Genomic DNA, 141,945 nt, shown 5'->3' on the forward strand with positions numbered 1-141,945 from the left:
GCTTTGCTACTCTTCTCCATGACTGCCTTGTTTCTTTTTCCAGTCTCAACTGCTACTGTGCAGCCTGCATCTCCTCTTCAGGTTGTTGTCTGGCCTCATCTCCAGCCTTCAAAGTTCAGCCTTATCCCCAGACAGGGCTCCTTCTCCTTGCAGATGCCTGAGAGCATGAGCAAGAGGTGGGTTTATGGCCCAAAGCAGGCAGGCTTATCTCCTGGCTAAGCCAAATGTGTGAACCTGTCCAAGGGTGGCCACCAGGGACCTCATCTAACCCATTTACAGATCTAACCCTCTTCTGATCCCTCCTAAATCCACATCCTTAGGCAAGCCTTGCGGCCATGAGTCCCTCCAGCTAAGCTTTTGCTGTACATATGAAACTGTTTCCTTTTATCAGTTTTAATTAGGTTGCCTTCTGGTTTAATGATCTGGCACTTCCTTTTACACTTTGCGAAAAGGCAGGCAGGGGGACAGGCTGTTCATTACATGGTACCCGTAATGAACACGTACCCTGCATCACATCCCTCCTCATCACCTCATCCCCAGAGAAAGTGATCCCAGCCCTTTCCAGTTCCCTGTAAGCCAGGTTCCTGAAGTTCAACACTTCCATCACCCTGATGTTGGCTAATTCCTAGCGTGCTGGCTTCCAAGCAACAAAAGGAGCATCTGGTTGTTTCTTACAACCTGTCTGCATGAAAGCAAACCTCTTACCTTCACAGGTCTGCTCTCGTGAGACCTCACCTGGAGCCAGGTGTGCACAGGATGTCCTCATCACAGGAGGGACGTGGAGCTGTTGCAGCAAGTCCAGAGGAGGCTACAGAGACTATCCAAGGGCTGGAGAACCTCCTGTACAAGGACAGACTGAAAGAGTTGAGATTATTCAGCCTGGAGATGAGAAGGCTCCAGGGCGACCTTGGAGTGACTTCCAGAACTGAAAGGGGCTCCAGGAAAGCTGGGGAGTGGCTCTGGATCAGGGAGGGCAGGCATAGGATGAGGGGAATGGTTTTCATCTGAAAGAAGGGAGGTTGAGATGAGATCTTAGGGAGAAATGTTTTACTGTGAGGGTGGGGAGGCCCTGGCCCAGGTTGCCCAGAGCAGTGGTGGCTGCCCCATCCCTGGAGGGGTTCAAGGCCAGGTTGGATGGGGCTTGGAGCCCCTGATGCAGTGGGAGGTGTCCCTGCCCATGGCAGGGGGTGGAACTGGATGGGCTTTGAGATCCCTTCCAAACCAAACCATTCCATGGTTCTATTATTCAGTGATCTCTCCAGGAAGCATTTTGCAAGGAGGTCTGGGGACAAATAAGAGGCTGCACAAATCCTGGATCCAAGGAAACTGAAGGCTCTGTTTCCTAAATGGAGAGGAAGCATATGAAAAAAATCTAGGAGGGCTGGAAGCAGATCAAGCACTGTCTAAAGGCTTTCTAAAAGACACAGAGAGATGCCCTACAGCTAACAAAGGGGTCAAAGCCAATTGCCTGGAAGTAGAAGCTCTGCTGAGCGCTCAGATGTTCAGACATAGCTTCAAGTGCAGCCTCAAACTGCCCAACCATCACTGGCACAGGAGGCTGGGGAGGTGCCCCCCAACAGTTCTCACTGGTACCAAAAGGTTTCAGGGAAACAGAAAGAAACCTGCAAGTTCTGGCCTCCCTGACACCTGCTAAGAGATGAGATCCCTAGAGAACTGCCTTGTGAGCAAACCTGAGGGTTGGCAAAGCCCAGGTACCATTCAACACAGCCTACATGCAGAGCTAAGGCATGGCAAGCCCTTCTCTTTTTGCCCCCTCTGCATCCCACAGGAGCACAGTCAGTCTGCCCCCGCTCAGGTGCAGGGCACCCACTTCTCTTCCCATTGCTACTACTCTCTTCCATGGGGAGGGAGAAGAATGAGGCAGGGAGATGCACCAGGTAGGGAGAAGAACCAGGCAGGGAGAAGAATCTGGAAGAGAGATGAACCAGGCAAGGAGAAGAACCAGGCAGGGAGAAGAACCAGGTATGGGCAGGCAGAGAAGTGAACCAAACAGTGCTGATTCTAGGCTGAGCAGCCAAGCCCTGATGATGCTGCAGAAGTTACCTTGGACCAACATATCCAAATCTGGCACCGATCCTTGCACGTTGCCTGGGACCGGAGGACAATGTGCATCGCTCAGGACTCAGCAGAGGTCCAGGCGAGGAGGTTCAGCACGACTCCCATCTGCATTAGCCAGGGAGCTGAGGACCACGACACAGCCAGGTCCCAGCAAGGATCCAGCGCTTGCAGGCTGTGAAGCACAGCGAGGCCGGCAGCCAAAGCCAACAGAGAAGAGCAGGTCCATGGAGAGGCTTCAGGACACGCTGCAGAGCTCGAGCCCAGCCATGCGAAGGAGAGGCTGCCTTCCACGGAGCTGTGCACACGGATGTGTCTCACGCACAGCGTGGAGCAGGGGCTGCTCATTTGATTAATGGCCCTTTTGGACAGTTAGAGAAATTGTTAGACTCGGCAAGTGAAACAAAAGCGATTGGCAATCATGTGAAAAATAAGGAAAAGGGTTCAGTGAAATCCTGGCACTGTGAAATGGATGTTATTAATTCAAAGCGAGCTGGGCTAGAGTGTCACAAACGTCAAGGCCAGGCGTTGCCCTGCTCGGGGAACGGGCAGTGCAAAGCGGAGAGAGCGAAGATTGGTGATGTGGGCAGTGGCCCCATGGTCTTCCCATAGAGCTGGGCAGCTGAGCACCAGGGGTGGGAGCTTGGCCACAGCGTGGATCAGGGAGCCTGGGAAGGACCTGGGAGCCGCAGCCGTCGGCTCATGGGTAACGGTGATGAGAGCAGACGTGCGGGAAGTGCCGAGGGCCAGGACACAGAGCACGGGGATGCTCAGGCATGACAGTAATGAGGCAAAGCCTGTGGTAAAACAGCCCCCTCATTGCTGCAGGGAAGGGGCAGTGAGAAGAGGGAGAGCTAGGGAGCTGTCCCAGTTTCATCATGGTTAATTCAACCTATGGACAATGGAGGCACCTGGTTGGCAGGTGACCACCCTTGCTGCGAGCAGGCTGTCCCACCTCCAGGCACTCCAGCGCTGGTGATGCCCAGCAGGGACACACGTAGGCAGCAGGGTCAGGCTGGGAGCCGAGAGCTGCAGCAGCATTATGAGCTGCTGCTGTGTTTTTAGGCTCAGAACAGGTCCAGGTTCCCGTCTGGTCACAAAATGATTCAGTTTCACAACAACTGAAAGAAAAGCCTGAAGCAAAAGAACCATCCAGGGACAAATAGTAGTTGTCAGCATTTTGAAAATGAAAAGGGAAACAGCAACAGTGATTTCCCAGGCTGCCTGGTAGACTCCTTGTCTGGCAGAGGTTTGCAAGGGCTGCAGGACGTCTGGAGGGCTGCACAGATGCTCTGTCACGGACAGGGATAGGGTGTGTTGGAGTGAGGGCTGGGGGGACACAGACCTGTGTGCTCACACACAGCCTCGAGGAGCACCTCTGCAGCACCTGAGGAAGCATGGGGAGCTCCTCGCTTGAGTGGGGTGGTATGGTCCCTTCAGTGGGGCTTCTCCAAATACCTCCTTGGATATTGCAATCCCTTGTGAGAGCTAATCAGTTTTAAGCCCTGGCCATGGTTTTATCCAAACTCTTGGTCTACAGGCCCATGCAGATCTCACTTCCATCCACACGTGGCTGACTACAAGCCAAGGGAGCTCCTCAGCCTGTGCTCTGCTGCTGGCAGCATCTCTGCAAGAACCAGAGGAGGAACTGTCAGGACCAGGTGAGCCCCAGGCTGCAGAGTGTGGTGTCTGCAATACCTTTGGGGACAGCTTCATCCCACCAGTGAGGGCACTGCCTTTGGAGTCCTGCTCAAGGGAGGTGGTTAGGATCTGTTGGACATGTTGGGTTGGCAGCCTGTGACATAAAGCAGAGAACAAGTCTGAGGGGAAGAGAGACAATCTGGCCTCCAAATTATAGCAGGAGGTGAGCCTGAAAGGCACCTTTTAGTGTCCTTCTAAATGCACGTGTTTTTCTGAATGTCTTTTAGACTTGAGATTGTCAGCTTCCACAGGAAGATGAGCAAATTGCTTGGCCTGGGGAGTTTCCGGTGGCTTTGGAGGTTCTGGAAACTGGAGCAAGAGTATGAGGTCAGTTTTCAGAAGCATGCCAACCTGAGTTTAACACATCACAGCTCCATACACTGTCCTTCACCACTCGTGACCCAGAATGCTTATCACCCCAAATGGGTGGCTCCTGTCATGCCTTCCCTGTGAGGGGGCTATGCCTCCAACACAAACATTCCTGCAGCTGCTCTCAGATGATATTTAACAAATCAACTTAGATTGATGAGATGAATCCTCCCAAGGCATTTCCAAGGAAGAAACTCCAAAGACATTTGTGCAACTTCTGAGACCTTGGGCTATCCCAGCAAAATCAAGATATGGGAGCTGTATGGAGCACAATAGGCAACGGTGCCTGCAAGACTGAAGTTCTGGGCTGATGGGAAGGAGCAAAAAGAGTCTGGAGCACCTTAAAACCTCAAATTTAAATCGCAAACAACTCCACAGATACAGGGTTTCTGTGCTGGCATCGGTTTAAAGTGATTCAGAGGACTTTCTGTTCAGAGTTTGACAGATTGTCATGAGGAAACTCTATCTAAAATAGCTCATGGAAGTACATTTGTGCTAATTACAATCATAAGACCTGAAGCAAGGATTGTGCACACTCTTCTCTGTTCTCGTCAGTGTCTATATTTTGCAGTTCTTTAAGTGGACCATGAGGTTTAGGAATACCTTCCAAAAGAGAATGAGCAAAACCTCCGGAGCTCGTGATAGCAAGCTGGCAGCCTCCTGGGATGGAGGACCAGGTAGTGGCACGGAGCCAGAAGAACCCTTTGTACCTCTCTGGAGCACGGCTGTTGCCTCCTGGCAGGATTGCTATTTCCAGCCACACTGGGCTGCAAGGCTACTCAGCTGCTGATGGGGAGCCAGGGGACTTTGATGTCACAGATAGGCTTTGACAGGCATCCCAGAGGAGTCTTCATTCCAAATCTGTCTTCAGGACATGAATTGAGAAACTTCACGTCTCTCCTGGGAGTTGGTTACTGCCATGGTGTCTCTCCTATGAATCAGGGTGTGGGGTCAAATGGGTCTATGGTTCAAGGTGCTTGCTCTTGTTAAGATGGGTCTAGAGGAGGCTAACAGAGACGATCAGAGGAATGGAGCATCTCTGCTATGAGAACAGACTGAGAGAGTAGGGATTGTTCAGCCTGGAGAAGAGAAGGCTCTGGGGACACCTGAGAGTAATTTCCAGGACTGAAAGGGGCTCCAGGAAAGCTGAGGAGGGACTTTTTACTGGGGCATCTAGTGATAGGATGAGGGGGAATGATTTTAAATAGGAAGGGGAAAAATTTAGATTAGACGTTAGGAAGAAATTCTTCTACAGTGAGGGTGATGAGGCCTTGGCTCAGGTTGCCCAGAGCAGTGGTGGCTGCCCCATCCCTGGAGGTGTTCAAGGCCAGGTTGGATGGAGCTTGGAGCAACCTGATCCAGTGGGAGGTGTCCCTGCCCATGACAGGGGGTTGAAACTGGATGGGCTTCGATGTCCCTTCCAACCCAAACCATTCTGTGATTCTATGAAGAAGGATGTTCCTTTCTTCCCCAAGCCCACGGATCCAGCTGTTTTCCCCTGCTGTCCCTGAAACTTCAGTGGAGTTGTGCCCTTTGGGCAGACAGCAAATAGCTGCCCTATCAGGCTGTGAGGCTGTATATTTTGGCTGATCATCACTTGTTAGTGCAAACCAGAGAGAAAACACATGGAAAAGGTTATGCGAGCAGGCAGCTGCCTGTTGCCACTTGACTGAGGTTAGCAGCGCTGTGAAGCTCCTGGTTTTATAATCACCTCATCGGGGATTTTTGACAGGAGGAGTGCCTGGCTGGTACACAAACACTGGCACACGATACCAGCAATATTCCTTGCACGGTTGAAGCTACTCCAGGGAAGCAGACGGTTATACCTGCCACAGGAAAACCAAACCAAGCAAGCAAACCCCATCCAGGCCACAGAAAGTGGTCAAACTCCAAACATGAAGTCCTTTGTATCACTTAAGTTGATGCCTGCACAGAAAACCTCTATCTGCAGAGTTGCCTGTGGTTTAGAGCTGAGGTTTTAAGGTGCTCCACACTCATTTCTCTCTGGTTCCTTCTGCTCTACCCATGAATTTCTTCTGCTGGAGAGGGTTTGTGTGATCCCACTCTGTCCCCTCTCCTGCCTGCAGGGTTGACCTGCATGAAGAGCAATGTCACAGCTCAGCAGACAAGCTGCATCACTGTCGTCTAAGACTCAGAATCTCCAGAGAAGAGCACCTTTAGTCTGACAAACCCTGCTCCTGGTGTCTGCTTGTACACTAGGTGATTGCATCAGCTGCAAAGATCCCTGAGAGCCATGCTTGGGTGGAGGAACAAGAACCTGCTGACATAGGCTGCTCGTTCAGCTGCATGCAAGCACCGCTTGCTGTTTGGAGGTGTCAAGGGGAGCATGAAGGAGTCAGCAGGAGAAGGCTGAAGATGGCAAGGTTTAACAGCCAGTGTTTGAAAACTGAGAAATGGGAAGTGACAAAAGTCAGGCTCCTTCTGCCGAGGGAGGAGATGTTCTTGGCACTAGCGTCCACTCAGCATTTCTCACGGCCGCACTCCCTGCTGGAGGCTCTGCCCTGGAGCTGGTGCCACCGCAGTGCAGGCGGAATCGGAGAATCCCTTCCTTCCTTCCTTCCAGCAGATTTGCTTCTGCAGCTAGCAAGGCACGGCAAATGTGTGTGGTAGAAGATCCAGGCATTGCTCACAGCGAAAAGCAGACCTAGACTGATGGCTGTTAACAGGTTACGTGCTGCTCCAACATGTTTTACAGACCAGCTTGCTGAGGAGTTTTGTGTCCTTAGCCTGGGGCACATGGTTTAGCCCCAGCATGTGGCTGCAAACTCCAGAGACAACCAGGTCATCTGGCCAGACTCCAGAGATAACCAAGAGGCTGTCTGGGAACTGGACACAGAGGCCGAATTTTCCACCTCTGTCCTACCCCTCCAGTCATCCATGCTGCTACTGACTGGTACATACCATGCCTCCACCTCCTGTGTTTGACTATGACAGGGGCAATGAGGAGGAGAAATGGAAAAGGATTCCAAGGTTGTTCAGCCTGGAGAAGAGAAGGCTGCAGAGAGATCCCAGAGCAACTTCCAGTACTGAAAGGGGCTCTAAGAAAGCTGGGGAGGGGCTCTGGATCAGGGAGTGCAGGGACAGGATGAGGGGGGGATAGTTTTCAGCTAAAAAATGGGGAACCGAGATGACATTTTAGGGAGAAATATTTTCCTGTGAGGGTGATGAGGCCCTGGCCCAGGTTGCCCAGAGCAGTGGTGGCTGCCCCATCCCTGGAGGGGTTAAGGCCAGGTTGGAGGAGGCTCAGAGCCCCTGATCCAGTGGGAGGTGTCCCTGCCCATGACAGGGTGTTGACTTTAAGGTCTCTTCTGACACAAACCATTCCATGATTCTGTGATCCACGTGGGGAGCAGGACACCAGCCCAGGGATGGGGATGTGCTCCTGGACCAGGGAGGAACTACTGCCCACAAGCAGCTTCTGCTTTGAAGCTCCCTGTGATCCTTCAGAGCCTGGTCCAGTTAAAACATATATTCAGACTTTTATTAGGAAGAGCTGACAAATTCTTACTGTCTGAAGAGCACATATCAGTAGTAGGTGTCTAAACTTCAGGCTCTGGGTAAGCTCCAGGAACTCCTGTGACCCTCTGATTCCCTTGTTCAAAGATGTGCTTCAGGCTGCGTTGGGAACTAACCAAACATTCCTAGGCTACGCCTCATTTGTATATAATCTGCATCTGAGTTTTGTTACTAGATAAATGCAGCCTGGCAAGAGGACACAGTTGTTTACATGCTGAGGCTGGTAAGCACTGATTATTGCAAACACAGACCGACTTTCTGTGCAGGGCGAAGGGGCTGTCAGGGTGGAAAAGTAGCTTCCTGAAACTCTGAAAACAAATGTTTGCTCTCCATTTTCCCTTTGGGTCTGCACAGTGTGGAAAGAGGGTCAGGCAAAGGCATCCCTTCTTTGGTCACATTCCCATGGGAAGCATCTGCTTCGAAACATATGTTGCTGGAAAAAACAACAACCCATAAATACAAACAGAGCCTTTGAGTTTGTTTCTGGTTCACAGGCATTTCTCTCGATTTGGGGTAGGGTGCTCTGAAGCTGGGAGATGACCTGTCGGATGTACCCTGCATAGCAATCACGGAGTCAAGCCTGCTGGGAGCTGGGTTCAGGGTCTGTGGAAGTTTTCCATGGGTCCATCAGCTGAAAGTCAGGAGCAAGCTCAGACCAGCCTGCGTAGAGCTGGCACCTATCCCAGCTGTGCCAGCTTCCCAGGGAAACAGAGCAAGAGAGTACAGGGAGAAGGGTGAGAGAGATGGAGGAATAGGGATAGGCACGTTGCAGGAGTGAGGGAGGACACGGGGCAGCCTAGGGGGGTCTCCATTCTGGAGTCCACCTTTCTGGGGAAAGGGTTTGTTGCATCTGCTGCTGCAGGAATTTGATGCCTTTATTCAGCACTGGGTCCTACCAAGAGATGAAAACACATCTTCCATGCAAAGGTCAGGTGGGGACAGGATTTTGCACCCACAGCGTCCACAGCACAGCGTTCATGCTGTCAGGTAACCTGTGTTTGGGAAGAGGCTTTCTGTCTCATTCCTGCCCTTGAGTGAGGACACTCAATCTGGTGATGCTGTTAGAGCCACCTCCAGTTAAGGTCATGCCACGCTGTGTGGGGCACCCCTGTTCTCTCCTCACCCACCACCCACCACCACAGTTCCTTGTACCAAACCCAAATAGCTTCTGGGAAGCACCTTTCATCACCTCCTGGGTGACAGTGCTGGTGGCTGCAGCCCTGCTCCTCTCCCACGAAGTGACCACCACCTCTGTCCCTCACTGCTGCACCATCTTGCATTTCAGGGGACCGTTTCCCAGCAAAGAGTTTAGGAATTTGAGATGATTTTGCTTATCCTGATTGAACAGAGGGCCCAGCTTAGAGGAGAGTTGTTTGTAGTTGCTAACAGAAAAGAAAAAAAATGCCTTTTATTAAGCAAAGGTGATCAAAAACTGGAAAAATAAGGGAAGTGCAATGTTCAGACATGGTGATTCCAGGGCTGCTGGTCCCCACAATTCTTTTCCCACCTCTAGAGGAAAGCTTTGAGCCCCACAGCACAAGCAGTGCTGGTATCTGAGAAGGGCAGAGGGATGGGGAAGCAACAGCGCATGGTGTATCTCGTCCCTGGGATGCGGGACCCTCCCTCCACGCCCCTGGGAGCAGGGTGACCTGCAGAAGCCAAGGGGCTCTGAGGTTCTCTTCCATAAACAGTGAAAAGGCTCTGAGCCAACCCCTTTCTGCTTCTCCCAGGAGGCTTTTCCATGGCCACCCTGATCTTCTGATGGCCTCAGCAGTTTTTCCAATTTCTACTCAAAATATATTCATGAATAGTTTATCCTATTTGCTCTTGTGCCAACACTGGACTACAGTTTAAAGAACAAGCTGCCGTGCTGTTGTTTACCCTTCCCTCTCTTTCTTTCTCCCCAAAATATTTATAGAGAGCTATTGCATGTCTTTCAGCCATCATTTTTCTGGTTTAAACATTATGGGGCCACCCCATGGTTTATGCATGAGCTGAGCCAGGAGAAGTCTTCTGCAAGGCCATTGGCTGTGGTAAAGGTGCACTGAGCAGCTTCAGGTGCACAAGGAGGGAAGCATCCCACAAAGGGAGGAGAGAAGAACCTCATGGGTGAAATGCATCCCTGCACGGGTTTCCAGCAGGTGGGAGGCTCAGGCCAGTAGTCTCAGCAGGAAATGAGGGTAATTTCATAGTGTCTCATCTAATGTGCTAAACCAGTTGTCCTTGTTCCTCCTCCTTCAGGTTCCTTGTCTCAGTACAGTGCTAGCAGTCAAGGCTCTCCTAGATCCAGAGGCCTCCTGGCTGAGTTAAGCATCTGCCTTTCCTCAGCAGGTGTCCATCTAAGTGCTGTCCTTGCAACTGTCCACACTTTATCTCTCCCAGATGCTATCCATTCATTTTTTAATCTACATTTCTTTGCCCTACATGTTGAAATCAGATGTCAGGATGTAGTCAATGGCTCAATGGACACACGGAGACTGGTGATGGCGTTTCTCAAGGGTTAGTATTGGGACCAGTGTTGTTTAACATATTGTGGTATGGTTCACACACTGGACCTGGACAAGCTGGAGAGGTGGGAGCTGTGAAAACCTCACAAGGTTCAACAAGGCCAGGTGCAAGGTCCTGCACCTGGGTCAGGTCAATCCCAGGTACAAATACAGGCAGGGAGGAGAATGGATTGGGAGCAGCCCTCAGAAGAAGGACTTGGGGTGCTGGGGGATGAGAAGCTCAAAGTGAGCCGGCAACGTGTGCTCACAGCCAGAAAGCTGAACTGTGTCCTGGGCTGCATCCAGAGCAGTAGGACCAGCAGGGCAAGGGAGGGGATTCTGCCCCTCTGCTCCACCCTGGTGAGACCCTACCTAGAGCCCTGTGTCTGGTTCTGGAGTCCTGAGCACAGGAAGGAGATGGAGCTGTTGGAGCAAGACCAGAGGAGGCCACAGAGATGATCTGAGGGCTGGAGAACCTCCTAATATGAAGATAGACTGAAAGAGTTGGAGTTGTTCAGCCTGGAGAAGAGAAGGCTGCAGGGAGACCTTAGAGCAGCTTCCAGCACTGAAAGGGGCTCCAGGAAAGCTGAAGAGGGGCTCTGGATCAGGGAGTGGTTCCCTTGCCCAGATGGCGACTCCAGTAGTTTTCTTCTAGACCACATCAGGGCTCGTGCCCATGGGAGTCTTTCATGGGCTAAAGAACCAGCCAGCCAGAAAGAGTTAAAACAGGATCTGAAGAAAAGGAGACTTGAAACCTGACCTAGACAATAGGCTTGGCTTTAGAATAGATTTTAAAGAAAATTGTAATTAAAAGCATTGCAGCAAATAGAAAACTGGATTAAACACCACATGGATTTACCCAAGGTGTACAGTGGCAGGTAGGCTTGATAGCTTTCTTTAAGAAGGTATCTGCTTTCCTGGACAAAAGAACTGAAGTAGGTCTCATGTTCATCCACCTCAGTCAAGCATTTGATGTAATGCACGTGAGAAATTATTAATTAAACCGGTGAAGATGGGGATTAATGGAGAAATTATAAGGAACAGGGGTAAGACGGGATATGGCTGGAGGGGAGGCAGTGGTAGAGTGCTCAAGCAGCACACACAGAGCTGCAGGCAGGCTGCTAATGGAGTTGCTCAAAGATCCATTTGGGGTCTGATTTTGCTTAATATTTCACTAATTATCTTTGTAGGAAAGGTAGGGGACTGCTGATAAAACCTGCTGCTGATTCCAAGGAGGGAGACGATGCACGGCAGCAGTGGAAAATCAAACCAAAGGGACTGGACAACCTTAAAGACTGCAGGAAGAGATCTGGAAGGGAATTCAGTAGCACAAATGGGAGGTCAGGTACTTCAGAACTGATGCAAGAACTTCACTTGTAGCTGGGAGTAAATGAAAAGCACAAGGAGCTTGCTGGGGGAGTCGATCACCAAAGAGCCATGAGCTGCCAATTTGATTCACCACTGAAAAAGGCCGAGCTGTGATATTTCCTGGAGAGAGAAACCCATCAGCAGTGCAGACGGTGCATTAGTGTGACCTCACCGGGAATGAGCATGCCAGCCCTGCTCACTCTGAGACTCCGAACGAGGCCTCTCTTTGGAAGGATTTGGCCTTCCTGGACACCAGAATGGCTCAGAGGGCAGCCTAGTCCCCAGAAATGCTCCAGAGAGGGCGAAGGAGGAGAAACCTTTGAGCTAATGCACCAGGAGGAGGATTAAACTAGATATTAGAAAATATTACCTCACCGAAAGGATTGTCAAGCACTGGCAGAGGCTGCCAGGGAACTGGATGAGTTTCCATCCCTGGAGGGATTTAAAAGATGTGGGGATGTGGCGCTTAGGGACACGGCTTAGTGGGGGACTTCGCAGTGCAAGGTTTACAGCTGGACTCATTGATCTGTGATTCCATGAAAGGAAAATAGGTTTGAATATGCCACAGGTCCTCTGGGGCAGTTCTGGAACAACGTGATATGTGCAGCAGGGATGAAAAGTGGCAGCAAAGTGTATTGAACATCCTGTGCCAAGGGCAGGATATCGTGGTGTAAATGCTAGAAGGGGTCTGGGAGCCCATGGTTCAACTGAGCCCCATGAGATCTCCAGCCCTGACCATCCAGAGCTGCTGCACACCACGCTCCGAGTTTTCATGAGTGAGCGATGGTGACCTCGTGTATCACTGAACTTTTTCCTGACTACTGCAAAGAGGTCTGGCGTCAAACTGGGTGAAAAGAATGTGTATTAAAATGTGTCACCTGCCATGCACTTGGCTTTTTCTCCAAACCTGACAAGATGAGCCGCTATGTGATTTGGAGGCCCGGTCCCAGTGTTGGTGACGGCCAAATCTCCTCTATGGCCATCACTGAGAGCAAGCACAGCTTGGCTTCTGCTGATGGGTGGTACAGATGGGGCTTTTGATCAGGGAGTGCAGGGACAGGATGAGGGGAATAGTTTTCAGCTGAAAGAGGGGAGATTGAGGTGAGATCTTAGGGAGAAATGTTTTCCTGTGAGGGTGGGGAGGCCGTGGCCCAGGTTGCCCGGAGAAGTGGTGGCTGCCCCATCCCTGGAGGTGTTGAAGGCCAGGTTGGATGAGGCTTGATCCCTGATCCAGTGGGAGATGTTCCCCCCGGCAGGGGGTTGGAACAGGATGGGCTTTGAGGTGATTTCTAACCCAAACCATTCTATGATCCTATAAAACACCAGTGACTCCATGCAGGTGTGGAGCCCAGCCACCACTCATCTCAGCTGAAACCCCACTTCCTTGTGCCAAGCCACAGCACTGCCTCTCCTCCAGATGTCATTCCTTTTGGCCTCCTCAAAGCCCAAGGGGCATTGCAGCTGGTGAGAGCTGCACATGCTGCTCATGACGTGCTGCAGCTGACATGCTGCATTCCCCCCACAACGTGACCTGACGAGCCTGACGTGGCACTTCTCCATCTGACCTGACAGCTCGGGAAATTCAATCAGGCTGGCAGGATGCACACGCCACTCGCCGAGCGCAGCAGGTCCCAGCGCCGGTGCCAGCTGTTTCTGCTTCCACTTCATCACTCCTCTTGGACCAACTCTTCAGCACTGGCAGCAGCAGCAGCTCCTTGACTCGAGACCGCGCGGACGTCAGCTCTTGGAGGAAGCCTGTGCATCTGTGTCAGGCCAGTGACAGGGACTGCCAAACATCCCACCATGACACGGCACGTCTGCAGTGCAGCAAAGTGGCTGCCTGGGCTGGATTCAAGCCTGGCTGCAGGCTGCCTCGGGAGGAAATGCTGCTGGTAGAGGGTCACAAGTGCTCTTGGGGTGTCTGGGTCTGCAAAACCCAGCCCAGAGAGGCTGGGGAGCCCCGTGGCAGGTTAGGAGCAAGAACACATTCCTGGGGCAGAGGATAACTGCTGGCACTGCTGCCTCCAGCTGAGCTCTAGGAGAAAAGCCATGAGGTAACCTTCATTTACCTTCTCCCAGAAAGGTCTCTCAACCCTTCTCTGAAGCATATTTACTCCATGAAAATACAGCCCCACTCCTGTGCATGTAAGCAGCACCTGCACCCAAATCTCCATCATCCTTTGTCAAAGAAAAGCATCATGGGCTTCCCAGGCTCTGCTCATGGGAGCAGCCAGAGCACCAGCTGGAGGAGGAGATGAGACTCACTCGGTTTCTAAGTTGTCCCCATGAGCTTCCAGCTCCCAGCTCAGCAACAGCACCCATAGCCCTGCATCCCAGGGCTCTCTTAGCCAGGGGACCCACCATGGGCTGCAGTGTCTGCACACAACCTGCCCCCCAAACCACCTGCATGCCGGCATCTCTGCCGCTTCCCTGATCCAGAACCTCTGCTCCCCATGCTGTTTGCACTGGGGAGAGTCTGCAAATGGGTGCAGGATGAGGGGTGCTGAGGGCCCGCAGCATCATTGTTCACTCCTGCAGCCCTCCCTTGGCACCCTGCGCCCTCCGCGGTGACCCCAGCTGCTGCTGCAGTTGCGCTGCTCCCCCCAGCACACCAGAAATTCCTCGTATTACTGCTGTTACAATAGTTTCCAGAAACTGGGTTTGAGATCCTCAGAGCCTGGCTGAGAAGTCAATCCCACGCAATATCAGCTTCATTACTTACTGTATATCCCCAAGTACGTGAGCAGAAGCAGGGCAGTCATGCAGCAATCTGCGCCACCCTGATGTGCCTGCAAGTGCTGGAGGAGCAGATTTGCAGCGGGGGTGGAAGGATAATGCCCTGAGAGCATGCAAGAGCTGGGAGCGAGTCATTTAAAGACTTTAGAGCCCATCCTGCAGAGATGGATGCTTTTCCATGGTGTTAAATATTGATTCATGGGTCAGGAGGCAGTGACATGATGTCACGCTGCCTGTGCCAGGGTGGGGAAGGGCTGCTCGGCACAGCTGGTGACGCAGGTACCCGCCAGCACCCAGGTGGACACCTCCTTGTCATCACTGTGTGTGCTCACTCCAGCAGAAGGGGACATTTTTTCCTTGGGGTCAAGTGAACTGTGAGTCAGCCCAGAGCAGTGTTTTCCTGTTTCTTTTGTCCTCCTGTCTTCCACTTTGAGTCGGCTGGTAGAAATACGAATCTTTGCCTGCTTAGATGGCTGCTTTTCTCCTCTCTATAATTAGATCTTCTCATTGTCTGCTCGGTGTTTGTGAGACCGTATCTGAGGTTGGCTTCTGCTGTCAGGCAACCACAGGGCATTCCAGTCCAAGTGCTGTTGATTTCTGCTTTTATCCATCTGAGAAAAAGAAGTGAATGAATACGCTGACATGCCAGTCCTGGCCATGGTCCACGCCGCAGCCAGACGCCTGCCGCTCAGCCCTGCTCAGGAGAAGCGCTGCGAGGGGAGAAACCGAGCTGCCCTCACATCATCCGAGCCACCTCTGCTGCTGCTTGTGGAAATAATAGATGCTGTGTGGGGCTGTGCACGAGAAAGGGGCTTTGCCCTCAGCTCCTCGGTGCCTGTGCTCATCACTCTCCCCTTTGCCTTTCCCAGGGATGCTTTGGGAGTAGGAGCTGATGGCTCTTCAGCATCACAAGATGCATGGCAGGAGGTTTGCATTGATGGCCAGAAATGAAATTACGATGGCTCACATGGGAGACAGACTCCTCTCTGGCTTCTGACCTGGGTGCTGTGGGGTGAATGGTGCTGTTACTGGTGTGGGGCAGGAGAATGCAGTCAGCTCCGTGGGCTGGGAGGCACGATGCTCTCAGCCTGCCCTCTGTGGGGTGGCGGGATGCAGCCTTGGCTCCCTTTTAGGCAGGGTTTGCATTTTCCAGCTGCTGGCAATTTAGATGAAAAGTCTCATCACTGCAGTCAAAACACGTTGGCTAAATACCATGCAACTTGGAGGGGAAAACAAGGGAGATATTTTAAGTAATGCTTTGGTCAACAGATAGAAAATCTGGAGAGCCTGGAGAGATAGAGGCACAGTAGCTGGAGAGAGGAGGATTTGGATGCTCCAGAGCAGGAGTGCTTGTGAGGGTGGCTGAGCCCACAGAGGATAGGAGAGATGACCTGATGGGTAAAAAGGAGGCTCAAACACTTGGAATGGCTCTGGAGGGAAGGCAGGAACCCAGCACCCTCCATCCTGGGGCAATGGGCACTGCAAATGCTGTCACACACATCGGAATTTGTAGCTTGGGGAAGGGCAGCTGCATCGCAGGAAGAGACCTACAAGCAATCCTGAGCAAACCACAGGGTTGAGGAGCCCCAGCTGCTGCAAACAAGGCTTCTTTCTGCTCATTTCTAGCAAGCTGGGAACACAATTTGTGCTTTGACAGTTCCAGCTCATGATAAGATTTTTCTCTCCTAACTTGATTTTGCTCCAAAATTAACTGATGCAGAAGTTCATCAGTCCTACAAGACCGGAACTGTCCTAGAGACGGAGTGAGACTCCTGCCTTGGGATGGGCTGTGGGCACAAGAAGGAATTTAGCTGCAGCGCTGGTAAAAACCTGGCAGACCTGAGGAGCAAAACGCTTTGTACTCTGAGCAAAACTTTTCTTGCACAACAAATCAGCACTTCATAATATGTCCAGAAAAGGGATGGTTTCTTGGTTGGATTTTGGAGGTTCTGCAGAAGGACTGGACAGGCTGGACAAATGGGCTGCAACCAGTAGGGTGAGATTCAACAAGGCCAAGTTCTAGGTCACAACAATTCGGTCCCTGCAGTGCTCCAGGCTTGGGGAAGAGTGGCTGGAAAGCTACCCAGTGGAAAATGTCCTGGAGGTGCTGGTTGACAGTGGCTGAACATGAGCCAGCAGTGGCCCAGGTGGCCCAAAGGCCAGCAGCATCCTGGGTTGTATCAGCCATGGGGTGGCCAGCAGGAGCAGGGAAGGGATTGTCCCCCTGGACTCTGCACTGGTGAGGCCCACCACAAATCCAAGGTTCAGTTTTGGGTCCCTCAGTTCATGAAGGACATGGAGGAGCTGGAGCACATCTGGAGAAGAGGAATAGAGCTGGGGAAGGGTCTGGAGCCCAGGGGTTCTGAGAGCAGTTGAGGGACCCGGTGATGTTTAGCTTGGAGAAGAGGAGGCTGAGGAAAGACCTCATCGCTCTCTACAGCTCCAGCAAAGGAGGTTGTGGTGAGGTGGGTGCTGGTCTCTTCTCCCTGGTAACAAGGGTTAGGATGAGAGGAAATGGCCTCAAGTTGTGCCAGGGAAGGTTTAGATTGCACATGAGGGAAAATTTCTTCACTGGAAGGGTTACCAGGCACCAGCAGAGGCTGCCCATGGTTGAGTCACCATCCCTGGGTGGACGAGGTGCTCAGGGATCTGGTTTAGTAGTAGACAGGTACAGTTGGAGTCCATGATCTCAAAGGTCTTTTCCCACCAAACAATTCTGTGATTCTACGATTATTTCAGAGACATTTCAGCAGCCCAGCACACGATGTCCAATTGATGACACAGAGCTGCTGCACCCATGGGATGATACCATGGCTGCATCCGAGACACCATGGACAGGGCTGGCGCTTCCTGACAGATCATCCTGCTGGAGATGAGATGATGGAGCCCAATAGCTGCATCCCTTTCTTGACCCAGTGGCTGATACAGCCCTAAATGCCTCCAGCATGGAGCTGGGATCCCACCACCTTCCTTGGAGCACACGGTGCTAAATGGTGCTGTCAAAAAAGTTGAAATTTTATCTTTTAGGTGTTTTTACCTGAATCAAAAATCAGAATAAAATGTGTCTATACCCATTTTATTTTCTTTTAATTGGATTAACTATTCTGGTGCTATTGAAATGTCTGTTTCAACATTTCCAGGCTGAGAAATTTCTCCCTTTGTTCAAAATGACATTTAGGAACAAATTTAATTTAAGTGTTCTTTCTGCTTCTGTTTGAAAAAGTCCAAATTGCAATGACGTCTTTTGGCTTTGTTGACACTGAACATTTGGACTGATCCAAAAGAAATGCTTCCAGAACTTCATTTCTAGAAAAAAAATCAGACTTTGATGGACTTTTCTCATTTGCAAATGAAAGGAGGGGAGGAAAAAAAAGTCACATCCTCAGCAGTTCCTGTGCAAACACAGCTCCTTTCCTTCCCTTGGTGGTGTCTGAGTCCACATGGACCAGATGTGAGATGCTGTTTATCAGGAGATGGGGGTGAGGTCTCTCTGGGGTACCCAGCTGCTTCCTTGCTGTGGGTGCATTGGCAGCTTTGGGTGTCGGTGCAGAGCTCCATGAACATTGGGGTGAGGTGGGCGGTGGAGATGCAGGTGCAGCATCATCTGAGCAGATCTGAGAGGCTGGGGCTCTCCCAGGACCTGGTCTGGCAGGCTCCCCAGAAGTAGGACCTCCCAGTCTGATCCAATTTGTCCCCCACAGAAGGCTTTTCAGGAGAAGCCCCCACAGTAGATTCCACCCATCCTTTGCACTGGCCCAGGCTGCCCAGAGCAGTGGTGGCTGCCCCATCCCTGGAGGTGTTCAAGGCCAGGCTGGATGGGGTTTTGAGCAACCTGATCCAGTGGGAGGTGTCCCTGCCCATGGCACAAGGGTTGGAACTGGATGGACTTTAAGGTCCCTTCCAATGCAAACCCTTCTCTGATTCTATGTGTCTGTGTCAGTTCTTGCTCACATGATGAGGGCACTAGGAAGACTGAGGAACGGTGGGTGGGCACCAACCCTTTCTGGAGCAGTGGAAGGACTGCATGGTGTTGGCACAAGGCTGAAACAATTGCTCTATTCCTCACACATGCCAAGCACAATTTTATGATTGTCCCAGCTGGCTCTTTGGCAAGACCAGGCTCCTACAAGCTTGGCCACCAGCGGATCAGCTATTACAGTGTTTCAGACGACGGGGAGCTTTTGGGGCCCCTGCTTGCCCTGGAGCATCTCAGAGGGATTTGCAGTCACTGGGATCCTGTGCTGTACAAGGCACTTCAACCAGTGATGGATTAAGCTTAATATATTTACCATTACAGGTCAGTCCTGGTGCTTTTCTCCTGCTCTTTGAGAGATGTTTGCTTATCCGTTTACTCCATTTATCATGTGTTGGCTGGTGCATGGAAGCAGCTCCAGGTCTTGCCTGCAGAGTACAGTTGATTAGGAGAGATTTCTTCTCCAAGTCTTTACCAGCTCAGGAAGGAAGGCTCCTTTGCTGGGCTGTAATTAATAAACCAGCAAGCTACAGACCCTCCACGGTGCCTCCCACTCCCCTGCCCACTGCCGGGAGTCGGGAGGCGGAAAGGGTGATATTTTTAGGGGTGGCATGAGAAGAGTCTCATGTATTCCCTCTGCAAGGAGGCAGCTTCCAAAGAGTCACCTAACAAGAAGAACACAAAGAGCAAGCAGCAAAGCTGATGGGATGGGAGATCTGAGGGGATAGGACATGAGTGTCCAGGAGACAAGAAGGCCAGCGACTGACTTCAGCCTGACGGAGCTGGGGAGGGAAGGCAAAATGAACTAATGCTGCCAAAGAGGTTAAGGAGAATAAGATGGTTTTCACAAATATATCAGGGGAGTCTCAGATACTGGAGAGAAAGTAGAAGTCATTAATAAATTAGGAAGAATATTAAATTAATGATGACTATCAAATGGCTGAACTGCTGCAAAGCCACCTCAAATCTGTCCTTAACTAAAAAAAAAAAGAAAACCCAAACCCAACAGAAAAGCTGAAGAGTATCTGTGGACAATAAGAAAACAAAGGGAACCTTGTCAAATTGTCAAATGTAATTCCTGAGCAAAGGCAGGGTGAGCCTGTACGGATCAGCAGGGCCGGGGGCAGGCAGTGCCACACGGGGTGGGACTGAGCTGATGAAAGAAAGCAGGGACCGACAATAGAGTTGTTTAAGTTACAGAGAAGCAGGAAATTACCAGAGGATTTGGAAAAAGGAAGTACAGCAGCCTTCATGAAAAGACAGCGATCCCAGCCGCGATAACTTTACGGCTCCATCTTCAACCCAACAATAGAGCTGATAGCCAGGGAGACTTCTGGAAAATAACAGAATTGAGGCAGCGTCCAGCTGGACCTGGGACACAACCCACGGTGTCTGCGGGCTGGGCAGAGGGGTTTGCCCCATGACTTACCCGGCACTCCTGCCCTCGCCCCAACCAGCCTTTGTGGCAGCAATCAGAGAGAATCATCGAATCTGCCTTGCCAGATCAGGCTTTTTGGGGTTAGGGTCCTAATATCAGATTTAGGAAGAAATGTTTTGCTGTGAGGGTGGGGAGGCCCTGGCCCAGGTTGCCCAGAGCAGTGGTGGCTGCCCCATCCCTGGAGGGGTTCAAGGCCAGGTTGGATGGGGCTTGGAGCCCCTGATCCAGTGGGAGGTGTCCCTGCCCATGGCAGGGGGTTGGAATTGGGGCTTTGAGGTCCCTTCCAACCCAAACCCATCTCTGATGCTATGATCAGTCACACAGCTTCATCATCATGATATTCTTCAACACAATGACAAGAAACATCTCTGCATTTAGCCTGGAACAGAGATTTTGGCCCAAATTTTGCAGAGACAAAATTCTGTAGCAGTTAGTCTCTGTGAAAGCAAAAACGAGAAGATGCTCTCCAGTGCCCAGTGCTTGGATGGGGATGGAGGAGATGCTGGGGCACACAGACAGCTGTGACAGAGAAGAGATGCTATGGTACAACTTGTGCTGGCATGGAAAACTGATTGCAGCCATGCTGTGTGCCTCCTCCCCCTGCCCTAGTGTGCCTGCCTTGGCAGCTCTTTTCTGCAATGCTTGTCAAGGAGCAAGCGATAAGAGGGGTCCTGACAAGGGCACCACATCAGAGACCCTCCAACACATGATTGAGTCTTGGCCTTGGAGCAGTGCTAGCAAAGGAAGGTCATAGAATCACTTGGTTGGAAAAGACCTTTGAGATCACAGAGTTCAACTGCACCTGTCCACTGCTAAACCAGATCCCCAAGCACCTCATCTACCCATCTGTTAAACCCCTCCAGGGATGATGACTCCACCACCTCCCTGGGCAGCCTCTGCCAGCGCCTGAGAACCCTTTCAGTGAAGATATTTTTTCTGATGTCTGATCTAAACCTCCCCCGGTGCAACCTGAGGTCATTCCCTCTCATCCTATTGCCCATCACTTGGGAGGAGAGATCAACACCTGCCTCACCACAGCCTCCTTTCAGGCAGTTGTAGACAGTGAGAAGGTCTCCCCTCAGCCTCCTCTTCTCCAGGCTAAACAACCCCAGTTTCCTTAGCCTTTCCCTGAAACTCAGGGCTCCAGACCCTTCCCCAGCTCTGTTCCCTTCTCCAGACACACTCCAGCCGCTCGATGTCCTTCTTGGAGTAAGGGGCCCAAAACTGAACCCAGGATTCGAGGTGCAGCCTCACCAGCAGCAAGTGCAGAGGCACAAGTCCCTGGTCCTGCTGGCCACACTCTTTCTGACACAGGCCAAGATGCCACTGGCATTCTTGGCCACTTGGACCGCTGCTGAGTGCTGATCCTGGTCCTCCAGGCAGAATGGCAAACACTGTCTGGCCCGCAAGGTGCCCCCAAGCATCCTTAGGGACCTTGTCCTGTGGGGACAGCCCAGGGACATGGGGTGTTGTGGTGCCAGGCTTTGTGCTGACCCCAGCAGCCCCTGCCCGCAGCCTGTGTGCCTGGGCACAGCTGGAGGCATCGCTGCCCCGAGGAGATAGAGGCACAATAGAGAGACACAAGGGAAATGATGAAGGGGTTGAAGGATGGGATTTAGGAGGCAGATTAAATGAACTAAATCTGTCTAGCTTTGCCGATCAATCATGCAGGCAGGAGCCGGATAACTGTCTCCAAGTGCCTGAAGGGTGCAAACACTGAGGGAGAAGGAAATTACTTAAGGGACTTCAGGGTGTAAGAGGGATGCCAAAGCCACTGACTCAGCTCTTCCTGCTGTTTGTGATGGTCTTCAGGGGCAGGGGATGGGGCCAAGCCCCAACCAAACCATGCATGGACTGCAAGGGGAGCTTGCAAGGTCAAGGAGACCAGCAGAGTTTGTACATGGGATAAGGGGAAGGTGATGGAGCAAGGAGAATGCGGTGGGATAATGGCAGTGCAAGAAGAGCAGTGGGGTGAGGGAGGTGGGATGGCACTGATAAGCAGCTGCAAAGACTGCATTTTCTGTTGCTTCGGTGTTGTGGCAGACTTCGATGTTGGCAACACAGCTCCATGGGGCGCTGCCACCACGCCTGCATGGAGTTGTCCAAGTCAGCTGTGTGTTTTCTGGAGACTTCTAGGTGGAAGCTATGATAAGAGAGCTCAGCACGGGAGAAGGCGGTCCTCAGTTCTGGGCCCCTCACCACAAGAAGGATATTGAGGCTCTGGAACGAGTCCAGAGAAGAGCAACGAAGCCGGTGAAGGGGCTGGAGAACAGGCCTTATGAGGAACGGCTGAGAGAGCTGGGGGTGTTTAGCCTGGAGAAGAGGAGGCTGAGGGGAGACCTCATTGCTCTCTACAACTACCTGAAAGGAGGTTGTGGAGAGGAGGGTGCTGGCCACTTCTCCCAAGTGACAGGGGACAGGACAAGAGGGAATGGCCTCAAGCTCTGCCAGGGGAGATTTAGGCTGGACATTAGGAAAAAATTCTTCACAGAAAGGGTCATTGGGCACTGGCAGAGGCTGCCCAGGGAGGTGGTTGAGTCGCCTTCCCTGGAGGTGTTCAAGGGACAGGTGGATGAGGTGCTGAGGGACATTGTTTAGTGTTTGATAGGAATGGTTGGACTCGATGATCTGCTGGGTCTTTTCCAACCTGGTGATTCTGTGATTCTATGATTCTGCTCAGCAGCCTGCACACACTCAGTCCCTGGCCATACCCTCTTCAAACAGCACAGGGACAGAGATCTCCCAAGTCCTCGTCATCATGGAGAGAGCTCAGCCAAGTTGGTGCAGGAGAAGGGTGGATTTGGGTGCCCTCCTGGCAGAGCAGATCCACTGGCATTCCCAAGGCACATCACTGGCAGAGGCTGCCCAGGGAGGTGGTAGTCACCATCCCTGGAGATATTTAAAAGGCAGGTAGATGAAGTGCTTGGGGATACGATTTAGTAGTGGACAGGTACGGTTGGACTTCATGATCTCAAAGGTCCTTTCCAACCTAGTGATTCTATGATTTCCCAGCCTTGCTGCCCTCCACACCACTTCCCCCAGCTGCGGAGCAGGCAGCAGCACTGGCTTGCAGGATGGATCATTTTAACTCCCCCTCCATGCCCGCCTCCCCCCCATCAGCCCAGCCTGCTGGTTTATGAGGGCCTCTGGCAGAGCTCTGCTTCATTCAGGCTCTTTATCTGTTTTCATTTTCTATGCACACCTCTGGGGCACTGTACAGATATAAAATAATCAAAATGACAGTCCCCAGATAAAGGCCACTTTTGTTAGGAACACACCAAGTTCTCATGTAAAAGCATACAAATGGCAGTTTATTTTCTAGCTCAGCACCTTTTGGGTCTTGAATACGTCGTGAGTCCAAAGAGAAAAGATCCTGGTCAGCTCTTTCACCCCCATGAAACATGGTGCAGTGCATAAAGTTCAAAGCCAGGAGTGAATAAGAGCGACTTTCATTAACTGTCAAGTGAAAGCAGCGGCAGGCTGAAGTGCTAATTCCAGTTGGGACCCGTTCAATAGCAAATTAACCTGCCAGTGCTCTCCCAGTAGGCTACTGAGTGGAGCAGAAGGAATAATTTGAAACTAGGTTTGTCGAGGTAGGTAATATCTTTTTTATTAGATCAGCAGATAATTTGTAGCCAGATATTTATTCAATGAGTCTCTGAGTGTGTGAGTGGCCGTCTGCCTCCCCCACACCTGAACAAATGATCAAGACCTTTGCAGATCTTGCCTTGGACCGTTTGCACGGAGGAAAAACCTGAGTGGGGGTGTCTGTGATGGACCTCGACAGCACTGGTGACCCGCGATGGGAAGGGTGCAAGAGCACTTCTGATATTGAAGCTGCAAACCCTTTCTTGCTGCACCCGTAGGAGGGGAAGGAGCACAACACAGATGGAAGGAGGCTACTAGAATTTCTGTAGAGGCTTTTGCATTTTCCCCTCCATCGCTGGCAGGGAGAGACAGGGCTGGCCAGCAATGAGCAGCGCCGGAGGAACATTACGTCACCAGCACAGAGCCGTGTTGGCTGCACAGCACCCGAGGAGGAGGATGCTGTCTCCTGGCAACCCCTGTGCCTGTCACATACATCAGCACCAGCAGCAGATGCAATGCAGGACCCAGCACCTCTCACAGCACCCTGCTGCCAAGAGGGGAGCTCGCCACCAGACAGCAAGGGGCCTGAGGCTTAGCTGGGCACTAACGAGGTCTCCCATCCAGTGTGGTTTCTCCAGCTCCCCAGCAGCCCCTAAAATGGGCTTTGCTGATTCTGCCAGCAAGAGTAAAAGCAGTTCTGGGGCTGGGCAGTGACAAGGCAAGCAACAGAAGCAAGCGCAGTGTCGGGAAATCAGACTATAGGTAGGGTGGCTCACTCCCAAAACTGAGCACCGTTCTGGATCCAGCTACAGAAACCCTGCACTTGCCCTGGCAATGGGTCAAAACACCCACCCTTGTTGTCTACATGCAGAGGGAGCTGCTGTGGCATGAAGGTTCTCTGTGGCAGCAGCAGCTCTGTACCCTGGTTGGTCTCCCTAGTCTCTGCCCATCAACTCCATCTCACTGCATGCTCTGATCGCCCCTGTGTGTGGCTGGTAACCACAGGTCCATGCAGATGGAGGCATCCTCTCAGGAGCAGCACAGGCACTGGGATAAGAGGTAATAAAGGCTGTGAATCGTCCCGGGGCTGCCAGCCAGGTCCTCTTCTGACAACTGTCAAGCTGCCTTCAGGCTCACAGATGAGTCTTACAGCACCAGCTGATTCAGGGTCTTCTACTACTGGCCTGGAAGGGGATGGGGATGAGGCACAAGGTGAGGAAGGGAATGAGGCACAAGACATTCCCTGTTGGAGGATGCATGCTGGGATGGACGAGCTGAGAGCAGCAAGGCACAAGCATTCAAGGGGTTCTGCTCCCTCTCAAAGATGTCAGCTCCTGAGCTGCTTCGAGCCAGGGGTTTAATTGGCAACCGATTCAGCAGCATCGCAGGATCCATGCCAGCAGGGGGGCTTGAGGCACTCAGCATCCCCAGGCAGCTCCTGGCAGCTCAGAAAATCCCCAGTGCCTGGCAGCCAGGGCAGCGATAGAGATGGAGACGGAGCTAAGCAGCCACCAGCCCCTGCCATGATGGCCCCACACTTCCTGACCACTCCACACTCACAGGCTCCCACAGAAACAGGGGAGAAGAGCCAGGAGGGAGGAAATGTGCACGGAGGGGGAAAGGGAGAGAGAGAGGAGAAGAGGGAGAGTGGGGGAGGGCAGGAGAGGGAGCGCCTGGTGAAGAATACGGGAAGGGGAGGCAGACAGAAAAACTAATCGAGGATGATTGAGGGAGAGAAGGAGGACGAGTGAAAGATTGAGACAGGGTGATAAAGAATACGTCAGATGGACAGGAAAACTAATAAAGAATAATAACCGCCCCTGGCCAAACGCAGCACGTGCACCTTCCTGTGGCTGGGGGGTGGGAGCACAGGGAGCGGGTGCCCCCCCCAATCCTGTGCCCAGGGAGGACACACAGGGACATGATCCACAGCTGGCTGTGCGTGCGCCATCCCCTCAGACACACAGAGCATCTCTTCTGGCACAGGCTTGCATGTACACAAAGCCCTGCTGGTAGCCCCACCAAAATGCTCTTGGCAGTGCATGAGGAGCACAGCGCGTGTGTGCACACCCAGGCACCACCAGCAGCCACCGCCACACACAGATGCTGGTCACTGTCCCCAGTATGTGCCGTGGACCCCACGGTACCCAGGCTGCTGTGGACACCCCTTCATCCCAGAACAGGGAAGGATGAAGGTGCTTGGAGGAAGGTTTGTCCTCAAGGCGTTCATCTTGCCTGGGTTAACAGGTGAGACCTAGCTGCTCTGCCCAGGACGCAGGAGTCCATAAAGCCTGTCCTACCCCATTCAACACTGTCCTTCAATGGATCCACTCATGCTGCCTGGCTTCATAGAATCATAGACTCATAGAATGTTTTGGCTTGGAAGGGACCTCAAAGCCCATCCAGTCCCACCCCCTGCCATGGGCAGAGACACTTCCCAATGGATCAGGTTGCTGAAAGCATCTTCCAATCTGCCCTGGAACACCTCTAGGGATGGGGCAGCCACCACTGCTCTGGGCAACCTGGGACAGGGCCTCCCCACTTTCACAGCAAAATATTTCTTCCTAAGATCTCATCTCAGTCTCCCCTCTTTCAGCTCAAAACCATTTCGTCTCATCCTTTCCCTCCATTCCCTGATCCAGAACCTCCCCCAAGCTTTCCTGGAGCCCCTTTCAGTACTGGCAGCTTCTCTAAGTTTTCCCCACAGCCTTCCCTTCTCCAGGCTGAACAACCCCAACTCCCTCAGTATGTCCTCATACAGGAGGTTCTCCAGCCCTCGGATCATCTCCGTGGCCTCCTCTGGACTCGTTCCAACAGCTCCATGTCCTTCCTGTGCTGAGGACTCCAGAACTGGACGCAGGGTTCCAGGTGGGGTCTCACCAGGGCAGAGCAGAGGAGCAGAATCCCCTCATCATCATTAATCCCTTTTCCTGTCCATACATTCCCATCTTTGCAGCAGGTACCTGCACTGCCTGGTCCTGGCATTGCTCTTCTGTTTCTTTCACAACTAGATATGCACTTTCTACTCCTCCCTCTCCAAAGCCAGTCTCCCTGGGCTTTCCTCCATCAAAACATTTGCTCAGACACCCGTCCTGCCCAGGGAGGCTGTAGGCGAGGGAAAGAGAGCAGCTCTGGTCCCCCCTCCCCGTGCACAGTGCAGGCTGCAGAGAACTATCCCAAAAAGGGCTTCATGCCATGTTTGCTGGCGGGGCAGACTCAGCCTCCCACTCTTTGCAGTCTCCACAGAGCCTCGCAGGCTGCTAGGTTAAACAAGAGCTGACAGGGGAAGCAGAGGATTGATCCTGGAGCAATGTCTCACCTGCATAAATTCTTCCCTGCCAGCACTGACCTGTGGCGCTGGAAAACTCCCAGAGAGTGTCCAGCTCAAGACAAGGCAGCAGTTGATTAACTGACTCCAACTCTGGAGCTGTGGGAGCTCTGTTGTCTTTCTTTTCAGCGTGGGGAGGTGGGATGCTGATTTGAGATGGGCTGAGAAAAACCTGGTGCCACAGTGCAGGAATGAGGAAGAGCAGATCTCAGATTGGCCAGGCTCTGGCTGGTGACGCATTCTAGGTCACCAGGACTGGGAACACACTGCCAAGGTGACCAGGACCCCCAAGGTGACCAGGACCTCTGTCCAGGTTGGCTACAAGGATCCTCAGGCACTGGTGCTGGGCTGCTCTGGATGAAGAGGATGGGAGGACAAACACAAGGGATGAAGAAAGACAGGAGGGAAAAAGTCGGACAAGGCAGCCCATAGTTTCAGCATGAGAACTGTGGTATTTGATGTTTCCTGGTAGCTCCCAGGCAGGACGAGGATCTCACGGAGCAAGCACTCAGCTTTGCCAGTAGTGGGGAAAAGCAACTCCTGTGAGGCTCAACTGTGGCTGATTCTATTCCAGTGTGTGACCCTTTTGGGATCTCACCATGTCCCAAAGACTCTTTGATGGGCAACATCTGCAAAGGGTTCCAGCTGCTGCTGTCACGCTCAGCCCTCACTGGTGGCTGTGCTGTCAGAGCACATGCCAGCATCATCGCATCAGGCTGGGGGTGGAGCCCTAGAACAGCGAGTAGGACGTTATCATCTCTTCATCTCCTGCAAATTTGAGTCATGAGCATAATTCAGCAGGTTTCAGGCTACAGAGAGCTACGCAAGACAGGGACAAACAGCCTCTCATTTGCATTTTGCTCTCTGGAAGTGGTCAGTCCTTCCTCACCTTCCTGACTCCCAGCAAAGCATTTTGGGGTGCAGGTGTCATTGTCAGCTTTTGGAGGAGCTTGTCCGTATGGTGAGGGAGCTGCATCATAACAGATCTAATCTGGCAACCAAATAGACTGTGGGAAAGATCCCATCCTTTCCAACCAGCTTGGGAAGGGCTGGGTTGACCACAGCTTCTCCCAGGAAAGGAATTCCATGCCCTCGCAGACGTGCCTGGTGGTGGCTGCTGGGCTGTGATATAAATAACGCAGGGGGTTGGTGCTGCTGAGCCTCCCACATGTGAGTGACGAGGATGCTGGCAGTAAGCAAGCACAATGTGTGGGAGCTGTTCGATCTGTGAGCCGAGTGTGCACGGAGGAGTCTGACCTGCCACGGCCAGAGGAGAAGGTCCCCTGTGAAACCTGGGACAGCAGAAACACTGTTCAGGAGCAGGAGCAGGGCAATTGGTGGGACAGGATGGAAAGCACAGGGGAAGGCTTTAATCTGAAGTAATTTAAGGTATGGAAAGAAGGCTCCATCCCTCCTGACACCTTCCCACTCTCCTCACTGCTCTGCATCTCCCTTTGCCTCATAAGCATCTTTCCCATGATCTTTGGTTGCCAGAGTAGGTCTGCCACAGCACAGCTCCCTCACCACAAGGGCAGTGAGCCCAGAGGAGGCCACGGAGATGATCCAAGGGCTGGAGCACCTCCTGTACGAGGACAGGCTGAGGGAGTTGAGGTTGTTCAGTCTGGAATAGAGGAGGCTCCAGGGACACCTTAGAGCAGCTTCCAGTACTGAAAGGGGCTCCAGGAAAGCTGGGGAGGAGCTCTGGATAAGAGAGTGCAGCGATAGGATGAGGGGGAATGATTTTCAGCTGCATGAGGGGAGATTGAGGTGAGATTTTAGGAAGAAATCTTTTGCTGTGAGGGTGGGGAGGCCCTGGCCCAGGTTGCCCAGAGCAGTGGTGGCTGCCCCATCCCTGGAGGGGTTCAAGGCCAGGTTGGATGGGGCTTGGAGCAACCTGATCCAGTGGGAGGTGTCCCTGCCCATGGCAGGGGGTGGGACTGGATGGGTTTTGAAGTCCCTTCCAACCCAAACCATTCCATGATTCTATGCTTCCCCTGGTCATCCCTCCCCTGCACCCTAGCCTGGCTCCAGCCCTTTGCACATCCAGCTGTGTCCAACACAGTCCCCACTCTCCTGCTCAGGTGTGGCATGTTGACAGCTGAGCACCACTGGCACCGTCCTGTCTCACAGACTCTCTTTTGTGGATTTTTCCATCAGCGATTTCTTCAACTTGTTCATCACACTCTAAATTTTCTAAGTACTTGCAATAAAACACGGTTTTACAAAGCAAGTTAGAAAGCATGGGCTCTTCGTCTCATCTTTCTAATGAGTATAATTCATCTAATATCTAACTTGGAATTTGGATGAAGGATTAATTAGCTCCTGGCTAATGCTCATGGCTTTTGAAAAGCAACTGCAAGAAAAAGTAGAGGTTCCATCTCCTTCAAGGCTTTCTTGCCGGCTTCGATTTCTGTTGCAGCAAGGCAGGACGTGCCTGGGGGCAGGTGGAAGTGGTTGCTCAGAGTGGAGTACTCGGGATGCACCATCAGGGTGATGTTTAGTGTGTGGGCAAGACAAGATGACCTTTATTATCCATTTCCTAATGACGGATATCCTCTATTTGCAAACCTCCGCTGAGCTTGGGCAGAAAGCACTGAGCTCTGGGGGTTTCCCCAGCTTTGCAAGAGGTTTCGGTCTGAGCCTGCCTGGGAGAAGGATGTGCTGCTGGGTTGTGGTATCATCATGCAGGCAAATTGTGAGTGGGTAGCACAGCCTGCCCTGATGGTTTCTCCAGACCAGAACAGAGAATCATACATCATAGAATGGTTTGGGATGGAAGGGATCTCAAAGCCCATCCAGTTCCAACACCCCTGCCATGAGCAGGACACCTCCCACTGGATCAGGGGCTCCAAGCCCCATCCAACCTGGCCTTGAACCCCTCCAGGGATGGGGCAGCCACCACTACTCTGGGCAACCTGGGCCAGAGTCTCCCCATCCTCACAGGAAAATATTTCTTCCTAAAATCTCATCTCAATCTCCCCTCTTTCAGCTCAAAACCACTCCCCCTCATCCTGTCCCTGCACTCCCTGATCCAGAGCCCTCCCCAGCTTTTCTGGAGCCCCTTTCAGGACTGGAAGCTGCTCTAAGGTCTCCCCACAGCCTTCCCTTCTCCAGGCTGAACAACCCCAACTCCCCCAGCCTGTCCTCATACAGGAGGTGCTCCAGCCCTTGGATCATCTCTGTGGCCTCCTCTGGACTTGCTCCAGCAGCTCCATGTCCTTCCTGTGCTCGGGACTCCAGAACTGAACTCAGCTCCAGGTGTATTTGATCACACCATCTCTGCTCCACATCTGCATGGTGCTGTGCATAACAGTGCAGTAGTTTATGGTGGAAGCCTCTGTGTTATTGTGACACTAACTAATCCACAGTAGGTGCTGATGGTCCTCTGGATCATTCCCACACTACCCAGAAGGACAAGCAGAGCATAGCGGGGCTCCAGAGCATCACAGGGCTCCATTGCATCCCAGCTCCCTGCTGCATTGAAGTTGTGAAAAGCTGCTGTAAAGAGAGAACTGCAGAAGGGTTTGGTGTCCACCTTGAGCAACGAAGCTGGGGAAGGGGCTGGAGAACAGGCCTTATAAGGAACGGCTGAGGGAGCTGGGGTTGTTCAGCCTGGGGAAGAGGAGGCTGAGGGGAGACCTCATTGCTCTCTACAACTACCTGAAAGGAGGTTGTGGAGAGGAGGGAGCTGGGCTCTTCTCCCAAGTGACGGGGGACAGTGAGAGGGAATGGCCTCAAGCTCTGCCAGGAGAGGTTCAGGCTGAACATTAGGAAAAAATTATTCATGGAAAGGGTCATTGGGCACTGGCAGAGGCTGCCCAGGGAGGGGGTTGAGTCACCTTCCCTGGAGGGGTTTAAGGGATGGGTAGATGAGGTGCTGAGGGATGTCGTTTAGTGTTTGATGGGAATGGTTGGACTCGATTATCTGCTGGGTCTTTTCCAACCTGGTGATTCTGTGATTCAATGATTTAGAAGCCTTTTGAAAAAAATTCTCCTTCAGGGGTCAAATCTGGTAACTTCACAATTTGTGGCTGTTTCACAAGTGAAAGTGAGACTCAACCAGGTTCCGCGACAGAAGCTGCCTATCGGTAATGAGATCAGGGTGGAAAGACAGGCTCAGGGAGCTAAGATATCTGAGGCATCCCATTCGTTAATTTGTAGGAGCCAATGGATTTTAGAAAGCTGCCCTGTCTGAGGAGCAAGGGTACCAAGATACCTGGTGATTGGCACCATGTTCAGGGCTGATGGACAGGTGGGGAGGGAAAGGCAAGCTCATGGAGGGAGGGCAGGAATCCTTTCCTCTCCGCTGGAACAGAGCGTGGCTCCCATTTGTGCTAATCCCATTAGGTGTGGTTGCACTAAGCCCCCACAAGCGCTCCCTTGTTGAGAGACTGTCTGCCTTCATGCGGGCCAGGCTCAGCTCTGCAACAACCACGAGCAGATGGGGCAGAAGAGTGGGGTCCAACCAACTGTGCCTCCTTGTGTGATTAAAACACGGTGCCAGGCCATCCCGGCACAGGAGCTCAGAGGTTCATACCAGGCTAAAGGGTGTTCGCAGCACTGCAGGGGGGCTGGGATCAGCTCAAACAGAGGGTGGGAAGAGCATGTGGGGTGAAAGCTGCTGGAGGGCAATCATCTGGCCTCGAAGGAAACTATCTGATAGACTCTCTGTGTCTTGGGCGATGCCAATTCCCTGCTAGGAGAGGGGGAAAAGCTCCTGCTCTTCGATTAGCTGCAGTTAGCAGCACCCCACCTGCTCTCTATCAATCTCCCTATGGGAATAAACTGAGCTACGGATTCTGCTGGGGTTTCAGTTGGAGAACCCCCTGGAGAGGGGGCTGGGCTTGCTCTAAATCTCCTAATCCCCTTCATCATAGTGCCAGACAACCCTAGCCACTGCAGCAAACTGCCTGGGGCTGGGCCCCGCAGCCTCCCCTGAGCGGCTTGCAAATCCCAATCATCCTCTGGGCGATTACAGCGGCTTCTTCTGGAGCACAATATCCAATCTCCCCCAGAGGCCACCACAACATATGCAGGGCCAGGTTCCTTGGCCGCCGAGAGCAGAAGCAACCCTGCTCATCCTATTAATGGCTGCACACAGGAGAGATGAGCAGGGCATGAGCAACCTCCCTGAAGCCCACAGCTGGCCAGGGAAGGAGGGCTTTGCAGCTTCCTTGTACCATGGTCCTGCTCCTCCTGCATGGTGGGTTCTGTTCTTCATAGAATCTCACCATGCGTTTATTGGACCCCACCCCTGCCTTCTCCATGGCCAGCCTGGCTCTTGAGACCCCATAGCTGACTGTGGGCATCAAGGTATGAAACACATTCCCCTCCAGGAAAGATGGTGTCAGCTCTTCAGCTGCTTTCAACTTCCTTGGAACATCTACCCTGAGCATCAGGCTGACACAGCAGTTGCCCAGCACCCTGCTCCATGCCAGGAGGGCATCATCTCAGCACCATCACAATGCAGGCTGTGCTCTTCCCTTGCTCGCCTGAGCAAGAAAACCATCCTGGTGGGACTTCACTGTCTCCATCCAGCTCTGTGCAGAGCTCTCCTGGCTCACTTGTCCTCCTACCAGATCCGCTTGGCCAAGGAACCATCCCAGAACAGCGCATTTCTGAGATTTCTGCCTGGTTCCCAGTTTCCAGCTTGCAGAAACGCCCTTTACTCTATAAGTGAGAAACTGAGACAAGGAACCAAGCACGGGTTTTCTGAGGTTACTGACTGCACCACTTTAAGCTTCATGGTATCTTTTCCTGAGCAAAGCTACACTGGCAGAAAGCCTGAGGAGCAGTAATCTCCCTGAAGAAGATGATACCACTGCACCTGGTCACTCCTGGTTAGAGCCAGAAAGGGATCTCAGACCTCATCCATCCACTTGACCATGCAAACACTGAAAATGAATCTGCCAGGTCCGTGTGGGCAGCCAGACAGCTGAAGCTGCAAGGTCAGGCCCTCAGGAGACAGGAGAATTAAGTTTGCCATCAAAATGGATGTCGCTGGTCTGGCACATTCCCAGTTCTTGCTGTAAGCCGAGGACCCTATTAAACCAGATGTACTCAAAAAAGCCAGGTCAGACAAAGGCTCGTGCAGTGAGCAGTTGCTTGCCCAGCCCGTCTGCCTTCACACACCATCCCCACCTCCAGCTGGTCAGACCACCACCCGTCTTTGCGGATGCCCCTATCCCAGGGGAGGCTGCCAAGGAGCGGGCATGAGGAGCGGCTTCCCACCTCCTCCACCTCAGGCTGGGAATGATCCTTGCAGAACCCCAGGCTGTGCAAACCTCCAAGGACCAGCGAACTCAGCAGGGACACCAAAGCCACATCACTGCACTCCATTTCCATAGCTTGTGAGGCTCAGTCCTGTAGGATTCTTCTGGGCTGGAGGATACCCCTATGTCCACCTGTGGGTCTCACTGGGCACTGAAACCCACCCTGAGGGCACTAGTGACCAGGGAGCCTTGTGTCCAAACCCCAAGACGTGCCAGGCAGCAGCAGCATCCTCACCAGCAGCATCCACAAAGTCCCTTCCCACCCTGGTAATCGATGTGTGCTGCCATGGAAACCAAACAGTTTCCAGACCAGTTCATAGCTGGCTGGATGTGATGCTCAGGGCTGTGCCAGGAGACTGGGAAGGCTTGCGGCACTGGGGTGGGTTGAGGGGAGGGATGCTGGGCAGGAGCACAGGGGAGGAGAGGCAAGCTGAGGGGGTGGAGGAGTGGGTGGATTGGGGCATGGAGGGAATCATAGAATCACTAGGTTGGAAAAGACCCACCAGATTATCGAGTCCAACCATTCCCATCAATCACTAAACCATGTCCCTCAGCACCCTGTCCATCCATCCCTTAAACCCCTCCAGGGAAGGTGACTCAACCCCCTCCCTGGGCAGCCTCTGCCAGCACCCAATGACCCTTTCAGTGAAAAATTTTTTCCTAATGTTCAGCCTGAACCTCCCCTGGTGGAGCTTGAGGCCATTCCCTCTCGTCCTGTCCCCTGTCACTTGGGAGAAGAGCCCAGCTCCCTCCTCTCCACAACCTCATTTCAGGTAGTTGTAGAGAGCAACTAGGAGGGTAGAGAAGGGTAAAACAGAGGAGGAGGAGGAAGCACAGGGGAGCTGCACAGCCTGGGTTGACTGAGGAGGAGGAGGAGGGAGTGTGAGGAGCAACTGTAGGCCAGGCTTGTGCAGGAGGGGCAGGGAGATCCTTGGGAATGTCTCCGCTAAGAAAGACACTCTTTGATGATTCTGGTTATCCTGCGGGTAGTGGGTGGTGGCGTCTCTGCATGGGTGCTACCTGCCCTCACTGTGCCAGCTGTGGGAGTCTGGCATCATCATCAACACCCAGATCCTCCTCCTGCATCATCAACACTCAGATCCTCTTTCTGGTGGGCATCAAGCACACAGCAAGGCCACTTGGTTCCCTAGGATGCCTGGAGACTCATCCCTGCTGCGGAGCTGACAAGTGCCTGCATAGAGGGGCCGCTGAGTGCCCCCAACCCTTCACCCATGAGGACATGATCTCTTGGGAGTGGGGGTCATCACTTCCCCTCTGCATGGCCCAGAGGAGAGCTCAGGGAGCAGGAGATGGTAGAAAAGGAGACTCTACAAACCCACATCAAGGTGATGGTGGTCTACATATTCACTTGGAAACTTTTTCTTCTCAGGGACACCTGTTGTCTTCCATGCTGGGGGTGAGAGCCACGCTAAGACCATGGCAAGCCCAGTGCCTGCAGCCCAGCAAAGAAAAGGATGTGTTGCTGCATGCGAGTCCAACACAGCTGAGACATGTAGCACCTGTATGTAACCACACTAGTGAGTGAAGCAGCTCTCTTCTGAGCTAAGAAACTACCCAATACAGCTATTGATCTTTCCTAGTGGAGGCTGATGCAGAGACAAGCAGAAAAACACACCAGCCATGGCTGAGGGGGCTCCCTGCTGCTGTGGTTGGAAGCAGCAGCAAACGTGCCCTGTTTTGAAGTGGACCAACATTTCCAAAGGGTCTAAATGACCTAAAAAAAATCACCCATGCATCGTAAAGGAGATGAGAAATGGCATCAGGTCTCCAAGGAGCGGTGATAGAGGTGGGAGAGAGTCTGGAGCTGGTCCCACCTTAGCTGATGACAAGCACAAGAGCGGGAAACCTTGGGGATGATGTCTTCACTGAAACATCTTAGTTTGAAATAAAGGAGGTCAGTCTGTGGCAAAGTGCTTCATGGGGTTATCTTTTAAGCTGAAAGAGGGGAGATTGAAGTGAGATGTTAGGAGAAATGTTTTCCTGTGTGGATGGGGAGGCCCTGGCCCAGGTTGCCCAGAGCAGTGGTGGCTGCCCCATCCCTGGAGGTGTTCCAGGCCAGGTTGGATGGGGCTTGGAGTAACCTGATCCAGTGGGAGGTGTCCCTGCCCATGGCAGGAGGTTGGAACCGGATGGGCTTTGAGGTTGTTTCCAACCTAAACCATTCCATGATTCTCTGATCTTACCTGTCCTGTGCAGAAACATCCTTAAGCTGCAAAACAGGAGCAGGGAGACAAGACCAACCATGCTAGGGCTCCTTGCACCTGGAGGAGAACAGCAGAAGTGTCCCCACAACCACCAAGGCTCTTGTCTGCCTCCATGTGCTTCTTTCCCTGAGAATGTGACCCCACGAAGAATCCCTCAGGCACAGCCACCCGGGTTTTCACACTTTTATTGTAAAGCTTTAGGAAGGGCTAATTACAATGGAGTTGGTCATCTGACAGCTCAGCAAACAAACAGAACAGGAGAGAACGGAAAGGGGAATCACGACGGTGTCATGCTCACTGCTCTGAACAGAAAGAATTACAAGGGAATCAGTTGTGCTCACAGCGCCTGGGGAAAACCAAGCCCAAGGCCCAAAGCCTTCTCCGCACAGGGAAATGCATCACACATTGAGAGCAATACAACCTTAGCAAGAGGCGTTGCCTTAGACATAGGTCACCATCTGAAAAATAGTTGGGTACTTTACTCTGCCATAGGATTTCTCCTTTAGAAAAGCTACACCTGCATGTACATAAAACTGTACAAAAAACAAGGCATCACAAGCAAGGAAATGAAATCTCGTATAAATAGAACCAACACCGAAGAGCTACAAAGGGGTCGCTTAGATCCTTCCCACGCAGCCCGCCTGCTCCCTGGCTCCCACCTTTGGTTTTACCCCTGGCTTGTCCTAGTGCAGTGTGAGATACAGTGAACCCCCCTCCCCAGGGGCAGTGAACCCCCCTCCTCTTCCCTGTGCTTGTCTAGACTGGAGCCCGTGGGGAGCTTCCCCCATCCCCACGTGCACGGAGGCTTTATCCTTCTGGCTTAGAATTGTGCAAATGAGCTTCTTTCCGACAGCACCTCTTCTTCTTCGCCCTCCCCAGGACTGATCCCCAAGGACACTAAACTTCAACCCCAGGAACAAATCCCCAGTTCCCCCTCTCCCAGGACCGATGTCCAGTGTCTTCTCCACCCCAGAGACCCATCCGTGCTGCACCCCACACAGCCTCCCACCCCTTTGTACCCCACTGAGGACCCACTCCCACCACCCCTTCTGTTCTTCCCTAAAAATCCCTCACCTCCTCCATGCTCCCCCCTCCATCCCTAGGATGTGCTCCCCTCCAAAACCCAGCTCCACCATCCCTCTGTGCACCCCCCGCAAGGCTCACCACCAACACCCATCCCTCCCACTCCCTGGGGACCCCCTCTGCTCTCCCCAACGAGTCTCATTCCCAGCACCCATCCCTTGACGACCCCATCTTCACCTCCCCCCCGAGACTCATCCCCAGCACCCATCCCTCCTACCCTTCAGCCCCTCCTCTCCCCTCGCACCACACTCACACTGAGAACATCACCAGATGCTCCAGGAGACAGGACAGGACCCCCAGCCACAGGGCTTTGAGCTTCAAGGCCCCTCTGGTGACCCCGAGCAGAAGGCAGGGAGCCCACCCGCCGGCGAGGGGCTGGGGGAAGCCGCTCTTGGACAAGCACCCCTCAAATGTGCCTCCATCGCTCTCCTGGGGGGTCCCCAAGAGGGGAACCGGACACTGCCACTGCCTGAGCCGAGGGGAGGCGTGAGCAGCCGAGTTGGCAGTGGAGTCAAAGATCCTGGCCAGCGCGGCCAAATTGCACATTCTGCCCAGTTTGGCCCTGAAACTACAGAGCTACAATAAAAACAAGTTCAGGAGCGTGACCTGCTCAGGCAGCCAGGCCAGGGGAACGTGGGCCCTGTTGGGCGGCCACGGCGGGCAAGGGGAGAGCAGGGACGCCCGGACTGGCGGGTGGACATCACGCCTGTTCCGAAGGGAGCAGCAGCAGGAGGCTGGGAGGAGGGTCCTGCCTCCTCCAGGAGGCACCTCGAGGTGCCGGGGCTGCAGGCGACGCAGCGTGGCCATGGTGCCATCCGGGGAAGGCGAGGAGCGAGGCTGGGGCACAGGAGGAGGGGGGGCGAGCAGGTGCCTTCTGCCACCCTTCCCGTGTCACCCGGGCTCGGCTCACACTGCGTCCCCTCACGTCAAGCGGAGCCGCGTCTTGCCACTGCTGCCAAAGCAAAGGGAGAGGAGCTGCTCAGAGAAAGGGATGTTGGAGGGACAGAGGAAAATGGGCAGGGGGGGAAGAGGGGGGTCCTGGCGTGCTGCACCCCGACAGGCACTACAGCGATGGCAGGGCAGTCTCTGACCCGCAGTGGCTGGGGTGCCTCGTCCCTGCTGTGTCCCCACGCCAGCAGCGCCACCCGGGAGCCCTGCGGTGATGGACTGAAGATGAGCAGTGGGGGGGAATTGTCCTGCAGCTACCACTGGTCTCGCTCCCTAAGAAAGATCCCAGAGATGAAGACAACCGACGCACGCGCGCAAGTACGGGAAGAACAATGGTGCAGCACAGCCCCTCCCCGCATCCCAGCAGGAAAGGACCGGGAAGGGCTACCCAGGAATGAGGCGTAAGTCCCCTGGACCCCTCCTGCCAGAGGTGCACAGGGAGCCCCACGAAACAGGACTGTGCCCCGGCTCCCGCAGGAGCAAAGAGGCTCAGGAAAGCGCCCAGGCATCCCCCCAGGGAGTCCCTCGAGGGGCAGGGGGTCCTCTCCCCGCCACCTATGTGGCATCACCCCGGTTGGGCACCGAGGATGCCAGGGCGGCAGGGACCCCCAGGGAGACTGGTTGACCTTTGACAATGGAAGAGAAAGCCGGATCCCGTGAGAGTGGCCCTGTGGCCTAAGAGCAGCGGGACTCCAGCGGGCAGGGGCTCGGCAGCCCCCGGTGTGACCCTGAGACAAAGCTCCTCCTCACAAAGGCAATGGTGGCTTTACAGGCGGACGGGATGGAGGTCGAAGGCATTGGCGCAGCCGGCCTCATGGGCATCCCCTGCCCCGGAGGAGGCACGAGGCGATGGGCTGAGCCACCACAGCCGATGACGACCTCCCTGCCAGTGGAGTCAGACTGAGGGCTTCTCCGGACCCAGCCGGTCCCTTGACTGAGGGCGTCCCCATCCCTGCTCCACCCGCCGGGCACAGGGTCACCACCAGTACCCCCCCGCCCCCCAACGCAGCCCCCGCTATGGCACTGGGCAGTCCCTAGGGACCCTGCAGCTTGTGGGCACAGTGACAACGTTCAGAAAGAGAGCCTGGCTGAAAAACAGCAAAGTTCCTACAGTCCAGCTAGGACGCTGCCCCTCTCCTCCAGCTCCCAGCTGCTGTTTCAGGGACTGTTCACATCTCTATTTACAATATAGAACATGAGTGTGGGCCGGACGCTGCGCTCCTGTGGGCTCTTCCACGCAGCAAACCATTCACAGCTGGAACTTGCTCCCTGTGGTTTGTTTCTGGTTTGTTTTCCTTTTTTTTTTCCTTTTTTTTTTTCCTTTTTTTTTTGTTTGATTTTTTTCCTGGTTTTTTTTTTGTTTGTTTGTTTAAATGTCTTTTGTTTCAAGGACAAGTAAAAGTTTCAATCAGGCAGGACTTGAATGTCATTCCTAAGATTCGTATTTACAGGAGTCTACAGCAAAGAGACAGGCAGCTCACTCCCCGTGCACGGGGACACCCCTTTTCCTATGCCCCAGGAACTCTACCAGCTCTGCATGGACCTTTGGTACGTAAGCCCTTCTCCCCAGCCGTGCCCTCCGCACCAGGAGCCTGCCCAGCCCTCCCCAGCGACGCAGCAGTTCGGAGTCATGCACCCAGCAAGTGCTTGGAAATTGGGGTTGGGATGCCTTCATCCTTCCCACCCATCCCCTGGCCCTGGGGGGAAAACAAAAGGATTAAAAAGGCGCTCCTCCCATCCCTGCCTCGCCCTGTCCGCTGAGCCCACCGCCTGGAGAACCGGCCAGAGCTATAAAGCGTTGCCATTTCAACTGTTCCTCGACACTGGCCTCAGCAGCTCGGCTGCTCCCTGCCCCTCACGCCCAGCCTCACAGGTAGATCTCCCTCTTGGTGGTCTGGGATGATGGGGTGGTGGCTGGTTGGAAGTCCGAGGTCTGGGTGAGAGGAATTTCCTCCATGGGAGAGTCCTTGCAGGGCTCATGGCTACTATTGGAGAAGGCACTGTACGTGGGGAGCAGGCGGAGGTTGGCCATTTTGGTGCTGCGCTCTTCTGAGAGTCTGGGGCTGCCATTCCCGACTTGCTCTTGACTCCCTCTGTCTTGGTAAGGCACAAAAGTGGAGAGTTTGAGGGCATTCTTGGGCCTGCGGCTGGGGGACGACTGGCCGGGCATCCAGCAGGTATCAGAGTGGCCGAACTCTGTGCACTCCCGGGTACAGGTCCCAGTCATGGCTACATCGGGCAGAGGCCGGAGATCTGCGGGGAAGCAAGGGAGAACATCGTTACGCATGCCCGGGTACCACCAACTTGGGATGTGAGGCTGGAGCATGGGGGCGAGCAGCAGCGCTGGGACATCTCTGTCCTACCCCACCCTAGGGAGGAGGGGGCAGCCAGACCCACAGCCAGCCAAGGAGCTGGACCCACAGCCATCCAGGCAGCTGGACCCACAGCCACCCCAGGAGCAAAGAACTGGGAGGGGAACCCAATGCTCCTGGCAGGGGAACCCAATGCTCCTGGCAGCTGCTGCCTCCTGTCCAAGCTCACAACCCCAGCTCCCGCTGGACAAGCATCATCCTCCCTGCAGCAGGAACCTGCAGAGAAACGGGAGTCTAAGCATGAGGGCAGAGCCCACAGAGCCTGCTCCCTTTGGAAAGAAACATTTCATAAGAGGAGCTCCACAGCAGGATTTGCAGAGCAGGAGACAGCCTGCCAACACTGGTCACCCCAAGGCCACCTGGGCCCTGCTGCGCACCAGGAACCCCCTTGGTCCAGCACCTTTGGGCTCAGCTTCACCGCACAGAGACAGGAGACTTGAAGAACCACTCCAAACACAGCCAGGATCTTCACTGCCCTGAGGTACAACCACATGAGCATCATCCTTGGGCAACCTTGCCCTGCTCACCACCAGGCATGCCAAGCCACTTGCAAGCCTCCTCAGGTTCCCACCAGCAGGAGCCCAGCTAGAAGTCCTCAGATGTTGGCTGGTCTCCTGCAGCACCTGAAATCTCTGAGCACAGCAAACCACCCCACCCCAGAGAGGCTGCATCTGATACTCATAGGTCACTGCCCTAGGAGCACCCAAGCCTCTGTGCACCAAACACTTGCCTCTCAGGGAGCCACATATCTGAGGACATCAACAGCTCCTTGCTCCTGGCATAGCCAGAAGATTCTGGCCATCAGCTACATCTGGTCATGGTCTGGTGTCCTCACATACTGGCCACCCTGAATGCCAGATGCAAATAGACCTTCCTGAGCCTTGGTCATGCATCTATTCCACAAGGAGAACCTGTCACAAGGCTTCAAAGGTGGAAACTTGGCATTTCCACGCAGAGGCATGTATCCTTCCAAGTACCGTCACAGACAAAAGCCACCCCACACCATCTCCCCTGATCTGAGACACAATAGAGCCCCTTGTCACTGCCTAGGACACATCCCTACCCTCTGCTGCAAGCACCTGCTGGCAGATGAGCCTGGTGCTGATGCTGGATTGAAGGATGAGCAGCTGAGGGACCTGGGGCTGTTTAGCCTGGAGAAGAGGAGGCTGGAGGGGAGACCTCATTGCTCTCTGCAGCTCCAGGAAAGCAGGTTGTGGTGAGGTGGGTGTTGGGCTTTTCTCCCAAGGACAAGTGGTAGGATGAGAGAAAATGGCCTCAAGTTGCACCAGGGGAGGTTTAGATTGGATATTAGGGAAAACGTCCTTACTGAAAGCCCTAGCAGAGGCTGCCCAGGGCAGTGGTGGAGTCCTGGAGGGGTTCGAGAAAACATGTAGATGTGGCATTTCATGACATGGTTTGGTAGGGGTTGGGCTGATGGTTGGACTGGATGAGCTTAAAGGTCTTTTCCAACCTTAATGATTTCATGATTCTAAGGGAGGGGATGCTCATGACCTTGAGGCTGCTCTGACTCGCAGACGTCCCTTCTGGTTCACAGAAGCCCTCTCCATCTTTCCACCCAGGAGCTCACCACACTACATTGCTGACAAACAGCCCTGCAGACTGATGGAGGGAGACACTAAGGAGATCAGGGCACTTGAGGCACACGGGGCTTTCACCAGTTCAGGACACGACCCCACAGCTGCCCCTTCCCACCAGATACACACAATCCCTTCCTCCCCAGAAAGGACAGACCTTCTGGCACTCGCTCAGCCCTGAGAGGGAAACCAGACCGTGGTTTCACACCGTGCTGGGGCTCTGCCCTCATCAGCACGTCCCTCCTGCTGCCAGTCTGGGGCTCTTGGTCACCAGCATCCCCGATTCCCCCTGGCGCAGCTTTCACACACAGGAAACCCTGGGACTCGAGCAATGTGTCTGCAGGACAAGGCTCTGTACAAGGAAGATTGGTTGACAAGGGTCATCAGTGAGAGCTGAAGGGATGGGCATGGAAGAAACGGCCACAGTAGCAGCAAACCAGTGAGTTTATTTTGCCCTAAAGCAACTCTCAGTTTCTGTATCCCAAGTTTTCAGCTCCTCTGGGGGCTGAGGCACCCAAGTTTATCCCCCTGGTTCCTGTGGAGGCTCTGGCACTCCATGGTGCTTCCCATGCTGGGAGCTGTCTCCTGTGTCCCGTCCCCTGGCACACACATAAGCTGTGATATCCTGGCAGAAGCCATAAGGACATACCTCAGCGCAGACCCCCTTCACAGCCTGCTCCGTTCAGGGGACTCTAATGAGGAGCAGAAAAAGGACGAGAGGGTCATATCAGTGCACAGCCCCCAGCCTCCACACCCACCCGCAGGACCCTTCAGCCTCTGCCAGCCCTCCCTGCTACATCGCACTGAGTCCCACAGCATCCCTCTGGTACCCACTGCCCCTTGGCTTCTCCTGACCCTGCTCCAGCCTCCTTGAGGCTGCTTGGCCATCTCTTATTAGTTTCTCCAACCTTGTGCTAGCCTCCCTGGAGCCCACTGGCCCTTGCAGGACTCACATGGGAACCTGAGGCAAAGCTTGAAGCCAGCTGGCTGGTGGCACCCTGAGCAGAGGGATTGGGGCTGAGCATCACAGAGCAGTGTGAGCACATACACGGATGAAGCATAGCTGGACGCACGCCGACACGTTCATGCACCACTGCAAGACACGCTTACACGAACTCATGCATTGGACACAGCCATGCTCACGCTGCAGGGGGCAGAAGCAGAAGGCCAAGCAATCACAGCAGACAAGATGCCCACACAGGCCACGGCAGAGCTTAGCTTGGCAGTGCAGGTCTTTGGGTTCACCCTCAGGGCTGGCCCCAGCCCAATTGTCCTATTTCTTGAGCACCTGGAAAGCTGCCTCAGTTCTTTCTCCCAGCTCCAGGCAGAAAGCAAGATAAAAAACTAGAGACAAGAAAGCTCAGTTTGCACGTCTGCTCTGTGCAATTCAAAGCAGACTGGAGCTTGTGTCCTAGATGTTCCACCAGCTCTCCATCTCAGGTCTACAGGATGCCCCAATGGCCATTTTGAGGTCGTGTTACATTATCTTCACTTCTGCTCAAGAGGCAATATTACTGTGTCTCTCATCTCCTTTCATCCTGGACAAACAGGATGGCTTGTCATCATTTCCACTTCCAGAAATGCCTTGGTGCTGCACGTTCCCAGGGTGGGGAGTGGACGAGTGCCACCTTTTCTTGCTCTGGCAGAAGGAGCCTTGCTGAATCTATGAAGGGTACCATCAGGGCCAAAATAAAAGCTATCTCTGCTGAATAAAGTTATGGTGATTTCCTCGTGCCAACGGCAGCTTAGAAATTGCAGGATCATGCAGGAACGTTGTGTTCAGGGTCTTTTATTCTGGTTTTCCTAGTGCCCGTTTCTGGCTCCAAAGTCTTTTTCCAGTGTTGTGCCTTCGCTTGCTTCAAGATGCTGGCATCGGAGCTCTGCTGCTAAAGAAGCATATTATGTGCCGGGAGCACAACCAGCTCTGCTGTAAGAGCCCGGGAACAAGGCAGGGTGTGATTCCTGAATAGCTGTGATTTAGAGCAAACATGACCCTATGGCCTAATTCTCAGCGCATGACAATGGGCCAGAGACTTCAATGTGTCACCGCAGACAAGCAAAAATCTTTCTTTGGGGGTAAATATCGGTGGAAATTTTGCCTGTCAAGTGCTATTTCTGGATGCACTGCGGTGAGGAGGCAGAGCCCAAAACTCATCTTGGGGTTGATGTGCCCACCTCTTACAAAGCACACTGGATTTCAGATCCTTCCACCACTCCAGGAATGCAGGTTTGTGACTCTGAACCTCTCTCTGATCTAGCAACGTTCCCAGGTGACGAAGAGGATGGCCATGCCCTCTCCAGCATCTCATTCCTCCGCAGCATCCTGGCCATGCAACATAAAAGCGATGTAGCTGTGTTTTCCTGAGCTTTGTCCTCTTGCTGCACTCCTTCCATCCAGTTATCAACATTTCCATGCCAGAAGGCTGTATTTCACAGCCAGGTGGGTTGTTTGGGCACTTATAATCCTCACAGTCTTCTGGTTCCCCCCTTTTCTATAGGTCTGCATTCCTCTGGCATCCCCTTGTTAGCAGCCCCAGGGATGCTCAGCCTGGGCCTGTTGCATAAGAATGAGTCTGGGACAGTAAAAGCATCATTTGGGGGACAGTAAAAGCCACATCCCTTTGAACTACCCAGATGAAAAGGGGGCACAGTTGGAGTGTTTCACCAAGATGCACCCTGGGCCCTTTCTGGCTGGAGGAGGGGAGGCTCTCTCTAGCTGTGGCTCTGTTCTTGATGCTGGTGTGGCTGTTACTGCTCTGTTCTCAATGCTGGTTCTCATCTCCTGACATCCAGGGCACCTCTGCTCTTTGTGAAGGAGACTCTGCCAGGCTGCTTCCTCTGGGAAGAGGCACATTTTGGTGCTGCTGCTAATTATTTTTCTCTCTCTATCCCCATGCAGGGCAGGAACACCTCCTGTTGCAGCCACTTGTGAGGGCTCCTCTAAGAGTATTATTGCTCTTAGTGGAGGATTTCGACAGCACAATAGGAGGCAAAAGCAGGCAACCTCATTCAGCAGGCACCTCCACCTCCTGCAGGAGATGTACAGAGGTTCACTTGGCTACTGCAAGCCAGGTGGCTTCAAGCAGAGGCTGAAAGCCAGCCTCAACCAGTGTTTATTTTTGCCACCATATACATCAAGTGCAGCCTGGTTTGGTTCTCCTCGTCTTCCATTTGCATTACACATCAGCACCGTACGCGTCGTGCGCGGTGCTGGGAGATGATGCAGCACAGGAGGCCAGAACTTGCGGGTGAGAGGGTGTAGAGGAGCAGCTCAGGGAAGGCAAGAGGTGGGACTGTGGGGACGTGACACAGCAGAGGGTGCAGAGAAGCCTGGAAGGGAGGAGGAGGGAAGCACAGCATGCAAGGAGAGAGCGGGGAGGTTCAGTGGTAGAGCAAAATGTGGAATATGACAGTGTGGGGAGAGCAACTTGGAGGCAAAGCAGGATGCCTTCCTGAAGTGTTAGATCAGAAAGACTCATCTTGCCTATGTGGTGAGATGGAGAACATTGGCCACTGGTTTCAATCAGCTACCGCTGTTCAGAGACCCAAAGCCCTGTACCTCTTCTAGCCCCAGACAGGGGGTGGAAGGGTGAAGCATAACCCACACCACAAACGAAGGGCTGGGGAGTAAGGGTTTTCTTTCAGAACAGCTGTCTTTCAGCCAGGGAAGGATGCAGTATATCCAACTGGTAGCTTTACCACCTCTGTTGCCATGGTGTGGACACCTGGAAACACCCTTTCTCCCACTGCAAGCCCTCAGGGCTCTGCAGACAGCTCCTGGGACACCCCTTACAGCAGTGACCTCCACCACATCCCAGCAGCATTGCCCTACGTGCCTGCCCTTACAGCATCTGTGTGATGGAAACAACCTCCCTGGCGCTGCCCTTTCCAAAGCTCTACAGCGCAGCTCCTTAGAGCAGACACCATCTCCCTCCTCCACCGTAGCCCACTGGTGCTGTTCTCCTGCACCATAGCTCCCTCCAGGTGCCACTCCCTGGAGTGCTCATGTCTACAGGTACCATTGCCTCCAGCGCTGTTCCCTACAGGCACCATTCCCCTACCTCGGTGCTGCTGATGGGTACCATTCTCCTCTTCTCTACAGGTACCACTCCCCTACAGCGTGACTACCTATAGGCATCATTCCCCTAGAGCGCTGTTCCCTACAGGTAGCGTCCCCCATTGCGCAGTTACCAAAGGTACCACTCTCCCGCGGCGCTGCTCTCTACAAGTGCCGCTCTCCCGCAGCACCATTCCCAGGAAGCCCCATTTCCCCACAGCGCAGCTGCCTACAGGTACTGGTCCCCCATGGTGCCACGTTCTCCAGGTGCCATGTTCTGAGCTGCTGCTCCCTCCAGGTACTGCCTTCCCCCGCTGCTCTCTTCCCTTCAGGCACTGCTGCTCTAATGGTGCCATTTCCTCCAGGTACCATGTTTTACAGCGCTGTTCCCTCCAGATACCACTCCCCTGCAGTGCTGCTTCCTCCAGGCACTACTTTTCCATGGGCTGTTCCCTCTTCACTACATCCTAACAGTGCAGCTATTTGGATAGCATGTCCCAACATCCCAGTTTCTATCCTATCCTATCCTATCCTATCCTATCCTATCCTATCCTATCCTATCCTATCCTATCCTATCCTATCCTATCCTATCCTATCCACTCCCCAACAAAAGAAGGATATGCAGCTGTTGGAATGGGTCCAGAAGAGCCCATGGAGATGATCTGAGGACTGGAGAACCTCCCATACAAGGACAGGTTGAAAGTTGGGGTTGTTCAACCTGGCTTTGAGGAGACTTTAGAGCAGCTTCCAGTACTTGAAGGGGCTCCAGGAAAGCTGGGGAGGGACTTTTTACAAGGGCATGGAGTAGCAGCACAAGTGGGAATAGCTTTAAATTGGAAGGGGAAAGATTTAGTTTAGACATTAGGAAGAAATTCTTCGTGATGAGGTTGGTGAGATCCTGGCTCAGGTTCCCAGAGCAGTGGTGGCTGCCCCATCCCTGGAGGTGTTCAAGACCAGGCTGGATGGGGTTTTGAGCAACCTGATCCAGTGGGAGGTGTCCGTGCCCATGGCAGGGGGTTGGAAATGGATGGGCTTTGAGGTCCTTTCCAACCCAAACCATTCTTTGATTCTACCCTACTCTTCATATCCTTGCATTCCCAACATTGCTGGAAAGATTCCCTTGCACTATTCCACCCTTTGACTCACCCCTCTCTGTGCCTTTCCCCAACAGTGCATCCGACCCGGTTGCCTGGAGGAGTCCCCCAACATCAGCAGCAAGAGATGCCCAACAGCCCACCCCACCTGCCCAGCTCAGCATCGGCTTCCTCTGGTGTTCAGGAGCTCAGAGGCTCCTTCCCAACATGTCTTCTCCTTGAAAGGGGTTTTGGGAGAGGGGCGCTGTGCCACTGGTAGCTGTGGTGCCATGACCTCCTTTGCAAAGGCCAGACACCAAGTGTCCCTTTGAGGTCCCTCGATGAGGTGGCCATGGCCAGTGCTTCATGCCTAGCAGGGAATGCTCACCCTTCGGACACCGCTGCACGCTCGCTTTCTGCTGCTCCTGAGTCCATCTCCTTTCTGACCCGTGCTTCCTGCAGGGCTTATGGACGTGACCAGAGCCCTCTGCCTCCAGAGCAGCACAAGCACAATACCAATTCCACTTTCCACGCCTTGGGGAAGGCGGCTGGAACACTGCCCATTTCCACAGCGATGCTCCACAGATCAATGAGAACAGCAATATCACAAGCCGAAAGCACAGGCGGAGAGCTCCCTGCACTCCACGTCAGCCCCTATTTTTCCTCAACTGAGCTAACATCATCCCCACAACACCCAGGCAGACGGTTTGCAGGACCATTCCTAGCACTACAACACCCAGACAGACGGCTTCGGGGACCAATTCTAGCGCTACAACACCCAGACAGATGGCTTTCCAAACTTAACACCATCACTACAGCACACAGACAGATGGCTTCTGGTATTTGAGACCGACCCGACGCTGCCCATAAAGGTGGTTACTGCAGTTCAATGCCACACCTACAGCTCTCCGGGCAATAACGAGCAACACCCGTTCTTACGATAAACACTGGGAAAGATCCTCTGGCTGATGCCAGCACACAGATGGGTTTCTCCCAGGCACTAAAGTCAAGAGATATAATGCACACAGCCATCTCCCTCAGACCCTACAGCACTGAGCATCTCTCCCTTCGTGCTAAACAATAGCATCTAAACACCAGTACAGACAGCTTGCTCCGAAGTTAATGGCCTGTCAGCCCCCAGATGCACGCAGGGATCAAACCACGGCCTCTGGAGACTGTTACAACAGCTCACACTCACTAAAGCACCAAAGCAAATGACTTCCCAGCTCCTGCCAAGGGTATCATAGCAGAACCGGCGCATAATTAATGTGGACAGATGCACCCACCGGCCTCAGCCTCAGCAGCACAGGTAGTGCTAAACCACTTTGGCGGCAGCGAGGGTCTGAGCCCAGGCTCCTAGAGGACATGGTCTTCCCTTCCCTGCTGGAGCTGGAGCTTGAGAAACCACCTCCCTGCTGCCGTGACTCCCGTGGTGGTTGTGCGGCAGTGGCAGGCTGGCTGGGAAGCACACGTATCCCTCGCATCCCTCAGCCACATCACCACAGCAACGGGAGGTGATCCCAACCCTGCTCCAGCAACTGGAACACCCGGATGGATAGCTCTGGACACTGTTCCCGCAGGGCTCAGCAATGGACTATGGCACCCAAAAGCTTCACTGCAATCCCTGTGATATCCAGTGAAACAAATTTAATCCCTCTGTAATAGATTTTGTGCTTGTGGTACCACTTACATGATCTCCAGCCCCGACACAGTGGGGCTTCAACCTTCACTGGCCTATAAAAAGCAGAATTATGACACTAAATTACTGAATAATTATGTTAAGAACTACCTTAATAGGATTACAGGGTTCAAAGGTCAGGAAATGCCAAAATTAGGATTGTCCAAGCAGTCTTAATTCCCTGCATGGAAGTCTGCTTTGTGATGCAGACCACAATCATGCTCTGGAAAGGAAATATTTTCCCTGGAGTCCCTTTGGCCTCCAGGGAAGAGGACAGAACCACCTGGGAGACACAGCAGGGTTTTCAGGAAGAAGCAGCTTTGGCAGCAAGACTCTGCTCTGCAGGCTGCAGAAATTCAGGAGGGGACAAGGAATCACAGAATGGTTTGGGTTGGACCATGAAGGTCATCCAGTCCATCCCCCTGCAGTGAGCAGGGACATCTTCAAGCAGCTCAGGTTGCTCAGAGCCCCATCCAACCAGAGCGTGAATGTTTCCAGGGATGGGGCGTCATCCTCTGGGCAAGGAAAGGGTCAAGAGATGACAGCAAGTGATTTCTGTAAAGGGTGGGGCTGGAGTTGCTCTGCTGTTGAGAAAAAAATTTGCAATTTCCTTTCCTATCTCCTTTTGGAAGTGAAATATCAGGGCAGATTTCACTGCCACTTTTCAAAATATTTGGTAAGTGGCACACGTCCACTGTGAAAAATTGTGTCCTTGCAGTTCAAGATTGCCAAAACTTCAAGCAACTGAAAATGAAGTCAAGTGATGAGCATTAATGAGCAATCCTCTTCAGTCACATTGTATAAAACACAGTAAAAATCTAGCTCCAAAATGAAATCCTGGTTCCTATAACATCCAAACACTGTCCTCTGGCCACACAAGAGCTTCTCATGACACCTACAGACAACAGACATGCAACAAATAACCACCAGGAAGGTCAAGGAGACACACAATGACCAAACCATGCTGTAACCAAACCATCTTCCCACTCTCATGATTTGCTCCAACAATATCCAGCCTGGATGAGTAACAGCCAGTCCAGGTGAATAATAACAACTCCTGCAGCACCTTCAGGAGTTCACAGACCTCTTGACAAGAAGTTGTGGGAAGCAGAGAAGCCACCCTTCTTTCCCCCCCCACCCAAGGAGGAGGGGCAGGTCAGAGCATGGGGCTCTGCTGCTTTTGAGTGCTTTCTCGCAAGGGCTAATGAATGTAAATAGGCAGAGGAACACCACCTGCTATCCCCAGGGGCTGGCAGCTCATGCATGCCTTGTATGCGCATTCCTGCTACCCAAATACCTTCAGGACGTCTCCTTCCACACTCCCACCTCTCCCCTGTGCATACGATTCCTGATTCCTCCCAGATGCTCCCAGTTGGGGTCCCAGCCTGAGTCTGTGGGGCTGGCCTGTCCCTTTGTCCAGCCAGGGTCTCTCTGGGGACACATAGATGCCTTGCCCAGAGCCCCCGGCATGCCTGGTGTGCTGCAAGCCGTTTGGAGGGGGGTGACCAGGAGGGGCCAAGCCACCAAGGCCAGGAGCAGTGTCACCCGTACTACCCACCAACTGGGTGCCCTGCAGCTGAGGTGTCCTTGCTCAGCTCTCTGGTGCGATGCCCTCTCCAGCCAGGGTCTGCTGCACCTGGGTGAACGGCAGGAGAGCTGAGTTTGTGGCCCTTGTGTCACCAGGTCCTGCGGAGCTGCCAGTCTATATTGAGTCCTCAATATGGAAGGAAGGACATGGAGCTGTTGGAGTAAGTCCAGAAGAGGCCACTGGGATGACCCAAGGACTGGAGAATCTCCTGTACAAGGACAGGCTAAGAGTTGGGGTTGTTCAGCCTGGAGAAGAGAAGGCTCCAGGGAGATCACAGAGCATCTTCCAGTACTGAAAGGAGCTCCAGGAAAGCTGGGGAGGGGCTCTGGATAAGGAAGTGCAGGGACAGGATGAGAGGGGATGGTTTTCAGCTAAAAAGTGGGGAACCGAGATGAGATTTTAGGAAGAAATATTTTCCTGTGAGGGTGGGGAGGCCCTGGCCCAGGTTGCCCAGAGCAGTGGTGGCTGCCCCATCCCTGGAGGTGTTGAAGGCCAGGCTGGATGGTGCTTTGAGCAGCCTGATCTAGTGGGAGGTGTCCCTGCCCATGGCAGAGGGTTGGAAATGGATGAGCTTTGAGGTCCATTCCAACCCAAACCAGTCTGTGATTCTATGGTATTATTATGGGTTGCATACATACAGTGGTCTTCTTACCCCATCTCAGCATCTCTGAGACATGGCATGGCTTCTGGAGGGGACTAGAGACCTGTCCTGTGGCTCCTGTCACTGCTCCAGAGGCTGGGGATGCTCATCTGCTTGCCCGCAAAGCTCGAAGGGGAAGCACCCTAGATGTCCCAGGCCACTCCACAAGCGCTGGAGATGTTAAAGCAGCAAATGCTTCTTACTGAAGGAACCTGAGAAGCTAATCCTTGAGCTTTACCTTGTGCTGAGCCTGTGTGAAGCAGAGGTCTGATTCTTCCTGACCCAGCCTCTCTACTCAGGCACAGGGCTTGGGAGGAGCACAAGGAGGGGGGACCCCACATCCAGGACACATTTCTCAGTGGATTGCAGCACCCCATCCTCAGCACCTCAATGGCCTCAGCACCCTCCTCAGCACCCCATCCTCAGTGGCCTCAGCACCCTCCGTCTGCTGCAGCCAGACTCCCTCCAAGGGTTAATCTTCCTCCCTAGAGCTTCTCAAAGCTAATTAGAAAGAGCCTGGGCAAGTGTGGTGGCAGACACCGTTGCACTTATCTCCCCACTTCCGGGGCTCTGCCCTTATCATTTAATTAAAGCTGCGGTCGTGCTTCCCTTCCTGGCAGGAGCTAATCAGGGAGGGCACTGAAGCTTGAGGCAGCCTCTGCCAGCTCACCGGGGAAGAAGCAGAAGAAGGGAATATACCCCAGGAAGGACAATAAAAGGGAGAAGGAGCTAAAGAAATAGTCCCTTTGTGCTAGGGCTGAGGAGGGCAGCAAGGGACTGAGTCCCAGGGTTCTCAGGCACTGGAAGGGGCTGCCCAGGGCAGTGGTGGAGTCCCCATCCCTGGAGGGGTTTAAAAGACAGGTGAACAAGGGGACCTGGTTTAGCAGTTGACAGAGATGGACTCCATGATCTCGAAGATCTTTTCCAAGTGGGCACTCCTGTGATTCTGTGTGCGAAGAAATTTGCTTCCACACCAGGCAGGCTGGGAAGAACAACAGGTAAGCTCCACCTCCCAGCAAGAATAGCAACCTGGACCCTCACTCTACTCCAAAACTACTCTCTCAGTGAGGCACATGCAGATGCATCCTGACACCAGGGCCCATGCATGCCACATGCCCTAGTGACAGAGCCAGCCACACTCAATCCTCCCATCAGCAAGGAACAACCAGTGCCAGGTGGTCCCCAGCACATCCAAGAAAACTGGGAACCCCCAGAGCACTGGGGAAGGGGCGTGTCTAGAGGGACATCCACCCAGCATCAGGAGGGAGGCCATCCAGAAACAGAAGGGACACACACCCAGCAATAAAAGGGAGGCACCAGGAGGGATGTCCATCCCACATCAGGAGGGTTGTCCATCCCACATCAGGAGGGATGTCCATCCCACATCAGGAGGGGTGAAAATCAAGCAACAGAAACTCCATCAAGCAACAGCAACTGCAGCAAGCTCCTGCACCACTTCTCCAAGGGAGATGCTTAAGCTCTCAGAACTGCTGTTGTTTGAAGGCCACACAACAGTGTGTGGGCGCAGCTACACAGGGCTGTGTGCTGGCACACGTTCAATGAGAGAGACAGGCATTTTGGGGCAAAAAAACCCCAACTGATGCTGACAGCTTGCGTGCCAAATTCCACATCTCTCTTCCAAAGCACAGTTAAGCTAATGGGTCTTGAAAAGAAGTTCTTATAACCAGTTTGTTAGCAGGGCTGAGACAGCATGTCTTGTTCTCAGAAAACAGCTGGAACACCTCTGTTAAAACTTACGAAAAAAAAAAGAAAAAGGAATCAACCTGAGGGAAACCCAGCATGGAAAATTTAAGCTTGAGTGTTGGAAATCTGCTGAAGTGATAAGCAATCAAAAATAAGTCTATATAATACAAAATGTCAAGCAGCCCGAGGCTGCGCAGTCTATATAATAATCCTCATTGCAGGTTCCAAAAGCTGCTCAGAAGGTGCAGCCTGACTGGGAGATGGATATGTGTGCTTGGCGTGCTCTGAGCAGGAGGAATAGAGCAATCATTTCAGCTTTATTCTAACACTGTACAGTCCTTCCACTGCTCCTGAAAAGGGTGGTCCTCACCCACCATTCCTCACTTGCTAGTTCCTCAGTCTTCCTAGTATCCACATCATATGCGCAAGAACTAACACAAGGAAGCACAGAATCATAAATAGAGTCACAGAATCATCAAGGTTAGAAAAGACCTCTAAGCAGACTCAGTCCAGCCATCTGTGACTCATCCAATGCCACTGCGCCTACTAAACTATGTCACCAAAGCTACATGGTTTTTGAAGCCCTCCAGGGATGGAGACTCCACCACTGCCCTGGGCAGCCTCTGCCAGGGCTTCACCACTGCACCAGCAAAGAAATCTTTCCTAGTATCCAATCTAACCCTCCCCTGGCACAACTTGAGGCCATTTCCTCTCATTCTATCCTTTGTACCTTGGGAGAAGGAATCATGGAATGGTTTGGGTTGGAAGGGACCTCAAAGCCCATCCAGTTCCACCCCCTGCATTGGGCAGGAACACCTCCACTGGATCAGGTTGCTCCAAGTCACATCCAACTGAGCCTGGATGAGGCTTTGAGCAAAACATGATATTTCCATTTCTTTTAAACTAATTTTCAGCAAGACCAGTTTTCTCACCTCACTTCCAGGCTTGTGCTCACTAGAGCAAGGAGGTAGCCCCATGCACAGCCCAGGAATGGATCACAAGGTACACCAGTTCATGTGCACAGGGACTTACTGGTCTGGATTTATGAGCCCTCTGGGTGTTTGCTCCTTGGTGGCTGCCTTTCATTGTACACTTCTATTACAGCCCTTGTGTCAAGGAGAAAAGAACTGGCATATGCGTGTCTGCCTTTGAACAAAACCATTGTCAAGCTCCATCAACAATTTAATAATCTTTCAGTAGCAGGACAATGAACCAGGGGAAATTATTCTTGCAGGGGGGCTGGTAGCCACACAGCAAAGTGCTGTTGGAGGCCTTTGAAGCCACAGAGGTGTTTAACTGACAAAAGAAATCACAACTTTCTGAAAAGGGCTCAACAAGGGGATCTAGGAACAAAGGAAATCAAGATCACTAGGACAGAGGCAGAGGAGGGGAGAAGGAAGAGCCCCTGGAAGAAAGTCAAGCCAAACCTGAAAGAAACTGGGAGAGGGAATGTCAGTATGATTTCATAGTCATGGATTGGTTTGGGTTGGAAGGGACCTCAAAACCTATCCAGTCCCACCCCTCCCATGGGCAGGGACACCTCCCACTGGATCAGGGGCTCCAAGCCCCATCCAACCTGGCCTTGAACCCCTCCAGGGATGGGGCAGCCACCACTGCTCTGGGCAACCTGGGCCAGGGCCTCCCCACCCTCACAGGAAAGAAACGAGCACATATACACTTCGTCTTTATAGCACAGATCTTCCTGGGGCCACTTAAGAGTGATGTGAGCACATTCTTTTTCATCTCAGCTTTTTTACAGCCTATCCTGACTGTAGAAAACCACTGGTTGCCTGAACTGTAATGCAGACACCAAGAAGGAGAGTCAGATCCTTGCCAGAATTTGCAATGGAAGTTTGAAGGATCATGGGGTGGGCACTAAACCCAGGGCTGAGGCTCCTGGGATGCCCTGAGGAGGAAATTTCTGGATGGAGTGTGCTTGTATAGACCCGAATACCACACCCAGCCGCAGAGAACTAAATTCTCCTGAAATCCAGCATACAGCAGTGGTGTGAGCATTGAACTAGGGGTCTGACCATGGGAGTTTGGAGAAATGAGGCTATCTGACTGCTGATTTCGTGAAGACCGAGAACAGCCCATGCAGATCTTCAAACTCTGTACCCAGCCCATTTGTCTGTGGTAGAGGGACATGCCATAAACCCAGCTGAAAATACACATTATCGATACCTCAAACACCCAGAGTCAGAGGCAGAAAATCTGCAGTGGAAGCTAAATGGGAAGAGATTTTTGGTGGCTGGAGCATGGCAGAAACAGCAGATGCACTGGTCAAATCCTCCCATGGTGCTGCCAAAACACGTGCCAGGAAATCAACCCAGGTAGTTCACATTTCTGAATTGAACCACTTGGCGTGATTCCCCATCGAGGCATTGGAAGGATTTGCAGCATTGATGGCCACAGACAGGGAGAAGTCATCTCCTCATGTAGAAATAGGAGGCATCAACACCAAGGCAGCTCGCTAAAGGTGCAGCACTGAGAAAACAGGAGGGTATCGATGTGATGATGCAAGCAGGGAGTTTTAGGAATAGGTCGTAGTTTTTTGGGAAGATCCAAGGAAAAGACTCTGCCCTGTTCTTGTTATTAGGATAGCAGAAAGCTGCTCTTGTGGGAGAGTGGGAAAAAGAAGGATAATCACTTCCGATAGGGAATATCAACCTCCAGCTACCCCTGGGTGCTGCAGTTTACAGACTGCTGGAGGTTAGATGCAATAAAGTTTGCAGCACTCGAGGGAGACCCGCCAGAGGCAGTCCTCAAGGCGCAGAATGAATAAAAGACGTTGTAAAGGATGAGCGAGGATTAAACCCGCTGCCAGGACAAGGGGGATACATCATTGCCTTGTGTTAGAGGCAGATTGGCAAAGGGGATTTGCCAGCTCTGTCACCCCCAAAGCACAGCGTGAAGGAGCAGCAGGATGATCACGAGATGATTTTGATTTCACGGTCCAACAGAGATGTATGAAAACTTCCAGAATGAGTCCAAGGGCATCATTTCTATTTTTTGAAAGGGAGAAGATGGTAATTGCAGGTCTGCTCCTTATGCACTGTCCCTAGCAATAGCAAATCATAGAATTATAGAATGTTTTGGGTGGGAAAGGACCTCAAAGCCCATCCAGTTCCAATCCCCTGCTGTGGGCAGGGACACTTCCCACTGGATCAGGGGCTCCAAGCCCCATCCAGCCTGGCCTTGAACCCCTTCAGGGAAGGGGCAGCCACATCTTCTCTGGCAACCTGGGCCAGGGCCCCCCCACCCTCACAGGAAAACATTTCTCCCTAAGATCTCATCTCAATCTTCCCTCTTTCGGCTTAAATACAGGTGTAGCATTGAGCAAAGCACTGTTGAACCTGCTTGAAAGAGCAGCCCGGAGCAGGACAGGTAGAGAGCTCAAAAGGATCCATGATTTGCAGGGTCTGGGATCGGCAATTGACCTTTTGCTTGATGACATTAATCATCATTAAGGACATTTATGTCCTGAGGGACCAAAAGGCAAAAACAATGCACGCCCTGTGTCTTACGATGTGGGTTAGCAAAGACAGAAAACAGGTCTCAGAAGATGGAAAATACAATGTCAGGATTTACCTGTGGTGGGGAACTGCCTGCATGTGGAAGGGTTGGGGATCTGGCTCCTATAGGGAACCAATAGGATGAACAATACCAGTGAAGAGGCATTGTTTTCAGGAAAGGCGAGATATTTGCCAGCTCTCACTGATTTATCTGCGTCTCTGTGGGTGCCCCTTCCTGTGTGGCTAATAAGCAGCAAGGCGCTAGACGCAGAATACACAATTCCTTTTGCTTTTATTCATTTTCTTTCAAGATATAATAAGTCTTGCCTTTGTCAAGATCCCTGTTGTCTGGGTAATTTCATCTAAAGATCCTCAAGGAACAGAGATCTCCATATCCCTCAAAGTTTAATATCTTGGGTTTAGTTGGCATATTTTCAAGCAATAACTTATACAGCTGAAGAAGAAAAAAAAGATTACTTATGTCTAATTGGCATTATACTAATTACCAGCAAAATACATCAGGCAAATATCACATCTACTCACTCTCTGTCATTTTACATCCCCTATTCCATCTTCTCTCTCCTCATCAAACAACACAGCCTGCTGTTCTGACACATCCCTGAGCAAAGATCATATCCTACCCATCTCCTTGTTTCTCTCGCTGCCTCCTTGTTTTTTTCACTTCCAAGCAAGGTCGTTTTAAATCAGACACTGACTGAGAACAGCTGGGTCTATGAAATTGTGCCCATGTACCCCAGCATCTCTCTCTCCTCTATTCAATCCTTTCCACAGCCTCTCCTAATGATTCTTGTACAGAGGGTTTATGGCCACTCATAAATGAACATTTTACCTTTTATATCTGAATCCAAAAGTCATGGCTGCCCCATCCCTGGAGGTGTTCAAGGCCAGGTCGGATGGGGCTTGGAGCAACCTGACCCAGCAGGAGGTGTCCCTGCCCATGCCAGGGGATTGGAACTGGATGGGCTTTGAGGTCCCTTCCAACACAACCCATTCCATGATTCTCTGAATAAGTATATAACAGAATAAACCAGAAGAACATATCCTTTGACACATGGCCATCTGAACAGATTCACACCAGATCCACAGCATTTTTGCTTAATGATTTACCCTAAATGATTTTAAAAGAGAAATAAGTGAAATCTAGCCATGTTGGTCTTACTGGAGTAAAGGTCCTGAGCGTAGATCTAATTATCTCCATTGCCCACCATGAGCTCTGTCATCATCAACCAGCTCATTTTGAGGTGAGCCTGCTTTCACCAGGTGCTGAGCACTTCCCTGACTGTCAGAGCCCTGGCACAGGTTGGGGGTGAACATTGTGAAGGCACCTTTCCCAATGGGCAGAAAGGATCAAACAATCCCGACTGAAAAAGTTTAATCCAGTGGACATGAGCTGTGCTTGGACATTTGATCTCAAAGACCAACAACAAGCTGACTCATTGTATTCCACAGGACTGGAAAGAGCACCCATGTAGGACTTCGTATCCATCAGACCCTGGTCAGTCCCATTCTTCCAACAATGAGCTGCAGCCCTCCTTTCCCATGAGAAGCATGGCTGAAGCCCATCACAGAGATTATAGAATTATAGAATGCTTTGGGTGGGAAGGGGTATTGCAGCCCATCCAGTTCCACCCCTGCCAAGGGCAGGGACACCTCCCACTGGATCAGGGGCTCCAAGCCCCATCCAACCTGGCCTTAAACACCTTCATGGATGGGGCAGCCACCTCTTCTCTGGGCAACCTGGGCCATTGCCTCACCACCCCCACATTATCTGGAAAGCCCTCTACACAAAGTAAAGTCACAGCCCTCTCTCCATCCCACTGTGGTCTCCAGCAATGTGGACACCTTGTCACTGCATGCCTCTCAGATCTGTTTAGATGTACCTGCCTGAGAAAATGGAGCCCACCAGCCACAAAGCACACACTCTTACCCCAGTGCTGTGTGTTGAAAGCTTATCGCCCTGCTCAGAGCAGACAGAGGCTTGAAGTGTTGGAAAAGGAGCTAGCTCAGGTCTGACCACATTGCCCAGGAAAGAAGGAGCCGACCACCATATGGCTTCTCTACAGCGCTGCTGTGTCAGTGCTGGCCCTGGGCAGACTGCATGGTTGCATCAGTTCATGTGAAATGAGCCCTGGTTCCTGCAGGGGAACCTCAGCTCCCTGGAAGGAACAGCAAACGCAGGGGCTGACACGGTTAGATAAGCTCTGAGTCAAAGCAGCCTATCCTTGGTACCTCTCGCCAGATGCCATGACTAATGTTAGATTTATGGAGTGTCCTCTCTGCGAGTACAGCAAAGAGCCAGTGTAACAACCACTTAATGGAGGTGACTTCAAATCAGGATGGATGAGAGCTTGTGAGAAGGAGACAGGAAGGGAGATTCATTGATAGCGAGACAACAAAGCATAAAATCCTGGGGAAGTGTGAACAACTGAGAGTGACATTTGACCTGTCTCAACAGCAAAGCTCACATTGATTTCACTGGGGACAGGAATGAATCCCTTATCCTCTATCTCACACCTACGAGATGGATTTTCCACCTGAGGGATCTACACCTGACTGATCCTTCAAACTCAGGCGCAGGCTATCTTTATGAGAAAGAAAATGCGGTGTGAAGACCTCAAGAAGCTCAAATGGGACACTTCATAAGCTCCTCAAGCATTAAGTTTAAATCCCACGCTAATGCAGGTCCCTTTACATGGGAAGAGGTAGTGCCAAGCAGGCAGGTTTATAGAGACATTCAGGAGCGTTCAGAGGCAGATAAAGGGAAAATAACTGAGCTGGATCACACAGGAGCTGGAAATGGCATGTCAAATTACTTCAAAAGCTGCTTTCTAAGGAAGCAGGTCTTTGAAAACAACAAATAGTCTGGCACTGCTGAGGGATCCAAGTTGTCTATTGCTTTTACGCTTTATCGTTTATTCTGGTTTAGACGTATTCTAAACCTGAACTCCGACCTCAGCCAGCTGCTTGCTGCCCCTCTGCAAAATCCCTGTTTTCTGCAAGTTCAGCTCTTTGTGGAGCTGCAGAGGAGTCAGGTTGAGAAAATTGCTCTGACTGAAGAGGAATGGAACCAAAAAGAAGTGATCCTGCCTGATCCTCTCCTCAATCCAGTTTGCCGCGCAGCCAGACAAACAGCTGGGTTGGCACAACACAGCACATGGCACGGGGACAGGGATGAGCAAACCCAAGTCAGCAAGGAGGGACCTGCCCATTCTGGCACCCTGGCTGACAAAACACATGGGGTGCTGGCTGTGGTTAACAGGTTCGTCCACAGAACTGCTCGTAACTCAGCTCCTGGCTCTCCCCTACGGATGTCGCATGGACCATCTGGAGAACAAGACTTAAGAGAGATGGCTGAGGGATCTGGGGCTCTTTAACCTGGAGAAGAGGAGGCTGAGAGGAAACCTCGTTGCCTTCTGCAGCTCCTAGAAAGGAGACTGTGGTGAGGCGGGTGCTGGACTCTTCTCCAAAGGAACAAGTGATAGGATGAGAGGAAATGGCCTTAAGTTGCACCAGAGCATGTTCAGGTTACACATCAGGAAAAAAATTCTTCACAGGAAGGTTTCTCAGACACTGGCAGAGGCTGCCCAGAGAGGTGGTGGAATCTCCATCCCAGGAGGTGTTTAAAAGATGGGTAGATGAGGTGCTCAAGGATCTGGTTGAGTAGTGGAAAGGGACAGTTGGACTGATGATCTCAAAGGTCTTTTCCACCCAAGTGATTCTGTGATTCTATTTTTAAAATGGAAAACACAAAAGAAGAGTCTGAAGAACTCTCATCCAACCCCTCATTCTGAGGAAATGTTTTCTCTGGGGAAAAGCGTGGTACAAATGAAGAAGGGGCCCACCCTCTTGTTCCTGTTACAGTTCTAATTCAGAAAGCTTCCTCCTGTAACATGGCTTAGTGAACTCAGGTTGAACCCATGAATAGTTTGAGGATGACATAAACGGCTCTTTGGGAAATAGACTTCATACCAGAGACATTTAGATTTGGTCCAGATAAGAATAGCTGTACATGACCATTTGCATGGGAATTTGCATGGATACTTGCAACCGTTGCCAGGCAAAAGCAGAATGCTGAGGCCTTTGTAGACTAAGCAGCAGTATCCTACATCTCACCTTGCAGGCACCTTGTGAAGGTGAAGAGTTAGAATCATGGAATGGTTTGGGTTGGAAGGGACCTCAAAGCCCATCCAGTCGCACCCCTGCCATGGGCAGGGACACCTTCCACTGGATCAGGGGCTCCAAGCCCCATCCAACCTGGCCTTGAACCCCTCCAGGGATGGGGCAGACACCACTGCTCTGGTCTCCCCACAGCCTTCTCTGGGCAGAACCACCCCAACTCTCTCAGCCTCTCTCAATCGTTTCAACCCTTGGATCATCTGCATGGCCATGATCTAAGCAGAAAACTCAAAGAAAATCCAATCTGGAATGCAGGAAGCGCACATATACAGCCACAGGGACCTTATATATTCTACAAGAGAAGGTACTTTCCTACTGAAATATGAAGGTTTTGTCTCCTGGGCATTGACTCAGAATGACTGTCCTGCCTAGATTTTTCATAATCACATAATGCAACCAAGGTTCAAGGACAGAAAGGGAGAAAAAAACCATCAGAATCCAACAGGGAAATTTGGTTCCTTCAAATAACTCCTCTAGAGATGTTCAGGATCTGCCAAGGATCTTTGGAGAACTTGAGGACAATCTTATATGTGCACCACATAATCCTGCGAGACAAGAAAGTCACTGTCAAATACATTATTAAAGCTATTTTGGACAACCTCTGAAGCAAGTAGCATCCTTCTTAGAAGGTCTTGAGAGGATTAAAGGCATATGCTGAAGCGAGTAGCAATGTACTTGTCACTAAACCTTGGCAAGAAAAAACAGCTGCACCCTGTTTACCCTGGGATTCTTGGTACAATTACAGAAGGTGACCTGATTGACGTGGCATGCCACAACTGCTCTGACCTGAACAGCTCTTCGTAAGAGAGAATTTACCCAGATACGGATGCTGGAAAAGAAGAAATAGGGTGAGAACAAGTTAGAGATTACAGCTTAGGCAGAAATGGCATGTTGAAACGGAGATGGTGTAATCCGTGACCATTCGCAATCTGTTGGATGTTGTCTCTCATGATAAGAATCTTTTCCCACATCTCTCTTCAGCAGTGATTAGGAAAACAGGAGCTAACTTTGGGGATGAAACAACATTAAGTGAAGAAAGTAGAGGAACTCATGATTTCTTATGAAGAAATGCAGGTACCTGTAGAGCTAAAGACCACTGAAGAAACCCAGTTGTGATTTGTACGAGTAGAAGAGATGCAGAAGGTCACAGAGAGTACACACACCCTAAATAAGAGTAGGATGAAGCAATGGTTGCAAGGGCACAGAGGGCTGGAGCACCACCTACACGAGGACAGGCTAGGGGGGTGGGAGTTGTTCAGCCTGGAGAAGAGAAGGCTGTGGAGAGACCTCAGAGCAGCTTCCAGTGCTGAAAGGGGCTCCAAGAAAGCTGGCGAGGGGCTCTTGAGCAGGGAGTGCAGGGACAGGATGAAGGGGGAATGGTTTTCAGCTGAAAGAGGGGAGATAGAGGCGAGATACTGGGAAGAAATCTGTTACTCTAGAGGTGGTGAGACCCTGGCCCAGGTTGCCCAGAGCAGTGGTGGCTGCCCCATCCCTGGAGGTGTTCAAGGCCAGGTTGGATGGGGCTTGGAGCAACCTGATCCAGTGGGAGGTGTCCCTGCCCATAGCAGGAGGTGGAAACAGATGGGATCTGAGGTCCATTCCAACCCAAACCATTCCATGACTCTGTGATTCTAACATCTCATCTAGGGAAACCAAGCACCAGTCCGATCCGAGCCAACAGTCCTCACTTGGTGAGATGTGCAACCTGCTGGCTCTCAGTCAGCAAGGGAGGGGCCAGGGTGCACTGCCAGCCAGAAACCATCTTTCTTTATTCCACAGCATTTATCCTGTCCTACAAAGTGTGAGATGTGTCAGTCCCAGAGGAGGGCTGGGTACCAGATGTCCTGTCTGGGCTCACCAGTGTTTGACCGGTAGGCACAGTAGACACAGAGCTAACTGGAATCCCACATCCCAGGTGGGAGCACAGTCAAAAGCATTCCTGAGCCTCTGCAACAAAGCAAAATGCTGCAGGGCACATCCAAAAAAAAAAACCTGCAGACTGAATTTGTGACTGGAACACTTTTTGCAACACAAAAGGGACATTCAAAGATAATGCAAAAAGAAGAACAATGGGTTTTAAGATCCAGAGACTTCCCTCTGGCAGAGGAAGAGACAGAAAGTAAGGGGTTTTTGTCCGTCTGCTGATTGGAAGGGTCTGAACAACAGCACTGAGAACCTTAAAAAGAAGCTCAAAACCAGACAGATAGGAAGCAAAAAACAAGAGGTAGTGGCTGCCCAGTGCTGCTCCACAGCTACTTGAAAGGAGGTTGTGGTGAGGTGGGTGTTGGGCTTTATCCTAACTAAGAAGTGGTAGGGGTAGGACAGTGAGAATGGCCTCAACTTGCACCAGGGGAGGTTTAGATTGGATATTAGGGAAAACTTCTTTACCGAAGGAGTGGTGAAAGCCCTAGCAGTGGCTGCCCAGGGCAGTGGTGGAATCTCCATCCCTGGAAGGGTTCAAAAAACACCTAGACGTGTAGATGTGGCACTTCACAACATGGTTTAGTAGGCACGGTGGGGCTGGGCTGATGGTTGGACTGGATGAGCTTAGAGGTCTTTTCCAACCTTAATGATTCTAAGAGAGGGGCTGCTCATGTCCTTGAGGCTGCTCTGACTCACAGACGTCCCTTCCAGTTCACAGGAGTCCTCTCCACCACTCCACCCAGGAGCTCACCCCACTGCATTGCTGACAAACAGCCCTGCAGACTGATGGAGGGAGACACTAAGGAGATCAGGGGACCAGAGGCACCTGGGGCTTTCACAGCTGAGACCATGACCGCACAGCTGCCTGATCACAGGATGATCTTAGAGTTTTTTTCCTATGAATCTACAATTCTGTGAAATCCATCTCAATATCATGAGCAGAGAAGGAACCATTGGCTTGTGAGTCCTCTTCTGAGCCACCACCTTCTCAAGGTGCTGTGGTATTGCAGGGCATGCACACAGCCTGGTTCTAGCCAGCAGTAGCTCTCTTTGCATGTGATGGACACACATGCCTGTCGTGAGTCTATGAAGACAATCACTCGCAGTCACATTATCTCTGTGCCGGGTGCTGCTATGGATGTCTCCGAGTGCTGCTGGAGAGCTGCAGGCTATCATCTGGACACATCCACACCGCTAAAAGGTTGTTGGCAAATTGGCGATCATGCAGAGAAAAAATGATATAAAGGAACAGAAGACTTGAAGTATAATCAGAAGTCTAGCAGAGAGGAGCAGGAGGAAAAAAAACTCCCCTGGCTGCCTTTGCAAGGGTTGCCAAAAAAGCAGCACGCACATCCAAGACTTGCCAGATGTTGCTGCTGCCCAGGAATGGGGCTGCAGATCTGTGGTGGCGTTATAAGCAGATGGCAATGGCTGGGAGGAGCCCAAGGAAGAGTGGGAGGGAAGGAAGAGAGACCCAGCTGCTAAAAAGTCTCGCCTTGGCTCTGCTCACAGGAGGGGACTAGACTCAGCTTTTGAGGGTATCAAAGAGAACTTTAAATGTTGCCTTGATTGTGTGTGATCTACGAGTATGCACAAAGTGAGGTGTCTTCTAATACCATAGAATCTTAGAATCTTAGAATCATTAGGTAGAAAAAGACCTCTGAGATCATAAAGTACCTGTCCACTACCAAACCAGATCCCTGAGCACCTTGTCTGCCCATCTTCAAAATGCCTCCAGGGGTGGAGACTCCATCACCTCCCTGGGCAGCCTCTGCCAGTGCCTGGGAACACTTTCAGTGAAGAAATCCTTCCTAATATCCAATCTGAACCTTCCCTAGCACAACTTGAGGCCGTTTCCTCTCATCCTCTCCCTTGTTACTTGGGAGAAGAGACCAGCACCCACTTCGCCACAACCTTCTTTCAGGCAGTTGTAGACAGTGATGGGGTCAATTTTTCCCATTGAATCATCATAAGAGTCAATGGAAACAGAAATGCGAGCCAGAGCAGCTCGATCAGAGTTTAAGTGTAGGCTTGTGAAACAGAAGGCAGAGAAGATCTACCACTGGAAGGGCTCACCAGGGGTGTGACACGCTTGCCACCATTTGCATCTCACACTCTCCACCATTCACAACCTGCTATCAACCAGGACCTTTCCCAAGGAGCAATCCAGCTCAGCCATGGTGAAACACAGAAACCACAGAGCAAAATTTTACAGCCTATGCCACACAGAGGTCAGACAATCTGCTCCTTCTGGCTTTGAATGCCTCAATCTACCAGTTTTTCTTGAAACAAAGTGAAATCTGGACTGAAAGAGTTTGATTAAGTCCAGCAGTCAAACCCTGGAGGTGGTATCTCAATTCATTCGTTCAAGCTGTGCTGAGCTGTACCGAGGAGGTAGGAGACGACGAGAAAAAGGCTGATTTTGTCAGAAGAGCCCGTGGCTATGAACCAAGCAAAAGGGTTTTACATCTAGCTCTACCACAAAGTCCCAAAGCCATGCTGCTCACACCTCAAACACCAGCAGCTGCCCGGAGGCAGCCGATGCAGCCTCAGCTTTGCCATCCAAGAGCAGCTGGAGACCTGCCTCGTGGCTTAGGAACTCTGGGATCCTACAAAATCCTTCCAAAAAGAGCAGACTGAGGAGCCATCAGTTCATCCAGGGGGTCACCCAAAGCTAGCAGACATCTCAGAAATGCAGATTAGACTTTTCTGTTTCATTCCCCACCTACGGTGGGATTTCTTCCCTGGAAGCGGAACTGTGAGGATAAACTCATTAACATCTGTGAAGCAGAGATACTACTGCACTAAGTGCATTGTGGAAAGCTCATGAGATGATCGTTAATTACACATTCAGTGCAGGGCTGTAATGGCACACATTAAAAATGGCATGGGGTCCCCACTTTGACTACTGGGGAGAAAACAGATTGAACATTTGCCCCTGTTCTGTGGGCTGAAGAACGCAGTTCAGAAATCCTTCATCCAATATATCGTCATCTCAGTACCTTCGTACCACACGGGGACAGAGTGAAACAGCTTTTATGTAACAGTTCCTAAATTGCATGTATTTGGTCCTGTAATCATACTAAATTCTCCCCGTCGTCAATGGGAAGAGACTGGCACTTTCGTAATCCAAGCTCGGCACGCGCTTATGGCAGGGCAGATCCTCTGCAGAGCAGAATCACTCCCAGGCTCCTTCCAACCACAGCAAATCTGTGATACAGGGGGAGCAGATGTCTTTAGCAAAAGCAACGGGTGGCCAAGTGGGAGACTAAGCTCAGCTCCATGTACCCCACAGAAGTGGATAACAGCACGGCAAAATGTTGGGGAAGAAACAGTGGGCAGCGAGGTAAAATACCAGGGATGACAAATGCCTGGGATGACTGAAGAGCTTGGCTCATCAGTGCTAAGTTACTGGAGAAGTCTTCATCAGAAACATCGTAATTCCTCCTGAAAAGGCCCTGGCTCAGCCCCTGCAATACAGCATTTTACTGCAGTCTGCACAGTAAAAGGTGTCCAAAAAAGGAGGACACTGATATGTGTGTTAATCAAGTGAAGAACCATCTACAAAGAAAAGGCATGGATCTGTCTTCCAGTTGAAATGCTATAAATAGCCTTGCATACTTGCTTATCAGATTGGTTCGGCTGCAGGGATAATCTCCTGGAGAAAGCAATGGAAGCCCTGTTATGTTGGATATTTATAACTAGATGAAAGCCTAGAAAATGCACAGTCGTGTCAGTCTTGCGCTCGTGCCGCGAGATAGGGTGTGCGGGATCCAATTAGTCTCTTCAGTTTAATATAAGGTCAAGAATGGCTTAGCCTACCCAGCTTCACAAAAACCAAAATCTGATCACTTTGAGGGGCTGGTGCTGCTTGAGCAGCTACAGAATCCAAGACAAGGGCATGGTGACCGTCCCCAGAAAGGTCATAATGGTCCCACATAGAATGATAGAATGCTTTCAGTTGGAAGGGACCTCAAAGCCCATCTGCATGGGTAGGGACCCCTCCAACTGGATGTGGTTGCTCGAAGTCCCATCCAACCTGGCCTTGAATGTTTCTATGGATGGCGCAACCACTGGGAACCTCAGCCAGTGCCTCACCACCCTCAGCGGAAAATATTTTTTCCTAATAGCCAGCCTAAATCTCCCCTCCCTTAGGGTCATGGAATGGTTTGTGTTGGAAGGGACCTTAAAACTCATCCAGTTCCAACCCCCTGCCACTGGATCAGGTTGCTCAAAGCTCCATCCAACCTGGACTTGAACACCTCCAGGGATGGGGCAGCCACAGCTTCACTGGGTAACCTGAGCCACGGCCTCACCACCCTCAGAGGAAAATATTTCTTCCTAATGTCCAGGCTAAATCTCCCCTCCCTTAGAATCATAGAATGGTTTAAGTTGGAAGGGACTTTAAGGCTCATTCAGTTCCAATTCCCTGCCATGAGCAGGGACAACAGGCATCCCTAGAGACTCTTTGCAGGAAGAAAGACATGAACCTTCTCTGCACAAACAAGACAGAGGAGTCTTGTTTGCACCACAGAAGGTCTGGAGGGCCACGTCTCAGGCAGGCAGATCATGGGAAACACAACTCTGATGAACTGATCTAACACAACCAGTAACTCACCATCTCCAAATCACCTGGCTGGGTACCAGGGTTCCCTAATAGTCCGCTTAACAGATTGTGACCCTGAACCCAGCCCCTCAAGTTCGTTGAACTGCCTTTGCCAGATTATCTGCAGAGCACCAGGACCAACGAGAGTTAATGCTGATGGATTCCTCAGAGCCTTGGCCTGCCATGGCCTCTGCACTGAACTGGGTTTTTCCAGGTCAGGACAGCTGCTGGAGGCACCAGAGCCTGATTCCCACCCACTGCCATGTGAAGGGATCCAAGCCAAGGCAGGCTGGAGGATGACAAGGAGAACAGGGTTATGGTTCTCCCCAGGGAGCCTCTGTACATCTGTATCACACATGGATTGGTTCATGGATGGGTGTGTGCTGATTCGGGTCCTCCTGGGCTGTGAACATACACAGGGGCTCCTGTGTAAAGCGAAGGTGCTGACTAACTTATAGGGCAGCTTGGGGTTTGTGATGCTGTGGGCAGGGAGCCACGGCTGAGTGCTCTCTCCCTGTGAGAGCCACTGCTCTGGGCAGTGTCCCCGAGCCTCATCCACATCAGGCAGCCAATAAATACCCCAAAGACTACTGCCATCCCTCTCTGCCCTCAATCTCCTGCTGCAGACCCCCCCAGGTACTCCTCTGTCTCTCTCCTCCTCCTCCTTTCAGCCCTGCTCCTCTCTCGTCATCTCTGGGTTGTCCATCACCCTGCAGGGCTCAGACTTTCCTCTTCCAGCCCCACCATCACCACTGCCACACTATATCCTTCAGCACAGCCATGTGGCTTCTCCTTGCCCACATGCCCTTCAAGCCTCTCTTCCGGGCACAGGCTGGTACTCAAGGGCAGCTGGGAAGTCTGGGAAGCCAGGACACCAGGAGCCTCTCCATACTGCTCTTCCCAGTTGACTGGTTGTTACTTTTGGGAAAAAAAGGTGGTCTGCACAACACCCCTAGCCAGGAGGATGCTCCATATTGCAAGAGCAACCAATGGATTTAAGAACCTTGCCAGACCCGGCACCACCATTCCTTGCTTCAATGGCTACAGCACAGCAAATTCCAAGGTTACTCCAGGAGCTAACCTGGGAAGAAGGAAGAGGTGTTCCATTAGATCTTTAAGACCACAAACTACCCTGGACCCCACATGTTCCTTAACAGGGGAACCCAGCAGGTTTCCAGCTCCCTGGACCAGCTGAACACGCTCTCAGCCATTTTCACACCACATGTGGACCTGTCCCAAAGCCAAGGATGATCCCAGAAGTAGGAGCAGACTTCAGGAGAACTTTCTGCACCTTCTCTTCTTCCCTCCCAGAGGTTTCTTTGAACTTGCCAGCTCCACTGCGACCTCCCCTCAGTACAAAAGCACAGAAGGCAGCAGGTACAGGAAAGTAGATGTTATGTGCACAGCCAGAGCCAAGTCCGAGAAAGCAACTTAAGCTGGCCAGAGAAAATAGCTTGGGGAGTGGGCTGGTTGAGGGCAGTCAGGCAGGCAGCACAGAGGCAGCACAAGGAGCAGAACTGGGGTGGAAGATGCGCCGGGGCAGGGGAAAGCCAGCTCTCTCGCGGTGAGATTGCAGACACCTCCAGTGGGGTTCCTGAGTAAAGGTGGACCCAAGCAGGAGGTGACCTGAGAGGCCCAATGAAAGGCAGGACACGTCGCTCTAGGGTTTGCCAACACCATGCTTTCTGATTCTCCACTCCACATGTCTTCTCACCTCCATCTATGCCACTAACCTGTTCTCCTCCTCTGCACCCTGGGCAACTCCCATGGCTCCGACACCCACCACAGCAGAGAGCTGCATCACGCCCCAACCACCCCTACACCCCTGCCCTGCCACGGGGCAGGAACCCATGGGACCACCTGATTGCAGCACACAACTTCACCATCAGCTATGCTACAGCCACCTCTGACCATCTCAGACCATCCCATTGGGCCCCTTGTCTACATCACACCAGACCTACCTTCCTCCTCTGCTCTTCACACTCCCACATCTCCTGGTCTCCCCCAGACCTCCTCCCACATCTCCTGGTCTCCCCCAGACCTCTTCCCACATCTCTTGGTCTTCCTTAGACCTCCTTCCACACCTCCTCGCCTCCCCCAGACCTCCTCCCACATCTCCTGGTCTCACCTAGACCTCCTCCCACACCTCCTGGCCTCCCCCAGACCTCCTCCCCACCATCCACCCCTCCCCTCCCAACCCATGTCCTTGCTGCTGTCTTGCTTTGAGCCTCACCTCTTCTCCAGTCTCCCAGCCCCAACCAGACTTGATTGTGACAGCCTGTCCCAACCGAGCTCCTCGCCCCATCTCACCCACACCAGGGGAGGTGCAGCACTGAGGATGGAGAGCTCTGGGCGCAGGATCCCTGGGGAGGGGGCAGGCACGCATGCCGCGAGCACCTACCATTCTCAGGGTGCTCCATCTCCCCGATGCTGCCGTCGGGCGTGGTGCGTTCATAGTGATCCTCAGGCAGGGCCAGCGGCCCAATGCGCGGCCCCGATGATGATTTGCTGCTTGGGGTCTCCGACTCCTCCAGCCCACTGTCATAGTAGCTGTGCTGGGAGGGATCCTGCAGGTCCTGAGCCTGGCTGGCTGCAGAGAACGTCACTCGGCGATGAGGTAACTGGGAGAGAAGAGAAAAGCTGATGCATCACCCACCCACTAGATGAAGGCAAAGGGTAGGATCATCAAACCTGACCCTTAAGCAGAGGCAGAGAGGTCCTGACCAGCTTTCCCAACACCAGCAGAGAATGTCAGCAGCACCCACGGCCAGCCTGACAGACACAACACCAGGTCCCACTCCAGCCAAGAGCACCCCATCAAACACCACTTCATGCAGGGAGCTCACCTTGTGCCCCCTACACCCAGCAACTCCCTCCAGCACAGAATCACAGAATCACCAGGTTGGAAAAGACCCAGCAGATCATCGAGCCCAACCATTCCCATCAATCACTAAACCATGTCCCTCAGCACCTCATCCACACATCCCTTAAACACCTCCAGAGAAGATGACTCAACCCCCTCCCTGGGCAGCCTCTGCCAGTGCCCAATGACCCCTCCTGTGAAAAATTTTTTCCTAACGTCCAGCCTAAATCTCCCCTGGTGGAGCTTGAGGCCATTCCCTCTCGTCCTGTCCCCTGTCACTTGGAAGAAGAGGCCAGATCCCTCCTCTCCACAACCTCCTTTCAGGTAGTTGTAGAGAGCAATGAGGTCTCCCCTCAGCATCTTCTCCAAGCTAAACACCCCCTGCTCTTTTAGCCGCTCCTCATAAGACTTGCTCTCCATCCCCCTCACCGTGGCTCCTTACCTCCTCTTCCACTCAGAGAAAACCCGGGGAAGCTGCCTTCTCCCAAGACAGGGAGGACCCAGAAAGGTCACCTATTAGCACATCATCCTGAACCATTGTCTCTCACCCCTCATCGGGGGACTCCACCTCGCATTCAGGCTCTGCAAGCACCCTCGGGGCTCTCGCAGACCCACCTTTCAGGTCAGAACACCTCTCCCAAAAGCATCTCTAACTGGACCACAGCCCAGCTCCGGTGACATCATCCCTCACCTTCCAGCCTCTGGCCTAACACCATCTCTCCTCCTAAGAGGTTCTCCACCGAGGGTCACAATCGCTTCTTTAGTCTGCCTGTTAAACATTTCAAAGCCCCTACTTCACGCTTTCTCTCCCCGGCTTTGTCTCACGCTTGGGAGGAGCTCCCTGCAAACAGTCATTAAGCGACATCATTATCCTCCTCCAAATCCTCCCATAAAATCCTTCTTTGTTGTGATTACAGAGGAGTGGAAAGGGTAGCGCAAGTTCACAGGGCAAGAGCACGAAGATGAGTGTGGAGAATGAAATGCAAACACCAAGAAAGAGAAAAGACACAAAATCACCCAGAAATGCAGGAAGGAGCCCAGGAAAGGAGTTATTTCATAGAATGATAGAATAGTTTGAGTGGGAAGGGACCTCAAAGCCCATCCAGTTCCACCCCTGCCATGGACAGGGACACCTCCCACTGGATCAGGGGCTCCAAGCCCCATCCAACCTGGCCTTGAACCCCTCCAGGGATGGGGCAGCCACGCCTGCTCTGGGCAACCTGGGCCAGGGCCTCCCCACCCTCACAGCAAAACATTTTTTAAGATCTCATCTAAATCTCCCCTCTTTCAGCTGAAAACTGTCCCCCCTTATCCAATCCCTGCATTCCCTGATCCAGAGCCCTTCCCCAGCTTTCCTGGAGCCCCTTTCAGTACTGGAAGCTGCTCTAAGGTCTCCCTGCAGCCTTCTCTACTCCAAGCTGAACAACCCCAACTCTCTCAGCCTTGAATGGGAGGTTCTCCAGCTCTCAGATCATCTCCGTGGTCTCCTCTGGACTCGCTCCAACAGCTCCAGGTCCTTCCTGTGCTCAGGACTCCAGAACCGGATGCAGGGCTCCAGGTGGGGTCTCAGCAGAGCAGAGCAGAGGGGCAGAATCCCTTCCCTCTCCCTGCTGGTCCCACTGCTTTGGACGCAGCCCAGGACACAGTTTGCCTTTCTGGGCTATGAGCCACATTGCCAACTCATCTGGAGCCTCTCCTCTCCCACCACCCCAAGCCCTTCTCTTCAGGGCTCCTCCCAGTCCATTCTCCACCCAGTCTGTATTTGTGCGTAGGATTGCCCCAACCCAGGTGCAGGACCTTGCACTTGGCCTTGTTGAACTCCATGAAGTTCACCCAGCCCCACCTCTCCAGCCTGTCCAGGTCCCTCTAGACACATCCCTTCCCTCCAGTGTGTTGACTGCACCACAACCCTTGGTGTCATTGTCAAACTTCCTGAGGGTGCCCTCAACTTGTTGAGGATCTAAAGAGGATCAGGAGAGAGAGGAACCAACACACCACCTAGGCTGAATACCTTTTTTGCTGATGCCTTTACTACAGCTGAGTGGCAACCAGGTGTCCCACACACCTCACACCACGGAGGAAGGGGAAGGAATCAAGACTGACTGAGGGAAGCAACACACAAAGGGAGCATTTAGACGAGCTCGCTGCTTTTAGGTTGGTTGGACCTGATTAAATTCACCCCAGGTGCTTTGAGACCTGATTTAAGGAACTTCAGAGCTGTTAGTGCGGCTTTTTTTTCTTTCCTTCCTTATTTTTTTATACTTGTTTTAAAGAATTTGTACAGAATCAGGGAGCCTCCAGAAGACTGGAAGTGAGCGAAAATAGCGCCTGTCTTTAAAGATGAGAAAAAAAAGAAGAGCTGGAGAATTATAAAACAGTTAGCTTAATTTCAGTTCCTGGAAAAGTACTGAACCAGATGAAAGAACTCTTTGTAAGTACCTACAAGATAACAAGGAAATGAGTAACAGCCACTGTAGGTTTGTCACAAACAAACATGTCAAGCCATTGAACTCCTTCCTTTGAAAAGACATCAGGCCTCGTGGATAGAGGAGTGGTAAATGTTATCTCTTGACTTGAGGAAGTTTTCCGACACTATTTTAGATGAGCTTCTCATAAGTAATGCAGGAAGAACGTGTAGGTGCAGCACAGCGCTGAGGTAAGAGAGTGCAACTCACTGTAGGGAGGATGCAAAGCGTTTAGGAAGTTGTATTTGGAAAGTAATTACCGAAGACAGGTCTTTCAGCTGGGACGATGTATCAAATGACATCCTTCGTGTTGGATCCCAAGTCCATCGCGAGCCTGTGTTTTCATTAATGGCTCAGATGACAGATGTGGAATATATCTGCCACATTTGCAAGCTCGGAAAAAATAATCACCACTCAAGCAGCAGGCTGGCTGAAGGATCGGGGGTTACAGCGGATCAGGGGTTGTCTATCCATCAGCAGTGTCAATCCCTCACCAAAAATGTGTCTGTATTTGGATGCATAAACAGGCATGTTGTCTTGCAGTCACACAGAGATCTGTCTGCTCATAGAATCATGGAAACATTAAGGTTGGAAAAGATCTCTAAGTTCATCTAGTCCAACTGTCAGCCCAAACCCACTGTGCCAACTAAACCATATCCCGAAGTGTCATGTCTCCATGGGTTTTGAACCCCTCCAGGAATGGAGACTCCACCACTGTCCTGGGCAGCCTCTGCCAGGGCTTCACCACTCTATCAGTAAAGACATTTTTCCTAATACCCAATCTAAACCTTCACTGGTGCAACTTGAGGTCATTTCCTCTTGTCCTATCACCTGCTACTTGGGAGAAGAGATCAGCGCCCACCTCGCTACAAACCCCTTTCAGGGAGGTGTAGACAGGAATAAGGTCTTTCCTCTGCCTCTGCTTCTCCAGGTTAAACAATCCCAGTTCCCTCAGCTGTTCCTCCTAAGATTTGTTCTCCAGCCCCTTCCTCATCCCTCATTGCTCTGCTGAGCTCAAGGAGAACAGAAGCAGAGCTGTGTCCAGTCTGAGCACTACTTCCAAGAGTATTTGCACCAGTTAAGGAGAAAAGAATACAAACAAGCAGCTGTTAGAAACCATGATGCACCATAAAAAGACTGAGGAAAGTCGTTTGGGGAAGAGGAGGGAAAGGCAGTGACCTTCAAGCCTTCTGCAAAGAGAGAGCTCCTGCTTTTGACCATGGACGACAAGAAGGATTGACCTTCACCTGCAGCAGGGAAACCACTTGGAAAAAACACAACAGTAGGTTTAGCTGAGTGTGATAGATTGCCCAAGCAGATGGTGCAATCTTTGTTGGGAAGGGATGGGCAAGCACCTCTCGGCAGGTCTTTGTGCACAGCTCTGGAGGAGCTGAGGTCCAGGCAGTCCTGCCTGCAGCAGAACTGAGCACAGGCCTCTGGGGATCATCTCCCAGCCCACTTTGTGCAGCTGTGTAAAGCCTGCAAAAGCCTTCACTGCACAGATGTCACAGGCAACACTGTCCCACAGCTTTCTCCTGCGCTCTGCCTGCCTGTCTGAAGCTGCTCTCCTCCATCACTGTGGCTCAAAGCTTCTGCTTTGACGCTGAGCTTGTAAAACCCCAGACAAACAACTTGGGCTCCTTGGGGCACCTGCAATAATACAACCAAACAGCCTCTGAAACCAGCCTGTGACAGCAAATATCGGTCCCAGGAGAGGTCTCCTTCCAAGTAGCATCACTTTTACCTAAAAAATACCTCCTTTACGTGTCAGATCCTGCCTGGCAGCCCTTGAAAGGGCTTTTCTCACTGCAGGGCAAAGGCAATCCACACTCTGCCCCACTGCCCTCCAGCTGAGGTACCAGAAGGAGTTAGTGCCCCCGTCGTACTCTGCTCAGTCCCCACCATGCCTTGAGCAATGCACTTCAAAAATAAAAGTAGCATGTGTCTGGCTGAAGCTCTCCACCCGGAGAGCCTTGTCCTGGAGTCAAGGAAAAACACTAACTCCATTTGTCTAGCTCTGACTTACAGAAATTGGGTTTTGTTTGACCTTCTCTGCTAGGTTAAAAAGCCTTTCAGCAGGCAGGGTTTTCTACACAGGATATTGCTTGTACAGCACATTTCAGGCACCCCTCAATCTTCTTTTTGCGACACTAAATGAACTGGGTTCCTTGATTTCCTGAAGCTCCTCTAGAGGATGCCACAAAGATAATCTAAGGGCTGGAGCACCTCCTATACGAGGACAGGCTGAGAGAGTTGGAGTTGTTCACTCCGAAGAAGAGAAGGCTGCAGAGAGAACTTAGAGAAGCCACTAGCACTGAAAAGGGCTCCAGGAAAGCTGGGGAGGGGCTCACGATCAGGGAGGGCAGGGATAGGATGAGGGGGAATGGTTTTCATCTGAAAGAGGGGAGATTGAGATGAAATCTTAGGAAGAAACGTTTTTCCGTGAGGGTCTCTGGGCCCAGGTTGCCCAGAGCAGTGGTGGCTGCCCCATCTCTGGAGGTGTTCAAGGCAAGGTTGGATGGGGCTTGGAGCCCCTGATCCAGTGGGAGGTGTCCCTGCCCATGGCAGGGGGTGGAATTGGATGGGCTTTGAGGTCACTTCCCTCCCAGAACAAACTATTCTATGAAGCCTTACCCTGCAACCCAGCTAATCTGTCCTGTGGCCCCCATCTTTACTTGTCCCAGTCTTTCTCCATTGCTTGTGAGAGGTGATCCTGGCAGCACCACTGGTGCCATCACATCAGCTCTTTCTGTAGAGCCTTGCTTCTCCTGGTACTTTTACCATTTTTTCACCTGAGGTCTGTATTAGCCCTTTAGTGGGAGCACCACAAGCACTCACACTGAGCTACTCATGCAGTGTGACCCTTAAATCCATTTAAAAGTCACCGCTTTCCAAGACGTAAACCAGCATTCCTTATTTCTCAGTGTACAGCTTTGCATTTGGCTGTGTTAAAATACACTTTGTTTAAATGGGCCCAGTTTACCAAGCAATCTGGATTGCTCTGCATGACTGCTCTATCCTCATCATGATCTCCCACTTCACCAACCTCCGTGTCAGCTGCAAATTTTATCAGCGGTGATTTTATATTTACTTCCAGATCGTTGATTACAACGGTGAATGGCAGCAGGCGCAGAGCTGCTGCCATGGAGCTCCTCCAGGAGAACCTCGTTTCACAAGGACTCCCAACTCAACGACTCCTTTTCTTCACTACGGTGCTGATAAACTAGATCTTCATCTATCTAACAATGCTCTATGCATAATGAGTAGCGCTAATTCAAAATAATAAGCTATAGGTGGGAGGTTGAGATGAGATCTTACAAAGAAATGTTTTGCTGTGAGGGAGGCGAGGCCCTGGCCCAGGTTGCCCAGAGCAGTGGTGGCTGCCCCATCCCTGGAGGGGTTCAAGGCCAGGTTGGATGGGGCTTGGAGCCCCTGATCCAGTGGGAGGTGTCCCTGCTAATGGGAGGGGGTGGAACTGGATGGGCTTTGAGGTCACTTCCTACACAAACCATTCCAAGGTTCTATAACAACAGGATAATGCGTTATCAACTCAGCGTCTTCATTAAACTCCAGGTCAATCAGCTGCAAAGCTGTAACCTCACACCAACACAAAACCAGCTCTGCCGCTTCAGAGCCACAGGTATGCCTGGAGCAGATCCTGTTGCCCACAGCGGCCACAAGCAGATGCCTAAGGAAATGTTGAAGAGCTGGACCTGTCATGTAATAAAACTGCCCAGTATTCCTTCCCATCAAACTGTGTTGACTGACGTCAATGCTATTTCCATCACTGAGTTTCCTGCCTTAGCTATTAATCCAGTCGTTCCCTGGGGCTGGTGAGGACAGCGAGCGGTGCACACAGCATCCCCATCATTATTCCAGCTGGCTCACAGTGTCACTGCCCTCCCACTCATCCTGACACAACCTGGAGTTGCCAGCTCCATTAACACCTCCAATCAGAGACCTCCTACCCAAAACCTTTGAAGACTTTTTGGTGCAAATTATTTTATTGGCTGTGCTAGTGGACAAGTTCAACACGAGTTGGCAATGTGTGTTCATAGCCCAGAAAGCCAATCGTGTCCTGGGCTGCATCCAAAGCAGAGGGACCAGCAGGGTGAGGGAGGGGATTCTGCTCCTCTGTGCCACTCTGGTGAGACCCCACCTCGAGCCCTGCATTTATTTCTGGAAGCCCAAACTTAAGAAGGACATGGATCTGTTGGAGCAAGTACAGAGGAGGCCACAGTGATGATCCGAGGGCTGGAGAACCTCCCGCACAAGGACAGGCTGAGAGAGTTGCAGTTGTTCAGCCTGGAGAAGAGAAGGCTGCAGGGAGACCTTAGAGCAGCTTCCAGCACTGAAAGGGGCTCCAAGAAAGCCGGGGAGGGACATTTTACAAGGGCATGAAGTGATAGGATGAGGGGGAATGGCTTTAAATTCAGAGGCAGAAGATTTAGATTAGATATTAGGAAGAAATTCTTCATGATAAGGGTGGGGAGGCCCTGGCCCAGGCTGCCCAGGGCAGTGGTGGCTGCCCCATCCCTGGAGGTGCTCAAGGCCAGGTTGGATGGAGCTTGGAGGAACCTGATCCAGTGGGAGGTGTCCCTGCCCATGTCAAAGGAGTTGGAACTCCTTTGGCTTTGAGGTCCCTTCCCACTCAAACCATTGCATGATTCTATGATTCTATTTCAGATAACACTATTTCAAGGAGATATTTTGATATCTATGCTGGTTACCACCGTATCAGCCGGTACTGCATCCTACGTTTTTACATCTCTGACCAAATTTAAGCAGTATTTATTCAACACTTTTGCATTTTTCTACATAATTAACGATTTTACAATCTCCATTTGGCAATGACAATTACTGAATTCCACCTCTTCCTCACACATTTTTAATGTACTGCTTATTGTGCTTAGCTGCTCAGAATTGATTTTCCCCCCAATGTTTTTGGTTTTCCTTGTCAATTTTCTACTCTCTCTAACTACTCATTTCTACTAATTGCTACATGCTCCCTCCCTTTTCTTTCCTCCTCCCCCCAGTATCTATTGTTTTTCTCACTGCTGTCTCCACTTTGCTGCCTCACTAGAATGGGATTTGGGGCAAAGCTGTCTATTTTCTTAGCTGGCTCTGAAAAAAACTCCTTTCAAGGGCTCCCCAGTGCTTGCTCTTCCATTCCCGATGGGGAGATGAGCCTGTGCCAGCCTCTACATCTAAGGAGCAAACTGAGCCCCCGTCCCCACTTCCCGAAGGGAGCACGGGCACCGGCGGCTGCCTCCAGCGACAGCGGCTGCTCTGATGAAGACATTCATCCCCTGGTAAATCCTGCGGGTTTCTGTCATGCCGCAGCTGAGAGGGTTTTGTTGGGTTTTTTTTTGCCTGAGCAAGGAATCAGCAGCTCATACGTTTAATGACCCCCATCTTCCATGAAGCACTCTCAGCTTTTCTGATTCCACACCTGCTTTTGGCCTCCCCGGCATCCTGCAGCAAGGAACTCCCTGCCCATGTGCTCCGTGGAGAAGCACTTCCCTTTGGTTTTACATCTGCTGCCTGGTAATTTTTCCTTTAACATCTCCTACCTGCAGGGTTATGAGAAAACATGAGTAATTGCTCCTCGCTCGATCCCTTTTCAATTTCACAGATCTGCACTGCATCCTGCTCCGCTGTGTCCTCTGTGAGCTGCAGCACGCGGGGACGTGCAGCCTGTCCTCCTGCAGATGCCGTCCAGGTTTGCTGCCCCTCTCCATGCCCATTCCAGCTCTGCCACAGTCTTCCCATAACAGGGAAGCTGAAGTCACAGCCAGAATTCCAATTCTGGGCTTTTCTGAACTTGTTTTGATGAGAAATTTTCTCAGGCTCTCCCCAACAGCCTTCCCCAGCCTGCCTGCACACCCCAAACCCCCCCAACAACCATCTCTGCCAAGGGGCTCCTCTGTCTTGATTCATAGAATCATAGAATCACCAGGTTGGAAAAGACCCACCGGATCAAACCATTCCTATCCATCATTAAACCCTGTCCCTCAGCACCTCATCCACCCATCCCTTAAACACTTCAGGGAAGGTGACTCAACCACCTCCCTGGGCAGCCTCTACCATAAGGGTCTGCACCCATAGATGCTGGAGGGGTACTAAGAGGACCCCTCCCTCCTCAGCCATATTCTGCTCTCTCCTGCTTCTTCCCTTCATCACAAACATCTCCAGTTCTTATCAGGTCCCATGCCAACCTGATTCTCCTTGCTAATCCTGGGGAAAACAAACTCAGCCAAAATGAGAGCAGTGCTACGAGGGAACAGGGATGCTACGAGGGAACAGGGATGCGAAGTGTCACCCCGGCTCCCCAAATGCACAGCATCATCCCCTGCACAGACAGCACCAAGCTGATTCTCCTTGCTAAACCCAGGAGGAACAAACTCAGCCAAAATAAGAGCAGTGCTACAAGAGAACAGGGATGCAGGGTGTTGCACCAGCTCCCCCAAACGCAGGGCATCACCCCTGCACAGACAGCATCAAGCTGATTTCCCCTGCTAATCCTGGGGAGAACAAACTCAGCCAAAAAAGAGAGCAGTGATTCGAGGGAACAGGGCTGCTACAAGGGATCATAGCTGTGGGGTGTCGCATCGGCCCCCGAAAATGCACAGCATCACCCCCTGTGCAGAAGGCACCAAGCTGATGCTCCTTGCTAAACCTGGGGAAAACAAATCCAGCCAAAATGAGGGAAGTGCTATGAGGGAACAGGGTTGCTATGAGAGAACAGGGATGCAGGGTGTCACACTGGCTCCCCAAACACATCACCCCTTGCAGACAGCACCAAGCTGATTCTTCTTGCTAAACCCAGGGAATAAAAACTGAGCCAAAATGAGAGCAGTGCTACAAGGGATCAGAGCTGTGGGGTGTTGCATCGGTCCCCCAAAATGCACAGCATCACCCCCTGCAGACAGCACCAAGCTGATTCTCCTGGCTAAATGCAGGCAAAACAAACTCAGCCAAAATGAGAGCAGTGCTGCAAGGGAACAGGGATGCAGGGTGTTGCACCAGCTCTCCCAAATGCAGCGCATCTCCCCCTGCGCAGATGGCACTAAGCTAATGCTCTTTGCTAACCCTGGGGAAAACAAACTCAGCCAAAACAAGAGCAGCGCCACACAAGAACTGGGTTGTTAGAAGGACACAGGGATGCAGGGTGTTGCATTGGCTCCCCCAAATCCACAGCATCTCCCCCTGTGACAGCAGGACCCCACGCAGACAGCACAGATCAAGCAGCAGGAGATGTGGTCTCCTCTGACAGACCAGAAATCGAGCTGCTCACAAAGGAAACCTTAAAATCCACCCCGGGCACCCTTTTCCTGCCGACAGGAATGGTGTGGTGCAACAGCCCCCACAGGAATGAGCCACCCCGCTCCCTCCCGGAGCGATGATTAAGGCTGGAGCAGTGGAATTATCAAAATCATTAACTCCCTCAGTGCTGATGCAAAAGCAGGATCCCCGGCTAATGGGCTCATCTGGCAGCCTCCAATTGCTCCTGCGCCTCCCCACATGCCAGAAGCCTCAACGGCCTTTCAGCCAGCTGCCAAAGGAGCTTGCTTCCCCAACAGCCGCCACAATGCAGCAACTCACAGGGCTGCGAGTGAAAGGCAATGTCAGACCCAATGCCCAGAATATAAAAATAAGTGACAAGGGAGCCATTGTAGCACACGAGTTAGTAAACTTCGGATTAATTTATGAACCCCTCTCTTTTACAGACCAACCTGGAGCTCTGCAACGGCCCTGGTGACTGGAAAAAAAAAAAAGATTAGCCCAGGGACCATGTCCCCAAAAGACACAGATTCAGCTTTTCACGTATGGAGGTTATGCTGCATGTGGGAATTATTTAATTTGCCAGTGTCGAGGCTGGATTGGAGCACTGCTCCAGCACAACACAGCACAGGCTGAAGGGAATATTTGCCCATGGAAACTAGGGCAAGGCTCGAGGAAATCTGGACCTGAATTGACAACAACCACCCAGGGCAACACTCTAGTGCTGGGAAACAGGACAGGGAGTGCAGGGATAGGACGAGGGGAATGGTTTTCAGCTGAAAAAGGGGAGATTGAGATGAGATCTTAGGAAGAAATTCTTTGCTGTGAGGGTGGGGAGGCCCTGGACCAGGTTGCCCAGAGCAGTGGTGGCTGCCCCATCCCTGGAGGGGCTCAAGGCCAGGTTGGATGGGGCTGGGAGCCCCTGATCCAGCGGGAGGTGTCCCTGCTCATGGCAGGGGGTTGGGACTGGATGGGCTTTAAGGTCCCTTCCACCACAGACCGTCCCATGATTCTATGATCTGATGCTCACAAGGACTTGCTTGATGGCTGAGCTCTGCCAATTCAAACCTTGTGTCCACCCCCATCCCAGTGTCTGACTTGAGGGTTATTCCCCGTGGTTCTTTAGCTCTTTCACTGTTGACAAATGATGCTACAGGAATCCACAACTGGAGGGAAGACACACAGGAATCCCTGTGAATCACAGTCCCCCAGACCCAAGTATTATCTGCAAAGCAACTCTTCCAAGAGGCCCTTCGCACAGCTGACAATTAGCAAGCACTGACCTTGCAAGTCAGAAAAGAGGTGCTGTAAGTCCTGCTGAAATAATGATTGCAGCTCAGCCATCCTAAAATGGACATCAGCTCCCGAGGCACTATTTAATGAATAAATCTGGGTAAAATGTGGGCTGACTCCACACAGGTGCCCTGAAGCCTCCTGAAAATTTGCATGATGCTCAAAGAAGCCGCCAAAGCCCAGTGCCAACCTGCCTGGTCAGATCGAATTTATCTAACTCCTAGCAAGATCTAACGCAATTAGAAACCCATTTAGAGAGCCTGAGGACAGAGATTGCCTCACCTCTCAGCCTATCAGAGCTCTGAGACCATCAAGGATGGGTAATTTGGCTTTCCTTTGGTTGAAATAAAGACCGGAAAAGAAAACATGGAAATCAATCATCTGTAGGGTGAATCATAAAATCTAAAGGGGTCATAATCTTTATGAAATAATGTCTAAATTGGACTGACCACAGTGTCCTGAAATGTCTATCACCTTCAAGCCAATAATAGAGCCATTCTGTGGATCATTGGGGTAGAGCGGAAATTGCTCGGGACACAGGAGGAGGTCTCATAATCACATTAAAACCATCTGAAGATCTCAGGGAGAAAAAGGTTCCAGGACTGGGAGTAACACTTGAATAAAGCCCTCGAGGAATCCAACAGCTGTAGAGTGGGAAAATAATGCTGGGAAAATAATGAGCTAATCTGGTTCCCAGTAGCACTCAGCGGAGCTGATAGCTCATCTTGAAAGCTCTGGGGAGAGCAGGGGGTCCCAAGCCATGGGCTCAGGGCTCTAAAAGAAAGAAACACAAGCAAGAATGCTTCAACTGAGAATTTTGCATGGTAAAAAAAATGTCGATTTGATGCAATCAGATCATTTTTCAAGCGAGTTTCTTGTTTCAGAGCTGGGGCAGGGGGGATATCTTTGCTGACACGTGAAAATGAAAAAATGATGCTCTTGCAAAGGTTACTTTCACTTCCAAATTCAAGCCAAGGATTAATTATGAAACTGTATTCCAAAAGGTTGGGCAGGATCATGCCTGTAGAAATTATTAGGAAAATATTCTATTTAAAAATATATATTCTATTCTATATATATGAAAAAGCTATTTATACACCTATTTCTGTTGATTGATGTGTGCCAAAATAGACAAAAAAACACCTACCAGACCTTGCTGATTTGTTTCTAATTGAACATTTTCCACTGATGTCAACCCTGTTTGCTAACCACCTCTGCTTCCACAAGCAAAGGGCAGAACCTTTTCCGGCTGGGTCAAGGAATTGTGTCTATTCCATGAGTCTGTGCCCTAGACATCAGCAGCGCCCGCACTTTATTGGTCTGCAACCAACCTGCACCTAATGAAGAACCGTAGAATTGCAGTCTCATTTGGTTGGAAAAGGACTTCTGAAATCATTGAATCTGACTGTACTTGTCCACTACTAAACCATCCCTGAGCACTTCATCTGCTCATCTTTTTTTCCCATCTGCACCTCCAGGGATGGAGATTCTGACGTCGCCCTGGGCAGCCTCTGCCAGTGCCTGAGAATCCTTTCAGTGAAGGAATTTTTCACTAATATCCAATCTAAAACTCCTCCAGCACAACTTGAGGCCATTTCCTCTCATCTTATCACTTGTTACTCTGGAGAGACCGGCACCCACCTCACCACAACCTCCTTTCCTGGAGCTGCAGAGAGTGATGAGGTCTCCCCTCAACCTCCTCTTCTCCATGCTAAAAAAACCCAGGTCCCTCAGCTGTTCCCAGAACCCCTGGGCTCCAGCCCTTTCCCCAGCTCTGTTCCCTTCTCCAGATGCTCTCCAGCCCCTCAATGTCCTTGTACTGAGGGACCCAGAACTGAACCCAGGTGTGGCCTCACCAACGCTGAGAACAGGGGAAGGACGACTTCCCTGCTCCTGTTGGCCACACCATTGCTCATCTAAGCCAGGATGATGTTAGCCTTCTTGGCCACTTGGGCCGCTGCGGCTCATGTTCAGTCACTGTCAACCAACACCCCCAGGTCTTTCTCCTCCAGGCAGCTTTCCAGCCACTCTTCCTGAGACCTGGAGTATTGCATGAGGTGATGATGATGATACTAGGCGAGACAAGCCTTCATTTGGAGAGGTCAAACAGGTAAAGCAAGTAATATTGTAAGGTTTGTTATTGTAAGGTACTTATCTTGCCTGCACTGGTCCAGCATTACTGCTCTTACTGGCACAGGACCTGTCTTACAGATGAGCTGAGCACAGTCCTCTTTTACCATGTCCTCAAATCCCAGGTGAGCTGTCAAGTCCTTGGGCCAGACCTTGCAGATTCTGAACATTAGAGAAGATTTCTGAGCTCTCTTCTCTGGGCAAAAGACATCCTGATAGTCCCTAATAAACTGTGATCTACTTGAAATTGTTGGAAAAAAGCCAGCCCAAGCTCCTCCAGGCACTCCCAGCGCCTTGAATCACAACACCTCAAAAGGTCTTGCCCAGCCTGAATAATAACGAAGGGCTCTTCAAACATCTGAAATACTGATTTGGCTTTCTACTGGGCTCGAGTGCTTTTGATGAAGAAGCAGAAAGATTAACAGATTAGTGTAAGAGGAACATCAGACATCACATTAGCAAGACATTTAGAGCACGGTCTGGGCCCCGAGCTCAGACAAGAAGTTCCCCCCCAGCAGGGACAGAGACCTGCCAGTCTCCTTAAAGCTGCTTGAGAGCATCAGGGAGTTTGGAAGATGTGAAAACCAAGCCACATGGGAGCAAAGCTCCAGGCTTTCAGGTCGGTGAGGCCTTCAGAGATGTCTTGGAGGAGCTGAACCAGGACCCTCTGCTCCGACAGTTTCGCTATGGAGCAGGACCAGCTCCAAGGGCAAGGTGGTGGTTTGCTGTCCTCCCAGAATGATGGCTCTAAGAATGGCTTTGAGGAAGCTTCTCAAGCTGGGTGGCTGCCCAGCCACGCTGTGTTTTAATAGTACATAAGGAGGTGGGTATTTTGCAAGTAAAGTGGTGCTCAGGAGGATGTTTACGTCCTGGCGCAGGGGCATCTTTAGGGATCCTTGGCCAGAGCCACAGGGCATGGCTGGGAAAGCTGAAATAGATGTAAACGATGAGATAACATACCAGCTTGGTCCTGCCCTCCTAGCAGGTCACTGCCACAAGGGCACTCTCCCACCCCCTCTTTCTGTGAGCTCCTGAGGGACAGAGGCAGTAAACAGCTTACGCTACAGGAAGGCACTGATGCAAAACATTTCAGAGTTGTTTTTAAGGGGTCTCGGGCGGGGGGGGGGGGTTCTTTCTGTTCCTTTGCCCGACCTCTTCCTCTTGGGCTCTCAACCATCAGGTTGAATCAGGAACCCCACTAACAAAAGAAACCTGTACTGCTGGTGGGATATGGAAAGCAAGTCCTCAAGGGTGCAGACTGAGATCTCCACAAAGGCCCAGAAAGACAGAGAGAAGGCAAGGTCAGTGGGGACCTATGGGGGTTGGTTGATGGGTCTGAGATGCAGGTGACCCTGGCTCCCAGAAGTGAAATCAAGACAATACTTCTTCCAGGTTGGACTGATGGATACCGGAGCTATCATCAGAGATGACAAGAAGAGGAGGATCAAGGTGGCCTGTGCCCCTGCAACCAGGCTCCTCGGTTCCTCCTCACCCATATTCAACCCTTCTCTGCCTCATCTGAGCAGTCTGTGTTCTTTCTGGGGCACTGAAGGAGCAGGGGACTGTGGGAAGAGTCCTTTTTGGAGTAATCTCCATCAACCATCTTGGTTTCTCCCAAGAGCAGAGCTTGGGTTGTGTAACTGCAGCTTGGATGGACCGGCTCGCAGGCCAGTACGTAGGAGAAAGGCTGTGCCCAGGGTTTCATGGGCAGGTGCTCTCACAGGACAGGTATGCGTGGGGATGGAGGGTGGAGGGGGAGGAAGGTGTTTTGGACTTGGCACAGGGCTCAGCTCCAGGGGCAGTGTTCAAAAGAAAATGTCAGCAGGACAGCTTTGGTAGCACAGGGGCTGGATGTCCGAGACCCCACAGGCCATGAAGGGGAGTTCCTGCACTTTGCCACCCACCTGCAGAGTCCCACACAAGTCAGCCCATGCACACAATTCACACCAGGGGAACTGGATGGACACAAGCTCCGTGAACACAAGCACACATCATCCACCTCTTCGCTGCTGCCCCACGCCCTCCTGGGGCTCCATCCCCACCCTGAGCCAACATAAATCCCAGCAACAGAGCCCCTGTGCTCCATGCATCCTTTAGCCCCTGCTCTCTCCGGCACACCCCACCCCATCCTGCCCTACATCACGCACCCTCTCATTATCCCAGCCTCCTCTCCATCCCAGCTCTGTCCTCACCTGGGAGCACCCCACCCTCCACCTCCTTCCAAGCATCCCACCCCATCTATGGCCTCTCTGGGTGGAGGGACCACAGAGCACCCAGAAAACACATCCCATTGCAGCATCGGGGCTTGCCCAAGGGTTTGGGTGAGGGATTAATCAGGCTGCAGGGCTGGGCCCAGCTCCAGGCTGCTCTGTGTGCGCAGGGAACAGCACTGCAGCTGAGAGCCCGGCCGAGCGGGCAGAGCAGTGCTGGGAATATCAATCAGTGTGGCTTGGACCAGGCGGCTGCCCACACAGCCAGTGCTTTCATCGCACAGATCCACAGCTCGGCTGCTGGAGCCAGCCAGGGACTCACCCTGCGCTGCGCTGCGCTCAGCATCCCTCTGTACCAGGGCCAGCAGACAGTGAACGGGGAGGGGACAGCGACAGGGAACAGGGAGGTCACTGCCAGCGCAAAGCAGGGGGAGAGATGAGGAGAGAGGGATGGAAGGGAGCAGGTACAATTGTGGAAGGAAAGAGGGGAGGATGGGGGAGAAAAAAGGAGAAGCTCCCCAGATTCAGGCTGATGTTCACCACAGACAAACACTGACTCCAAGGGTATCGTGGAGGAGAGAGCCTGGCGGTCTGAGAAGAGAGAGGTGGAGGAGGGCTGGGAGGAATGAGCAGCTCCTGGCTCAGTAAGGTGGGAAGCTGGAAGCCACCCAGGCAGCCCAGCCCCAGGCCAGTAGCACAGGCTGGGTGAGCCTTCAAGGAAGCAAAGGATGAGGGCTCAAGTGATAGTGGGGCCAGGGACTGACAGACAGTAGAGATGTGGTGCTCCCTTTGATGCGATAGGGACAGTAAGTGCCACTGCCTCCTTGCAGACACAGTGCTTACCGAAGAGCCATCACTTGCCCAAGGCTGCATGCTCTGTACACTCTCCCGTCACCTCCTACCGTGCACAGTCTGTGCACACTCTGCTGTGTGCACCCCACTGCCACACACTACAGCTTGCACACAGCCCTGCGCTACCTCTCCCTGCAGCAGGGGCTGCGTACCCGCTGCACGCCACCTTCCCACGGCACCATGGGCTGCATGTACCCCACTGCCACCTCCTCCTGGGACAGGGGTTGCTCCCCTCCCTGTGCCACCTCCTCCCTGAGGAGACATGGGCTGCACCCCTTCGCATCACCTACCCCTGCCGCACAGCCCGGGCTCCTGCCTCCACCACCCCCTTGCCACGGCGACCATGTACCCCCTTGTGCCACTCCCTCCACGGGTGCAGGCTGCGAACAACCCACTGTCCCCTGCCTCTGTCACCCTGTGCCACAGTGACCACACACCTCTCCATGCCACCTCTCCACGGGGTGCAGGTTGTGAGCGCCCTGCTGTCCCCTGCCTCTTCCACCCCCTGTCACAGCAACCATGAACCCCTCCACGGGGTGTAGGCTGCGAACACCCCGCTGTCCCCTGCCTCTGTCACCCTGTGCCACAGTGACCACACACCTCTCCATGCCACCTCTCCAAGGGGTGCAGGTTGTGAGCACCCCACTGTCCCCTCCCACACCCTGAGCATCCCCTCCCTCTGCAGCACAGCCTGCGCACGCCCACGCTGTCTCTGCCTGCACCATGGGGTTGCTCATCCCCCCACGGCTGAAGCTCTTCATTTTGAGGTGCCAGATGCCCCACAGTGCTTCCCCAGGCATAGGAACGCCCCTGCCATCAACACAAGTCCCTCAGCACAGCCCTGCCAGGAGCTACCGAGCATTCGTGTTTTGCTTGTGGGGCTCTTGGCATCTTCACCAAGTCCCCAGAAGCCAGCACAGTGCACAACGCCCTCCTCGCTCCCTTCTGTGCTCCCCCAACCCCACAAAGGCCCCAGAAGGTGCTCACAAGATGCTGTGCACTCAGTTGTTTCACAGAGCCCACCCAGCCTCCCCAGCACAGCTCGGGCTCAGCCCCCAGGACCTCACGGATGCACTCCCTCATTTGGTCTCTGCATGCCAGAGCCAAACCTGAACCAAGCGTAGTTGATCTTGAGATCAGAAGCTGATTTGCAATGCCTGGGAACACCTCCCAGTTCTGAAACTAGGGGAAAACAAGGCAGGTCCCCCCAACCCTCAGCTCCATCTGCAGCTCCTTGCTGGATCCATTTATCAGCTCATTCCACATGAGCGACCTTGAGAAAATCCACTGACCCAGGACAGTGGGAGACTTTCCCAAACATCTGCCAACACCTAAACCTGCAGTTTATGGAGTCTCTCAGCTAAATTCTCCAACAAGACCATTTCATTCTGTCCATTACAATTATAATATTCCTCTTATTCCCCCTCCCACAGAGAGTAATTAATACTGTGCCATGCTTGGAGCCTGCAGGCAGGTGTAGGCACCTCTGCTGAGCTCGCAGTGGCACGCTGAGGTTAACACCGCTCCAGCCTAACCCACCCCCTGCTACAGCTTCCTGCCATCTCCTCCATTCGTCACCAGAGAGGAGAACTCAGCACCTGCTTCTCCTCCCCTTGTGAGGAAGCAGTAAACTTCGATGAGGTCTCACCTCAGTCTCCTCCAGGCTGAACAGACCAAATGACTTCAGCCACTCCTCATACAGCTTCCCCTCTAAACCCTCCACAAGCTCCGTGCCCTCCTCTGGACACTCTCCAGCAGCTTTAGATCCTTTTTATCCTCTCATGCACCCTCAGTATAAACAAGCCCCAAAAAGGATGGAGCCTGGGAGACAGGCAGAAGAAAGAGATGCTCCCCGTGCCAACCTCTGAGAGGTTGTGGTCTCACCCAGATTCATCAAAGAGCTGCCAAGGACAAGGAAAGAAGGGAAACTTCTCTCTGGAAGTTCCCAAAGGAATGCAGATCACAACGCGGAGCCAAGCCCCCACACTGCCCTGCCCAGCCCACAGGGACTAGTTATTTTAGTGGTTTCTGGTGTCTCCTTTCCTCCTCAACAACCATTGCATCTCCCCACAGGTCCCAGCCCTGCCTGCCTAGAAGGCCCAGACACTTCCTGGATGGTTCCAGATAAAACCTTATGCTGTTAGCAAAACAAACTAGGAGGCTGTGAGAGCCAAGGCTGGCACAGGGCTCAAACCACTGAAGCCAGAACCACTGGTTTCCCCAGATGATCTAATCTCTCCCAGCGCCACAGCTCCTTTTCTCCAGCAGCCTGGCGTGGCTGGTTGGAGCCCCTGGGGAAGAGGTGAAGCTGGTGTGATGGGTGCAGAGATACCTGCTCCAGTGTTAAAGAACAACCATGAGAAAGAGGAAAGGGTGGCCGGGGAGGGGGGCCCTGAGATATGACGCTTGGATGGAGGGAGTGGAGTGTAGGAGAGTTGCATCCAGGGCCTGGGGTAGGGGTGCTCCACTGCACCTCCTTACCAGATCCATCCTCTCTCCAGCTGAATGGAGACAAGAGCCTGAGTGAGCCCCACGGCAGCATTGCCTCCAACCTGCCTGCTGGGCAGGGTAGAACCATCTTTATGGAGAGTGTGGCCGCCTGGCTCCGTCGCCCTCCCGCAGCCTCGCTGTCGCCAGCAAGCCGGCTTGGGAGGACCTCTCCTTCGCTGCAAGGGTGCCCATCACATCCCAGGGCGGGGGGAGCACCTGCCTTCAGGTGCTTCCCGCCAGCGCTGCTGATGTACTGAGGCTCCATCTGCAATCGCGTCCTCATTCCTGCACTGCGGCGGGCGAGAAGCGGGCGTCTTCCAGCCCTCGCCGGCAGGATTTGGGTCATGCTAGCCCGGCACCGTGCAGCAGGGCTCTGCTCCTCCACGGGCTTTGGGAGATGGGTGGCTCTCAAAAGGATGTGGGAAATAAGGAAGAGAAGCTATGCAGGGGGATGTTGGGGTGGAAGATGGTTGGTCCATGGCTCAAATTGCCCCCGTGTCCACACTGACATGCACGTGTCGTGAACCATGTCCTGGGGGAAGATGTCTCCTTAGAGAGCCAGGCAGTGACTGGAGATGGGTGATGTCCATCTGGGGAGGGGGGGTCCATACCATGGCCACGATGGGGCATGGGTGAGGGCTTGTGGAGATGACTGACCCACATGAGCATCAATTCTGGGCAGTTCCTGGATGCTCTAGATGGCTGGGGATATGGCAAATATGCCTGGAAGCAAAATCACCTTCAGGGGCAGCAGGGAAAATAAGGCACAAGTGGTCAAAAATAGAAAACTTTATTGAAGTCAAATCCAACCGGGCAGCTGAGCTCAGCCCCACGGCAGGAGCCCAGCCTGCCGCTCACAAGGGTACAGAGAGGGGAGCAGAGTCTCCATATGGCACAGAAGGTACAGCATGGTTGGGGAGTAGGTGTTCCTCACCCACGGGGCCCCAGGAAGAAGGCAAAGCCACAGGCACTCATCCCCCCATCTCCAGCTGGTTAAGGATAGACCCGACAGGCGCCAAAGCAGAAACGTGGTGCAAGCTAAATGGCCAGACAGCCCAAGAAAAGAGGGTCCGCAAGCTCCAGGCTCATCCCAGACCTCCTGGGACAGCTCCAAGCTCCAGTGCACACCAGCAAGCAGCCAAGACCTACCTCCTTCCTGCCCCACACACAGCAGAAACCCCCGGCTACACCAAGAGCAGTGACGCGACCGCAGTGCGCAGCAGAGACCCCAGTGCCCCACTTCTCCAGCCCTGAGGACAACACCCAGCCCCAGCACATGGCTGGACCTGTGCCACCCAGAGAAAGCACCCTGGCTGCCAGGATCTGCTCTCCCACTCCACCGCGGCTGTAGCGCAGCTCCCGCAGAGCCGTGGCTCTGGGCCCCGATGCTCACGCTAAGAGAAGCCCAGTTTGCACGGCACTGGCCATGGCAAAGGGCCCAAGCCTGGGGGAATCCAGAGCCTGAGCCTGGGAAAAGGCAGAGCTTTGCTCCTCCACCCAGCCCCACCTGCCCGGCCAGTGGCAGTGGGTGCAAAACTCCCTCTCAGGTGGCTTTGCACAAGGATGGTGAAAGCTTCAGCCAGACCAGCAGAGCCAGGCTGGCAACAGCAAGGTTAGTGCCTTCCTTACCACTCCTCAGACATGGGCAGGGCTGGAAACCAGCTGCCCGGAGCTGTGGCAAGAACAGGACCAGGCTGTCCACCCCACGAGTCAGCCCAAGCAGAGGGATGGATGGGAGGGGAGGCATTGCCCTACTCAGTGCTTTTCAAGCCAGTCCCCAAAGGGAACCCAGGTGGGTAGGAATCCCTCCCCAGAGCTCCACATGCAGAGGCACACGCATGCAGCACCCTTCACATCACCGTCACCCAGGCAGCGCCGCCAGGACCCAGCCCCAGGCGCTCTGACAAGGGGTCTGGCAGTTTTTAACCTCCTTTCCCCCAACCAGCCCCTCCCTGACCCACAACCAAGCTCCGTGGTTCGGCTCCAGGGTAAGTTCTCTGCTAGCCCTCCCAGGCCACACATGCAGGGCTGGGGGCCAGTCCAGGCTTACTCCCACACCTCTGTCCAGATGGCTCCCCGGTGCAGCGGGGTGGCCGTTGCCGGCCTCAGGACGAGCTCTCCTACCTGCTTGTTGGTGTATTTCTGAGGGTTGGTGCGGTAGCTGTAGTCCGAGTACTGCTCGGAGCCCGTCGAGTTGTTGTCCCCGGTGCCAACAAAGGTGTTGGTGGCCGGCAGGTCCTGCACCACTTGGTGCTTCTTGGAGGCAGAGGGTGACTGAGGCTGCAGCTGGATGGAGGGCAGCGGCGAGTTGGAGCGGTAGTGGCGACCCAGGTCCGGGCTGCCTGGCGGGTAGTTGAGGGGCAGGTGGATTCGGGGGCTGTCGCTGACAGAGTCATTCATGAGGTTGAACTTGAGTGACTTCTGCAGCCCCGTCTCCTCCTCGTCCTCTGTGGGCTTGGGTGGCTTTGGAGACTTGCTCTTCTTCACCTTACTCTTGCTCTTACCACTCTTGCTGGCCTGCTTGGGTGCATACAGGTCCTTGGTCTCCTTCTTGCCTGCCTGGTAGCCGCTCTTAGCCTCCCGCTGCCGGCAGTAACGTACCAGGACAACCAACACGATGACCAGGGTGACAGCCACGATGCCAGCGATGACTCCGAAGAGGATGTTGCTTCGCTGCTTGCTGCGCTCATATTCGGGGTCTCCAGCGATGTCTATGTCGAGTGGTGTGTCCAGGCTGTGCCCCACCAGCGTGTCCAGCAGCGTGCGGTTGGCCAGCGTCTCATTGACGTAGAAGTGCACCAGCGCCGTGCCGTGCCGCGAGGGCTTGCCCTTGTCATTGACACGCACTACCAAGCGGTGCAGGCCATGATGCTTGCGCAGGATCTCCTTCTCCAGGGTGATGTCTCCGCTGTGCGGGGAGATCTGGAAAAGCTCAAAGGGGTTGCCTCCTGTGATGCTGTAGATCAGCTCTGCATTGACGCCAGAGTCAATGTCCTCCGCCTTGACCTTGCTCACCTGCTGGCCAGGGCTGGTGTGGGGCAGGATGTGTTTGTAGGTGGCATTGGAGGGTGACGTGATGAAGGGGGCGTTATCATTCTCATCCAGGACATTGATGGTCACTCCTACATAAGCAGACCTGGGAGGATCCCCACCGTCCACTGCCTTGAGTCGGAAAGTATAGGTGCTCTGCTGCTCCCGGTCAAAAGAGATGCTGGAGAGGATGGTGCCAGTGCCGTTCTGGATGACAAAATCCCCGTTGTCTTGCTCCACTGACAGCTGGATGCGGGCGTTTTCTCCTTTGTCAGCATCAATCACCGTCACCATGCCCACAGGGCTGAGGGGTGGCATGTTCTCCATCACTGAGAAGTTGTAGCCGCTCAGCATGAACTTGGGGTCGTTGTCATTCCTGTCCATGACATTGATGGCCACAGACGCTGTACCCTTGAGGCTGGGGCTGCCCTTGTCTGCCGCCACCACCAAGAACTCATAGCGCTCCCGCTGCTCTCGGTCCAGCACTGCTTTCACCCGGATCTCCCCAGAGTCGGGGTCAATGGTGAAGGAGCCCTTGGAGGAGGGGTCTGTCACCAGAGAGTAAACCAGCTTGGCGTTGGAGCCGCTATCGGCATCGGTGGCGCTCACCTCCATCACCAGGTCATCTGGCTCATTGTTCTCAGGGAAGGCCACCTCGGTGAAGCTTTGGCTGAAGACAGGAGCATTGTCATTCACGTCCACCACTTGCACCTTCAAAGAGTTGGTGCTGGAGAGGGGCGGGTTCCCCGAGTCCACTGCCACAATCTCAATAGTGTACTCCTTCACCGACTCGTAGTCCAGCGGCGTGGTGGTCTGGAGGAAGTATTTCTTCTTACTGTCGCTCCCCGTTTCACTAGCCTGCCGCAGCTGGAATGGGACGTCACCAGCCACTACACAGGTCACCACGGCATTTTCACCCTCATCTCGGTCAGACACCTGCACCAGAGCCACTGCTGTCTCTACTGGCACGTCCTCCGAGATGTTTGCCATGCCATCCTGGTGGGTGACAAGCCCAATGCCTCGGATCTCTATGGAGGGCGCGTTGTCATTCATGTCCTTGATGGTGACAACCACCTGGGTGCGGGCGCTCTTGGGGTTGGCTCCCTTGTCCTTGGCCATGATGGAGAACTTGAGGGTGTTGACATCCTCACGGTCAATGGGCCCCTGGACGGTGATGAGCCCCGTGGCACGGTCCAAGCGCAGCAGCCGGCGCACCATGTCTGAGGCTTGGTGGAACGAGTAGTCGATTTCAGCATTGGCGCCCTGGTCTGAGTCATTGGCTTTCACCTGTGAGGTGGAGGGACAAACAGTGAGCAGGAGGGCAAAGCAACCACCGCAAATCCCACCTTGGCTTCCATTGGGGTGGCTTGGGGGAAAAAACAAGGATTTCCTCTTCTAGGGCCAAGGACTATGGAGCAAAGAGCCTGGGACCAGCAGAGCAGCTGGGAGGAGCCCTCCGGCATGGAGGCTCTTCCTTGCTCTTCCAGTGAAACTGGCTCAGCCGGTTGGCTGTGCTCCCCTCCCGGCCAGCTCTGGCATGCAGGGAATCCTCTGGGAACCTATATGGATTCAACACAGGCAACAGCGGGGAGCAATATCAGAGGTCTTCAACCCAGGCAGCAGTGGGAAGAGTCATCTCCAGCTGTGCCCACCCCTCAAAACCCTCCCCAAAGAGGTGCTCAAGCAGCCCTCTGGCTGAGGTGAGGACGAAGAGGAGGGAGATGAGGATGTGCAGAACTGCAGCAGCTCCATCCCGGCATTCTTCAGGGATGCAGCCAAGTAGGGACCAGGGCTGCCTAAGCTCTGCACAGCACCAGCCATCCCTGCCCACCCGTCAGGAGCTCTGCATCCGCATAAACCTGCCTCTACGCCTATTATTTGCTTTCTAAAGAAGATGAGGTTTGTCTAACATTTGCCTCCCTAATCGGCTCTCTGAGAAGCCTCTTCTCTGCACCATTTGCTGCTCCGCCGTTATCTTGCTCGGCAGATTTGGATGGAGAACGAAAGTTGTTAAATGTAAATTCCACCTTTTACCTCCACTCACAAAAAAAGGCGGAAGTCATTTTCCCCCTGAAAGATAAAAGCTGAGCAATGGCAGCAGCAGCATCTCAGCCCATTCTCCTCCTGGCCATGCGGCTTCCTTATCTGCTTCCAACTTCCATTCTTTTAGCAGTGAAAAATGAATTCTTAAAAAACATTCACATCAGAATTAGCAAGCAGATGAGAGCTGGCCGCGCTCCACTTATTAAGATGGCAGCTGCAGATAAACAGATGTCGACTACTATCATCTCAATGCCCCCTCCAAGCCAAATCCACTGAGATCCAACCTCTCGGTCTCCTCAGGCCAGCTTGCAGCTCTGTCAGTGATGGGGCAGAGCTCCTGGTCCGTGCAGACAGCGAGGCACCCGCAGAGTCATGGGCAGCCCCCCTAGGGATGCTGCCTGCCCCTCATCTCCTCTGCAAGCCGGAGTTTCCATGGAGCAGCCATGGGAATGCAACTTATGAAAGGGTCTATGTCTTGTCTGCGGGCAGCGTTGAGACCAGGTTGGCATGAAGCCAGAATCCCTGAGGACCTTGGGTCCCAGCCCTCCCCATATCCCAGAGCTTTGGTCCTGCACACCTGCCAGCCCTGCTGCTGCCCCTCAGTCATGTCCTGCAACCCCTGCTCCAGTTGCACCTTCCCAAACATCCCTTCCAACCTTATTTTAGCAGATATGACACCAGGGACGTGCCTGCCCGCTGGTCCCGGGTGACACTGTGGGCTCCTACAGCTTGCAACCCTTCTAGGCTTCCTTATCCCTTGAAGAATCACGGCTGTATAAATGCTCCCTGAGTTGTTCGTGCTGTAGCCAGCAGAAAAGAAGAAAGGGGAGAAGAAAGCCCCTGCACTCACCTGGAGGACAGAATGCCCCATGGGGCTGTTTTCCGAGAGCTCTGCCTCATACAGGGCCTTCTCGAACTTGGGCGCGTTGTCATTCATGTCCAGGATGGTGATGCGAAGTAGGGCGCTGCTCGCCCGTGGTGGGTTGCCTCCATCCTGCACCTTGATGGTCAGATCGTAGGAGTCCCACTGCTCCCGGTCCAGGTTCCCCATGACGATCAGCTGCGGCTGCTTCTCGTCCTGATCCTCTGCCACCTGCAGCCCAAAGAGCTCCTGCGCCTCTGGACCTGCCATCAGCTCGTAGGAGGCAACGCCGTTGGGGCCCGAGTCCCGGTCCATGGCCAGGGGGATGGGGAAGAGCGTCCCAATGTTGGTGTTTTCGGGGATGGAGAGGGTGAGGACGGGTGAGGCAAAGTTGGGGGTGTTGTCATTGATATCAAGCACCTCTATCTGCCCCTCGAGCAGGCGTGGGCTGCTGTTTAAGATCAGGTCAGTGATGGATACTTCGAACTCCAGGAAGCAGGGCTCTCCGGGCAGGAGGTGCTGGCAGTCACGCAAGCTCTCTCGGTCAATGGAGGTCTCTGTGGTGTAGATGTCCCCAGTCTTGCCATCCACACGGAGGTACGGAGCCCCTATTTCCAGCTTGTAGAGGTGCCCCACGTCTGGGAAGCCGTAGTCAGAGGCCAGGCTCCCTATGAGGGTGTTGGGGGGTTGTTCCTCCGGCACTTTGTAGACCACACGTGTCCCAGAGGCCAGGGCAGGGAGCTGGATGAGGAGCCACAGGCCCAGGCAGGACACTAGCGGTTTCATCCTGCGCTGCTGGGGAGCTGCAAGGAGACACAGACACCCGAGGTTAGGCAGCCCCAGGCCCCAGCCCATTTCCAAGAAGCATCCTTTTGGGTGCACCCCCTGTGCGAGGCAGCACTGCTCGTGGTCCCCAAAGGGAAGCGGCTCCAGGAGCTCACCTGGCAGAGCTGACCTTGGCCACGCTCTCCTGGCAGCCTCTGCAAGCAAATGCCCGGGAGGACCCATCCCAGCTTGCAAAGTTCCTGCAACACCCTGCTGGAGTGAGCAACCCAGTCATTGAAACCTCAGCCTTGGCTTCCTGCAAGTGACAGGAAGCCACTCCTGCCACTGTCCACCCTCTTCCTCACCACGCAAACTGTAATTAGACCCAATGAGGCACACACTGACAGGGTGGATTGCAAGCAGCCTGCTGCCAGCAACCCGATGGGAGCCGGCCAGGCTCCGAGACAGCTTCTCACCACAGAAACACAGGAGCATTGTGTGCCACGCACTGCAGGGACACTGCCCACCACGCACAGTGGGGACACAGGGGCACTGCACGGATCTGCCAGCCCGGCAGAAATGGGAACACCGAAAGGGGAGCAGGGGCTCCAACTGCTCTGCAGGGAGGCAGCGATGGCACCCGTCCAGCACTACAGGGACACGGGGCAAGGCAGCAATGCCACCAATCCCACACTGCAGGGACACGGGTCACTGCTAGGATAGAACCACCTCCCATCCATCACTGCAAGGACTGAGGGCACTGCCTGCAGTGCAAGAATGCCACCCATCCAGCACTGTAGGGACACAGGGCGCTGCAACAAAAGGGACACAGGGGCACTGCCAGCCTCCTGCAGCAGGGCACGAAAGCACCACCCATCCAGCACTGCAGGGATGCAGGAGCCCCATGCATCCTCCATCATGTCTACATCCATCCGTGCATGTCTACAACTACCTGAAAGGAGGTTGTGGAGAGCAGGGAGCTGGGCTCTTCTCCCAAGTGACAGGGGACAGGACAAGAGGGAATGGCCTCAAGCTCCACCAGGGGAGGGTCAGGCTGAACATTAGGAAAAAATTTTCACAGAAAGGGTCATTGGGCACTGGCAGAGGCTGCCCAGGGAGGTGGTTGAGTCACCTTCCCTGGAGGGGTTTAAGGGACGGGCGGACGAGGCGCTGAGGGACATGGTTTAGTGATTGATGGGAATGGTTGGACTCAACGATCCAGTGGGTCCTTTCCAACCTGGTTATTCTATGATTCTATGATTCTATGATCATGCACTGCATGCGGAGCACTGCCATCCGCCTGCACCCCTTGCAGAAAGGGGAGCACTGCCCACGCCTCTATTAGAGGGACACAGACTCCTTGCCCCCCGTGCCCTGCAGAGCAGCCACCCCAGCGGGCAGAGCCCATGCCACCCGGCCGAGCAGCAGCACTGCACAGCCCCAGCACACTGCAATGGCAGGCACAGCATCTCCCTTCTGCTGCACAGTCACTAGGCAACCCCACACCCTACGCCAGCAAATACTGTTCCCTTCGCACACTGCAGACACACTGTTCCTTCCCATTCCCTCCCACTCCAAACTGGGGCACTGCACGCAAGCACTGGGGGCCCACCCTGCCCTGCAGTGGCAGCTCCCCCAGAGCCAGTGCCCATCCCAGGCACTGCAGAAGCAGTGGTGGAAGCACTGCCCACCTGCATTGCAGAGCTGCCCACTGCACACGCTGCACCACAGCCACTGGAATCCTCCTCCCAGGAGGCAGTGCCAGGCACACCGCCAGCCCCAGAGATTGTCCCCTTCTGCACCAAACCACTTGCCCTCTCACCAAGGTGCTTGCCCTGCCACCAAGCCTCAGCCCAGTGCTGTGCCTGGTCAACAGGTTTCCCATCTCCTGCTTTCGATTCTGGGAACACACCTTCCTTCTCTAGGATCCCGCTGCACTTGCGCAGCTTCTCCTGACCTGTGAGCATAGAATCATAGAATCGTTTGGTTGGAAAAGACCTTTGAGATCACCATGTCCAACCATACCCAAAGGGGTGCAGCCCAGCTCACCAGCACCCATGAAGTCCAGTGGTTGTATGCGCTAAGATCAATAACCACAAGCATCTGCCATGGCCCCAGAGCAGGGGAGATTGAGACAAGATCTTAGGAAGTATGTTTTCCTGTGAGAATGGCAAGGCCTTGGCCCAGGCAGCCCAGAGCAGTGGTGGCTGCCCCATCCCTGGAGGTGTTCAAGGCCAGGTTGGATGGGGCTTGGAGCCCCTGATCCACTGGGAGGTGTCCTTGCCCATGGGAGGGGGTGGAACTGGATGGGCTTTGAGGTCCCTTCCAGCCCAAACCATTCCATGATTCTGTGATCACTCCCACTGCTGCCTCTCTCCGTAGTCTGCACCCAGCCTGTGGGATGGCTCAATGCTCCTCCACTGTGTCACACAGCAAGTGTCTAGTGTAGATACCAGCATCTTTCAGATCCTCAACAAGCGGAGCATCCTGCACTGTCCACCCTGGTACTTCCCACAAGCCAGCAGCAACCAGTTCCTCCACCCCTCCTCTTCCCTATGGACTTCATTGGTGGCTCGGAAGAGTTCTCCCTCCAGAGGTGAAAATACATCTCTTTCTGGAGACAAAACTATGGTCCTGAAGCCTGGCTTGACTCCTCTCCTTTGTCCTGCAAGCATCCTTCCTGCAAAGAAGAGGCATTTCCACCTCACTGAGGGCATGCATAACTGTCCATACCAGTGGTGTGTGTCCATACTGGGAGATGTATGTCCCCAGGAGGAAGGAAAGAGGCAAACAAGACTTCTTCCATCCCTAAACAGGGCTGAGGATGGCGGAGGTGAGAAGCTGAGCAGAAAAACAATTCATCTCTGCATCAATACAGGCAAAACCCAGCAATGCGTGTACACACACACATATGTCTGCACTGGGTGTGCATTTCGAGCGTCTGAGTGCACCAGCCCAGAGCACACCAGGGTGCAAAAGCACACACACGTGCACTAGCAGGGACTCCACACATGCACGCACTGCGAGGAGAACATTCATCCCTGCCCCGGGACAGCCTGTGCACCAGAAACAACTTTACATTCCTACCCTGGGCGCACGTGTGCATGCACCGAGCAACGCGTGTGCCTGCATGGGGGGAGCATGTGCGCATGCCCCTGCCACCACCAGGCCTGCATTGGTGTGATCTCACCCCATGAGGGGTTACCTGTGCATCCCTGCTGGGTCACACGTGTGTGAGCTCACAGCATGCGTGTGCGCTCACTCCACTCGTCCACCTGCCTTCATGCGGTGTCTGAGCTTCACCTTGCCCTGCGCTCCCTTTGGAAATGGCTGAGGATGGGGAGGATGGGAAGACGAGCAGTCCTGGCTGCTGGGAAGGTGCTCCCAGAGGATGCCCCAGCTGAGAGAGGAACTTGTGCCCGCCGCCGGGCTGTTTGCACAAGCCTGTTTGCACTAGGCTGGGCCCGGCTGGCGGTGACGTAGCGCCGTCCTGACTAAGCCTTGATGTGGAGTGGAAGATCGCAGGTAAAGGTGAAAGTCCCAAAGCAGGGCAACATCTCACATGGCCCTGACTGAGACAAGAGGGAGGGCCCCAGGAGCTGGGAATGCCAAGAGCCCTGTGCCAGCCTGGAGGAGGAAGGGAGTCACCCAAGGGTGCCCAGCACCCATGCTTTTTGCTCCAACACAAGGGGCTGGAGCCTGAATCCAATCCTTGTTCCCACAGGTGAAGGAAACCTACAAATCAGTGAGGCTGGAGGAGAAAGGGTCTGGGAACCAGAGTGGGACCATCACCCCACAAGGGTTGGCCAGGGTGAGGAATCCTGCTTGGTGCCTAGGGATGCGAATGACACAGCGCAGACGTGAGAGCCCAGAGCTGGGCGTGAGGAGGAGGAGGCGGAAGAAACCTCCACCACCAGGGAAAAGCACGTCTGTGCAGGAGACAGAAGCTTCCCAGGGGCCAGTCCAAGGCATCGGGCTATTTTCCCATGGGATCTAAGGACCATCCCACACTTTCTTCTCCAGTGCCAGGCACCTTTTTCCAACCTGCTGGCAGAGTGCAGAGCACTTAAAAATAAAAACCCCTCCCAAAACAACTATTCCTCCGCACACACAATTCTCCCTACGGGGGAAAGCAAGAGAGACTGAACCACATGAGAGAGGCGTTAGTCACGCTGCTTAATGCATGACTGGGAAGCTCTGAGAGGACAGTGGCATGCAAAATCCAACAGAATTCAGCCTTCCCCCCCAAAAGAAAAAGCCAAGCCCTAATGAGAGAGAGGTTATAAAGTGCTGAGAATTGAAGGAACTGCTCGAACAAGCCTGCACTCCCTGTGATTCCCACAGCCCCTTGGCCCCGTTCCACGGAAGGCAGCACCGCTCCGGGAACGGGCACCAAAGTCCACCCTCTTATTGCTCCCAACGGCTGATTGCGTGGCTCCGAGCCATACTTACAAGTCTATCCAAACCCTGCACTGAGCACACAAGTATTAATCCCCCCCCCCCCGCTTCCACCCTCCCAAAGCTCCGCTCTGACACTCCGAGCCAGAGCAACATCAGAGCAAGCAGCAAATCAGGGCTCCACTCCACGCCAGGGGCTGAGATCAAGGACCATATTGTCCAAAAAAACGGCCACTGATGTTCAGTCCTGCACGGAAAGGCTGAATCCTGGGCATTTTTTGGCACATGCCACGGTTTCCTTCATCTCCGGCTGCCACTGCGGCTGCTCGGTGTTTACACAGTCTGGGCCCACGCACCCCGAGCTGGAGCACCCAACAAGGAAGAACCCCAATAGCTTGTGGCCAGTTTCACCCCAAAAGCATCTCTTAGGAGCTGCACAGTGGTGAAAAGGAGAAGTCCTCCCTCTTTTCTCCACATCCTTTCCAACTCTAGCAGCCAGCGAGGCAAGGACCTGTCAGAGCCTCCCCAGGGCGCAGCCTCCACCCTCTGAGCCCCCCGGGGTCCCCCCAGCCCCTCCGGGATCCTGCGGGATCCTGGTTCCCCCTCTCCTCGCCACCATCCCCGCCTGGAGGGTGGGTCCTAAGGGAAAAAAAAAACATCGCGGGGCTGAAACACCCCGGCAGGGCCGCAGGGATAGATGCGGGGGTCTTGGGGAAGGGGGACCTCGAATTTCGCAGGGTGCCAGGGAGACCCGCGGGTCCGGGCATCCCCCGCGGCTGGGAGGGAGGGTGGAGGCCGGGCTGCGCTTCCCGGCTCTCGGTGGGGCTGAGGCTGGAAGGGGGAAAAAGTGGTTGGACTCGATCGTCCGGTGGGTCTTTTCCAACCTGGTGATTCTATGATTCTAAGCGGTGACAAGAGGGCGAGATGAAGCGGAGCCTCCCGCACCCCCCACCCGCTGGAACACCCGGGAGCCGCTCTCTCCCGGCGCTCAGCCTCGCATCCAGGCAGGGAAAAGAGGGATAGTCTCACAAACCGACTCGCCCGCACACCTCTTTGGATGCCCCCCCCCCCACTCCCCGCCTCCAGCTCCCCGCTCCTCGCCACGCACAAGCCTTCCCGCAACCCAAACGCCAGCGTTACCCGCACCCCCCGCACGGACACGGGCGAGCCCACCCGTCGGCCTCCCCTGATCCCCGCAAACACACCCCCAGACCCCTCTCACCCCGCTCCTGTCGCACCCGGAGCCGCACAAACCCGCATCCGCGCAGCCCCGGCTCCCACCGCACCCGCAACTTCGCTCGCTCCCACGCATCCCGAGCCCGGGCGCGCCCAGGGATGGAGGGAGAGGGAGGGGATAAGCACCCAGATATGGAGGGAGAAGGGGGGACACGCACCGAGAGATGGAGGGAGAAGGGGGGACACGCACCGAGAGATGGAGGGAGACGGGGGGACACGGACCCAGGGATGGAGGGAGACGAGGGGGACACGCACCCAGGGATGGAGGGAGACGGGGGGGACACGGACCCAGGGATGGAGGGGGGGGGGGACACGCACCCAGGGATGGAGGGAGAGGGGGGGACACACGGACCCAGAGATTGAGGGAGACGGGGGGACAAGTATCCAGGGATGGAAAGCGGGGACACAGAGGGCTGAAAGGGGGACAAGAGGGGACACGCACTCACGGCTGAAAGGGGGAAACGCATCCAGGGATGGAAGGGACGGAAGAGACGAACGCGCGCACACACAGGGTGGAAAGGGGCCACGCATCCAGGGATGGAAGCGGGATAAGGAGGGACCCACAGCCAGGGCTGAAAAGGGTGGGGGACAAGGGAAGACGCGGCCCTGGGGGATGGAAGGAGGGAAACACAAGGCAGGGCTCGAAGAGGGGCACGCATCCCCAGGGCCGGAGGGGGATCCACAGCCAGGAAGGGAAGGGGATACACAGGGCTGGAAGGGGAACTCGCACCCAGCGCTGGAGAGGGGGACACGCACCCAGGGATGGAGACGGGGACACGCACCCAGGGATGGAGGGGATCACGGACACTTAAGAGATGGAAGCGAGGACACTGGGGAGCACATAGCCAGGGATGGAAGGGACATCCACACCCCTCAAAGCCGCTCCTCACGCGAAGAAACCCCCTCCCGGCGCCGCACTTGCCGCCACAGCCCCGCTCCGCACCGCACAACAAGTGGCAGCGCCGGGAGGGACCGGGAACCGGAGCCCCGCGGGCGCGGAGAGGAGCGGAGGAGAGAGGAGAGGAGCGGAGAAGAGCGGAGGGAAGCGGAGAGGAGCGGAGAGGAGCAGTGGGGAGCGGAGAGGAGCGGAGGAGAGCGGTGGGGAGAGGAGCGGAGGGAAGCGGAGAGGCGAGGAGGGAAGCGGAGAGGTGCGGAAGGGAGAGGAGGGGAGCGGGGATGCTCGCCGCTGCCGCTCCCGCCCTGCGCTCGCACCCGGAGCATCCCGCACGGCTCCGCAGCCCTGCGCGGCCGCGGTGGCGGCTCCCGGCGCTGCCGCAGCTCTTACTTGGATGCAGCGGGCGCTGCGCTCCGCGCCGGCCCCTCGAGCGCTCATCCAGCGGCGTCTGCATCGCCTCCTGCCCGCCGGGACCGGGCTCCCCCCACCCCCCCGGCTCCTCTCGGTCGTTATCCACGGGTGCAACCCCAATTTTTCAAAAATTCAGAAAAAAAAAATAAATAAAACAAAATAAAAAGGGGAAGCGGGGGGTGGGGGTGTAAAAAACCCACCCAAACGTCCCGTGGGAACCGCCCCCCCTCCCCCGGGCCGGGGCTGCGGCTCCGGAGCGGCGGCGGCAGGGCTGTTCAGCCCCGGTGGGCAGCTCTGTCCGTGCCCGCCTCCGTCCCTCGGTGTGTGTGAGGATGTGCAAGGGAAGCGCAGCGCAGGCACGGCCCCTTCCCAGCCCCCCCCCGCCAGCCCCCCCCCTTTCCCGCTGCCTCCGCCTCTCGCCGCCACCACGGGGAGGTGGAGCTCCGGCTCCTTATCAGATCCCAGCCGGGCCCGGGATGAGCCGGGAATCGGCGGCCGGGGCAGAGCCACCCGCCCGGTGCGCCCCGAGCATCCCCCGGCTCCGGGATGCGAGCACCGAGCCAAAGCCCTGTGACGGTGGAGAAGGAGGGGTCTCCGCACCCCCCCCGGGACCCCATCATTCCGGGGAACACATAACGGTGGAGAAAGGAGGGGTCCTCATAGCCGCCCCGCCGCCCCCTCATCTCAGGGACCCCATGGCGGTGGGGAAGGGGATGGGGGGTCTCCACATCCCCCTGGAACCCTCTCATCCCATCCCTCAAGAGTGGGATGGGTCTCCCCTTTTACTCCCCTCTCAGTGCTTATTCATTCATTTATTGTTACCCCCGGTGCTTCACCCCCCAGCTGGCAGCACATCCTGCTGTGCTAAGGGGAGGGGGGGTCACTCCGTGGGACTGGAACCCACTGGGCAGCTCTGCCCACCCCTCTGGCTCCGGCAGCCCTGCCCAGGTGAGGTAGTGGGGCCTGGAGAAGCCACTGTCCCGTCCCATCACACCTCGATGAATCACGGCTTTGTTGCAAGGTGGCAGGGTCAGGAAGCAGAGAGAGCACCTGCAAGCTCCTGTGATGCCTTCACAAGCTCTGCTACCTCAGTGGGGTCCTCACTTGCCTGCTGGCCCCCATGGGACCTCAGGTGGGCAAGCACCACAAGCGTCAAGGGTGCCTTTTCCCTCGACGCCTCCGCTGGATCCCACTTATCTGTGAGGACAGCCAGTGCTCTGGATCCACAGCCTGGCCCTGCCAACGGCCTCAATGCTCTTGGATGGAGACGCTGGCAGGGTGGCTCTCAGCACCCTCAGATGGAGATGCTGAGGTGGCTCTCAGCACCTTCAGATGGAGATATTGGGAAGGTGGCTCTCTGAACCTTCAGATGGAGATGCTGAGGTAGCTCTCAGCACCCTCAGATGGAGATATTGGGAAGGTGGCTCTCTGAACCTTCAGATGGAGATGCTGAGGTAGCTCTCAGCACCCTCAGATGAAGATGCTGGGATGGCTCTCAGCACCCTCAGATGGAGATGCCAGGGTGGTTCTCGGCACCCTGCAAGGCCCATCCACCCCGCGGGGCTGCAGGACCCCTCCGCAGGCAGCTCCTAGCCCGGCTGCAGCGCAGATTTCCAGCCGGGATGCTGGAAGCCCGTCCTGCCTCTGCTTAGCGGGCGGTGGGAGCAGCGCTCCTCGCCAACCTGTTGCGCAGCTCCCTTCGCCGCACACATGCTCAGCTCGGCTGCGATGACTGCACCATCTAGAGGCTGCGCTGGCCTCCTCCTCGGAGCCCTGGCTCCGACTCAGCCCCAATCCCGACGCTTTCCCCCCCTGCGAGAAGAGAGCTCGGCCCCTGGCAGGGCTTCTGCCTGCTGGGTAGGAGAAAGGGGCTGGAGATTCATCTCTGGGTGGAAACCCTGCTTTCCTGCAAGACTTCCCTGTAGCAGGGCTATCTCTGCTCTTGCAGAGATGTTTCTTCACATCACCTGCAGAAGAAGCTTCTTCTTCACATCCCTGTGTTGTTGGTTTGGGGTTTTTTTTCCTGGGTGTCAATCCTCATGAAGGTGATTTAGCAGAAGACATGAAGTGAGAACCCAGGGAAGGTCAAAGCTCAGTGCAGGGCAAGGAGCTGCGGGTTTTGTCAGGAGTTACAGCGTGAACCGGGGATCTGGGTAGAGAGAAGGGACTCAACTCCCTGGAGACAACCTGAGATTTCATTGATCAGGCCCTGGCCGGGCTGCAAAGCAAAGACAAGAGCCAAGAAAGGCAGCGTGTGGCACGGTGAAAGGTAAACCTGAGAGATTGCCGGTGACCAAAGGTTTCCATTTCACAAGAGGCGCAGGTAGTCAGTCGATAGGCATGCACCGCGCTTCTTGCTGTGCAGGGAGCTGCCAGCAAAGCTATGTGCGTACGCAGTTTGCCAGTTACTGCCTGTTCGAGGGGACCGGTGTCTGCCATCTGCAGCCTCTGCTCAGGTGTGTTTTTGCGAGTCAGGTCTGGACTCTAAGAGCATGGTAGCGGGGAGTGTCCCAGCCTCAGGAGCCATCATCTCTCTCCAGCCCAGGGGAGACCCCTGGCAAAGCCCTCTGAAGCACCAGGGGAGCTGGTGAGATGCCGTGTCCAGGCTGACACCCCAGGAACACTCTGTCTGTCTCTATCTTCCTTCTCTGCCCTCTGCCAGGCTCCTCCCAGAGCACTCCTTGCCCTCTGACAGCAAGGAAAGCCTAATGTTGGCATTGCCATTCCCTGTCCTCCCTTCGCTTGGGCATTACAGAATGAGTCATAGAATTATTGAATGGTTTGTGTCGGAAGGGACCTAAAAGCCTATCCAGTTCCATCCCCTGCTATGGGCAGGGACACCTCCCACAGGATCAGGGGCTCCAAGCCCCATCCAGCCTGGTCTTGAGCACCTCCAGGGATGGGGCAGCCACCACTGCTCTGGGCAATCACTGTTACCGTATCTTCATCATTTCCCAGGGCCACAGTAAGCAACAGGAGACCATCAAACTGCAGCCTTGGCTGCAGAGTTATTCTGTGAAACCTTTCCAGATCCTTTCCACCCACCTGCCCCAAGTGCCTGGCAGAGCCATGGCCCTGGAGATGCTGCTGGAGGTGCTGGTGTGCCCAGAGCTGTGGGTACCAGGTGCCGGGATGCTCTGGCATCATGCAGAGACAGCTGCTTCGCGGTGCCGGTGGGGCCTTGTCAGAAGAACAAAGCCTGCGAGGGAAGAGCATCCAGCTAAATCTCTGGGAAAGCGAGAAGAAAGAGAAACACAGCAAGCAAATGAACCTTACAAGAGTATAAATACCCCCTCCCCAACAGACACACGCAGCAACCTGGCTGCCGTCTGCTGCAAGGAGTTCAAAGGCTCTTCTGTTCTCTCTCTCTCTCATCAGCTCCGGGCTCCGCAGGAGAAGCAGCAGCGTGCATTTGGGCAGCAAATGCTAATAACACAGATGTTCTGACAATTCGCTTGTTCCTACAATTAAAAACAAAAAGATCCTCAAACCCCAAAAGCAAGGAAATGAGCACATTAAAGAACTTCTCCTCCGCATGCCTCCCTGCGTAATGAAGGGCTGCAGGTTTGCGGGGGAAGGGGCTGGGTGGTAGCAGCCTGAGCCAAAGCGGAATGCAGCGGGAGAAGCGCATCCCTCGCATCCCTCGGACCGTGCCGTGCTGGCAGGAGATGCTCAGGCCACGGGATGCAGGCAGTTGAACCCCACACCCGCATCGACAGAGGGGCTGAACAGCTCCAGCGGTCACTGCCACTCTTGCCCATGGAATCCTTGCTGCCAAATTATTGGGGGATTGTTTTTATTCCTGTTTTAACTCTTTTTTTTAACCTTGTTTTTCTCTCAGTTGCACTTTCACTCACTCATTAATTTTGGTATTTTTCTCACGGTATATAACCCCTGTCACGGCTGCCATGGCAACAGGAGGGAATGTGCTCAGCGCTAAAATATCCTCTCAAAAATAACAAAAATAAGACAACAGAAGCAGCTTCTGGGGGCTGCTGCAAATGCAGATCTGGACCAGCTTTGTGGTGACGGAGGATGAAAGATCCTGTAAGTCAGGGAAGCCCCTAAGCTCTTGGCCTCCCATGGCGCTCAGCCCGTCTCACATCTCCAGGCGGCACAGGCTCCACAAGTCCACGCTAGAAGCTCCTCCTGGGATGGACCTTTGGGGCTGAGGACCACAGAAGTCCTCAAAAACTCATCCCTTTCCTTGAGGACCACTCAAAACATCACTGCAAATGAGGTGTAAACAGGGGCTGTGAGCTAGAAGACGGTGAAGGAATCTGAAGGGGGTTTGCTGGTCTCTGGTGGTTTTTCCATCCTTGCTTTGGGTCAAACAACAACTGGTGCTGTGAGGTCCCCATACTCAGGAGCTGCAGCCAGCGTGGTGGCACGGATGACGGCGCTCGTCACGCAAACCTGTTGTCTTTTTCTGACAGGATTACCGGTCTGGTTGCGAAAGGCAATTGTGTTGATATAGTGCACTCGGATCTCTCCGAGGCATTTGACTTACTTCCACCTGACATTTTGATTAAAACTTGCATTATAAGGAATTAACAGGGCACATATTAGATGGATTAAAACTGCTTCCCTGGCAGATCTCAGAGGTAGTTGCTAATGGGTAGATATCAGTAAGTAGCACTATTTCTACCTACCTTCCCCCCCGGGGACCCGTTCTTTGTCCACTGCTATTAAACATTTTTATCAATGATGTCAATGAAGATATGAAATCTTTGCTGGTAAAGCTCGAAAATGACACCCAGAGTGATGAGACAGAGAGAAGCGAGGCCGGTTTCATGTCAAACCACCTGGTTAAACGGTCTGGGTGCATTTGGAGACAGATAAACACAGGGATATCTCTGGAAATGAAGCTTGTGTGTTGAGCCTGCAGGCAAGATCTTGAAAAGCAATGACTCTAGGCGTGCCTGTACAGGATGGAGATATGAACATTGGCTTTTAAATAGCAACCAAGGGAGTTCATTTGAAGCCCTCCAGGAGCATCTGCCTCATCCAGTGATGCAGATTTGCCTGTGGATGAGGAACTAGAGTCATGGAATCATAGAATGCCTTTGGTTGGAAGGGATCATGAAGGTCATCTAGTCCAACCCCCCTGCAGAAGCAGGGGTATCTTCAACTCCATCAGGTTGTGCAGAGACCCAGACAACCCGACCAGACCAGAATTAGGGATCAGCATGAACAGGTACCCCAAAATGAACTTGGTGTGTCCCACTGTGGGGTCTGGAAGGGGAGTGGGAGTAAATAGCTCGTGGCTGGAGTGCTGCGTCCAACACCCACCCTCGCAGGAAGGCAGGGAAATACCAGGACAGCTCCAAGGAGCTCCACAGACCTGAATAGGAGCTGGAAAGCAAAGCGTAATGATATGATGCTCATTAAAAAAGAAAAAAATCAAACAAAAAACAACATTGTCAGGTGATCTGACGACCTGGCCTGTGTCCTCCTGGGTGGAACAGGTAGTAGGGAACCACTAAATTCAACAGAAAGATGTAACAAGAGCAGGGCTGGAGCTGAAGAGAAGCAACTTCAGCCTTGAATTGAAAGCATTTGGGCATTGGAAGAGCTTTTCTCAGGAGGTGAGAAAGCATTGCTTAAGCTTTTGTGAAGAGGTTAGATCTCTTCCTTTAAAAAGAAAGCATTTAATCCAGCTTCAGGGAGCAGCTCTGAGGCTGATCTGTGAATGGGCCGGGGTGAGTGACCTCCCCTGGCCCAATTGTCCACCTCATCCCTTCCCTTCACAGGCTGTTGGGAACAGATTGTCTGCAGTGCCCTGCAATTATTCGAGCAATGATTAATCAATCTCTTGCTTCAGGGTTCAGGCCGACTTCTGCAGAGAACAGGAAAGTTTCTCCACCCATCCTCTGCGGCACCCGAGAAGCAGGAGCAGCAGGGCACCAAACCATGCAACCCTGCTGGCAGATCTAGCCTGATGCTCAAAGCCTGAGCTGATCTGAGGGTTCAGACTTGAGAGGAGCTTCCCAGAGGCTCTCCAGAGCCTGAGGGGATGCTCAGCTTCCTCAGGGCTGTGAGCTAACCCCAAGGGGTAGCTCCCACTGTTCCCAGCACCATGCCCATTGCAGCGATATGGGCTGTGGTGGCCTCCTGCCTGTCCCCAGCCTCTGGAACTCTGTTTATTCCCCTGCAGACTCCAATCCTCGCTCATGGAGCTCCGCACAGGGTAGGAAGCAGTGAACTGTGGGATGCATGAAGTATATGGGTCCCTTTGCTCCCTCCCCAGCTCTGCATCCCCAGACCTCGCAGCGTACATGTCTGAGAGCAGACACCCCGGAGGTTCCTTTTGCATCATCCCTTAGCCATGCCCTGGCCAGGACAGAAGTGGATTCCTGTCCTGCCAGTGCAGGGGCTGCTGAGGGTCTGCCCCAAAGGGAGCAGAAGCTTGAGAGGAGCAGGAAGCTCTCTGGAAGTGCAGCTTTGCCAGGAATCAGCTGAATCTACTACATCCCTGCTGCTTTCTAAGCTGGCCTCCCCTCCTCTGGAGGATCTGCTATTCAAGCCTCCTCCACAAGGAGAATTACACCCATTTCCTCCTTTTGTTAGGGTCTAACGGTCTCCTCCTTGTAAGCCCACCTCCAGCTGCTGCTGGGAGATGGTCCAGCCCTGGAGGCAGTGTCTGCAAGGAGGGAACAGTGAAAGGAGCTATCTGTGTCCTCAGAGCAGGAGCTGTCAGCTGCCCGGGCAGCCCTGACCTCTTCCCACAAGATCTTGCCTTTTAGCTGCAGTCTAATCACAGAATCACAGAATAACCAGGTTGGAAGAGACCCACCGGATCATCGAGTCCAACCGTTCCCATTAAACACTAAACCTTATCCCTCAGCACCTCATCCACCCGTGCCTTAAACACCGCCAGGGAAGGTGACTCAACCACCTCCCTGGGCAGCCTCTGCCAGTGCCCAATGACCCTTTCTGTAAAGAATTTTTTCCTAACGTCTAGCCTAAACCTCCCCTGGTGGAGCTTGAGGCCATTCCCTCTTGTCCTGTCCCCTGTCACTTGGAAGAAGAGGCCAGCACCCTCCTCTCTACAACCTCCTTTCAGGTAGTTGTAGAGAGCAATGAGGTCACCCCTCAGCAGGGGGGGAGCAGAAAGCTCAGCTAAGGGAGGCAGAAAGAAACCTGGGGAGAGGAAACCAGATCAGACCTGCCCTGCCCAGCGTGACTTACACAGGGGACGGGAGACACACCAGCAGGAAACTGGGCTCATGCTCTGACTTGTCCACTGAGACTGGGCTGGGCAGGAGGGAGCTGCTCGGAGTACGGAGGAAGGGAGAGGCTGGGCTCCCCTCACCCCGGCTCCTGGCAGGACAGAAGCATCTCAGCGGTGTCATCACACGTAATTCTGTAGGGTTCAGGGTTGCAGCAGGGGCAGGCGTTGTGGCAGGAAGGGTGCTGGGTACCAACCGTGGGGCAGGGACCACGGCGGGAGCAGAGATGCACATGGGCACTGTAGAATCATAGAATCACCAGGTTGGAAAACACCCACTGGATCATCGAGTCCAACCATTCCCATCAATCACTAACCCATGCGCCTCATCCACCTGTCCCTTAAACCCCTCCAGGGAAGGTGACTCAACCACCTCCCTGGGCAGCCTCTGCCAGTGCCCAATGACCCTTTCCGTGAATTTTTTTTCCTAATGTCCAGCCTAAGGCTCCCCTGGCAGAGCTTGAGGCCATTCCCTCTTGTCCTGTCCCCTGTCACTTGGGAGAAGAGCCCAGCTCCCTCCTCTCCACAACCTCCTTTCAGGTAGTTGGAGAGAGCAATGAGGTCTCCCCTCAGCCTGCTCTTCTCCAGGCTAAACACCCCCAGCTCTCTCAGCCATTCTCATCCAGAAGATGGAGAGCTCAAGGACAGCATGGACTTGGCAGGAGGCAACACAAACAGACTGAGAGGTGAGGAATCAAGGCAAAGGTAGTGGATGGAGACAGCGAAGGAGAAGGGAGGTAGACGACAGGCACCCCATGAGCATCAGCAGGGTAGAAACAAGATCACGGTGGGCACAGGGGTAGGAACAGGCATGTTGGCACCAGGATCTCGTGGATGAGGGAGAGCAGGGCAGCATGGGCTGGGCATGGACAAGCACTAAGGCCATACGGGAATTATCTGGTGGGAGGTCAGCATGCTGCCTGCTGGGGCTGGCGTGTGGTAAAGGCAGAGGCTCGGGGCCAGTGAGGTGGGGGTCTGTGGTGGGAGACGATGGCAGTGGTGGACCTGGGTGGCCTTTGCAATCATGGGGTGGAGGTTGGAGAGTTGAGTTTGCTTTGACGAGATCACACTGTCCCTTTATCTCTACCCTCTGTTTGGTCTGCAATATCCCAGAGCCAACACTCTTCCAGGGCAAAATCCAGAGATGCTTGAGTGAGACTCTAAAGGGAATGCAGTGCTAACAACTGACAAACAGGCTGGGCTCTGCTGAAAAAGCCAAACTGAGACCCTCTCAGAGTTCCCACAGTGGGCCTGATCCGGCCCCATGCAGAAATGACATAACCCAAATGAGAGAATGAGCCTAAGCTGGGAGGTCTGCTGGTCTGGAGTGTGGGGAGCTTCACGTGGGGCACGTGGGCATGGTGGCAGTGCCAGGGGGCCTGTGCCTGGGCATCATCTGGACCTGGGATGCAGTGGGTGGGATACTGGGAATGGGATGCATGCGATGAGTATCTCTGTGCTTTGTGCCAGCACCCACCATTTACCAGGATGATCAGCCTTCCAGTAGCTGAAGGGGGCCTGCAGGAACGATGGGGAGGGACTTTTTACAAGGGCATGGAGTGATTGGGTGAGTGGGAATGGCTTTAAATTGGAAGGGGGAAGATTTAGATTAGACATTAGGAAGAAATTCTTCACGATGAGGTTGGGGAGGCCCTGACCCAGGTTGCCCAGAGCAGTGGTGGCTGACCCATCCATGGAGGTGCTCAAGGTCAGGTTGAATGGGGCTTTGAGCCCCTAATCCAGTGGGAGGTATCCCTGCCTACGGCAGGGGGTTGGAACTGGATGAGCTTTGAGGTTCCAACCATTCTATGCTGGATGATGGCCACAGAGTGCATGGCACATCCTGCTTCCCCTTGCCCCTGAGCATCACCACCCCAGGCTGGAATACACCGTGGACCTTCACCCCTTTCACCCCCATGACTTCTTCCCCCTGAGCCCAGGAGCCCCGTGCAGCAGCATGTGTGCTCTCCCCACAAGCAGGAAAGCCAAGGAGGCAGAGGGGAGCTGACAGGGCTGTGTGGGCAGCGGGGCGAGACAGCTTTGGGGCAGGTTCCTGAGGAGCTATAAGCAAGATACATCCAGGGAGACTAGACTTTGCCCATCCTGGTAAACAAATAGCATCGATTGCTCTGAAGCAATAACTGACTCAGTCATCTGTTTCTCTTGCTAACAGACACAACCTGCAGGGCCCTGAGCTTTTGTGTATTTATTTTAGGACAAAAAAGCATTAAAGGGAAAATATCAAACAACAAATAATCTACATGCATGCTGGCTTCCCCAGCATTCTCTCCTCCCCAGGGCGTGCTGGCAGGTACAGCCTATGCCGATGACTCTTGGATCACAGAAGCATGTCTGCCTGTCCCCAAGCCCACAGCAAGATAGTCTCTAGTCCTTCCACATCCACTCTTCATCTCATAGAATCATGGAATGATTTGGAAGGGACCCCAAGGTCTGTTTCAGTTCCAAGTTCCAACCAGTTCCACCCCCTGCCATGGGCAGAGACACCTCCCACTGGATCAGGGGCTCCAAGCTCCATCCAACCTGGCCTTGAACACCTCCAGGGATGGAGCAGCCACCACTGCTCTGGGCAGCCTGTTCCAGTGCCTCACCACCCTCACTGTGAAGAATTTCTTCCTAATATCTAGTCTAAATCTTCCCCCCTCCAATTTAAAGCCATCTCAAAGCAGAACAACCCAGTCGGGGCAGTTGCCTCCAGGAGGTTAGGCTTTCTTCAGACTCTGCTCTTGTATTTATTTATCCCCTCCAGATGGGCTGTGTGGGTCCCGGGGACTGAAGGATTTGTGCAGCACCTTTGAACATCTATAGCATCTCCACTTAATCCTCTAGACCTGCCTTTGGTGGTTGTCTTCCAGTCCACACAATTGCCAGCGTGGGGCCAGTTAGAAATGAATTAGAAAAGCCCTGCGTTGATGAGCTTTGTCTGAGGGGGGAAGTTTCAGCCTGGAGGATGGTTCCTTTGGCCTCAGACCTGATGAGGTCACCGAAATGCCCAGCTTGGGGTAGACCCAGGACCACTGACCTGGTCCAATGCCCACCAGCAGCCCCATTACTGTCCCACCAGGAGCTCCAGCTTCAGCAGCAATTGCTCACACTTGCAAACAGCCTTATTTCGTCTCCAGACAAAACTCTTCAAAGCCACCCAAGCACTTTGATTTGGGAAAGGTTTTCATTCCTGTGAAGATAAGAAAAGCTCCCTTGGCACGGTGCAAGGGCCCCCGAGAGGCATCGCAGCCCACGTGTGTGTGAGCCTGGCAAGCAAGGGGGTGAGAAGCAAGGCAGGCAAACAAGTCCATGACCACTGCCTGCAGGGGCTGACCCTGCACTGATGGAACTGGACTCTGCCCTCTGCCAGGGCCATCAGTGATTGGGGGTGACCCAGAGCCAGGCTATCTCAGTCCCTGGGAGATGGGGTGGCCACCCCCAGGCACCCAGGATGAGGTCTGATGGGTGACAGGGTGGTACCTCCTTGCCAAGGTCTGGGAGGGGATTGAACAGCACCCCCAGCATGGTCTTATGTGTGGATGATGGTGTGGTGGCCCCAGTGCTGTGCCCAGCTCTGGGCTCTGCTTCACAAGGGGCTTGTTTGGGAAATGGGTGGAGGTTGCCTGGATTTCCCAGAATCATAGATTCAAGGAATGGCTTGGGTTGGAAGGGATCTTAAAGCCCATCCCTTTCCAACCCCCTGACACAGGCAGGGACACCTCCCACTGCATCAAGATGCTCCAAGCCCCATCCAACCTGTCCTTGAACACCTCCAGGGATGGGGCAGCGTCCAATTCTCCAGGCAACCTGGGCCAGGGCCTCCCCACCCTCCCAGCAAAACATTTCTCCCTAAAATCTCATCTCAATCTCCCCCCTTTTAGCTGAAAACCATTCCACCCTCATCCTATCCCTGAACTCCCTGATCAAGAGCTCCTTCTTTCTTTCCTGGAGCCCCTTTCAGTACTGGAAGCTGAGACCTGTGAAATGAGAAAGTGCAAGAGGGACAGATTGGTGGGATGGGCTGAGCATGGGTTGTAAAGGGCCACGTGGAGGCTGGAGAGTATAGGAACCAGGTTCTCAGGGCTGGCTGGCTGTCTCTAGGGAATGCTGGGGACAGTCACCAGCATGGGGGAATTTGGTTTTTATGTTCTCTCCCTGTGTCCAGAGCCATATCCCAGCCCTCTAGCCTCCTCATGGCCCACAATAATCAAGGCTTTAATCACAAGAGGCTTTCAGATACAGGATCTAGAGGCCAAGAAGAAAAAGCTGTCTTGGTGTCTGAGTCTTCTCCACAGCAAGAAGCAATATTACTGTCCTTAGACAACTTGGAAGGGAGGTTTGGATAATGAGATCCCATCCATCTGGCTGAGGTTCCTGGCAAAACCACTATGATCCAGCCAACAGGCAGCAAGGAAAGCCCTTTGGAAATCAAGGCATCCAAGCCTGGGTCCAGAGATGTCACAGGGATGTCTCAGGGAGGCGGAGCCTTTGGGGAGATGGGGAAGACAGTGAATTCAGTGCTGCAAGGCAAGAAAACAGGCACTCTCCCACCCAGCAAATTCAATGGTGCTGCGCATGAGACCTGAAAGCAATGCAAGTGGGGCCAAGCATGGGAAGCACCGCTGGGGTTCCAGAGGGCTGGGTGTGCCAGATCCGCATTTTCAAGAAAAAGAGTCAAGGGGGAGAGAAAGGAAAAACATTGGAGAGTGTTGGCCTGGCTCACAGCAAGACGTTTTTAATGACTCTGATCGCATTATGGTTTGCTCACAGAATGAAATCTCCTGGCCTGAATGCGGTGGTGCTGCTTGGACCTGGAGTGGGTTGGAGAGCTGCACGCAAAGGGCACTGTGGAGTGGTGCAGGGAGCTGCTTGGGCCCTCTTGAGGGGTGGGGAAGGGGAAGAGGGCAGCGTGCTGGTGTCACTAGGGTGCTCTGTAATAGGAAGCGGCAGCACAGGGAGGGAGGATGTAAGGTACAGCCAGCACACAGGCAGCTGAGATGCAAGGGGAAGGTGACCCTGTGCTCCCTTTCTGCTCTACTACTCCGTGCAGGGGCTGCCCTGAGGGTTCAAAGCCCGTCCAGCTGAAGCAGAGCTGATCCCAAGTGAAAGCTCAGCTTCAGCCCTTGTGGAAAACCCTGCTCCACTTCAGTGTGGCCCCAGAGAGGGCTGTGATGGTGCAGCTACACAAGGCACAGGACATCATGGAATGGTTTGGGTTGGAAGAGATTTCAAAGTGCATCTAGTTCCACCCCCTTGCTTTGGCAGGGACACCTCCCACCGGATCAGGGGCTCCAAGCCCCATCCAACCTAGTCTTGAACCCCTCCAGGGATGGGGCAGCCACCACTGCTCTGGGCAACCTGGGCCAGGGCCTCCCCACCCTCACAGCAAAATATTTCTTCCTAAGATCTCATCTCAATCTCCCCTCTTTCAGCCAAAAACTGTTCCCCCTCATCCTATCCCTCCAATCCATGAACCAGAGCCCCTCTCCAGCTTTCTTGGAGCCCCTTTCAATATTGGAAGCTGCTCTGAGGTCTCCCTAAAGCCTTCTCTTCTCCAGCTGAACAACACCCAAATATCCCAGCCTATCGTCATGCAGGAGGTGCTCCAGCTCTTGGATCACCTTGGTGGCTTCCTCTGAACTCACTCCAACAGCTCCACGTCCTTCCTGTGTTGAGGACTCCAGGACCGAACATGGGGAAGACAGGACAATTGTAACACCATCACTGCCACATCAGCCTCACAAGGACACCAGGACCAGATCCCCTGGTGGCGTGCATGGTGCTCATCACCTCAGGTCCATTTTGGGGATGCCAGAGAGTGCAAGGGCCTCATCAGGCCCCAAGAGGCTCCTGGACTGCCTGCAGTGGTAGTTTTAGCTGGGCTGAAGAGGCAGCTCCCAGGCTGGGCAAAGTGTTCCTCTTCTGTACCCTTCTTTTGCTCTCCGTAACTCCGTGCCTGCAGTATCAGTGTCCTGTGATGCACCAGACAAGCCCAGCTCAGAGGTGATACAGTGAAATCGGGGACAGTATTGAGTTTGAGGATTACATTGGTGGAGGAAGAGAGGGCAGGGTTAGAAGAGAGTGAACTGGAGATGCTGGGAGCGATGGAAGGAGCACAGGAGAGCCTGGGAGACCTGTCCTACTTTTTCAACAGTTAAGAGCCAGGGGGGAGGTGGCGGGGGGGGGGTGGTCCCTCCTGATTTCTGGTCCTCAGGCCCCTTGGCATATGCTGTGGGATGCTGCAGTGGGGATTTCCAGAGCAGCCTCCCTCCAGACCAGCTTGCTGTCTCTGCGGTGCCCTGTGCAAATGCTCTAGAGAAAGGTGCACGAACGCCCCGGGGCACAAGGCAGACAGAGGAAGCCCTTGAGGGAGGTGCTTGCTCTTCTTTCTACCAAGAAAAGCCCAGGGCAGAAACATTCATCTCTGTTAGCTGCCTGCCTGCACCCGCACCTCGTAAAAATGGGGGGCTCAGTGGCACTGAGTGAACTCCAAAGGAGTGGAGCAGGCAAAGAGGAGCTCTCCGCGCATCTGGACCTCTGCTGATGGCTCCCAAGTGCTTGAGGTTCCTCTCAGGGGCTTTGACACAAAAAGCATTAAATGCAAGTCTTTCTCAGCTCATTTTTTGGGTGTTTTTTCTTGGTCTGAGTCAGGTATTTAAACCCCTGCAGACCTTTCCATGCCCCTCCACCTAGTTAGGAAAGTGGGAGGGGAAGAAGTGCTACACCAGATCCTCATAATACAGACTTGTTTTGCAATCCTATTGTTAGCACTGAAAAAACACAACCCAAAACAGCATCAGTGGAAGGCAGCACGACACACCCCTGCTGGGGAAACCAGCCCAATTGGAGCCGTCCTGGCTGGCTGCAGGGCACTGAGGGCTATTTGGGCATCTGGGTCTTTGGTTTAGGGTCCTTATATTTCAGCCCAGTTCTCTAAGGAAATTAGGTAACTTCAGCTCTTTGCTAATTCCTTCCATAGAGGGGGTGAGATCTGCAGGATTTACCCTCCATGTGGCATCCCCAGAATAAGCGGTTGGATGCAGGGAGGTGCAAAATATTCCCTGAAGGAGGAAAAGACACAACACATGGCTGCCAGCGTCCTCATAGAATCATGGAATGGTTTGAGTGCGAAGGGATCTTAAAGCCCATCCCGTTCCACCCGCTGCCATGGGCAGGGACACCTCCCACTGCATCAGGGGCTCCAAGCCCCATCCAACCTGTCCTTGAACACCTCCAGGGATGGGGCAGCCTCCAATTCTCCAGGCAACCTGGGCCAGGGCCTCCCCACCCTCACAGGAAAACATTTCTTCCTCAGATCTCATCTCAATCTCCCCTCTTTCATATTTCTGTGCTACCCCTGAGTCACAGTGCTGGTGCCAAGGCCAACTTTCAGTAAGGGGCTGGATCCTCGTGGGCAGACATGCAGAAACACCGGGGATGGATCTGCTTGGTGTTTTCATGGCTTCTTCCTTGCCTGTGCATGAACAACAGGTTCCCTTCTGTGCTTGAACGTGCTCCTTCCTCCCAGCAACCACTCCGTTGTTTGTGCAGAGCATCCGTGCATTTTGAGGAAGGAGGGCCATGAAGATGATCCGAGGGCTGGAGTATCCCTGCTACGAGGACAGGCTGAGAGAGTTGGGGTTGTTCAGCTGGGAGAAGAGAAGGCTGTGGGCAGAACTTAGAGCAGCTTCCAGTCCTGAAAGGGGCTCCAAGAAAGCTGGGAAGGGTCTTTTTAAAAGGGCCTGGAGTGATATGATGAGGAGGAATGGCTTTAAATTGGAAGGGGGAAGATTTAGATTAGACATTAGGAAGAAATTCTTCACTATGAGGGTGGGGAGGCCCTGGCCCAGGTTGCCCAGAGCAGTGGTGGCTGCCCCATCCCTGGAGGTGTTCAAGGCCAGGCTGGATGGGGCTTGGAGCCCCTGATCCAGTGGGAGGTGTCCCTGCCTGTGACAGGTGGTTGGAAGTGTATGGGCTTTAAGGTCCCTTCCAACCCAAATCATTCTATGATTCTATGTCTCTATGGAGTGCGGAAGGGCAGCCACACGCCCTGGGCTGTTTCAGGTCTGACTTGCTGCTGTTAGTGTGGGTGCCAGCAGCATGGCAGGGCCTAAACCCCTGTTTAACAAAGGGCCCTGCTCTCCCTGAGGTGCTGGGTTCTGCTCACAGCTCTGCCTGCTGCTGGCCCCTCCATCCTGACCCCAAACTGTGCCTCCTATTGCGTGGGCATCACTTGTGTGTCCATGAGGGGACCAGACCTACCTATAACCTGGCCTGGAAAAGAGGAGCTGCTGGGGTGATGCGCACTCACTTGAAGTGTCTGAATATGGCAGCTCAGGAACCCCTGCTCTATGAGGTTCCTAATTACGTCTCTGCATAATTGTTTCAACCATTTCCTCGTGCTGAAGCAAGGCTTATTGGTTTGTAATCCCTAGCACACCCTGGGGCCTTCTTTGAAATGTAGGCCCAGCATTTACTGCCCCCAGTCCAATAGCTGGAGGATACGAATGTGTGTGTTATTGCTAAGAGCTTCGTCACTCGTTTTTTAGGTCTTTGAGGGCTTCAGAGGTGTCATCTAGGCTCAGGGATTTGCTACCTTTTCTGCATTCCACCATCACTGCTTTGAATCTTCCCTGCCTGAGGAGGATGAGTTTGGGAACATGGCTCCAAACTTCTGCACAAGGATTGAGTTTCGGGATGCCCTGCTGTTTGTTGGTCCCACAGCTCCATTATGTTTCCTCCCCGGCCCAGAAGGCTCCCCTGTGGGTGCATCATATTATCTGTGTGTGCTCTCAGCCATCTCTGCCTCCCAATTTCCATCCCACGTTTTACCCACTGCATTTTCTCTTTCTCTCTGGTAGCTCTCTGGAGGTTAATATCTATTTTCTCAACAGCATTTGGCTCAAACAATCTCATGCATCTGCCATCACTGTAATAAGAACCTTTCCTGTTTCTCTTCCCAGTTGTCTCAAAGCACTGCTGTTCAGGTTCAAGCCCAAGTTCCATCACATCACACGTGTCAAGGGGCTGAACCGAGTGAGCTTTAAGGTGCCTTCCAACTCAAACCATTCCACGATTCTCTGACCTTCATGTCTCTGCCTTTCCCACAGCTCTGTAGGATCAGGCTTGAGCCTCTCTCTCCATCCACCACTCCTAGGAGATGCGTCACAGTGAGAATTGCCCTTCCTTCAATCCCAGGCATGGCATCACCTGTCTCCATGTCTCCAGGATTGCTTTGTTTTGCATCCCTGAGAGACAGACTTGCAGGCAAAATCATTAGCAGGGACTGATCAAACCCAGACCAACAGGAGAGGAGAGACTAAATGGGAACCTCCATGGGAAAGGGAAGAACATACTACCCTGCTCAGGGATCAGGCTTGTGCTCATGTTGATGCTAGAGCAGGCAGAAGCTTTGGGGATGCATGAGTGATGTGCCCTGCATGGCCTTCCAGCTGAGGTGGCACAGCGAGACTCAGGAAGCAGGTGCTCAGTGGTTCACAGGCATGGAAGCCTCATCCCTGGAAGTGTTCAAGGCTAGGTTGGATGGGGCTTTGAGCAATCTGAATCAATGGGAGGTGTCCCTGCCTATGGCAGGGGTTTGGAACAGGGTGGGCTTTGACGTCCCTTCCAACCCAACCCATTCCTTGGTTCTATGATTCTGTGACCTCTTCTAAGAGACAGGGCCAGCACAGGGTCTCTGTGGAGCTCCCAGGTCAGGACACACCCAGCTGTGCCGTGATGCTGCCCAGGCAGGGAGGAATCGCAGCAGTCTGTGCGCAGTTATGCAGTAATATCCAAATCTGCTTACTGTCTGCCGCTGTGATTGAAGGAGTTTCTGTAATAATGTATTAGCTAAAGCTTCCAGATTATCCCAAAAACATCAGCTTTAACAAAGGGGTAATGCCTCTTTAATCCCCGCATGATCCCGGTTCCCGGTCTCTGCAGGACATTAATTCACGGCTAATACACAGACTCCAGGCAGGCTGTTAATATGGGCTGCACCGAGGCCAGGGCCAGGCGGCCACACGCTGCCCCCACCTCACCAGCTTTGCTCCTCCTGCTCCTTGGGAGCAGCTGAGACCTCCAGCCTGGCTCCAGCTTCTGAGCAGGGCTCCTGGCTTTCATAGGTGATATGGGATGCTCTGCTCTTCCCTGCACCGTGAGACAGGCAGGCTCTCAATGCTGAGTGTTGGACATGTGTTCCTCACCCCCACATCCCTGGAGGAGGAGAGCTGGTGTAATCGGCTGTGGCTGCTTTGTTGAGCTTGGCAAACATCTTCCTTGGGGCTTGCAGGCTGGAAATGCCATGGCTAGAGCTGATGGAGTCGGCTGGGTGAGCATGAAATGTGCATCCCTTGTGAGCACCAAGACCTCAGGGAGGGCTATATACTGGCCCCAGTCCTTATGCCAGGGAAGCTGCCCTGGGAGCTGGAAGGGACCTTAAAGCCCATCTAGTTTCATGCCCCCTGCCAGAAACCTTCCACTGCATCAGGTTGCTCCAAGCCCCGTTCAACCTGTCCTTCAATACCTCCAGGGATGGGGCAGCCACAACTGCTCTGGGCAACCTGGGCTAGGGCCCTACAAGAAAAAATTTCTTCGTAAGAGCTCATCTCAATCTCCCCTCGTTCAACTCGAAACCATTCACCCCCATCCTGTCCCTGCCTTCCCTGATCAAGAGCCCCTCCCCAGCTTTCCTGGAGCCCCTTTCTGTGCTGGAAGCTGCTCTAAGTTCTGCCTGGATCCTTCTCTTCTCCAGGGTAAACAACCCAAACTCTCTCAGCCTGTCCTTGTACGGAAGGTGTTCTAGCCCTCAGATCATCTCCATGGTCTACTCTGGACTCGCTCCAACAGCTCCATGTCCTTTCTCTGCTGAGGATTCCAGGACTGGACACAGCAACGCCCACAAAACTATGGTGGCAACATCTTTCTGGTTCCAGCCAAGCCTTCTGAAAGCTTTTCTTCTCCATGATACTGAAAGAAATCACCTTCATCCAGCACTCTGAAAAATTATAATGGAAGGGCAAGAGAGAAAGCACAGGACTTTGTAGGTCTGAACACGCTGGGTGGGGCACATCTCTTCCACTGCCCACCTCTCCATGAAGCTTCGGCCAAGGCTAGAGCGCAATGTGAGGAAAACTACCCCTGCCACAGCAGATGGGATCTTAGAGATGGTGCCTGTCTGGTCCCACACGTGTGGGATCCCTGGCCATGAAAACTTTGCAGTGGTAAGTTCCATCCCACTGGTAATTCCCTCATACATCCAAGCACCGGAATCTGCATCCACAGGCCATCCCAGAAGTCCATTATTGGAGCTACCCAAGAACGTCACAAATTGTCTTCCACAGGTGTCCACTTCCCCATCAGCCTATAAAGGGACAACTCAGAGCAGACGCAATGGGGAGGCCGTTTGAGCTGGGAGGGGTGCGTCCTACCCCATCTGCTGAGGCCAGTAGCCATCTGGGTGAGGACCCGAGCACAGTTCAGCTGCAACCTCTGGGCAGGCTTTCCTCAGTTCCTTCTTTTGATGTGTAAATCGGTAGCTACCTCAAAGAGCTTCATGATGGCAGAATTCAGCAGCAGGTACCTTTTTCAGATGTTTCCTTTCTCACCAATTACCTTTCTGGTATCCACGGTTACTGCATCATCCTACATCGGAAAGGTTTCTCTGCCTGCTTATCCAGCACCGGGCACTGGTAGGACTTCGCTTCAGACCCACTGCTGCAGAGATCCAGCTGCAACACGAGCAGGAGTTTTGAGGGTCCCCAGGGAGAGGATCTTCCCTGGTTTCTCAGGAAGATGATCTGAGGGCTGGAGCACATCCCGTATGAGGACAGGCTGAGAGAGTTAGGATTGTTCAGCCTGGAGAAGAGAAGGCTGTGGAGAGACCTCAGAGCAGCTTCCAGTGCTGAAAGGGACTCCAGGAAAGCTGGGGAGGGGCTCTCAATCAGGGTGTGCAGGGATAGGATGAGGTGGAATGGGTTTCAGCGGAAAGAGGGGAGGTTGAGGTGGGATCTTAGGAAGAAATGTTTTGCTGTGAGGGTGGGGAGGCTCTGGGCCAGGTTGTCCAGGGAGGTTGTGGCTGCCCCATCCCTGGAGGGGTTCAAGGCCAGGTTGGATGGGGCTTTGAGCATCCTGATGCAGTGTGAGGTATTCCTGCCCCTGGCAGGGGGATGGAACTGGATGGGCTTTAAGTTCCCTTCCAGTACAAACCATTGGAGGATTCTCTGATGGATACCTGAGACACAGCCTGGCTTGCTGGGAACATGCAGGCGCCTGCCCTGACTGTGCCTCTGTCTCTGCTGCTCCACTGTGTGTATACAGACACTGGTGTTGCTTAGACACTGGTGTTGGCTGAGCTCCTGAGGAAACACACACATGGATCCATATGAAGGCAGAAGCTCCCACCCGTATGGGGATGTCTTTTGAACATGCAGAGGCCAAATGCACCTCTGCTCAGCAGGAGATTTGCCCTCAGTTCTTCCTGTAAATGTGAATGCTCTCAGGCAGAGCCTCACACAAGCAGCACAACTGGGAGACATCACCTCTGAACCTGGGTTCCTGCTACAGTTGGTGGGGCATGCAAAAGCCAGGAGCTATCATTGGTCATACTGGGGGCCTGGAATGGCCAGGACCTGAACCCAGCCCTCCCACCATGTCTGGAGCTGCAGTGAGTCATAGAATCATAGAATCATAGAATCACCAGGTTGGAAAAGACCGACCAGATCATTGAGTCCAACCATTCCTATCAAACGCTAAGCCATGTCCCTCAGCACCTCATCCACCCATCCCTTAAACCCCTCCAGGGAAGGTGACTCAACCCCTCCCTGGGCAGCCTGTTCCAGTGTCCAATGATCCTTTCCGTGAAAATTTTTTTCCTGATGTTCAGCCTAAACCTCCCCTGGCAGAGCTTGAGGCCATTCCCTCTTGTCCTGTCTGCTCTCTGCTACACAGGCACTGGAGAGGCTGCTGGAACTTTCCTCCTAAGGTGGTTGCCCATGCCTGGATGTTCATAGAATCATGGAATGGTTTGAGTTGGAAGAGATCTTAAAGCTCATCTTGCAACCCCTTTCAGTACTGGGAGGCTGCTCTAAGGTCTCCCCGCAGCCTTCTCTTCTCCAGGCTGAACAACTCCAACTCTCTCAGCCTGTCCTCACACGGGATGTGCTCCAGCCCTCGGACCATCTTTGTAGACTGCTGGACACACTCCAACAGCTCCACGTCCTTCCTGTGCTGAGGATTCCAGAACTGGACATGGGAGGTGGGGTCTCGGAGTGGAGCAGAGGGGTAGAATCCCCTCCCTCGCCTGCTGGTCCCACTGCTCTGGATGCAGCCCAGGACATGATTAGTTTCTGGGCTGTGAGCACACATTGGTGGCCCAGCACTCCAAGTCCTTCTCCTCAGGGCTGCCCTTGATCCATTCTCCTCCTAGCCTGTGTCAGAGCTGTGTTACAGAAGGGAAGACACCTGTAAGCTTGCACACAGATGCACCACACACAAATCGAACACAGAGTATGTACGAGTGTGTCTTACCCTGGGGTGAGCAACAGAGGGTCCAGCATACAGTAACATCCACACCATCCTCTTGCTCAGCTCTAGGAGATGTCTCCAAGGTTCATTCTGGTATCTGTTTTCCCGGCCTCTGTTTTCTCCCCTGTGCTCAGCTCCCACATGTTTCCCGCAGCCAGTACTCTCACACCACCAGTTGATGCTCCTCCTGCCTCTGATCTGGGCTTCGAACGCCAGCACAAGAAGCTGCAGCAGGAAACCTGGGCTGGTGCCAGCTTCTCAAAGCCTGGCTCTGACAATACGGCACCTTGGTGCGCTCACAGGGAATCAGCCCCTGCAACCAGCTGGAGGGAGAGGGGATGGAGAGGGAGCAGCACATGTTGACCCACTCAGCGGAGCCAGAGGTGTGACACCCATGGAAGAAGAAGCTGAGGCTGTCAGAGAAGCTGGACTCATCCTGCACCAGGGGAAATGTGCTCTGTGTGCAGGCGCAGCGTTCCCGCCTCGAGTTCCCAGCCTGGCCCTGTGCCCCAGAGCTTCCTCCAGCAGGGCTCTCCCCCGTGCCAGGGAATGCAGCGAGGACTTCACGTGCCAGGAGGTTTAGGCAAGGCACGGAGCTCCCTGTGGAGCGCTACCCCAACAGGTTGGATAGCATTTCCCTACAGCATCATTTCGCAGCTCCAAGGTGTTTTCACGTGTGCAGGAGGTGCAGAGACAGGCATGGAGGAGCAGGACAGACAGGCAGGGAGCTTGGATGCAGGCCTGGGAATACCAGGAGCCAAGCCAAGGTGCTGGAATGAGAAAAAGTGGGTCCAAACTGAGTATGGACACGTGGAGGCTCGAAAGAGGAGGTGGCTCTTGCCTGATTAGAGATGGCATCTCCCAGAAGCACAGGGAGGCAGGACACAGAATGCTTTCACACAGAGCCTGAGCACAGCTTCCCTGTGTAAACACAGATGGATTTGTGACCCTGGAAGTTCACCTGTGCTTCTATCTAAAGCTTATGACCAGCTGGCCTGGGTTTCTTGCATTTCTAACCAAGCCATCCAGCTTCCCTCTGACATGGGAAGCCACCTGGACCTTTGGGAGCAGGAGAGTCTGCAAGACTGCTGCCCCAGCACCCAGGGGCTCGGGGTGGTAGCGATGGTACCTCGAGCACGTTTCAGCTCCATTCCATCACTCCTGCCATGGAAGCAGCCTGCACCCTAATTACAAATACTTTAACGACAAATAAATGCCACATGCCGCCCACAGCAAGAGGGAGTGGAAAGCTAAAAATACCCTCCCCTTACGGCTGCCAGCAAACCCCAGCAGGCCACCTGCTAGCAGCGAGCCAGAACCACCCTGAGCACAGACAGGCACCCACCACACGCTAAGGAATAAAAATGAGTCTTGCAGCGTGACCCAGTGCTGCTGGCGTGGGCTCCATGGCACGGCCCTCGCAGCAGAGATGGGTGCCCAGGCAGCTCAGCCCAGCTGGCAGGTCCGTGTGCTGCCTCTAGATGCAGCAGGAGAATACCAGGGGGTTATATCCCTCCCTGCCTCCTCCTCAAGGTGGGAGAGGAACCACCAGGCCAGGGGGAAACACACAAGCAGGGACATGGGGGCTGATGGCAGAGGGGCTTGAGCTGGTGGGGACATCGCTGTAGAGGGGGAGCATTGCTGGTGGGACAGGGGCTTTGCACAGAGGCTTCGCTGTGGGGCTGGGGTAGGGATATTTGCTCTGTCCGTGCAGCCTGTTCTACGCTGGAGGTAGATGAATACGGCACCAGGAGCGATGGAGGTGTAGGGATGAGGATGGTGGGGAGATAATGATAGGACAAGGGGGAATGGTTTTCAGTTGGAAGGGGGTAGATGTAGATTAGACATTAAGAAGAAATTCTTCATGATGAGGGTGGGGAGGCCCTGGTCCAGGTTTCCCAGAGCAGTGGTGGCTGCCACATCCCTGGAGGTGTTCAAGGCCAGGTTGGATGGGGATTGGAGCAATCTGATCCAGTGGGAGGTGTCCCTTCCCATGGCAGGGGTTGGAGCTGGGTTTTAAGGTCCCTTCCAACCCAAATCATTGCATGATTCTATGCCTGCAACACCCTGGACAATGTATCCTTAGCTTTAGACGATGGAGATGGCACCTGCCCACCCATGGTTGCAGGGAAGAGCATCAGTAGCCCGTGGAGACCTATGGAAGGCACGGGCAGCACTCCCATTCTTGATAAGAACCTTCAGACTCAATCCCTTCTCACTCTCCTCTGAGCAGCACTCAGCAGTGCCCATGAAGTCCAAGGTTTGCTCCCCACTTTGAAAGCTCTAAGGGATGGCTGATACAGACCACAATTTCTCTGATCCCTGGGTAGGCAGCACCTCAAGAGCTGCAGGAAGCACATGAACTAGGTGTGCTGGAGTGGCTCTCTCCACCTCCCCTTGCTCAAGTAAACACCTGGGACTTCAGGGAATGGATGTGAAGCGGAGCACCAGGCCATACGTTGCCTCTTATCCAACCAAATGGCAACAAGAGGTCCTGGAGGACACATCACAGTGTAAAGAGCATGAAACGAGAAAGCATCTCACAGCTCCCTGCCTGCCTAGCTCTGGAGAGATCTGCCCACTCAGCCCGAATGATGAGAGATGGAAAAGGAACAAACCAGAAGAGCTTCGTTTCTGTTCCAACCCATCAGAGATTTGAAGCTTGACAACAATGCAGGAGAGATTTTCACCCTATTGTTACAGATTACTGGTGCATGAAGACACCTGCCACGTTTGCACCAGGCCCATGGACCAAACCTGCTCTGAGTGCCCACGTCGAGAACACACAAGCAAGACCCAGTGAGAAGTGTGTGACCCATCAGCACAAGAAAGTCCACAGCTCCCTGCAGCAGTACCAGGACCCACAGCCCCACAGGAAGCTGCAGGCAGGGTTTTACTCAGGATGGCTTTGCTTTAGCTGCATTTCATTCCCCAAATGTGATCCCTCCACACGTCCTCCATGGGTTCAGGCTGTCGCATCCCGCTGCCTGCATTTGAGAGACCAGGGAGGCCACACAAACTCATTCCATTCTCTAGCAGGACAGGCAGTTTGCCCAGGGGAAGACCTGTCTGGAGGACTTGACTTCCAGGAATGCTTCCAGATTGCCCAGAGTGGGTGGCTGCCCCATCCCTGGAGGGGTTCAAGGCCAGGTTGGGTGGGGTTTGAAGCCCCTGATCCAGTGGGAGGTGTCCCCACCCATGGCAGGGGTGGAACTGGATGGGCTTTGAGATCCCTTCCAACCCAAAATATTCCGTGATTCTATGACTCTGTGTTTCCCACAGAAGACTAATTTAGCTAGAAAGACAAAACCAACAGAGTGACCCTGAAGACACAGGAAGCCACAGAGGAGCTGCACTGCAAAGAACTGAGTCATACAGGCTTTCTTGCTGTCTCATGTTGAATATAAACCTGAAAAAAAAGAAAAAGCAAGCTTTCCCTTCCTTCACACAATGATGATTTTTAAGTGTGTGCTTCTGAAGACTGACCTGACTGCTTCTGGGGCAAGGCTGAACCCTGCAAAGCCTGGAAGAGTCTCAGCTTGCTGTCTGGAGGGTTTTCTCACCTGCACAGGATTTTCTTGCCAGGTACAGAGCAGGCAAGATGCTTTCTGCTGGTATCTGCGTGAGGATCAGGCTGCCTGCACGTCATGGGTGCTGCATTACAGGTTATGAGCTGTTATTACGGCATGTTTATTCAATCAATCAGTAGCTGAATAGCTGAGGTTAGGAAAGGTTCTGTTTCACGCCCTGAGTGGGCTAATTTGAGGGCAGTGTTTCCTGGCCCTGCTCCCTGCTCCACCCTCTGCCTGCACTGCTGGACTGGTTGAGCTGCTGGTGAAGCATAGGCTGGACCTCCACAAAGAAATCAGTCCCTGCAAACACATCGTGGGGCTCTCCATGCACCTGGTGGTGATTTACAGCCATGCTGCAGCTCCATGCAGGCAGCAGGATCACCTCACAGCAGGAGCACCCGTGGGACCAGACAGGGTGTTTGCGGTGAGGAGAGCACATCCACCAGCCTGAAGTGATTGCCTGCACTCATGAATCCCCCCCTGCATCCCAAAACGCTCATGCTGGATCCAGACTAGACATCAGGAACAATTTCTTGACCAAAAGGCACTGGAACAGCTGCCCAGGGCAGTGATGGGGTCCCCACCCCTCAAGAGGTTTAAAAGACAGGTAGATGAGGTGCTCAGGGATGTGTTTTAGTAGTGGACAGGTATGGTTGGAGACCACGATCTCAAAGGTCTTTTCCAATCAAGCAATTCTATGATTCCTCACGGGATGTGGAGACCAGCAAAAGTGCTGTTCATTGCCACACCACATTTTCATCAGTGGTCTGGAAGTAAATCTAAAATTCTTGCTGCTAATATTTGCAGCTGACACAGGAGCCTGACAGAGCAGTAAATAGTGATGAAAAGACGGCAGTCTTCGGAGCAGCAGAGCCTGATCCAGCCATCCCATTTAATACAACCAGCTGAGAGTTATAACTAGGAACAAGCAGTGCAGGCTGTTCCTGCCAAACCGAGGTTGGTGTTTGGAGAAAGAAATATGCAGGAGCCATAGTGAGGGAGCATTAGCATCCCTGCAAGCAGCAAGGAGAGGGCAGCTGTGGTCCTAAGCAGAGGAGGGGGGAGCTGCTGCTGGTGGCTCAAGCAAATGTTGAGAAATCATAGAATTGTTAAGGTTGGAAAAGACTTCTCAGCTCATCCAGTCCAACCATTAGCCCAACCCCACTATGCCTACTAAACCATGTTCCAAAATGCGACAGCCACATAGTTTCTGAACGCCTCCAAGAATGGTGATTCCACCACTGCCCTTGGCAGCCTCTGCCAGTGCCTGAGAACCCTCTGAGTGAAAAAAAAATCCGTAATATCTAATCTAAACCTCCCCTGGCACAACTTGAGGCCACTTCCTCTCATCCTACTGCTTGTTACTTGGGGGAAGAGCCCAGCACCCACCTCACCACAACCTCCTTTCTAGGAGCTGCAGAGAGCAATGAGGTCTCCTCTCAGCCTCCTCTTCTCCAGGCTAAACAGCCCCAGATCCTTCAGTCGCTCCCAGAACCCCTGGGCTCCAGACCCTTCCCCAGCTCTGTTGCCCTAATGCTGAGTCTCAGCCCCTGCCTGAGGCAGCATTTGAGATTTGCAGAGTAAGCTCTTGGCTTGCCCAAAGGCACACTTAGCTCCACACCAAGAACCCCCCTGCCTGGCTGGAAGTCAAGCCACAGAGAAATACAAGGTTTGCAGGAGCATCTGCCCTGGCCAAGGCGCACGGACAACCCTGCGCTGATGGCTCAAGTAGGGCACAGATTTTGCCAAGCAGCTGATGGGAGATACAGTGCCCTCAAAGCACCAGGGCTTTCCCTCTCAGCTCTCTGGCTCCTGACCTCCTGGTGTTTCTGAGGCACTGGCCAGGCTCTGGCTGCCAAGATGGGTTTAAGTTCCTAAGATGATCATGTTCTGAAGATCAAGAAAGCAATGGGAGCAGTGAGGGGGTGGTGCTACTGGAAGTATTCCTAAGAAAAAGGCTGCAGGAATGCTCCCATCTGCAGGGAATGCCCATGGCTCCAAGAGTAAACACTCACTCACTCCTTGTGCTGGCACTGGCCACGGGGAGGCTGTGGAGCAGACAGCTCAGCAAGCTTCCAGGTAGGAAGGGATACAGGAAAGGAAAGGGAAAAAAAGCAAAAAGGAGGATTTTTTTCACCAAACTGACTCATGTCTTCATTGTCATGAACTGAGATGGCAGGACCATGCAGGCGGTTTGGGGTGGCAGAGCAGCTCTGGTGCTTTAGCTGGTTTGGGCAGGCTGCAGCTCATTGCAAACACCTCTGGGAGGTGACTTTGTCTCCTGGTGTGTGTCCTGCCTGCATTGGCACTGGTGCCAGGGCAGGGCATCCTGTCCCACGTCCCATTGCTCCTGCCCCTGTGCCACCTAGCATTTCTGGCACAGCGGTGCAGAGTGCCAGGGAGATCAGATCCAGGTCCAGGAGTTCTTCCAGGCTGAGAGAGCTGGGGTTGTTCAGCCTGGAGAAGAGAAGTCTGTGGGGACACCTTAGAGCAGGTTCCAGTCCCGAAAGGGGCTCTAGGAAAGCTGGAGAGGGACTCTGGATCAGGGAGTGCAGGGACAGGATAAGGGGGGAACAGTTTTTCAGATGAAAGAGGGGAGATTGAGATGAGATCTTAGGGAGAAATGTTTTGCTGTGAGGGTTAGGAGGCCCTGACCCAGGTTTCCCAGAGCAGTGGTGGCTGCCCCATCCCTGGAGGTGCTCAGGGTGAGGTTGGATGGGGCTTGGAGCCCCTGATCCAGTGGGAGGTGTCCCTGCCCATGGCAGGGAGGTGGAACTGGATGGGCTTTGAGATCCTTTCTGACTCAAACCATTCCGTGATTCTATGATGTGGTTTAACCTGGCTCTCTTTGGCAAGGGAGTTCCCTGCATGCCCCCCAGTCAAGCGAGCTGGCGCACTCTGGGATCACACAGCCAGAAGCAGGAGACCCCAGCACTGTCCCAGTTGTCCCCACCGCCCTGTACGTGCCAGTGGAGTGAGCAAGGCCAGCAGTGGGAAGAAACCCCTCCAACACAGGGGACCCACATGATTCCAAAGCTGTAGGCAGAGCAGGAATGCCCCTTGCTGCCAGCTGCTCGGTCTCCAGCCGGTGCTCTGTGCTGGAGATGAGCTGCCTCCAGCCCAGGAGCATGTCCCCACGCTCACTTGCACACAGGTTTAAAGAGGGTGACAAACAGCCTCTGCTTGCTCACATTTGCCTTTGGGAGAGCAGGCGTGTGCACAGAGCCATGGAAGAGAACGAAGCAAAGCGGGTGAACAGGGCTGGAGCAATTTGAATCTGCTAACGTGCCTGAGCTCTGTACAGCCTCCTGAGGGGACTGCAGCAGGGCTCCCACCTCACCCACCGCTCTTGCCTGGCACCCTTCCTTGCTTTTCCACACTACTCACCCTGGCTTTCCTCCCTCTCCCACTCCAGCCGGCTCCCAGGGCTGCATCCCTGCAAGAGCATCCTCCTCCCTGTGCCCCATCTCCCAGCTGGCCTTGCGCCGAGCCGTGGCAGCTCCCCACCCCGCTACCAGTAAAGCGGAGAGTGCTGGGATCCCTGCCAGGCCCCCGTCTCCTGCGCTTCAGCTTCCAGCTAAATGCCAGAAACGTGATCTCTGGAGCCTGCCAGGTTATGGGGAGGGATGTTTTCTCCTGCCACCGCCCCGCAGCAATGGCAATGGGGCAGTTAGTGTGGTCCATGCCTCACCGTGGGGTGAAATGACAGTGGTCCCACTGCTGTGAGAACCTCAGCCTCCCTTCTCCCCTTGCTTGGGACTTTTCTGGTGAAGCAAATCCCACCGGAGCTTGCTGAGTTTCTGAGCTGCTTGCAAGAAAAGTCCCAGCAGGTTGGGATGCAGAGGGAAGCAGCTCACACTTTAGAGGCTTTGGGGGGAATGGAGCAGGAAACTAAAAAGCCTGAAGAGAGCTGAGATCACAGGAGAGTCTCCTGCTCCTCATCTAATGCTTCTCTGGGCAGATTGATGGTGGTCATCTCCCTCTCTGCAAAATCACCAGCTGGAGCAGTAACACCCAGGATGTGGGGGACTTGGCTGGGTGCGTGGGGAACAGGCACCCTGGGGTGCTCAGACCCCATCCCCACGTACCCTGCATTGTCCCCTGCACTGTGGGCTCAGGGAAACAGATGGGAAGTCAGATGCTGCATGGGCCTCAGAATGGAGCACAGCATCACTGGTTTTCTACGATTCTATGGTTGGACTCGATGATCCAGTGGGTCCTTTCCAACCTAGTGATTCTATGATTCTATGACTCCCACGACAGTGCCCACATTCCTGAGGGTGCCAGGGGGCCTGCAGGAGCTCCTCTGGCTGGCTTCCCCTCCCTCAGCCAACTGGAAAGAGGCAGCAGTGTGAAGCAGAGGACTGGCCACCACCAGCCATGATCTGGCAAGGAGCTCCACCAGGCTTTGCTGAGAAAAACAATATGACATCTTCGGGCAATCTGGTCCAGGGCCTCCCCACCCTCATAGCAAAATATTTCTTCCTAAGATCTCATCTCAATCTTCCCTCTTTCAGCTGAAAACCCTTACCCCTCATCCTATCCCTGCCCTCCCTGATCCAGAGCCCCTCCCCAGCTTTCCTCAAGCCCCTTTCAGTACTGGAAGCTGCTCTAAGGTCTCCCCCCAGCCTTCTCTTCTCCAGGCTGAACAACCCCAACTCTCTCAGCCTGTCCTCGTATGGGAGGTGCTCCAGTTCTCAGATCATCTCCGTGGCTTCCTCTGGATGACCCCAACAGTTCCAGCAGTTTGAGGGGAGGGAAGATTTGCCTCTCTGGGGGTTTGGCCAGGCAGAGCCAGGACTGACCTTGCGTGGTGCTGGCAATGGTCCTTTGCACGAGGGCACGCAGTCAGCACGGCCCCAGCACCCCCATGGAAGCTGCTTGTGTGAATCCACACTTGGAGAGAGTCTCCAGCCACTGGCATTCTGCAGAGGGATACACTGCATGTGGGGAAATTGTTCTCCTTTGCAAAGACAAGTGACATGAAAGACAGTGAGGGGCTGGGGCGTGTCTGGAGAAGGGCAATGAAGGTAGTGAAGGGGCTGGAGTACAAGTCTTACAAAGACCGGCTGAGGGACCTGGGGCTCTTTACGTTGGAGAAGAGGAGGCTGAGGGAAGATCTCCTCACTCTCTGCAGTTTCCAGAAAGGAAGGTGCAGTTAGGTGGGTGCCAGTCTCTTCTCTGAAGTAACAAGTGATAGGATGAGAGGAGATGACCTCAAGTTGTGCCAGGGGAGGTTTAGACTGGACATCAGGAAAAAATTCTTCATGGATAAAGGTTCTCAGCCCTGGCAGAGGCTGCCCAGCGAGGTGGTGGAGTCACCATCCTTGAAGGAGTTTAAAAGACAGGTAAATGAGGTGCTCAGGGATTTAGTTTAGCAGTGGACAGTCAGGATCAGACTCCATGATCTCAAAGATCTTTTCCAAACAAGTGATTCTAGGATTCTATGAAAGCAAAATAAATGTAAATGCTGCTTTGGGCACGGCCACACAGAACCCCATGGCTGACCCAGCACGCTGGGACTTCAGGTGTCCTCTGGCCACATGTCAGTGCCCAGTGCTCCTGCCGTGTGCCAGCCCATTCCCAGCAACTTCTTTGGAAGAAGAACTGGTGTTGCTGGAGACTAGCCATTCCTGAAGAAAGGATACTGGTGCCCTGCCAGTATCATGGGGTATGGGGTTGAGCTGGAGAGGATCTGCAGAGGAGGGAGGGCTGGGTGGGTCAGGGTAAGCAGCAATGGTTTCCGTCCTTCCCCCTCCTCCAGCCTGTAAGGAGAGCTTTATTTTAAATCCTCTACTCGCTCCCCCTGAGCTTGCGCTGTGCTGGAATGGTTTAATATTGAAGAGAGACAAATGAGTGACTCACACACACATGCAGAGGATAAAAATACTCAAGCTCCATGCATCCCACGGCCCAGACCCACGTGGCGTGGCCATGCAGAGCGGGGTGGCCGTGCGTGTTGGAGGTGATGTACTGGCTCCCATGAGCAGAGCCGGCACTGGGATCTCCAGGGACTCATTGGGTGCTGCTGGGGCTGCCTTGGCATTCAGATGACGCTGCTCTAGCCCAACTGGCTGCAGCTCTGCTGGCCATGAACAAAGGGGATCAAGGGTCACATGCAGTGGGGTACTGGTCGGAGCTCATGTGGACTTTGTGTCCACCAAGCTAAGGGAGACGCGCTTTTTGGCCATAATCCTGGATCCCACTGCTGTGATACACTGTGCTGTGAAACCAGCAGCGCTTACGCACAGCCCAGCTGCCACATTGCATCCAAAGGGTGGCCACAGAGCATGATCTTTTCTTTCCTGGCCTCTTGCGGGGGCAACACAGCCCTACTGGGCAATGCCAGTAAGGTGTGCCCAGGTTGCAACACCCCCTGCTTAGCCTGGCACACGTAAGCATCAGCCCAGAGCAGCTTGCACTAACCCTTGCTATCCTATGTCCAGGTGGAGGAAGGGGGTTTGAAAGCAGAGCCTTAACTATCTTCTTGCCTTTCCCATAGTCAGTTTTGAAAATGGGTTGGTTTGCAATGTTTTTGCCTGCTTTATGCTGGTTTTTTGCATGCTTTATGATGAAAGACTCCCATGTTGGTGAGTGCACATGGTGCTGTTAACACCCAGGGACCATTCATAGAATTATAGAATCATAGAATCACCAGGTAGGAAAAGACCCACCCGATCATTGAGTCCAACCATTCCCATCAATCACTAAACCGTGTCCCTCAGCACCTCATCCACCCGACCCTTAAACCCCTCCAGGGAAGGTAACTCAACCCCTTCCCTGGGCAGCCTGTTCCAGTGCCCAATGACCCTTTCCGTGAAATATTTTTTCCTAATGTCCAGCTTAAACCTCCCCTAATGCCCATCCCTCCTGTTGCTTTGTCCCCTGGTGCAGAACTGGAGAGTGAACATTGTCCCATGTCCCTGCAGAGCCAAGGGAGCAGCAGCAGCGAAGGGACATCACCTAAACATCTCTGGAGGCTGGGCAAGTCCTGTTTAGGTGCAGGGCATGGCATTGCTCAGGCAGCAGGAGCTTGCACAGCACAGAGGGCTTTACCTGGAGGGTGGTTTGTGTAGGTTCCTGCAGTGTGGGATGGGCAGAGAAGGACCCTGGGAGCCTGTGCTGTGACTTAGAGTCCCTTGATGGGCAGTGATCAGTGCCAGCTTGCAGGAGACACGCAAGGAATGGTGAGAACAGGAAAAACATGGGCCAAAAAAGAAAGTCTGTCACAGCAGACCGGCAAGAGGAGATGCCTTTTAGGAGAAGATTTCACAGCCAGAGCAGCAGTGGCTGCCCCATTCCTAGAGGTGTTCAAGGACAGGTTGGATGAGCCTTTGGTCACCCTGATGCAGTGGGAGATGTCCTTACCCATGGCAGGAGGGTGGAACTGGATGGGCTTTGAGGTCCCTTCCAGCCTAATCCATTCCCTGATTCTGTAAGAGGGTGGTGGAACCTAAGCAAAGATATTTGTGCCTATCCAAGACGGTAAGGACAGATGTGACTTTGGGATCACAGAATCATAGAATCTTAGATCTTGGCTACAGGCAAGGAGCAGAAGTCTGCAGCTGTTTGGCTTCTTTCAGCCCTCCAAGCTCTGGCGCTGCTGGCCCAGGAGCATCAGCCGTCACAAGCTGCAGGGTGGGGGTCCTCATCACCTCACTTGCTGCAGCCTCTCGCCTGCCCTTAGCCGTGCTGCTGGTGGGGCTTTACCAGGACTGGAGCCAAGTCCTCTGTAGCTGGATCTATTCAGTGATCTGGGCTCCAGCTTAATGCAGCAAGCAGACACGAGAGCAGAGGACAGGGGCTGAGATGTGGAAGCCCAAACCATCCCTGGTATTTGGACCATGGGGTAGGGCTGTCCCCAGTTACACAGAACTTTGCATCCAGGGCCAAAGCCTCCAGATGCTGTTCCTTGGTGTTTCCAGCTTCTAATGTTGGGGTTTGCAGTTTTAGCTTCTCTCCTGCACTGGATGACAGCTGTTCCTCTAGTCCTGCTTCCATGGCAGGGAGGTGGAACTGGATGGGCTTTGAGGTCTCTTCCAGCCCAAAGGAGCTTCCTTGTGCAGCTCCAGCAGTTCCTTCCCCAGAACAGTGTTCCAGAGCAGGAGCTGGGGTCCTAGGGACACCTTGGGGAGGAAGGAACACACAGGAGCCCCTCAGATCACTGGGAAAACATGCAAAGAGGGCATCTGGTGTCCAGCAGCCTTTAGCAGCAGGACGTGAGTGAGCATGGGATGGAGGCACCAGCTCACTCTCACCGTCCCTGGGCCAGAAGCTGGTGGTCAGCAATGTCAGAGATGAGAGGTACCTGCTCAGCACGGAGACTTGGAGACAGCTCATGATGTTTTCTCACATCTCCCTGTTCTCCAAGGGCTTCCCACACGTTGCCTCTGCTCCCTGCCAGCTGCATGGTTTGTTGGGCTGAGGTTGAGCAGGAACAGGGTAAAAGGCAACCAGTCAGGCCAGGCTTGGGCTCAGGATGGGGTGGGTTTGCACCGATTGATGAGGTTACGCAGAATGTGTCTTCTGCAGCTCTGTGCATGGCCCTGAAGCCCCAGGCGGCGAACCACAAGGGACCAGCAGCGCTCAGAGATGGAAGCATGGGCTTAGGGCATCTCCAGAGCCCTCCCTGCCAGCTGAGGGACCAAATCCTCTTGGCTCAGTGCTTGTTTGTGGTGTGGCACCAGTAAGCAACTCCGCATCCCGCAGCACCCCCAGCAACACTCCTAATCGCCCTAATCCTTTGAAACAAAGTATTAATCCCGGGGAGCTCAGTAAAGCCGAGCGGGGTTACTGCTCTGTGCTATGGCTAAACAGTGCTCTAATCCCAGAACAAACTGCTCTAATCCTGGCGCAAGGCTCCCTGCCCCCCGCCTGCCAGCAGATCTGTAACCGATCCGCACGTGGGTCAGGGATGCGGCTTGGGGTGCTGATAGACCAGCATCACCCTCCTCTGCTGCTTCAGGGGTGCTCTGGCCATGAGGGAAGGCTCAGGATGATGGAGTATCCCCGTGCAGCTTTGAGGATGCTCTGGCTGAGCGGAACGGGGTGGGGGAATCTGAGGTGATGCTGTTGGGGCCGTGGCTGAGGCAGCTGGGCAACCGAGCCTTCTTCTCTCCATGCCAGACAGCTTCTGGGCATGGGCCACACTGGGCTTTTGCCCACCCTATTGATTGGCTTCAGCACTATTTAAAGCTCCCGTTTAATTTCCAAATGGAGAGGAGTGGTTTCCACTTGTCTGGCTGGCTGTGAGCATTTCCAGGTCTGCTGGGCTCCAGCACTTGTGCCTGCACCAACATTGATGGGGAGGTGGGCAGGGAGGGGGTACAGAGTGGCTGGTGGGGATGACGATGCCTGAAACAAGATCCCTCCTTTCCCAGTGTGGCTAGCTGTACCTTGCTGGGATGAGGCAGCTCGGAGCAGCCCAGGGTGAGAGCGATGCCGGGAGCTGCGATGCCGGGAGCTGCAGAGCCCGTGCTGGCCAAGCCACGCATGCCTGGCAGCCTGCCCGTGGGGCCATTTCAGTGCACAGGCGGACGGAGAGGGTTCTGCAAGCTGTAATTGCCTCTCTCTCCCCACCAGATGAGAGGAAGATTATTCCCCTAGGGCTTCCCACCCTCCCCTGCTGCTGCCCAGCTCATTTCTGTAGTGGCAGGGAGCACAAGTGGGTCCTGGCCCTTCCAGTGCCTCAGCACCCCCAGCGCAACACCAGCCTCTCCCCATCATTTTGTGACAGATGTCAAACCAGCCCGCAGAGATATCAGTCGCATGAGCTTTCCCAGAGCAAGGCAGCACCAGAGTTTGCACCCCGTGTTGCAAATCCCCAGCTCAGCACCCTCTGGCGCTTCAGGGCTGTGAATCCACCACTTCCAGTTTGCAGGGGAAGTTGCTTTCTCCCAACTGGGCAGCAGCACGGACAGGTCTCCAGGGAGCCGACTTCATACCTCAGGCCATAATGTGCTCTGGCCAGCGTGATTCAGTGCCTGTTTGTATAAATCTGTCCCCCTAATAGCCTTTGAAGCCCGTGCACGCCGCTAAAATACCAGCTGAAATATTTATTGAGTCAATTTTCAACTAACATAAACTCCGTGCTTACTAAGTGAAAAGAAAAAAAATCACTCTCCTTTTCCGTGAATCCCAGAAATGCAAATCCAGCAGCTGGTGCCAGGCGAGCAGCTGGAGCCAGCCCTGCGCCCACTCCTTCCCTGGGGCCGGGGGGTACGAAGGGATGTTCTGCACTCCTACATCACCTCCACCAGCTTCTGGCAGCCACCGGTGGCCGTGGCTTCAACGGGCTGTGTGTGCTCTCGCCCATCCCTGCTTTCTGCCTGGGTCCATCTGCTCCTTGCACAAGGGTGCTTTGTTTGCTCCCGCAGTACTGGTTGAGCAGCTGGTTTGGACCTTTCCTTTGCAAACATCCAAGCTGTGTGTCTGGAAAATGTCCCCACAAGCCCCTGTTTCCCTTGTGCTGTGACGAGGGATGTTCACACCACCTCTCCCACCCCACGTATCCCTCAGCCCTGCGTGGCACGAAGTCCTGGCCCTTGCCAGGCTCTGCTGGCATCTCAGGGCTGGGAGCTCAGCACATCCTCTCTGTCCACAGGCCAGGTCACCTCTAGGAGCTGGGGGAAGCTCTTGCAGGATGAATTCTGCAACCCGTCTCCAACCCCATTGCCCCTGAGAGACCTTCAAGGGGTGACAGAGAGTCTCCCAGTGGAGGGGACAAATGAAGCGCCACCTCTCCCAAGGCTCTGTCTGTCCCAGAGCCACGTCTGTGGGGCAGGGAGCTGGGTCCCAGCCCCTCTGCCCTCCCAGTTCAGCCCCTGGCAATGCTGGGAGCTTGGTTTGCTGGGACTCTGCAGTGAGGAAGGAGCCTTTGTCTTCCTCTTGGGGGACCCGGGGGGTGGGGGGGAAAGATTTGCAATGAAAATTGAGTGGTTGTTATTTGAATATCCCCAGCAAAAGAGCCATTAGCGCTAATAACAGCTTTCAGCACAGTGCAGAGGGCACTTCCCATCCGCAGCCTCAGAGCACTTTGCACAGAGCCATTTCACAGGAGATACGAGGAGCACGGCAGCGTCATACCCAGCAACAACGGCTGCTGCGGGGACGCCAAGGTTGCTCCTTCCATTGTGCTCCCAGCACTGCAAAGGGGCTGAACTGGGAGGGCAGAGGGGCTGGGACCCAGCTCCCTGCCCCACAGACGTGGCTCTGGGACAGACAGAGCCTTGGGAGAGGGCGCTTCATTTGTCCCCTCCACTGGGAGACTCTCTGTCACCCCTTGAAGGTCTCTCAGGGGCAATGGGGTTGGAGATGGGTTGCAGAGTTCATCCTGCAAGAGCTTCCCCCAGCTCCTAGAGGTGACCTGGCCTGTGGACAGAGAGGATGTGCTGAGCTCCCAGCCCTGAGATGCCAGCAGAGCCTGGCAAGGGCCAGGACTTCGTGCCACGCAGGGCTGAGGGATACGTGGGGTGAGAGAACGACGAGCAGGGAGCTCAAGTGGTGTGAGCTTCCCTCATCGCAGCGCAAGGGCAATAGGGGCTTGTGGGGACATTTTCCAGGCAAAAAAACCCACAGGTCTGAAGCTGAGATCTTCCTGTAATGGAATTGAGCTGAGAGCACTGCTCTGAGAGGCCGGGGGAGACAAGCTCCGACAGGCTCCAGCGATAAGCAGGAATTAGAAATGCATTAGAAGCCGCTTCAAAGCCCTGCAGATCGGAGCAGCACGTCTGATGCTGCAAATGCTCTCTGCTGAAAGGCAGACAAAGCTGACAGCCGCATGGGCACGCCCAGCTCTGTGTCCCCAGGGTGACATGGGCTCACCGGCCACTGCGCTGCTGGCTGCCTGGTACCAGGGATGAGCATCCACCCTGGTCCCCAGGTGCCCCAGCACAAGTGCCATGACCTGGGAAGAAGCCGCGCTCACCAGCATCTGCAGGCACGTTGAGGGTGTTGGGGCATCAGACCCATCTCTGCACCGAGCTCCTCACAGGTCCCAGCTCCTGGCGTGTTTGCTTGGATGCAGGTCTGGTGCGGATGCTCCTGGTAAGTCATCCCTGGGTGCTGGGGACAAAGCAGGTCTGGGGGATGCACACAGGGTTTGTGACCCAGGTCTGCAGCCTTGAGCAGGTCAGTTCTGCTGGGGAGGCTGCTGTCAGGGCAGTGGGACCCCAATGGAGAGGTGACAGATGATGTTGTCATCCTGCCCCGAGGGGCTGTTGCTAGCCTTTGCTCTAGGGTTTGGCTTTTGTCTGGTTTTCCAACATGCAGAATGCACCAAGAGCAGATTTGCTGGGCTGGACTCTCCAGCCCCACTCTTCTACCCTGCATCAAAAGCAGCGTGGCCAGCAGGGTGAGGGAGAGCATTCTCCCCCTCTGGTGAGACCTCACCTGGAGTCCTGTGTCCAGTCTACAGTCCCCAGCATAAGAAAGACATAGAACTATTGGAACCGGTCCAGAGTAGGCCACAAAGATGATTCAAGGGTTGGAGCACCTGCCATGTGATGACAGGCTGAGAGAGTTGGGGTTGTTCAGTCTGGAGAAGAGAAGGCTGTGGGGAGACCTTAGAGCAGGTTCGAGTACTGGAAGGGGCTCCAGAAAAACTGGGGGACTTTTTATAAGGGCATGGAGTGACAGGAAGACGGGGAATGACTTTAAATTGCAAGGGGGAAGATTTAGATTAGAAATTAGGAAGAAATTCTTCACAATGAGGGTGGGGAGGCCCTGGCCCAGGTTGCCCAGAGCAGTGGTGGCTGCCCCATCCTTGGAGGTGTTCAAGGCCAGGCTGGATGGGGCTTGGAGCCCCTGATCCAGTGTGAGGTGTCCCTGCTCAGGGCAGGTAAGTGGAAGCAAACGGACATCAAGGTCCATGATTCCATGATTCTATGTTGGCTGTATTTTACTCAACGCTCCTTGGGAGCCTTTAGGCAAGGCTCTGGGAGAGGATGGGTTCAGCTGGGATGTGCCTCCTTTCCAGAGCAGACACCTCAGCTCTGTTTAGGAATCACAATCCCCAGAGCAGAGCGTTTACCCTACTTCTGTTTTATAGTCCTTGCCAGGGAAGCCAATACACCAGTTTTAAGTCCCACGAGGCAATGAAGAAGATCAGACACCAAGGTGGGACCCCAGCCAAGGATGTTTCCATCTCACAAGGTGAAGATTTCAGCCCTTGGGCCCCATCCACATGGGGCTGAGCCTTCCTGTGTCTAAAGAGATGAGGATGCTCAGCCCTGCGAAGCCCTGAGCCCTGGTCCAGAGGGCAAAGGGAGGGTGCTGTGCAAGTGTGCGGATGTTAATGCCGGGGTCCTGCTCCTCCCGCCAGCCCCAGGGCCTGTTTGTATGCTGTTTATTTTTATCCTAAGCTTGATGGATCGGTGCACGGCTTCAATGTTGCCAGATGATTTTCCACCGGTTCCATCACAGAGCAATTTAAGGTTAGGCCCGACTGCCAGAATGAGTCAAAAGCTTTTAAAAAGCCTATAAAACGGGCATCTATCTTGCCCTGGTTTTATTCCACTTCTTTGTTTATTGCTGAGGTCACCGGCTTGTGTCTCAGGGAGGAATCCAGGTCACCGGTGGCAGTGACGTGGGATGAGGGAGGTGCTCCCTGCCTGGCTCTTGGTGGAGCTGGGACACCTCTGCCTATGATGCTGCATGTTGGCAGCTCCTCTTCTGGTGCACATAGCCTAGGAATGGACACATGGACTGTGGTTTTGGAAAGCAGTGATGCCGAAAGGCTTTGCAGCAAGAAGCTGCAGGAGCCAGTTCTGAAAATACCTCCCCCAGAGAAGCTTTCTCCTTGCAGAGTTCAGCAGGCGGCAGCGAGACCCAGGCAGCGGCTGAGAAGGGTTCAAGGGAGCAGGGAAGCTTCTCCCCATCAGGACAGGGATTAACCTGGGGGCATCAGTTAGAGGATGCTGGAGATGCCCCGCTCTTGGGTCTGGGGAGGCACTGGATGACCCCTGCCTCTGCTTCAGGTCAGATGGTGGTGGGACACCTGCTAAGCAGCAGCTGGATGCCCCTCTAGAGCAGTGTTGGGAGCCCTCTGGATGGCACATGGAGGCACAGGAACACCCACCGTATGTCCCAGACATTCAGGCAACAGCTTAGGATCAGCATGGCCAAAACACATCCCTTAATCCTCCTCCCAGCCCTCCCTCCTCCAGCTCAGCAGTTGCCATGGAGAGTGCCACGGAGTACTTCTTCTCACCCCCGACCCTGGCTGAGACCTTGCCCCCAGCCCTCTCTCTTTCAGTTTTCCCATTCCAGGTGTAAATCCTGCTGGTTTTCGCAGCACAGCATCCCCATGAACGCCCTCAGACTTTTCCAACCTGGTTTTCCTCATCCATCTCCTTTCCTCCCAGCTGGGACAGCCCCCACCTCTCCATGCCAACATCCAAACCTGCCACAACCATCCCCACCCAGCCAGGACCCTCAGCCAGCTCCCCCTGTGCAGACACCCACCTCGCTGGCCCTAAATCCCACCTCCTGCCCAGCTGGCATGTGCCCTTGCGGCATCCCTCCCTGCCTTTCCCTTGGGAAGGGGACCGTGGTGCCTTGGAGAGGTGTTATCCTGGCATCGATGTGGCTACTTGGTCCCTTGCAGAGGGGTTATCCTGGTACAGACGTGGCTCCGTGGCACCAGTGCCAGCCTTGTGGGGAGGAAAGAGCAGCTCCAAGCCATGGCAGTGCAGAAAACCCGAGTTATTTATAAGCACAAAGTGCACACACCCATCCGGGCAGCAAAGAGGGCAGAGAGGCTCAGAGGCTGCTGCGCGCTGAGCCGCATCCCGCCTCCTTCTGCTCGCTCCCAGCCCTAGGGCACACGTGTGCCAAGCCAGGCTGGGGTTTTCAGAGAGTTATTTTTAAGACAGCTCGTTCTGGGATGTGGCTGGCAGCAAGGATGTGTGAGGCTAGAGCAAGTGCAGCAGAGTGCAGTTTGGAGAAGGGATGAGCGGCATCCTTTTGTCTGGCATCTCTGATGTTTCCGGGGGATCCCAGATCACTCCACAATTAGGGGAGGGCAAGAGGGAATGGGAGGGCACCAGGCTACGTCAGGAGGAGAGGCTCCATGCCTGAACATCACCTCTCTGCTCACCTCCAGTGACCCCAGGGCTGCAGAGCAGCTCTGCCTGCGCTTGGCTTAGTGGTCCCTTGGGAGGATGCAGCAAAGTGGTGCCAGCAGCACGCACAGCCCTGAGGAGGAGGAGGAGGAGAAGGAAGAGGAGATGTCCTCCAAGATCTGGGCATGATGAACGTGGCTGGTAGCCTCCCAGACTGGGGTGCCAAGGGCGTTTAGGGGTGTGACATGGGGACGTTGCTGTCACTCCCTCCTGGCCTTGCAGCTCACAGAGCTGCTTATCTCTGCCCTCCTATGCAGCGTGGGCTCCTGAAATCCAGCCCAGTCCCAAGATTTTTGTCCCTCTGTGGACCCCAGTTTGGCCTCTCCAATGGACCAAGGGGAGGGCAGAGCTGCCCCTATGCCCTGCAAAGTAGGGATGCCCAAGCTACCTGTGAACGAGGTAGTTCTTCCTTGCAGTGCTGCACAGATCCTGCACCTCACATCTCATCCTGCATTATGTGTCCAGCATGCAGTGGGGTGGGAATGCCAGTGCTGGAGTGAGCTGAGCATCCCCCTGCAAACCTCAGGAGGGGCATTTCATGGCTGGAATGCTATTGCAGACGACTCCAGTAGCCAAAAAATGGCTTTTGCTAAAAGCTTACATGGAAGAGACGTTCTAACCTGCTGTTGCCCAGCTGTGCCCCTGGGGAGGTGCCTGCCTGGGAGCCCTCGTGCAGCTGCGGTCGACGGTGCCAGCTGTACCCGGTGCTGGTGAACCTACTCCCGGCCTCAGCAGAGCTTCCTGCAGCCTCCACAGCATCCAAAATTCCTACAACATCCCTTTCCACCCTCCCTTCAGCACACAAGCGTCCCCAAGGGGAAACAAATGAGGAACCATCAACTGTTGCAAAAGCAAACCTGCGTGAGATTGCCTTCAAAAAGTGTTGCTGTGAAGCAGGCAGACCTTGCCCAAGCAGGGGCTGGCGAGTTGGCTGGTGTCCCAGGGCTCAGAGGTGAACCCCAGGAGGACAATAACTGCTTTCTAAACCAGACCAGCATCGGAAACCAGGCCTGGAGCTCAGACGGTTTTCTTGTGTGATGGAAAGTGCGATCAACACATCTGCCCATGCCCCAGGCGAAACTACTGCTCTGGGAATGCGCTTGACACTAGGATCAGAGAAGAAAAGGTCTGAGCCAGCTCCGGCAGCACTGGAGCAAAGCTGGGCTGTGCAGGAGGGGTCTCCATCC

The 141,945-nt window shown here is 53.7% G+C and overlaps 1 protein-coding gene across 4 annotated transcripts; it reads right to left on the reverse strand.

Annotated features, from left to right (window-relative positions):
• Positions 1-36,363: 36,363 nt before the first annotated feature.
• PCDH1 (protocadherin 1) lies at positions 36,364-101,617 on the reverse strand. Of its 4 annotated transcripts, XM_069869608.1 has the most exons (6): positions 101,283-101,617; positions 93,587-94,401; positions 89,788-91,980; positions 68,478-68,697; positions 41,745-41,787; positions 39,249-39,381 (listed from the first exon to the last, which is right to left on the reverse strand). In XM_069869608.1, the coding sequence occupies exons 1-5, from the start codon at positions 101,344-101,346 to the stop codon at positions 41,762-41,764; spliced, it is 3,318 nt and encodes a 1,105-aa protein (XP_069725709.1). In that variant the 5' UTR covers positions 101,347-101,617; the 3' UTR covers positions 39,249-39,381; positions 41,745-41,761. The 4 variants fall into 4 exon arrangements, with proteins under 4 accessions (XP_069725707.1, XP_069725709.1, XP_069725710.1 ...); XM_069869606.1 differs by lacking the exon at positions 41,745-41,787 and having other exon boundaries at positions 36,364-39,381; XM_069869609.1 differs by lacking the exons at positions 39,249-39,381; positions 41,745-41,787 and adding an exon at positions 55,782-55,804.
• Positions 101,618-141,945: the final 40,328 nt, after the last annotated feature.

Source organism: Phaenicophaeus curvirostris, chromosome 15 (genome assembly GCF_032191515.1).
Source record: "Phaenicophaeus curvirostris isolate KB17595 chromosome 15, BPBGC_Pcur_1.0, whole genome shotgun sequence".
Classification (NCBI taxonomy): Eukaryota; Metazoa; Chordata; class Aves; order Cuculiformes; family Cuculidae; genus Phaenicophaeus; species Phaenicophaeus curvirostris.

Coding starts and splice junctions, on each gene's coding strand:
- PCDH1 (XM_069869606.1), bottom strand. CDS start 101,346: ATGCAGACGCCGCTGGATGAGCGCTCGAGGGGCCGGCGCGGAGCGCAG. Junction 94,402..101,282: donor GCAGCGCCCGCTGCATCCAA/GTAAGAGCTGCG, acceptor GTCTCCTTGCAG/CTCCCCAGCAGCGCAGGATG. Junction 68,698..89,787: donor AGAAATACACCAACAAGCAG/GTAGGAGAGCTC, acceptor CTTCTCTCCCAG/TTACCTCATCGCCGAGTGAC.